Source organism: Bubalus kerabau, chromosome 2 (assembly GCF_029407905.1).
Source record: "Bubalus kerabau isolate K-KA32 ecotype Philippines breed swamp buffalo chromosome 2, PCC_UOA_SB_1v2, whole genome shotgun sequence".
NCBI lineage: Eukaryota > Metazoa > Chordata > Mammalia > Artiodactyla > Bovidae > Bubalus > Bubalus kerabau.
Genome location: NC_073625.1, coordinates 151,683,502 through 151,827,680, shown reverse-complemented (window position 1 = coordinate 151,827,680; position 144,179 = coordinate 151,683,502). Strand labels below are relative to the sequence as shown.

General features: G+C 38.7%; 1 long non-coding RNA gene across 1 annotated transcript; it reads left to right on the top strand.

Moving 5' to 3' along the window:
- Positions 1–63,834: 63,834 nt before the first annotated feature.
- On the top strand, positions 63,835–141,054 carry LOC129644944 (uncharacterized). Its single transcript, XR_008711072.1, has 3 exons — positions 63,835–63,898; positions 133,841–133,984; positions 140,722–141,054. It is a non-coding gene; the product is annotated as an uncharacterized LOC129644944 (long non-coding RNA).
- Positions 141,055–144,179: the final 3,125 nt, after the last annotated feature.

Below are 144,179 nucleotides of genomic sequence, written 5' to 3'. Positions count from 1 at the left end.
GGTCTTGATCCCTGTCTCCTGTACAATGTCACGAACCTCTGTCCATAGTTCATCAGGCACTCTATGTATCAGATCTGGGCCCTTAAATCTATTTCTCACTTCCACTGTATAATCATAAGGGATTTGATTTAGGTCATACCTGAATGGTCTAGTGGTATTCCTCACTTTCTTCAATTTCAGTCTGAATTTGGCAATAAGGAGTTCATGATCTGAGCCACAGTCAGCTCCTGGTCTTGTTTTTGTTGACTGTATAGAGCTTCTCCATCTTTGGCTGCAAAGAATATAATCAATCTGATTTCGGTGTTGACCATATGGTGATGTCCATGTGTAGAGTCTTCTCTTATGTTGTTGGAAAAGGGTGTTTGCTATGACCAGTGCATTCTCTTGGCAAAACTCTATTAGCCTTTGCACTGCTTTATTTGGTATTCCAAGGCCAAATTTGCCTGTTACTCCAGGTGTTTCTTGACTTCCTACTTTTGCATTCCAGTCCCCAATAATGAAAAGGACGTCTTTTTGAGGTGGTAGTTCTAAAAGGTCTTGTAGGTCTCCATAGAACTGTTCAACTTCAGCTTCTAGTTCAGCTTCTTCAGCGTTACTTTTTGGGGCATAGGCTTGGCGTGATATTGCATGGTTTGCCTTCAAATGAACAGAGATCATTGGAACTGTCTAATTCAGAATGAAGTATTTCAGTTCTCATGTATTTGCTGGTCATACAATCTAGGCCCACAGGGTTTCTTGCTGAAAATTTTTCCTGAGGCTGAAGGCCTTGATACCTTGCATCCAGCTTCCCTAGATTTACTGAACAAATATTTCCTTTCAAAATATGGTCAGTTCTCATTTCTGGGAAAGCACAAATATTTGGTAGTGATACTTTCAAATCTGTCTGCTCTCTCTAATCTAGAGATTAATACCTAATATTGTTCCTCACCTCAGGAGCTTTTCTGTCTTTCTCCTCTCTCTGTGGAGAAGGAAATGGCAACCCACTCCAGTATTCTTGCCTGGAGAATCCTGTGGACAGAGGAGCCTGGTGGACTGCTGTCTATGGGGTTGCACAGAGTCAGACATGATTGAAGTGACTTAGCATGCATGCACAGGAGAAAGAAATGGCAACCCACTCCAGTATATCCTTGCCTGGAGAATCTCAGGGACAGAGGAGCCTGGTGGGCTGCCGTCTATGGGGTCGCACACAGTTGGACACAACTGAAGCAATTTAGCAGCAGCAGCAGCAGCCCCTCTCTGTGATTATCTGGCATACATCCCTTAAAACACCCAAGTTTTTAGGAAAAAAGGAGGTTGTTTTTCTGGCAACTATAGAGTTCAAACCCAGCCATTTTTTTTTAATGTAAGAGAAAGAAAGATACAGGGAGAATTAAACACAAATAATAGCGCAATAGATTATCCTTCCATAATAACTTCAAAAAACTACCCTTCAGGGAATCTTTTATAACAAAGAATAAAAAAACACTGATATTGCTGTGACAGATTAGTTTTGGAAACAAAGATAAATTTGTAGTATCCAAATAACTCAAATTAGGTTCAGTTCAGTCGCTCAGTTGTGTTTGACTCTTTGCGACCCTATGAACCACAGCACGCCAGGCCTCCCTGTCCATCACCAACTCCCGGAGTCCACCCAAACCCATGTCCATTGATTCGGTGATGCCATCCATCCATCTCATCCTCTGTCGTCCCCTTCTCCTTCTGCCCTCAATCTTTCTCAGCATCAGGATCTTTTCAAATGAGTCAGCTCTTTGCATCAGTTGGCCAAAGTATTGGAGTTTCAGCTTCAACATCAGTCCTTCCAATGAACACCCAGGACTGATCTCCTTTAGAATGGACTGGTTGGATCTCCTTGCAGTCCAAGGGACTCTTAAGAGCCTTCTCCAACACCACATTTCAAAAGCATCAATTCTTTGGTGCTCAGCTTTCTTTATAGTCCATCTCTCACATCCATACATGAACACTGGAAAAACCATAGCCTTGACTTGATGGACCTTTGTTGGCAAAGTAATATCTCTGCCTTTTAATATGCTGTCTAGGTTGGTCATAACTTTCCTTCCAAGGAGTAAGCATCTTTTAATTTCATGGCTGCAGTCACCATCTGCAGTGATTTTGGAGCCCAGAAAAATAAAGTCAGCCACTGTTTCCCCATCTATTTGCCATGAAGTGATGGGACTGGATGCTGTGATCTTTGGTTTCTGAATGTTGAGCTTTAAGCCAACTTTTTCACTCTCCACTTTCACTTTCATCAAGAGGCTCTTTAATTCTTCTTCACTTTCTGCCATAAGGGTGGTGTCATCTGCATATCTGATTATTGTTATACTTATATTGTAATAATATTGTATATTATTATACAAATTAGATTATACTAATATAAAAATAACATTCTACATAGAGGAAAACTTCAATATTTAACTTCATTCTGACTGCTATATTGCTCTATGGTTTTATTTGTCTTATTCATTGGGCATGATTTTATCTTGACCCTAATAAAATGGTGAAGGATGATTGTGACTTTACGTTATAGACTTATGCCTTTTGGAACTCATCATTGTCTCAGAAAATGAGAGGAATTTCAAATGCTTGAAATGTGGGAAGAAACCCACATCACTTGAAAACTTATGGAAAAAATGTATTCTATTTATCCTGATTAGACAAACTTTCCAGATTTAACCAAGAGAATCTCTCAAAGGTTCTTCCTACAGCACAAAGTTGTTTGAATTTTTTAGTTCTGTTTTTCCTGTTGTTCAGTTGCTAAGTCCTGTCTGACTCTTTGCAGCCCCATGGATTGCAGCATGCCAAGCCTCCCTGTCCTTCACTATCTCCTGGATTTTGCCCAAGTTTTTCCTAATTTCATGCAAATGTGGCAGAATGGAGTCCTCTGGCTCTATTATTACTATTCTCACATCTTTTACCTGATGCTGGAATCCAGGATGTAAAGTTTTCTTTTTCCCAAGGCTGTCTGCAACCATCTTGTTTTTCTGCTGTATCTACTTATTTTTTGTTTTTTGGTAATCAACCTTTACATAAATTTCTTTTCAAAACCAGTTGATAAAGACTTTTAGATTTCTTGCAACATAAAAATTGGTTGACAAAGAATTTAATGCCAAATGCTCACATCCTTAAATTTCTCTGTGTGAATATCAGAGAAACGAATCTGTTGTAAACCCCTGTGTTACAAATCAGATTAGTAGCATCTCTCTATTTTGATAAATATATTTTTGGGAAACATTTTAGCAATATTATCACTGGCGAATTGGATGAAATTGTATGTGAAATCATTTTGTGCCAGCAGTGTGGTGAAAAAACTTAGTTTTTCTAAATATCTGAAGTAATGTCCATGTCATGGTTTGTGTTTAATAAACTCCACAGACATGTTCTAATTATAGTGGAATTAGGGAATTGATCTGCACCAATTCACATTTAGAGCTATGCTAAGCTCTTCACTGTTTTAATCAGAAACAGACCTTTTATTTTAATTGAGTTTGTTAGGTACCTTGATTTTCAGCCTCACCTTCCAGTTTCTCCTTTAAGGAGGTTTTCTTACTCTGTACTAATGAAAAAAAACTAATTCTTGGAGTTTTTGACTTTTCTTCCTTTGTATGCTCTTTTATTCTTCTTCATTTCTATTGAAATTGTACTCATCCATTATGGTTTAGTTTGAGTTCTGTCTCTATGAGGCACCCTAGTATCTCGGCTGGGATGTGCACTCTGTCACTTTTGAAATCTTACAGCATTGTGGTTTCTTATTCTTTCTCACTTTGAAATTATTTGAGAGAGAAATATCTCCCTCATTAGATTCTAAGCATCTCCGTAGGTGAGACACTCTTGTGTATTTTGGTACACACCCTATTGCAATCCTATGAACGAATATATTTGTTGAATGAATTGTAAAGTATATGTATAGCTATTGCCTTCAAGGTTATCTGTAGTAAAACAGTAGACTCAAACACACAATCAAAGATGAACAGAAGTATGTTGAAGACAAACCATCAAAAATAAATTTCTCTTCCTTCTTGCTGCAGTGTTTCCTTCTTGTTGACTTCAACTTCTTTTTTTATATGCTTCCCACATGTAGGTAAGAAGTGCCTAAGTTAAGGGCTAGGAGTCAAAGCCTTAGTATCAGGATCAATTAGGACTTTTCTACTTGTTTCCTATATCAAGCTACTTATTGTATATCTGCATTCCTCACTCCTTTTCTTGTAGTTGCAGTTACTCCTTCCTTCCATGATGGACATGATTAGTCTTCATCTCTCTCTTGACCATAGAAAGTTGTTGACTATCAGCCTCTGTATTGAATTCCTCCTGCCTTTTCCCATAACTTCCTTCAGAATGCGATATGCACCCCACCTTTTACTACCTACTCTTCCCTTACCTGGCAAGCCATGTATTGCTACCCCAGCTTTAAATTTACCAGTGGGTGAGAGTAAGGAGCTGAGAAGAGTGAGGGAAGGTGCCTCAGTCAGAAAAAATGGCAATTATACCCTGAAGCAGATTTTATGGGTAATGTCATAAGTCTCAGAGATGAGTAACTTACCATATGGCACTTACGTGGCAGAATTCCTCTGTACCCACATTAAGGAGAGAAAAAAATTAAATTCCTTTAACATACACACACTACTGTGTATGAAATAATCAACCAGTACCTACTGTATTGCAAAGGGAACTCTATTCAATATTCTGTAATAATCTATATGGGAAAACATCTGAAAAACAGAATGGATATATGTATGTGGATAACCAAATCAATTTGCTGTAGACCTGAAACTAACAAAACTTTGTAAACCAACTTTACTCCAATATAAAATAAAAATTGAAAAATTAATAAAGTCCTCAAGTTCAGTACAGTCACTCAGTCGTGTCTGACTCTTTGCAACCCCACAGACTGCAGCATGTCATGCTTCCCTATCCTTTACCAACTCCTGGAGCTTGCTCAAGCTCATGTCCATCGAGTCGGTGATGCCATCCAAACATCTCATCCTCTTTCATCCCCTTCTCCTCCTGCCCTCAATCTTTCCCAGCATCAGGGTCTTTTCATATGAGTCAGCTCTTCGCATCAGGTGGCCAAAATATTGGAGTTTCAGCTTCAACATTAGTCCTTCCAATGAACACCCAGGAATGATCTACTTTAGGATGGACTGATAGGATCTACTTGCAGTCCAAGGGACTCTCAAGAATCTTCTTCAACACCACAATTCAAAGGCATCAGTTTTTTGGTGCTCAGCTTTCTTTATAGTCCAACTCTCACATTCAAACATGACTACTGGAAAAACTATAGCCTTGACTAGATGGACTTTTGTTGGCCAAGTAATATCTATGCTTTTTATTATGCTATTGGTCATAACTTCTCTTCCAGGAAGTAAGTGCCTTTTAACTTCATGGCTGCAGTCACCATCTGCAGTGATTTTGAAACCCCCAAAACAAAATCTCTTACTGTTTCCATTTTTTCCCTGTCTATTTGCCATGAAGTGATGGGACTGGATGCCATGATCTTTGGTTTCTGAATGTTGAGTTTTAAGCCAACTTTTTCACTCTCCTCTTTTACTTTCATCAAGAGGCTCTTTAGTTCTTCTTCACTTTCTGCTATATGGGTGATGTCATCTGCATATCTGAGGTTATTGATAATTCTCCTGGCAATCTTGACTCCAGCTTGTGCTTCATCCAGTCCAGTATTTCTCATGATGTACTCTGCATATAAGTTAAATAAGCAGGGTGACAATATACAGCCTTGACGTACTCCTTTCTCAATTTGGAACCTGTCCATTGTTCCATGACCAGTTCTAACTGTTGGTTCCTGACCTGCATACAGATTTCTCAAGAGGCAGATCAGGTGGTCTGGTATGCTCATCTCTTGAATTTTCCACAGTTTTTTTGTGATCCACACAGTCAAAGGCTTTGGTGTAGTCAATAAGCAGAAATAGATATTTTTCTGGAACTCTCTTGCTTTTTTCAGTGATCCAATGGATATCGGCCATTTGATTTCTGGTTCCTCTGCCTTTTCTAAATCCAGCTTCAACATCTGGAAGTTCACGATTCATGTACTGTTGAAACCTGACTTGGAGAATTTTGAGTAATACTTTGCTAGCGTGTGAGATGAGTGCAATTGTGTGGTAGTTTGAGCATAATAAAGTCCTGTAGCCTTCAACAATTAGAAATGACTTTTACTCAAAAGTGTTAACTTTCTGAAGTTTTCAAGTTCCTGTATGAGTAGATGTTATGATGATATTACTTTTAGCTGAGCTGATTGAAAAGAGGTACTAGATCTGTTTATATGCTTGAGAGTGAGAGTGTTTGCATGCTTTCTTGCAAATGTTCCAGAAATGGAAGCTCCCTATATTAGAGAGGCTTCAGCAGTAAAGTTTAGGCAATCTAATAAGAAATAAATTGCACTATGTGTACAGTGGGAAATTAAAACAAAATTTCAAAACTGCCAATTTTTTTTTTTTTTTTGCAGGAGATGGAGTTTATCCTGAAGATCATGGTTCTTTAGTCTTTAGATGGTAAATTTTCCAGGAAGTTGATGTGTCTAATCATAGAAGTGTACCATTTTAATAGTCTTTTCTATGTGCTTTGGCACAGCTACCATATTTCAAGCCAAATGGAGTATATTTTTAGGAGGTTTGAAGATAAACCTTCATGTAGTCACATATATATATATAGCAAAGTGAGCAGATGGCTTATTGTATGGATGTCATGATGGGTATTTTTTGCTTGAGATGTTACAGCAATGGTTTTGAAGATGAACTGCCATCAGCCAAAAGCTAGAAAAGCTTGCTTTTCACATAGTTTTCTGAGTGTTGGCAGTGAGTTTACAGTGCTGAACTCACCTTTGCTAGTGTATAATTTTCTTGTTCAATACTAAATTCCACTGGGTGAAGAATGGGCAAGTGGAAAAAATTCATTTCTATTTGTAAAATGTTTTACAATTAAAAATTTATTTCAAAACACTTTCTTTTGATATTTTAAAAAACCTGGCAAGCTTGAAAAGACAGGGAGAGCTGCTTCTTTTACATATCAAGTAACTGAAGCCCAGATAATTGTGATGTGCTTAAGATAAAATATAACACGTGGAAAAAAAAGAAAAACAGGAAAGGAACAACTGACCATGAAGGCATTCCTGATTTCTTCCAGCTTCTGCTGGACCATAAACTCCTCTAGGACAGAAATCTGATCTAACTTTTTTGTTTTAACTTTTTATTTTGTATTAGGGTATATATAGCCTATTAACAATGTCATGATAGTTTTGGGTGAACAGAGAGGGACTCAGCCATATATATACAGGTATCCATTCTTCCCCAAACTCTCCCCCCCATCCAGGCTGCCGCATAACATTGAGACAGTATCTCCAGCCCTGATTTTTAATAATTATTATTGAATAAATAAATGAATAAATCCTTTATCCACCATTAAAAAAAGACATGGATAGAATTGACTGTTCATTCATATTTGTTTAATATTGAATGTTTTCTTCTTTCTTTCTCTCTGTCCCCCTTTCCCTCTTTTCTCCTTTCCTCCCTATGTTTCTTCTCTTTTCCCTCCTTCACTTCTCTCTCCCCACCCCCTTCATTTTTAAAAACTTAAAAAAAAAAAAAAGATTGTCTCAGTTGCTTTTGAATGTCCAGATCTTAGCACAGTGTCTCACATAAAAGACAAAATTTATTAAATGAGAGAGAGCAAAGAAATCTGATGTCCTGTCCACAGTTCTTCACACTGGAAGATAATTTCTCCTGAGCAAATGTAATTCCTAACTATCTACATTAATTCATTAACTGTTGCTCATTCTGAAAAACATGCTGTCACAAATTCCAGACCTCTTTATTATAAAATACAACACAGGCCACTTTGGGATGGATGGTAAACGAATAGCAACAGGTGAAAAATCACTGAGGGGCATTCCAATTTGTTCATCAACTCTGCTTCCTCTCTTTTGGGTTTATGCAGCTTGGATTATCTCTCCTGCAAATCGGTCTCAAATGGCCTGAAAAGGGTTGAATAATTTGTTCATTCTTTGACTATTTTATTTGCTCGAGAACCACACTGAGGACAACATGAGCTATGACAAACAGTTGGAATCTTATTTAGGAAAGTAATTATGACTCATCTTATTAGTGATTGTTAAGTATTGAAACAATCTTCCTTTTGACATTTATTCTTCCTCTGAGTTCCTAGGGTAACTTACTGTCTGTATCACTCATTTGACACTTATTTGCTGTGTTAAAAGTCATTTAGCTTTTCCTTTTTTATTCTTTCCAGCTGTAATTTAGTTAGGAGCAGAAACAGTATGCCAGCCAGTGAAGGAAGGGAAAGAAAGTGGAAAATAAAGCTTTGGGGGTCATAGATGGGATTTAATCCTGTCTTTTCCAATTAATAGCTGCTTGAATTTAGGCATGATATTCTTTTCAAAGTGGAACTAGTCATTAAAATCCTATGAGATTGTTTTGGAATTAAGCTGTCAATTTTATATTTAAAGATGACCTCAAAACAAAGATGGAAGTAGCATCTCTAAATATCTAGCTCTTGTGTGTGAGTGAATTTCCATAGGAGTGGCAGCTACTTTGAGTGATGAAGGAAAAGGCAACCCTCATATGGATGGAATTATAAAAAAATAGTAGACATGTGTCTAATTTTCTGGTTCATACAAAAAAGGAAAGAAGTGATAAGTGGTCCAGTTTCAGGAGAGTTGAAGATATGCTTTTGAACATGTCTAGTCTGTGTGTGAAAGGCTTCTTGGCTGGCTCAGTGGTAAAGATTTAGCCTGCCAATGCAGGAGACACAGGTTCGATTCTGGGTTGGGAAGATACCCTGGAGGAGGAAATGGCAACCCACTCCAGTATTCTTGCCTTGAAAGTCCCACAAACAGAGCAGCCTGGCAAGCTACAGTCTGTAAGATCACAAGAGTTGGACATGACTTAATGACTAAAACAACAACAGACAGTGTGTGAATAATAACCTTCTTGGTGAAAAGTCTGCTTTTTGAAGCCAGAACAAGCTGTCAGTCCATGGCAACTCTGATGGTGGTCAGTGCAGTGAGGGCAGCAATGGGGAGGCAAAAGGAACTTGAAGATAGCTTTGGAAAGGGGCGGTAACATGGAGAAGCAGTCTCTGGAACAGAGTAAAATGATCTTACTAGATCCTGGGATTAACATCATAGCCAGAAGAACTTTAGAAGCCACATCTTCATTTAATAAAGTATTAAACTGTGAGCAGCAAAAAAGATGACCAACAAAAAATTGACTTGAATATTGAATATTTTTTTCAAGTAATAAGAATTCCAAAATAGTCAAAGTTAGGCTCAGTTACTCAAAATTCCTTTAGGGAACCTAGTTATTGTCTATCCTTCCTTCTAGATATTCTAAGTGGGTGACTTTTTCCTCATGGTTTCAAAATGGCTGCTGAACCTATTGTTTTTGTTCAGTAGCCGAGTTGTTTCTGACTCATTGCAACTCCATGGACTGCAGCATGCCAGGCATCTCTGTTCTTCACTGTCTCCTGGAGTTTGCTCAGATTCATGTCCATTGAGTTGGTGATGCCATCTAGCCATCCTGTTCTCTGTTACCCTTTCTTCTCCGGGCCTCAGATCTTTCCCATTATCAAGGACTTTTCCAATGAGTTGGCTCTTCACACCAGGTAGCCAAAGTATTGGAACTTCAGCTTCAGCATTACTTTTTCCAATGAATATTCAGGGTTGATTTTCTGTAAAATTGACTGATTTGATCTCCTTGCTGTCCAAGGGACTCTCAAGAATCTTCTCCAACACCAAAATTTGAAAGCATCATTTCTTCAGCTCTCAGCCTTCTTTATGTTCCACCTCATATCTGCACATGACTACTGGAAAACCCACAACTTTGACTATATGGACTTTTGTTGGCAAAGTGATGTCTCTGCTTTTTAATATACTGTCTAGGTTTGTCATAGCTTTTCTTCCAAGGAACAAGTATTTTTAATTTCATGGCTTCAGTACCTGTGGGTCTTACATTATGGATCTGGAAAGGTAGAGTGCAGAAGAGCCAAACTTATTATTTTCCAATGGACTTATTTATTTTTCAGCCAAGAAGAGAAGCCCTTCCCAAAGATATTCATTTATAGGACTATCCGGGACTGTCATGTGACTTCCTTTGGGTGAAAGCAAAATTAACCATTTAGGTTTCTAGGCTCATTGAGAGAGGACAAGAGCAAGAAGGATTGGTTGGAAACAAGTGTTGAGTGAAAAAATCACTTTTGCTACACAGCCAGACATTATTGATCTGGATGGGACAAAATGCTTGTTAGGGGTTGGTGTGGGTCAGGTGGGTTTCTCTTCATTATGCTGGCATGGAAATTGAACATAAAGAAATCGATTATCCTTGTCATTGGAAATAGGTTGCCTGCCTACATCTGTTGCTTTGCTGATGAATGATTCAGTAGGTGCAACCTACTTAAACCTTTCTCTAAGGTTTAAGGCATAATATAGTGACATAGTATCAGACACAAAACAATTGCTCAAAACATTAGCTCTCTTTCTCCCTATTTTTGTGTTTCTGGAAGCCTATTCTTCTCAGTGTCCTTTTGGTAGTGAGACAGAAGCACATTAAATTAGCTCAAGGAAAAATGAGGTTACCCCTGTTTTATCTCTGCCCCTTTTATTTCCCACTGTTTTGTTGTGGACCAGATTTCTCTGCACATGGATTTCCAGCCAGGTTTCCAACCAGGTCCCCACTGTACAACTTTTCCTTTAGCTTGGTTCAGATTCTATGAATAAAATGAAAGTAATGTTTGCTCTTCTTTCTTTATGTGTGATCAAGTATAAAGTCTTATACAAATGTCTGTTGGATGTTCTAGCTACTTCCTATTATCTGTTCTTCTTTTCCTCCTTAGAAATAACCTCTATTTTCAGTTGAGCATATTGTCCATGAGGTAAAATTCTGCCCATCCCATTTTGCCCTGCAATCAGGGCTCTGTCATGTGACAAAGTTTTAGCCAATGAGTTTTTATTTATTATTTTTTTTAAGTTTTTTTTTTTTTTTCCAATGTGGAACATTTTATAGTCTTTATTGAATTTGTTACAGTGTTCCTTTTATTTTGTTAATGTTTTGGATTTGGGGCTATGAGGATTTTGGGATCTTAGCTCCCCCATCAAGGATCAAACCAGCACCCCCTGCATTTGAAAGCAAAGTCTTCACCACTGACCCACGGGGGAAGTCCTGCCAGTGAGTTTTAGATGAACGTATTGTGGGTGACATTTAGAAAATTTTAAAGAGGCAGGCCATCTGTCACCTGGGTTAGGATATGGTACGTGGAGTTCAGGCAGTCGTCTTGGACTAACAGAATGGGGGCTTTGGCTAAGGGATGGGGGAGAGAGAGACCCAGCAGGGGATGGGAGAGAGTAGCTGAGGAACTCATGGAGTTATCATCCCAGCTCGCTCTTATGAAATAAAAGGATATTATTATTTAAAATCCCGCTGGAAATTCTCATTACTAAGCACACTGACAGCCTAATAAGTAGTACAGAAATGATAGGATGGTCAGCATCTAAACCTGGAAGCTAGAGAATTTTTCTCTGAGGCAGGAGCAGCTGGTGCTGTAACAGCTGCTGTTGATGGTGATGAGTGGTGTATAATGACAGTTTAAGACAAGATGCTCCAGCACAGTGAAAAGAAAGTCTCCAAATGTGAATCCCTTGGCACAAAAATAAGAACTTATAAACTCAACCTTTGTGGCTGAGTGAAAAGAAGGTAAAAATCCTGGCCTGTCATTAATCCTAGAGATGAACCATAAGCTTAGGATTCATTAAGTACTGGATACTTTAATTTTAGAAATGTTTATCTAGTGTCGTCACCATCATTTTTGAAGGAACATATAATTTAGCAAAGATTAGATTCATGTCTTTCTTATTCATTAAGGCCTGTGTAATTTAAATATGCATAAAACATTTGTCCAAGAAATATTTTTATTTTTTAGAACCTCTAAAGCTTTATAGCTTGAAAAAAAAAGATACTGAGTTTTTTTTTTTCCAAGAGGAAAATGCATTAAAAATATTTTGGAACATGATATTTAACTGAATTTTAAATGTGGCAAAATATTATTTTATCTATAGTTGAACTGACATATCCTTCAACTGCTGACTTAAGTTTTTGCATCTCCACATCTCAAGGGGCTTCTTTATATTTACACACACAGTTTTAACAGGTAGTTATTAAATGCATATTTAAAGATGTAAGAAAAGGCTCTACTTGGGAAAATATGTATTTTTTCATAAGCTTTTTCACTCCTGAGCATCTTAACTGGACTATTTAGGAACATTCTATTGCTTTGTTATTAAAAAAAAAAAATGCTTTAGGATGGAGGAGTCTATGACTAGTATTGTTTCTGGAGTCCCCCTTTGGGATTTTGGACTTTTCTTGTGGCTCATATGGTAAAGAATCCACCTGCAGTGTGGGAGAGCTGGGTTTGATCCCTGGGTTGGGAAGATCCCCTGGAGAAGGGAATGGCTTCCCACTTCAGTATTCTGGCCTGGAGAATTCCAAGGACTGTATAGTCCTTGGGGTTGCAAAGAGTCAGACGTGACAGAGGGTGTTTCACTTTACTTGGGATTTTATTTTATTTATTTTATTATTTTTTTTTTACTTTACATACATCAACATGTATCCGCCAGTGCTGGCATTAATAACTGAAGACTTGCTACTCATTAAGAAGGAATATAAACATTTTACTGCCAAAGTTCTAGAGAACTATGGACTATTATATTTTGCGTTTCATTGAGGGGTCGTATTTTTCTTTTTTCTTATCTGACACAGTTGCTCTATTCTTTCAGTCATTGCTGCTGCTGCTAAGTCACCTCAGTCGTGTCCAACTGTGTGGCCCCATAGACGGAAGCCCACTAGGCTCCTCTGTCCCTGGGATTCTCCAGGCAAGAACACTGGAGTGGGTTGTCATTTCCTTCTCCAATGCATGAAAGTGAAAAGTGAAAGTGAAGTCGCTCAGTCGTGTCCGACTCTTAGCGACCCCATGGACTGCAGCCTACAAGGCTTCTCTGTCCATGGGATTTTCCAGGCAAGAGTACTGGAGTGGGGTGCCATTGCCTTCTCTGTTTTCAGTCACTACATGGCTCTTATTTTGTCTAACCAAACCCACTTAAGAATCCACTTCCTCCTTGTTTCTTAAGCTTCATTATATAGTAAGAATTCAAGAATGAACACTTGATACATTTAGTTATTCAACACTAAATTCTATTATTGTATCTCAAATACTGAGGAATAGGCTGAAATCGCTTTCCATGGTATAAATTGGATTTGTGACTGTTGTCATAAAAATCAGGCTTTTCTGTAAGTTCCATTCAATAGCAGCAGTCAGTCTATTTTGTGTACCACTCTCTCCTCAGCACTGAGAGCATTGTCTATTCCATTGTAAGTGCTCAATATGTATTTATTCAATGAATCAATTAGATATTTTGGTTGGAGATAATAGAAATCCAATTCAAGCTAAAAGGCAAAAGAAGTTTGGTCAAGGAATCTTCCTAAGTGAGCAGAGGGAGACTGTAAGTCGGCCCCAAGTAGGGTTAATGCTAAAAATAATTAATAAGCTGAGTTGCACAGATACAGACCAATCAGTGTAAATACTGATTTTAGCTGGCAGCTCTTGGTTAAGGCTATGCTGACTATTAATTTGCCCTGGCTTCAGGAATGGCTGGAAATAGGGCCTTAGATACTGGTAGTACTGTTCCTGTCTCGTGATTTTTTTTTATTTGTTTGTTTTATCTTGTCCCCTTATTTCCCTCTCATTAGAGTGGCTCAGTCCTCATGGCTTCTGACAGCTGGAGAAGTTCACACATATAAACTGTGATTGGGCAGAAACAGATTTTCTTACAGGTTGTGTGAAAATTTCCAGGGAGGGAAGGGAGCAGATGAAATAATAGGTGTCCATTTTAGTAGGTTTGCCATGAAAACTTTGACAGTGTGCTTCTCCAAAATAGAAAACTGTCAAAAGAAGACATCTAAGAATCCGCAAACTTACTTTAAGCAGTAGTTTATTTTTGTAGAGACAAAGCTCATCAAATATCCATTTGCTCCCCTGCCTTTGCAAGTCTCTCTTGCAGTCAAGCTCAGGCCATGTGATTAGTTTGGACTAGTGGATTTGACACAGATGCTTTGGTGTGACTGGGCCAAGTCATTGGTAACTATGCATGTTCTCCAGCTCCTTTGTACCCTGCCATGGAGATCCTGAGTCCATGGTGTTCCATATGGTGAAGCTTCAGACTTGGGGAGGGCCACCTGTCCTATGTCCTATGTCCTATTAGTTTGTACAAAGGCAACAAACTTCTACTCAAGTCCCTAAAATTGTGGTGGTCTATTGCGGCATCTACTATTCATTGCCTTGACAAATAGGTTTGTTTTAATATGGTTTACTAGAAGGAATGGAAACTTTGGACTGCAGAGAATTTAGATTAAAATCCAAGCTCTACCATTTACTGTGATGTGATAAACTCTGGGAGTTGGTGATAGACAGGGAGGCCTGGTGTGCTGTAGTGCATGTGGTCACAAAGAGTAGGATACAACTTAGCAACTGAACTGAAATGAACTGATCTTAGGCTAGTTCTTTGCTTTTTTTGAGCTTTGGTTTTCTCATCAGTAAGATGGGGATGATAATACTGCTCATTTCATACAGTTGCTGTAAATATTAGATATAGTAATATATATATAAAACATCTAGCTCAGTGGATGGCATAATAATAGCTATCAGGCACAGGGAGGTAAATTCTTATAGTAACATATTTAACTCTCAAAATAGCCATACATTGGAGGCATTATCATCATCATCCACATTTTAATTGATAGAGAGTGAGTTTGGGTGACTTAGTTAGGTCATGTAGCTAAGATTTGCTCCCAAGTAGCCTGGTGTTACAATTAACTTTTTAAACTAGTGCCTCTTGTGGAGTATTTTTATAATGAAGTAATTTTGATTCCTTAAATGTGAGTAATGGCAGAGGTATAGAAAGGAAAGGGCTTTTGGAATACAGTCTGCATTTGAATCTTGTCTCTAGCATGGACTAACCAAGTGGCAATGTAAGTTAATCTAATATTTTAGTTTCAGCTTTTTCATTTGTAAAATATCTAATATCAAAGTGAGACTTATCTTTGACTGTTTTGAGGATTCAGTGAGGTTGTTTGTTATATATGTAAAGCACCAGGAACATTAAATGGTGAGAGTGGAGTTTGGTTCCCTTCTCTGGTTATTCTCTGAGTGCAGTAAAAAATACAGAATGCATTGACTTCTCTCTGGAAGAATCAGTCACATGAAGGGAAAAAAAAATGTATGAGCTTTTATTCATTAAATGTGCTCATATTAAAATGTAATGTGATTACCTATTTCTATTAGAATTCTCACTCTATCCATATTGCTGCATGTCTAAGCAGCCCTTTAATTACCTTAACTAGTCAACAGAGACACAGAAAATGCTCCTTGAGCAAATCTGAAGCAATGCAAGGGAAGCAGCTTGCCTTGATGGACAGGTAGCTCTTAAAGAGACCCTCATCTCTCTTTTCTCTGTGTTCTTTTTCTTTTATATAGAATTTTCCTTTTAATTTATGATACTGTTGCAAAGGAATTTGCACAAAGGAATTAGTACAAAGGAATTTGATAGAAACAAGGATTAGAACGTGAGGGAATATTCTAGATTATCTGGCCTAATGTTGCTATTAAGGCCAGTCAACTTGTAAATTGCTTAAGGAGAGAGGGCTGATGGGCTGTGCAGCAAACACCCAGGTCTTCACTACTTGTGTTCTCTCCAGAATCACATTCCCTCTCAATTGTTAGCTATTATAAATCTTCTGGGTAAATATCCATTGAGGTAATGGTCCTTAAAGGTATTTTAGAGCTCCGAAATTTGTCTACTGTTCTTTGGCTCAAAGGGACCCATTGGGAGTCATCTTAGAGATTAGTTCCAAATATCATTAAAATGTATTAAATGCTGAAAAGCATGCATTTATTTCATACATACACAGAATACAAGGCCAAAAATGATTGCCTGTATCTTCCACGAAACCTGGAAAGATTTCTGTTATAATCTCCAGCTTGATATCGCTAGCTTCTTGGGAGATGTTTTTTTACAAAAGACATTTTTTAAAAATGGCTTTATTGAGGTGCTTTAATAGCACCCCAGAGTCAGTAAGTCTAAATTAGAATTCTCTTTTCTTTCCCAAACAACCTTCCTTTGATCTGAACTGACTTCCTTATATCTGTCAGTAATGTCTCCACTGTTCTGGTTGCCCAGCTGGAAACCTCAACACTGGCTTTCATGTTTCTCCTTCAGTCATATTTAATCAATCAATAGATTCTACAAGTGTTCACAACCATTCCTAATTCCTGTATTATATTAATCATATCCTCTCTGGATTCACTGCCCTCATTAATAGCTCCTCTCTGGCAAGCCATCTTAAAACCTTACAAATTGTTCTTTTCCCTCTTTAATAAATACAAAACTTGTAGTCTCTCCCTGCTGCTTTTAAAAGAGATTCTGGACTTCAGCATAAGAAAATGGCAATCTTTATGTATAACTGATTCACTTCACTGGACATCTGAAACTAGCAACATTGTACATCAACTGTACTTCAATAAAAATTAAAAAAATAATCTCCTAGGACATAGACCCAACTTGTCTTGTTCATTTTGCCTTTTTCGTTTTCCTTCTTGGACATTGATCTTTTACCTCCACAAATTATTCTACTTATTAGTCCTTTTAGCTTACGATACATTCTCAGTTCCCAACCCTTACTTACATTTGTTATTCCAGGAAGACACTCCCTGCGTTTCTTTTCTGTCTTACCCTTATTTAGTTTATATTCTGCCTTTGTAAAAAAACGTTCCCTAATGACTCCCACACATGCTGATCTCTTTCCTGTGAACCACTTTGATGCCTTTAATATTATCTATATGTTTGGCACTTATTTTGGATGTTTTTTAATTACCTTAATTATTCAACAGACAATTAACCTGTCCGTTCCTCAAGGGTAAGGGTTTTGTAAAAACTGCAGCTCCAAACTTAGGGTCTTGTCTATAGCAGATGCTATAAAATACTGACCATTTAAAGGTGAAAGTGAGGTGAAGTGAAAGTCACTCAGTCTTGTCCAAAAGGTGAAAAATTCCCCCCAAATACAAATTAATGAATTGAGTTGAAAATGTATAAGGTTCTGCATCAGAACATAAGAGATTTTAGGAAGCAAGGCAATTGTTGATGAAAAGTACCATTTTATTTGAACATATGAGAACCTGAAATTTACTGACCAGCTGTGTACTGTGGTTAGAGGGAGAAATTAGACATTGTCTTTGATTTTAAGTGGAAAAAAAAAAAAAAAAAAAAGATGAGAAGGAGAATGTGGAGCTTGTGAACGTCCAGCTAAGTGTGGGGTGGAGGTGATCGGCAAAGCAAGGTCACACAGGGTGTTGGCACAGGGGAAGGATTTTTTTTCCCCCAAAAGGTATCCAGCCCAAGTTTGAGTTGTTTTCAACATGGAGCAAAATGATGCTATGTGAAGGTGTTATGTGCATCTTTGTCAAGCCCTGAGCTCTGCCTGCTGTTGATGGCAGTGAGCCTAGTTTTCCATTGTTTAGAACAACAAATGATTTTAAATGAATAAAAATCCCCCAAGTTCTGTTGTAAGATGATAATTAGAAGAAGAATAATGTACAAACAAAATTATCATTAGGCTCAAGGTATTTGTCCATCTGCAACTGTGGCCATGTTTCAGCATTTTTATTGCTTAATTTAGAAATACGTAACCTCAGCTGCCAAAAACAATTAAGAATGACAAGTGCAGAGGAACCAACATAGAGTGTGGGCTGTGGTGATGCATCCTTGAGAATGACCTTAGTTGCTGGGCTCCTTTTCACTGCCTGAGAGTTAAAGGTCTCTAGCAACTTAGGGCAGTAAGTAATTTATCTGCAATAAAAGAACATTTATTTCATATATTTGGCTTAAGAAAATAATGAAAATTGTCCCAGTGGAAAATTCTAAGAGCATATTTATTACATTGGTAGAATCTAATCCTTAATATCATAGTGATTAAGCAAATAATGATAATGAGAATAACAATATATTGTTACAATGATAATGAGAATGCCAACATAGCGCTCATTCAGCTTTATGATAGAACTTTCATAATACAGACAAACAGATTTACATCATTCTAGGACTCTTCGTGCTGCTGTTCATGGGGTCGCAAAGAGTCAGACATGACTGAGCAACTGAACTGAGGACTCTTGTGGTATCTATGAGAGAATTAAGACATTTTTAAACCTTAATTTCCTTTTTCCATGTGGAGATTTGTTCTTGGTTTCCTTGGCTGATTTTCTTGTAGAGTAGTCCTTGATGTTGTTCTATCCAGAATTTTGTTCAGTTCTGCTACTGCTGCTAAGTCATGTCAGTCGTATCCGACTCTGTGTGCCCCCATAGACAGCAGCCTACCAGGCTCCCTTCCCTGGGATTCTCCAGGCAAGAATATTGGAGTGGGTTGCCATTTCCTTCTCCAGTGCATGAAAGTGAAAAGTGAAAGTGAGGTTGCCCAGTCATGTCTGACTCTTCACGACCCCATGGACTGCAGCCCACCAGGCTCCTCCGTCCATGGTATTTTCCAGGCAAGAGTACTGGAGTGGGGTGCTATTGCCTTCTGTTCTCTGCTCCTCTTACTAGGTAATTGCATTTAGTACCAAGGCTTTAATTAAATATCTCCTATATGTCAGTGATGCTCACATTTGTATTTGCAGTTCTGACTTGATTGTTGTTGTTTGGTTACTAAGTCATGTCAGACTCTTTTGGGACCCCATGGACTGTGGCCTGCTAGCCTCCTCTGTCCCTGGAATTTTCCATGCAAGAATACTGGAGCAGGTTGCCATTCCCTCCTCCAGGGGATCTTCCTGATCCAGGGATTGAACCCACATCTCCTGCATTGGCAGGCAGATTCTTTACCATTGAGCCACCAAGGACACCCAATCTGACTTGATTACTGAACTTTGTAGTCATATCTCAAACTGCATTCTAGCCATATCCAGCAGAATTCAGGGTTTTGTTCATTCAGAACTATTCTTCCCCCCAAGTACCACTCTCAAAGTGGTACTTGAGAGTGGCTCAAGACACCTAGAAGGCATCCTTAATTCCTGTTATTTTGCTTTCCCTTCACAAGTGCTGTTATTATCCTAAATCCACTCAGATCACTTCATTACCAGTGTTAAAGTCCTGGTCATGCCACCACCATATCTCATCTATCTTGCTAAAGCTGATTACCAACTCTGGTTTTCTTCCTGGCCTGGCTATAATTCTTCACATAGCTGCCAAATGGAGCTTTTAAAAAAGTTAATCAGAAGAATTCACTGGCAGTCCAGTGGTTAAGCCTCTGTGCTTTCACGGCCAAGGGTGCAGGTTCAGTTCCTGTCAGAGAACTAAGATCTTGCAAACCATGCACCGTAGCCAAATACACACACACACACACACACACACACATATATAATAAAATATTATATATAATTATATATATGGTCTGATAAACTGATATATAATGACTATATATTATAAATATATATAATATATATAAATATATAAATATATATATATAAATATATATATATATACACACACACAAGTTTATCAGGTCATATCATTGCCTTCCTAGAGATATGGCTTCTGTTTGTTCTTAAAATACAAACTTCTTACCATGGCCCCGTGGTTCTTCTATGATCTAGCCCATGCCTTCTGCCCTTAACTTCTCCCCGCTCCTTCACCCACATCCCTAAGCTATGCTCCAGCCATGCTTATTGGAATATGCCAAGACTAGGCTTTCTTCAAGGTTCTTATGTTTACTATCTCTGTCTGAACTCCTCTGCCTATTTTCATCATCTTTTTATTGCTAGCTTCTTCTAGATGTTCAGGGATCAGCACAAATATTACCTTGTCCAAGAGACTTTTTTATCTAACTTTTTTCAAATATTTATTTATTTGGCTGCATTGGGTCTTAGTTGCAGCATGCATGATCTTCATTGCTTAATGTGAGATCTTTCATTGTGAAGCATGGACTCTCTAGTTGCTGAACATGGATCAGTTGCTCTGCAGCACAAAGGACTCTGACCTGTGATCGAATCCACATCTCCTGCACTGCAAGGTGATTTTAAACCACTGGCCTCCCTAACCATCTAATCTTAAGTGATCCTCTTCCCCCCAGTCACCTTCTTTCTGTTTACTTTGTTTTATTTTCCTCATGAGATTTAATATTCAAAATCACAGTTTAATAATGCTTTTTTTCCCCTTGTATTCTTTCATCTCAAAGAATACATCACAAGCTTGTTTGCGTGATCACACATTTAAGAAATAAGTTGATTCTTATTAATCATGGTAGTTATGTCATATAAAGTCACTGTGGACACTAAATTAGTGAATGCAGACTCATTGCTCCTACAGAAAATACAGTGTTAGGTTCCTATGAGACTCTGGTCACAACATTCTCATCAACTCATTAATACATTATCTTGTTTCATGTGTATTTCTGTTTAAAGATCCTTTATTTAATACATGTTGTTGATTCACAATGTTGAGCTCACCACTAGCAGCACTATAAAACTCATGCCCAAGTGAAGCTTTTCTAATACACTTTTTTCCTTCTGTAAAGCATATTGCAGTTAGGAATATTAGGATTTTGGTGCCATGCTGGGGGACAACATTGATAAATTACTAACAAAGGCACAGAAATGTGAAAGATGTGACACTTAAATAGACCACAGAAAGGACACCTGGTTGCACTAAGCTGAAATAAGAAAGCAGATTATCGCTTTATTCAACCTCAATCTGAAATGTTTGTGTAGTGTTTTCTCTACTCTCTGTATGTCTGTATGACCATGAAAAGCTGTGAGTATTGATTCTGGTATTAGAAATTTCAGTGAGTAGGTACATGTATAGAATTTTCAATTATAGAATTAGTGAACAATGAGGATTGACTATATTTGAATGGCATATGGGGTAACTGGACTAGAGTTTTGCATGCCGATTAAACTCCAAGTAGAAATATCTACACAACTGGGTGTGTGATTGGGAGTTAGATGCTCCAGTATCCCCAGACTACACCCTGACCACCCACAAGATTAAGAGGATCAATCTTTGGTATAACCCTAGCTTATTGGTGTATCCCAACTGGAAAGGAAGGATCTGATGTAGGGTATCATTCTCAGAAGATCTTTTCTGCTCTTTTTACTATTATAAACCAGCTGCCCATGGTAAAGTTTGGCATATAGTATTTATTGAACAGAGGAAATCAGAGTGGATTCTCATTTTGTGATGTTGAAATGAAAATTAAAACTAGAGAAAGGATTTTTGTTTATATATTTTTGTATCTGTATTCCTTTTTTCAAAAGGAATGAGACAGTTTACAATAAAATTATTGACACTGTGATTCAAGTCCTTGACAAACGTCACATAGCAAAAGGGGATGTAGGAAGTGGGAACTCTTTCCATCCATTCAGCTATATGGTGGACTGGTTAGGGTTCAATTTCTCTTATGTTAACACCATAATGGCTTCCCCCCATTCAGAGCTCAAAGATAAGAAATGTGTTTTTCCGTAATGAACTGTGTTTATTTTGTATAGATTCCTTTATTCTAGTAAAAATGCTTGTATCTTGTGGTATTTCCTATTACTTTGAAAAAAGGAGTTGGTATACTTAAATAAATAGAAAGTGAAACAATCTTTATATGATTCAAGAAAGAGTAATTTAGCATAAATAACAGAGTCCTGGTAGCCAAGATAAAGAGGAAGTACTATGGATTGTACAACTTCCATTGGGTAATAGAAGTGAATATCAGGATCACAAAAAGAGGATGTTTTTACTGCAGTATTTTCCCTGAATGAAATATGTTAAGTTCTTTAAGAGCGTTTCGGTAAGTTATAAAAAATTGAAGGAATAATGCTAATATGTATTGAAGTTCAATAAGTACAACATAATTTACTGAGCTACTCTTAATGTTTCTCATTCCTTGTTTTAATCTTTAAATAAATATGAAGTATATACTAGTACTCGCCCTGATGTAAAGATGAAAGGACAAAAGATTCTTGGTAGATTTTAACTGGGCTTTACAGAATATTGAAAAAATAATTTTAAGTCTTAGATCTGCAAAGACAGCTCCGTGAGAAAAGTGAGATAGTCGAGGTATATAGCTTATTGGGCTTCTTTAAATGGGGGAGGGGGGTAAAGCTTTAAAATGACTTCTAGTATTTTCTAAGGATATTACTCTTCTATCTGTCCATGCCAGGCAGCAGTAGAAATAGTTTCACTGATATTGAGCCTGTATTAAAGAGACTAAGGACATTGGAACTTATCTTCATAAGAAGGGTGAGACCTTGCCATTCAGAATTGGCGTCAACTTGAGTGGGCGATTCTAAAATATCACTCCATTGAAAGCAGATGATTCATGGATGCACTGAAAAGCATTTAGGAATCCTTTTCATCCAGATCTATTCTAAAGCCTGGTAAATTTTGCCATCATTGATAGCTGCTGGCTGACCATGCTGAGGTGTAGGTGTCCTAGGGTAAAATTGAAATTGAAGTGGATGTGACATGAGAAGTTTGAGACTAATGAACCAAGGGGTCTGCAAAAGAAAGAAATTGTTTTCTGTTATCAGTGTCAGAGACACAGAGCCTGTGGATTGCATGGCTGTTCCAAGTAAAATAGAATTCTGGGCATATGTAGAACTCCTTCAATTCTTCATTTCCCTTCCTAAAAATTTCCAGGGGCCAGATAAGAAACCTACTCAGGGTTCTCTTAGGAGGCCTGAAATGAGATGGAATTTGTGGTGGCAATGGGTATTCATCTCCACCTAGCAGAGCAGTTGAAGGATCACATTGGGCAGCACAGTAGAGCTGGATCCTGATACGCTGTAGGTCTGGGATAGAATCTCAGTCTATCAGCTTTGGGTGGGTTATGGAGCCTCAGCTTTTCCATCTACAAAATGGAGACCTAATACCTACCTCAAGGACTTAAGTAGGACCCAAGGAAACAGTATATCTTCAGATTCTTTCACTTCACAGGCATTCTACCAGTGCTAATGAAACTCCTCCTTCCTTACTAAATGGTCTAGACTAATTAACTATGGGCACAGCCTTCCTTTCCAAAGGCTTGAGAATTTTATGTCATATCATTGCTTTACTGTACCTAAAAACAATGGTTCTTAAATGTAGCTATGCACTGTAACTACTTTGGGTAATTTTAGAAACTACTGATGCCCAAATCTGACCAATAGAAAAATCTGATTTAATTAGTCTAAGGTATGTCCTAAACACCAGAACTTTAGAAATCTCACCAGATGTTACTAATATGTAGCTCAATTGATTAACAGAGGTCTGAGATATTATAATAGGTGATACCCTGCTTTTAATCTATTTTATATTTTTTCCTCTTCTATCCCAAAGTTGTGTACCCAAAAGGTCATGTTATTTTCCTTTCCCTTTTAGAGTCATAATCTACCAAAGTGCCTACTCTAGCCAAGGATTAAATGACCAATTCTCATGTAGCTAAGGATTAAACAACCAGTCCAATCTTTGTTACGGGCAATAGATATGAACATAGGAGATATATTCTCCTTTGTGCTTAGGGCAGGCAGTTTATCATAGTGAAGGCAAATAAATGACACACAGTCATGTTTAGTAGCAAACAGATAAAACAAGAGGAGATACCAAAGCAAGACTGAAGATTTGGAGAATAAAGAAAGTTAACTGAAAGCTAAACAAATGAATAGTAATATTTAAGAGATTACTGAAAATAATTTAAGTCTGATATTTGCTTACAGAAATCATCAGGTATTTGGGAAAAGATGTACATACCTTGCAGCATGGATTTTATATATAAATAATATTAGAAATAAAGTGACAAAACCAATAAACTACTGATTATCCAGAGGCTTAATTAAAAGGTACCAGTTTTCTCAAAGACTTTAAATGTAGTGAATTTATGAAAGAAAAATTACTATGACTCCATTGAGTTACCTACAAATTGGAAGGTAGCTCAAATTTGGAATTCATAGTCAATTAATAATCAGTCGACTATACAGGATGCTTACTATAATGCAGTGGTGCTTATTATCTTTGATTAATAGATGGAGAGTTCACAGGAGAAAGAAATGCCTTCTGACAGTGAATTTGATTAATATAGGAAGATGGGGAGGGGCATAAGCTGAGTGTTATAAGTTGCCTCTGAAGATCACAAAGGTGTGACAGAGAAAATGGGAGGACCTTTTAAGATGAAAGTCCTTAAAGACAGTGACCAGTGAATTTCCCCCAGCATCCCCTTATAATATTTCTCTTATAACCATCAGAAAATTTTGGTTAAAAGCTAGCTTGTAAATTGAAGGGATGTTGTGAAACTGAAGAAAGTTATTTTCTGATTTTTATGTAAATGTTCTTCTTGAGGCTAACTTGGGTGTATCCATGCTTTCACTTCCATGATGTCATGAACACTTCATCTCCAAAGACTCTGTGAGTCAGACTACTTTTTTGTCTTCTTTCAAGCTTTTGCAGCACCAGAGGGACATACACAAGGTTTGGGGACAAAAAATATGCAGTGCAATCATGATTAAAAATACTCCGCAGATTTATCTGAAGTATGTATATGAGAGACAAACACAATGAGTGAGAGATAAGAAAAGAGAGAAGCTTTATGAAACATTCATATATATCAGTTCAGTTCAGTTGCTCAGTCATGTTCGACTCTTTGCAACCTCATGGACTGCAGCACTCCAGGTCTCCCTGTCCATCACCAACTCCCAGAGTTTACCCAAACTCATGTCTATAGAGTCAGTGATGCCATCCAACCATCTCATCCTCTGTCATCCCCTTCTCCTCCCACCTTCAATCTTTCCCAGGATCAGGGTCTTTTCAAATGCATCAGTTCTTTGCATCAGGTGGCCAGAGTATTGGAGTTTCAGCTTCAACATCAGTCCTTCCAATGAACACTCAGGACTGATTTCCTTTAGGATTGACTGGTTGGATATTCTTTCAGTCCAAAAGACTCTCAAGAGTTTTCTCCAACACCACAATTCAAAAGCATCAATTCTGCACTCAGCTTTCATTATAGTCCAACTCTCACATCCATACACGACCATTGGATAAACCATAGCCTTGTCTAGATGGACCTTTGTTGGCAAAGTAATGTCTCTGCTTTTTAATATGCTGTCTAGGTTGGTCATAAATTTCCTTCCAAGGAGAGTCTTTTAATTTCATGGCTGCAGTCACCATCTGCAGTGATTTAGGAGCCCTTCAAAATATAGTCAGTCTCTGTTTCCACTCTATTTGCTATGAAGTGATGGGATCAGATGCCATGATCTTAGTTTTTTGAATGTTGAGCTTTAAGCTAACTTTTTCACTCTCCTCTTTCACTTTCAAGAGGCTCTTTAGCTCTTCACTTTCGGCCATAAGGTTGGTGTCATTTGCATACCTAAGGTTATTGATATTTCTCCCGGCAATCTTGATTCCAGCTTGCGATTCATCCAGCCCAGCATTTCTCATGATGTACTCTGCATATAAGTTAAAAAAGCAGGGTGACAATATACAGCCTTGACTGCTCCTTTTCCTATTTGGAACCAGTCTGTTTGTTGTTCCATGTCCAGTTCTAACTGTTGCTTCTTGACCTGCGTACAGATTTCTCAGGGAGCAGGTCAGGTGGTCTGGTATTCCCGTCTCTTTCAGAATTTTCCACAGTTTGCTGTGATCCACACAGTCAAAGGCTGTGGCATAGTCAGTAAAGCAGAAATAGATGTTTTTCTGGAAACTCTTGCTTTTTCAATGATCCAGTGGATGTTGGCAGTTTGATCTCTGGTTCCTCTGCCTTTTCTAAATCCAGCTTGAATATCTGGAAGTTCATGGTTCACGTACTGTTGAAGCCTGGCTTGGAGAATTTTGAGTATTACTTTGCTAACGTGTGAGATGATTGCAATTGTGTAGTAGTTTGAACATTCTTTGGCATTGCCTTTCTTTGGGATTGGAGTGAAAACTGACTGTGGCCCACAGGACTTTTCCAGTCCTGTAGCCCCTGCTTATATGCCTCAAATAGCCCAGACATTTCCTAGCTTATAGATGTAACTATGATGAGACCCACAAAGAGGGCATGCATGAACATTTGGGGGTAATTTCCAATGACCTTGATGCTAAGAAGGGGGCTGATTACAACAATCGTGGAGCAAGAATCCATTGTGGCCCTTCTCACTTGTAGAAAGCTGGATAATTTCCTCAATTTCTGAAATAAATTCATTCTACTTTTAAGTAATGTTATCAGGTAGTCAATCTTTTGTTCATTGCAGCATTGTTCTAGCAGCTAAAAAAGGGAGGCAAACAAAATTATCATCAGTAAGAGAATATTTAGGCTTTCCTGGTGGCTCACATGATAACTAATCTGCAATGCAGAAGACCTGGGTTTGGTCCCTGGGTTTGGAAGATCCCCTGGAGGAAGGCATGGCATCCCATTCTAGTATTCTTGCCTGGAGAATCCCCATTGTCAGAGGAGCCTGGTGGGCTGCAGTCCTTGGGGTCGCAAAGAGTTGGACAGTGACTGAGTGATTAAGCAGCCGCAGCAAGAGAATATTTAAATAAAGTATGGTATATCCATTCAGTGGGAAAGTATGCATTTGTCAAACAGAATGAAGCAGGGCACTCTTCACATGAGAATATGAAAATCTGTCCAAAATACATTGTTAAACAAAAGTAGCAAGGGGCAGAGCAGTGAGTATAGTATCATTTATAAGATAGACTTCAGGAGAGATCCACAAAATGTCTGATTATTGCTTATTTCTGAGGATTGAGAATTCGGAGTTGAGAGGGGTGCTTTTTTTTTTAAAGATCTTTTTGATAGCCTGATTTTTTAAAAAAATCACCCACAAAACATTTTTAAGGAAAAAAGTTAAAAAGGGGGAAGTTTTTTTCTTTCTTTTTAATGTTGAAACAAATATTTACTCTATGTGTTCAAGTTTTAACAAGTCTCTGAAGAGGTTTAATATATAAATATAATATCTAAATATGCTTACAAATGTATGAAGAACAGAAATTATATTTTTGGTCCACTGCGAATCAAATAGGGGCTTCCCAGGTGGCTCAATGGTAAAGAATCTACCTGCCAATTCAGGACAGGCAGGTTTGATCCCTGGGTCATAAACATCCTCTAGAGAAGGAAATGGCAACCCACTCTAGTATTCTTATCTGGGAAATTCCATGGGCAGAGGAGCCAGGCAGGCTACATATAGTCCATGGGGTTGCAAAGAGTTGGGCAGGACTGAGCACAAGAAGTCAAGTACAGGGTTTTGACAGATTTTAATAACTATTTTAGTTCATTGAAATTACTTTTGGTCTATCAAGTACCGTATCATTTCTTTAAATGTTTGCCCAGAGGTACAGGATTAAAGAAATTTGTTCAGTCTGATCCATGGTGATAATCTAACCCTGAGTATCTGTACCTGGGAAGTACAGTGGGTTTCAACTATTCATTTATTTATGTTGAAGTTATTGTCTGTTTCGGCAAGACTGATACCAGTGTTCATATAATTCAAACTGTCATGGATGTAAAAGGCAATGCCAAATGACCTGTGTTCTGACAAGCTACTTGCAGTCCTCCAATCTCAAAGTCAGACTCAATTGCATAATTATTATAAAAATAAGTCTGCCTTTAAGATGGTTTAATCAATCAATAAAATGAAAACTACCTCTAATATTCATACTGCACAAAGTGAAAAGCTTATTAAGTGACTAATGTATACCCTCAAGGTGGAAGGCAGAGTGTCTGTTTCAGAACATTTGACCTCTTTTTCGTACAGGTAACAGGGACAACATCTGTTTGTCATGGCACAATGCCATTGGCAAGAGATCTTTCCGGTTAATTATTGAATGACATGCAGCCCTTCAGTCATTTGACAGCACTGCGTTAGGAGATGCTCAAGTAGGCAGATGTTTCTCTGAAGGAGTCAGGAAAGTGCAGTGACAACTTCATTGAAGACTGTCAAGAACTCGGATTTTTTCTTCTGACTGAATTGCTAGATGAGCTGAAATGTTAGCTCTTCAGTTTCCTGAGTGTAATATTGGAAATTGATCATTTAATGGACATGCAAAAGAATAATAGAATGTCACTGAACTTTTTATTAATTAGAACATCAAAACATCCTCACCTTAAAATTTTTTCTCAGGAGCATTCCAGAGGTGATACATCGGAAGGAAAAGAGAGAGATGAAAAGTAAAATATATCTCATTATTTTAAGTATACCTTTGAGAAACCTTCCCTGGTGGCTCAGATGGTAAAGAATCCATCTGCAATGCTGGTGACCTGGATTCAATCCCTGGGTGGGGAAGATCCTCTGAAGGAAGGCATGTGTACCCACTCCAGTATACTTTCCTAGAGAATGAATCCCTGTGGACAGAGGAGCCTGGTGGGGTACAGTCCATGGGGGTCTCAAAGAGTTAGACATGACTGATCGACTAAGCACACGATTTTAACTACAGTTAAAACAGGTTTTAACTGTATTTCCACTCAGTGATATCATTATTACCATCAACTGTTTGCCGGTAGCTGCAGGCACAGATTTCTTTCTTTCTTTCTTTTTTTATTGCTCATTGGACCCAAGCCTACTCAGTTTAATGTGGTTGGCTGTGGTATCTCTCACTTTCTTAAAGCACAGAGCTTTCCAGTTTCCAAGAATGTTATGTATCAGTAATTTGAAACAGGTGTTTAAACCTCACACCTAGGCTGTGCAAAAGAAGGTTTGTATATTTTTCATTATATATTGAAACAGACCACAATACTTGGAATGACCATCTGTCACCAAATGCATGCTGTGTACTGAATATGAGAGAGGATTTTTCACTGCAGACTCTTTTGCAAGTAATGTGGATGCTTTCTCCTGCCTTCTGAATCCTTGCTCATTCTTTTAGACCAAATAACAAGAAGTATTTTTGTTTCTTTTCTCACAGAATGATACCAATAAGAGATAATTAGAATAGTGTATAGCATTTCTGTTTGGTCTAAAAAATTGTAAGTGCCAAACAATGGATTTCTCCCAGAGGAATAATTTTTTTTAGCCTGTGTATTTCCTTATTTCTTTGTTTCACAGCACTAAGAGTCTGGATCTTAAGGACTACTACTCTTTGCAAAAATCTATGCTTTCAGGCATTCGTTGCCAACTCAAGTGCCCACAGAGGGTAGGAAGGTAATACGAATGAGTGAGTCTGGCAGGATAGCAATGATGGCAACTTGGAAAGAGCCTCCCCAGTCAGGAGGGAGCTGTTGATAGATCTACTGACCACTATTGTGCAGAAATGCAGGCGCAGCACTGTCAGGTCTATTTTCCACTCAGAGTAAACTGGAAAACAGGATTTTTACATGAAATATAGGATTTAAATATTGACATTCCATTAAAAAATTAAGATAGTGTGGACTAGACAATGGAGAAGGCAATGGCACCCCACTTCAGTACTCTTGCCTGGAAAATCCCATGGATGGAGAAGCCTGGAAGGGTCACTGAGGGTCAGACACAACTGAGCGACTTCCCTCTCACTTTTCACTTTCATGCAGTGGAGAAAGAAATGGCAACCCACTCTGGTGTTCTTGCCTGGAGAATCCCAGGGATGGGGGAGCCTGGTGGGCTGGCGTCTATGGGGTTGCACAGAGTCGGACATGACTGATGCGACTTAGCAGCAGCAGGGCTAGACAAATGGGTATGCAGACTGAGGTCTGCCAGACTTGAACCTCCTGATTCAGTTAGGACTTTTCTCAGTTAATAAGATATTCTGCTCTTGAGTCCTCGCACATATGATTTGTTGTGGCAAAATGTTTCCAACTACATATTATCTCACCAATACCTTGATGGTGGTGGTGATGCTGATCATCTTTGGTAAGACTGATAATCATTTGATGAGCATGGGAAGGGATCACAGTAGAGTGTTTGCTTGTGCCTGGCAGGCAGACTCTGAGGTTGTATGAACACACGTTCATTCTCACAGACTTCAGCAGTGTAGCCTATTAAGGGCCTGCTGTGTGTTAGGAACTGTTCCGTGTATTCAACAAATATTTACTAAGTGCCTGCTATGCACTGAGCATTATTCTACAAACTGAGGATAGAGCAATGAAGGAAATAAAATCAAACAATGATCTTTGTCTTTCTGATGGGGCTGTTAGGTGACAAACAGTTGGAAAAAGAAGTAAGGTATATTGTTTAGTGATCAGGACTATGGAGATGATAAAATAGAGAAGGATTTGGGAAGTAAGAGAGGGGAGGAAGTTAGACATAAAAAGATGATGCCATGTGTGGATTTGAGTAACTGAGGTGGGGACTTCACATTACAGAGGCAGGAGAAGATGGAAGGAGAAGTAGGTTTGAAGATGAAGATCAGGAACTCAGTTTTGGACGTGTTACATGTGGAATTCCTGTTACATACTCAGTAGAGACATGAAGTAGGTCATTGGACTTCCAGGGAAATGGCCAATCTGCATCTGTAAATTGCTGAATGACTAGATGGTATTTAAAACCCAGAGAGGGCAATGAAATGAATGTAGACAGAAAGGAGAGGAATTTCAAGGACTGAGTCCTTTGGTACTTGCAATGAGAAGCTGAAACAGAACCAGGAGACCAGACTGAGAAGGAACACAGTGGAGGTAGGAGGAAAATCAAGAGAATCTAGACTTCTGTAAAGTGTGGAAATCACCTTGAAAGCACTTGATAAAATTCAGATTCTGACACACCTCTCTCTCTTTGACTCTGTTTCTCTCTCTCACACACATACACTCTGTCTCTCTCTCTCTCTGTTAATTTGTCTGTCCCTGTGTCTGTCTTTCTGAATCAACTGGTCTAGGCAGGGCCCAACAAGCAAGTGATTCTGATGCAGGTGTTGATGCACCAAGCATCAAGTTTGGTGACTGACTCTGTGGCTCTGATGGCCTGATGGGTGGTTGAGTGATAGGAAGCACAGAACAGGGAGTTGAAGAACAGGTGAAGGAGCTGAAGGTTAGGGAACAGGACTTCCCAGACCGTGATGTCAAAACCAGGCAGAGTCAGTGGCATGACTGACTGAGGGAACTGATTTAGTGGGGCCTTATTTTATCCTAGGACTGCTCAGAGTGTGGGTGGGGGTTGAGTCACTGCACATGCCAAGATAGAGCATATGGGACTGGGAGTCATGTGGACCATGTTAGAGAATTAGTCTGCTAAATCATTATAAAACCAATCCCACATCAATGGAGCAACAATCAAACTGTGGGTCTACTAGCTCGACAATCTGCTCAAACTGGTTTACACATCAGCTGAGTTGTACGAAGGAGTTGCTGAACCTTTTTCATTCACACTGCCTAGCAATCAGAACAGTGACAGACACTTTGGAGGCTCAGAATCTGCATTGGCCAAGTGTATGCAGGTGGGCTCAACCAAACAGAAATAGACCTATGGAGTGTAATGAGGATAGCAAACCCTCAAATACTTCAGGACTGTATCAGGTATATTCCATAAAATCTTTTTTCATGTGTGTTTATGAAGAATAGATATTGTTAAACTTTCTATCCTGGAAGAACACTGTGATTTGTTTTTTTAGCTCTGATTTTTAAAGTTATCAATAACACTTCACAAAGATGGTTGTTGAGGCAATGTCAACTCCAACAGCAAATCCTTGACAGCTCTTTGATTATAACTGGCTTCTCCATCCACTCCATGTCACCTTGGGCAAGGAACCTGCTTGGCCTGAGGCAGGGAAACTTTGGTAGAAGAAAAAAACATTGTTAATGAGCTTGATGTTCATTTGGACACCAGGGAACTGGGTTCCCAGTTGCCTCTCCCACACAATCTGCTCAGATTGGATGTGTTATACTTTGAACACAAACAATTTTTTCTCAGCTTTAGGTCTTATACATAATTTGCATTTCTGAGCCTTTTCTGTGCATTTTATGAGATAATGACATAGTTTTGACTTTACTGCTTAGAGGATCTAGTTCAGTGCATAGAAAAACTCTTGCTCTACTTCTGCTTTTCCATCAGAGCTTCTTACCATTTCATATAGGGGTAAAGGGTATTTTCTCTGCCTCTCTTCTCTTTGGAGGCTTCCTTCAGAAGATTTTCATCTATAAAGTTTGACAGATTATTTTCCTAATCCCTAAATGAATTTCGTAGAACACACTAGATGCTGTATCTTAGGTTCCTGTAGAATACACGAGGTGCTATATCTTGGGTTCCTAAGACTGTCTATGTATTGTCTTGACTATAACTTTAATTTCACCTTTTATCTAACAAGGTTCTCCATAACCACATTTTGGTTTTGTATATCCCTGAAATTACATTTTATAGAGAAGCAAGTTACTGTAATCAGAAATAATTTTCTATGAACTGATGTGTGAAAATTAGTCCTCACTCAAATGTCCTCCTTTGTTCAATGTTAGTATCTCTGGCCCTTTGTTCCAACATCTCTGAGCATCATTCTCTTATTACAATTTAGGATGGTAAATCTATGAATGTAAACTACATGATGATAAAGTAAAACAGCAAGAGTTTCAGGATAACACTAGTGAAAGTGGGACTGGCAAGTTACTTAAAACAAAGCTATTGACAAGCAAGGATGTGTTAACAGATAACAGTAAGATAGATAACTGACAATGATGATCTATTAGTCAGTCATGTCTGACTCTGTGATCCCATGGACTGGGGCCTGCCAGGCTTCTCTGTCCATGAAATACTGTCCAGGCAATAATACTGGAGTGGGTTGCTATTCCCTTTTCCAGGAGATTTTCCCGACCCAGAGATTGAACCCGGGTCTCCTTCATAGCAGACAAATTCTTTACCATCTGAGCCACCAGGGGACAAGGATGAGATCAAGATAATTATTTTAAAAGAGAATGATATGACTTTGAAAAGATTATAAAGAGACCCTTGGTAAAATTAATGGAGCCCTTGAATACCTGTGTTTAACACCTTTATTTATGCTCCTGCTATGAAAGTTAAATGTGAAGGGAAGTTCTGTAATGCTACCAATTTAACAGAAAGTCAGCTCCACCTCACTGGTACAGTCTTGGTTCATTTTAGGAATCCAGGATAGTTTAATTATACATCTTTGAAAACACAAGATAAAAATGAACAGTGTTTTTGACTTCATTTGTTTAATATAATATAAAAATCTTTAAAAATGCATATATATAGTCTCTTGTTCAGAAAGATCCCCTGGAGGAGAGCATGGCAATCCACTTTAGTATTCTTGCCTGGAGAATCCCAGGGACAGAGGAGCCTGACGGGCTACAATCCATAGGGTAGCACAGAGTTGGACACAATCAAAGCAACTTAGCATACACAAAAATAGCTATTGTGAAGTTTTGGCTTTTCATTTTCTATGTGCTCACTTCAAGTAGCTTTTCTCAGGTCCAGTCATCCCTGGGACGCACACTTCCTGGGCCTGTTAATTTCCGTCACTGTTTGGCTGCCCTTCAGGGAATGTGACCCTTCCTCGCTTCCATCTTGCCCGGCCATCCTCCTCACATACACAGAATTAATTTTAATAATATATTTTCTTTAATCCAGTATATCAAACCTAATATATCTTTAACCCCCAATATATCTAAAATATTAAGCTTTTCAAATTTGCAGTTTTTTTTTTTTTTTTAAGGGATGGAGAACCAGGGAGCTGTCCTGTCTTCCTCAGACACATGAACTGGTTGTTGGGAAACAGGATCAAATGGGACTCTCTGCTGTTGGAAGGGAGGACAAGCTGAGTTAGTAAGGGTCTATGTAAAAGGGGACTCAGAAGAGGCCAAGGTGTCTGGTGCAAGTGCTCCCTTGGATGGATTCACTATGGACACAGAAAGGCTCCTGAGTGATCAGAGGAAGTAGTGGAGTGCTGCAAAGCATGTACTGGGTGTGCATGCTAGCTCTGTGCTGAAGACCGGGAGTAGCCAGGTCAAGGAAATTCTTGAATGCAGCCATATATTAATTCTCTTAGTGTATCTCATTTTTGACATGGGTTTAGAGGTAGAAGCTCTCCTAAGAAGACAGACTCTGTGTCTTTGTGATCTCTTCCTGGAGTTTCTCTTTGACCTCCTTCATTCTCTTGGCTAAAGTTTAGCATATTCTTCTGCTTCTTTCTTATTTTTCTTTGTGCCCTATTTATTCAGAGCACTATGCCAATGTTTTGTGCTCTTGGATACCTGTATTAATGAGACACTGAATCTTAGGCACCCAGCTTCCTTACCTTCTTTGTCTAGGGGCTTTCTTGTAACAGAGTGGCCAATGTCATCTTCTTTAGGGAGACTTGAGAAGTTTGCAAATTCTGCTCGGGGCTCAGGCCAGGAAGTACAGGAAGCACAGGGAGAATTGTTAAAGATATCCTATTTTCCTTTTTTTTCCAGATTAAGTCTTTGAAATCTGGTGTGTGTGTTACACTGGAAGCACATCTCGATTTGGACTAGACTCATTTTAAGTGTCCAGTAGCTCACATGTTCAGTGCTACACACTGGCATCAGTGTGGACAAAAAGAATGTTCTGAAGTGGGGAGAGGGTGGAGGCAGGGAAAATGCTTTAGAGATGTTGTTCAGTCTCTAAGTCGTGTCCAACTTTTTGTGACCCCATGGACTGCAGCATATCAGGCTTCCTTGTCCTTCACTATCTCCTGAAGTTATCTTAAAATTCATGTCCCTTGAGTCAGTAATGCCATCCAACCATTTTATCCTCTGTTGCCCCCTTCTCTTTCTGCCCTCAATTTTCCCCAGCATCAGGGTCTTTTCCAATGAGTTGGCTCTTTGCATCAGGTGGCCAAAGTACTTTGCGAGAGTCCAATCAAGAGCAGATGAGCCCTTGAACTAAATAAAGCCAAGGCAGTGGGGTTATTAAGGAGGAGACAGAATTGATGAGATAGTGAAATGTGGTAAAGAAAACGTGGCTTCTGGAATCAGACACATTGCTTAGAATCGTGGCTTTATCCTTTTATAGCTGTGTTTCCTTGCAGGTTAGTCAATCTGTATATCCCTCACTGGATCAAATATAATGTGATGATGATAATAGTAATGTTCCTACAAGGTAGGAAGGTTAAAGGGATTAACTGGGGTAATAAACAAAAAACTGTTTCATGACTAACTGGCACTTTTTGCATTCAAATGATTTAAATTAATAGGACTTGGTGACCAATTGGATATGGCCAGTGGGATTGAGATAGAAGTCAAGAACTATTCCAAAGCTTACATAGATTTTCTGGTTATAATACTCAGAACATGGTTTCACAACAATCCTTTACAGAAGTTTGAAGCCAGTCTTCCATGTTCTTGATTAGTAAATGTATCCTGATGACCAACACAATGATTCCTCTCTTCTCCCAGGACCTTTGTCTTTGCTTGTCCTCCATCTGCTGGTAATGTGCATTGTTGGCAAATGGCCTGTTTTTTGGGTCTCAGCTCAAAGCCTCAAGACTTCAAAAAAGCCTTTTTTGATCAACCTGCTTTATCTCCGCTATCTCTGTACCTCTTGACATACTCCATAACTATCTTGCCTTGTTATTTATTAGTTGTCTCCCCTACTCGTTATAAGATCTATGGTATTTATGATTGCCTGTCTGTATTGTTTATCACTGTATGTCTGCTGCCTAGGAACAGTCCTTGGCACAAAATTGATCTAAAGTCATGCATTTGGTGAATGAGTAAATGTTTAATTGTCTGTACTTCTGAAGAGTAAGAAATAGAATGAATACTAGAACATCAGAGACAACTGGTAGAGGTGAGCAAGGGGAGCCACCTTACTTTCAGTTATTATTTGAACATCATCTTTTTTTTTTTAACTCAAGTACTGGTTTTGAGGAGAATACATTTAACACGCTTATGGTTAAGCTGTATATTATCTCAGTTCTACAAACCCTCATCATAGAAGGTCATGAACGCAAGGACCAGTAATACTACAAGCCCATACAGTCAAAAATTCATGTAATCCAAGTCTCTTTTCTATTTCTGAAACTCTGAAGAGGTACAGTTGACCACAAGGCATAGAGTGAGTTAGAGAAGGTGAATTTAAAATTGAGATCTCTGGACTCCCAAACATTTGTTTGTATCACGTTGATATTTGTGTGCATGTGTGAGTGTGTGTGTATGCAGATATATGCAGTAATGAAGTTTGTTAATATGGAACTATTATGTTTGATGATAATTTTATAATATTCATGTCAGTTGATTTGATAAAGTAGATATCATCCCATTGCAGTGAATATAGAAGGTTTTTGTTCAAATTCTTACTCATACTGAAATTTTGCAGTTTGTTGCTTAAAATAAGGAGGACATATATTTAGGTTGCTTAAGCAAATTTTCTTAGGCGGGTAATTTTTCAATACTGGTTTGTTAAAATATATTCATATTTTTATTTGATTTAAATTGAATAATTCAGGTAAATTTACTATATTCACTCTAAAAACAATCTAAGTTTTCACTGGAAGCTTTTCCCAGCCTAAATTCTATCTCAGTAGATGTGATAAAAGAGAGTAAATCATTTGTGGCTCAAATTCTGGGCTTCTTTTTCTCTTTTATCTAACTTAAGTCGTTGTTTTATATTGGAGTTCTTTTGAGAATCAATTGCCTCATTCCTCTAAATAGTTTTTATCTCAGTAGAGGTAGAATCAGCCTCACCAGGCTTATTCCAGGTTAAATGGCTTTGAAATGAGTTAGTGACCTGATGACTGGTTAAGCAATTTACTGTTTTGGCCCAAACCTACATTTCCACCTGTAACCACTGTAGGTTTTGAATAATTTCTGAAGTGCTCTTTACTAAAACTCTTTCCTCTTTTGAAAGTGTTTAGCTTTTGTTATGTTGTTATTCAAGATCAGAGAAACTAGAAATATAATGGAGCTAGGCATAGTTATTGAAGCCTGTTAGACTGACTAATCTCATTATTAAAAGATACCCATTTTTATTTCCTTCTTAATGTAGGATTTATTATGAAATTCTTTCTCATTCACTCTATTCTGTCAAGAAAGCTCTTTAATTTTTGCTGATTCTAGGTGCCACATTTTACCAGTTTTCACATATAAGTTTCAAGTGCAAGGAATAATATTAATTCATTAGTTAAATCAACAGAAAATTCTCGAGTGAAAAACACTGTTTTAGGAATTAAGTAGATGTGACATAGGGATAAGGTGTTAGCAAATGGTGAGCACCTTTCAGTTCAGTTCAGTCATTCAGTCGTGTCCAACTCTTTGCAACCGCGTGAACCACAGCACGCCAGGCCTCCCTGTAAATCACCAACTCCTGGAGTTCACCCAAACTCATGTCCATTGAGTCAGTGATGCCATCCATCCATTTCATCCTCTGTTGTCCCCTTCTCCTCCTGCCCTCAATCTTTCCCAGCATCAGGGTCTTTTCAAATGAGTCAGCTCTTCACATCATGTGGCTAAAGTATTAGAGTTTCAGCTTCAGCATCAGTCCTTCCAATGAACACTCAGGACTGATCTCCTTTAGGATGGACTGGTTCAATCTCCTTGTAGTACAAGGGACTCTCAAGAGTCTTCTTCAACACCACAGTTCAAAAGCATCAATTCTTCAGTGCTCACCTTTATTTATAGTCCAAATTTCACATCCATACATGACTACTGGAAAAACCATAGCCTTGACTAGACGGACCTTTGTTGACAAAGTAATATCTCTGCTTTTCTTTTTTTTTTTTTTTAAATTTTATTTTATTTTTAAACTTTACATAACTGTATTAGTTTTGCCAAATATCAAAATGAATCCGCCACAGGTATACATGCTTTTCAATATGCCATCTAGGTTGGTCTTTCCTTCCAAGGAGTAAGCGTCTTTTAATTTCATGGATTCAGTCACCATCTGCAGTGATTTTGGAGCTCAAAAACATAAAGTCAGCCACTGTTTCCACTGTTTCTCCATCTATTTGCCATGAAGTGATGGGACAGGATGCCATGGTCTTAGTTTTCAGAATGTTGAGCTTTAAGCCAACTTTTTAACTCTCCACTTTCACTTTCATCAAGGGGCTCTTTAGTTCTTCTTCACATTCTGCCATAAGGGTGGTGTCATCTCCATATCTGAGGTTATTGATATTTCTCCTGGCAATCTTGATTCCAGCATGTGCTTCCTCCAGCCCAGTGTTTCTCATGAAGTACTCTGCATATAAGTTAAATAAGCAGAGTGACGATATACAGCCTTGACGTATGCCTTTTCCTATTTGGAACCAGTCTGTTGTTCCATGTCCAGTTCTAACTATTGCTTCCTGACCTGGATACAGGTTTCCCAAGAGGCAGGTCAGGTGGTATGGTATTCCCATCTCTTTCAGAATTTCCCACAGTTTGTTGTGATTCACACAGTCAAAAGCTTTGGCATAGTCAATAATGCAGAAATAGATCTTTTTCTGGAACTCTCTTGCTTTTTCAGTGATCCAGCAAATGTTGACAATTTGATCTCTGGTTCCTCTGCCTTTTCCAAAATCAGCTTGAACATCTGAAAGTTCACCTTTAGAGTGGTATATTCATATATTATTATGAGAATTCAGTAGAAGGAGAGATTTGCTTCCAGAAAAGATGGACAATGAAGGAGATAATGATGGCAGCCTTTATGGAGGAGATGATTGTTTGGGACTTTGAAGGATTAATAGAATCTCACCAGGCAAAGTAGAATCTCATGAGTGGATAGGTGAAAAAAGTGAATCTAAGACTTGAGGAAGGAAATCTTGTTAAATTTAATTAATAGATAATGTCCTGTTAGCTCATAGTATAGAGTATAGCATAGGGGATAAGGACCAAGGTGAGGTAAGTCTGGAAAGAGCCTGGAAGGTAGCAGTGAAGTCTCGCGTACCACATCCTTGGACACTGTTTAGTGGCCTGTTGAAAGCCAGTATACTCTGGGCTGATCCACCCACTTATTTATGGTGCTGCTCATTTACTTAACAGGTCTTTATGATTCCATATTAGTCCGAGGATTTCAGAAGTATAAATATCTCTTAATAATGATTGGGAATGAGATTAGAAGGAAAGATAAAGGTTATATCAAGCTTGTAAAGGAATTTACATGTAGCCTTGTCACCGATTTGATGATTTAGGTTATACAAAATGGACATTTGGGTTGGACCAGAAAGATAAATTTGACAGGAATACATGTGGACTCTAGTTCATAAAAGTCAGTCAGTTGCATAGTGCAGGATAAGTTTGACAGTAGACTATGGAAAAAGAGAATTTATTTGACTATAAGAGAGATAAGGAAAAATGTGACTCTTAAGAAAACAACAGCAGCAAAAGACATATAATTCAATGTGCAGAGAATATGGGATATTAACTTAAATGAGTACTATATTTGTAAGTTATTAGATGGAAAACAACATCAAAATTAAAAACTATTTACACTTATTCACATATAATTAGTGATGTGTGTAGATAAGAGTGTAGAACTCCTTAGTGCCCAATTTATAGTGAACTGGTCTGTTAATTCAGTCACAGCTGATGAAAAAGAGAAGTGTGTGGCTCATGAAGAAGAATATTTTGCATGTGTAACAAGACCTAACTTTGAGTTTTGGCAGATTTTGGGGTGTAAGTAAGGCAACTTGAGTCTGTTTACTGTAGTTGAAATAGTTGTTTAGCTTTTGTTGTGTTGTTATTCATGATCACAGAAACTAGAAATACAAATCCTAATGATATAGAAATGGTTATGGAAGCTTATTTGGAAAACGCTTGTGCTGTTTCCCCGAGAGGATTTTTGGGAGGATGCAGAGCTCATGAAAATATTTTATATACTGTGATGTCTGAAAAGGTTCATGGGTTTCTGATAAGAGGCCATAAATGGCTCTTCCTCAGACTCTTCAGTTCAGTTCAGTTCAGTCGCTCAGTCGTGTCCGACTCTTTATGACCCCATGAATCACAGCACGCCAGGCCTCCCTGTCCATAACCAACTCCTGGAGTTCACCCAAACTCATGTGCATCAAGTTGGTGATGACATCCAGCCATCTCATCCTCTGTTGTCCCCTTCTCCTCCTGCCCCCAATCCCTCCCAGCATCAGAGTCTTTTCCAATGAGTCAACTCTGCATGAGGTGGCCAAAGTACTGGAGTTTCAGCTTTAGCATCATTCCTTCCAAAGAAATCCCAGGGCTGATCTCCTTCAGAATGGACTGGTTGGATCTCCTTGCAGTCCAAGGGACTCTCAAGAGTCTTCTCCAACACCACAGTTCAAAAGCATCAATTCTTCAGCACTTAGCTTTCTTCACAGTCCAACTCTCACATCCATACATGACTACTGGAAAAACCATAGCCTTGACCAGATGAACCTTTGTTGGCAAAGTAATATCTCTGCCTTTTAACATGCTGTCTAGGTTGGTCATAACTTTCCTTCCAAGGAGTAAATGTCTTTTAATTTTGTGGCTGCAATCACCATTTGCAGTGATTTTGAAGCCCCCCAAAATAAAGTCTGACACTGTTTCCACTGTTTCCCCATCTATTTCCCATAAAGTCATGGGACCAGATGCCATGATCTTCATTTTCTGAATGGTGAGCTTTAAGCCAACTTTTTCACTCTCCACTTTCACTTTCATCAAGAGGCTTTTTCGTTCCTCTTCACTTTCTGCCATAAGGGTGGTGTCATCTGCATATCTGAGGTTATTGATATTTCTCCCGGCACTCTTGATTCCAGCTTGTGCTTCTTCTAGACCAGCATTTCTCATGATATACTCTGCATATAAGTTAAATAAGCAGGGTGACAATATACAGCCTTGATGTACTCCTTTTCCTATTTGGAACCAGTCTGTTGTTCCATGTCCAGTTCTAACTGTTGGTTCCTGGCCTGCATACAGATTTCTCAAGAGGCAGGTCAGGTGGTCTGGTACTCCCATCTCTTTCAGAATTTTCCACAGTTTATTGTGATCCATTAGCTTTGCGCAATCAGCAATGCTGCTAAGGTCAAATTGTTGAATCCACTCTTGGTCTTTTAGGAATGTTTCTCCCCTCCCTATCAATGTTACTCTCAGATTAATAAATAGTGTTTTTAGGGTTCAGGATTACTAACGGAAAAATCTTTGGTGGTCATAAAATCCCTTTGGACTTGCTGAATCAGAATTTCTGGGGGTTGGACCCTGCTGTCATGATTTTCAACAAACAAGCCAATGATTCTATACAAATGTTGACATTTGGCAACATTTGCAAATGTTTTTTGGTTGCCACAACTGGGTCAAGGGTAGGTGCTACTGGATATTTTGTGGGCAACAGTGGACTGGGCTCCAAGAGAATTATCCAGCCCCAAATGTCAATAATGCTGAGGGTGATAAATCTTGTCATACACAGAACAATTAAAATCATTTTTTAGCAGTTATCACTTTGGCATTTGCTCACATCTATTTATTCATCATTTGTTATTCATATATTTATTTTCAAAACTCTTAAAATTTGTTTTTTATTGGAAAGGCAAAAAGATGTAGAACTTGAAATATAATTTTGGGACTGAAATTAGTTACTTTGGACTGATTTTTGGATTTTTTTTTTAAGTGCTCAAATTAAAATGAATTCTTCCAGTGAAAGAATAGTCATGAAGATGAGATTTCCAGCTAGTTGGTTCTTATTTTCACACAATGAAAAAACTTTAACTTGTACTCACTGAGAAGGTAGTTTGTTTTTATAACAAACCAAATTTATAAAATTAAAAAAAACAACAACAACTTTGGTTTTGTTAGGTTCAAGGGATTCAGGAAGGAAGAGATGGATTATATATATATGGATATATATATATATATCGATGACACATAAATAATATATATATATATATATCTTGGAGAACTTGCTTTTACACATACGATAACAGTGACTTGTAATTAGCAATTCATTGTTTGAATGCCAACACTGCTGTGAAAGTGGTGATTGAACAGAAACGTTTTCTTCCTTTGCACTGTTGATTTGCTAACAAACCTGTTTTATATTATGATGGTATAAAGGTAAAATCTGCCCAGCACTTCTAAAATATAAAACAGTTTTTACAAATGAAACACACCACATTTATTCATTTGCTTTCATTAAGCCAAAGGATTAGTTTATTGTAACAATTACCCTTATTACATATTTAAACCTGAATTCAAATTTAACTTCACAATATGTCTCCAACAGATGTTCTCTCTTGTGATAATTTCTTTGGTGACTTTCAGTTCAGAAAAGCCTTGAATCTCTAATGAACATTTTTCAAAGTAATAAGATGGAAGAGAAGCACTAAAATATCCTTGGAGATAGAAATTGAAATCATTTTGCCTAAATGTATCAGGTTAGAAGTTGCCCTAGTTACTGATTGCTGCTATTAGATATTCCCCTTTTGCAAAGAAAGCCAGTTATTGATTTCTGAATTTGAATTTCTTTTGAAATAATTGATTGCCTCTACTGCAGATCCTTAACTCAGCTTTTGAAAATCCAGTATAATAGGACTCACCTGCTCTACTAATGCCTGCCTAATACTTTGCTTAATTTACTTGCCTCCCCTAACCTAGAAGCTATTAGAATAGACTGTGGAACACACAAAATTTATGAATGTCCCATTGTATATTGAGGTATGGACAGTATATTTCAACTATTGTTAATGATGTCTTGATTCACTGTAAACAAACCACTTCAAAGTTATAGTTCCTGGCATCTTAATTCTATTTTTATATTTATAAATCTTTACTCATAGTACTACACAGAAATAGACATATGCCTATCACTCAGGAAATTCGAAGAGGTCTTGAAATTCTTTGCCAGAAACCTAAGGCAAAAGACAGACAAATTCTTAAAACTATACTGCACATGGTGCAATAAATAAATAAATTTAAGTCAGTAAAAACTTTGAGTGCCTACTATGTATGAGATACTGCTTTAGTAATCAACATGAAGCCAGACAAACCTACCTGTGTAAAACTGAAGCTCCTAGATGATAAGATAGAAAACCTAGGTGACCTTAGGTATGGCAGTGATTTTTTTGGATAAAATATCAAAGGATCCCTTTATAATAGGAAAAAAAATCGATAAGCTAAAATTTATTAAAATGAAAAACTTCTGCTCTGTGGAAGGCAATGTCAAGAGAATGAGAAAACAAGCCACAAACAGAAAAACTATTTACAAGAGACATATCTGTTAAAGGTAAATGTTCCCAACATATACAAAGAACTCTTAAAACTCAACAGTAAGAAAGCAGATAACCTATTTAAAAAGTATGACAAAAACCTTAACAGAGAACTCACCAGAGAAGATAAACAGATGGCAAGTAATCATATGAAAAGATGTTTCATATCATATCAGGGAAATGCAAATTAAAATGATAAGATACCGCTACATATATTTGTTTTTTTTAATATAAATTTATTTATTTTAATTGGAGGTTAATTACTTTACAATATTGTACTGATTTTGCCATACATCAACACAAATCTGCCACAGGTATACATGTGTTCCCCATCCTGAACCCTCCTCCCTCCTCCCTCCCCATACCATCCCTCTGGGTCATCCCAGTGCACCAGCCCCAAGCATCCAGTATCATGCATCGAACCTGGACTGGCAATTCATTTCATATATGATATTATACATGTTTCAATGTCATTCTCCCACATCATCCCACCCTCTCCCTCTCCCACAGAGTCCAAAAGACTGTTCTATACATCAGTGTCTCTTTTGCTGTCTCATATACAGGGTTATTGTTACCATCTTTCTAAATTCCATATATATGCGTTAGTATACTGTATTAATATTTTTCTTTCTGGCTTACTTCACTCTGTATAATAGGCTCCAGTTTCATCCACCTCATTAGAACTGATTCAAAAGTATTCTTTTTAATGGCTGAGTAATACTCCATTATGTATATGTACTACAGCTTTCTTATCCATTCATCTGCTGATGGACATCTAGGTTGCTTCCATGTCCTGGCTATTATAAACAGTGCTGTGATGAACATTGGGGTACACGTGTCTCTTTCAATTCTGGTTTCCTCGGTGTGTATGCCCAGCATAGTCAAAATCCCAAGCACTGACATCACCAAATATTAAGGATGTGGAGCAATAGGAGCTTTCATTAATTTTTGGTGGGAGTTCAAAATCATGCATCCACTTTGGAGGACAGTTTGGCAGTTTCTTACAGAACTGATCATAGTCTTGCCATCTAATCCAGCAATTCTGCTTCTTGCTGAAAAATCTGTGTCCACATGAAAATCTATATACAGATGTCCATAGCAGCTTTATTCTTTGTTACTAAAACCTGGAAGCAACTCAGAAGATGTCCTCCAGTAGTTGAACGAGTAAACTAACTGTGATAATCCAGACAGTAGAATATTGTTCAATGTTAAAGAAGAAATCAGCTAGCAAGCCATGAAAAGATGTGGATGAACCTTAGGTACATATTGATGAGTGAAAGAAGCCAATCTGAAAGCCTATATGAACTCAACCTTAGGGATTCTGGAATCCATTCTGGAAAAGCCAAACTATAAAGGCAGTAAAAATATCAGTCTTCGACAGGGGTTAGGTAAGGAAGACAAACAGGCAGATTACAGAGTACTTTAGGGCAGTGAAAATACTCCATACAATACTATAGTGATATATGTCATACATTTGTCTAAACACATAAGATATACACTACCACAAGTGAAGCCTTATTCAAACTATGGATTTTGCAAGATGATGTGTGCCTGTGGGCTTATCAGTAGTGACAGGCGTACCCTCTGGTGGGAGATGGTAATAATGGGGCAGGCGATACATAAGTTGGGGCAGGGGCTATAAGGGAAATCTTTGTATCTTTCTCTCAATTTTGCTGTGAACCTAAAACTCTTAAAAATAGTCTTTATTAGGAAAGTCTACCTGTAACAATTTATTACCTAATGGAGGGTAGGCATAGGGAGGGCACAAAAATGAAATGAATTGTTAGTCGCTTAGTCATTTCTGACTCTTTGCGATCACATGAACTGTAGCCTGCCAGGCTCCTCTGTCCATGGGATTCTCCAGGCAGGAATACTGGAGTGAGTTGTCATTTCCTTTTCCAGGGGATCTTCCCCACTTGGGGATTAAACCTATGTTTCCCACATGCAGGCCGATTCTTTACTGTTTGAGTCACCAGGGAAGCCCTAGGGAGGGCACAGGCAATACGTAAATAATAAAATATTTCAGAGCATAGTAAAAGATGTGAAGAATTAACAAGAGGGGAAACTAGGCAGTGGCAGGGTGAGAAGGAGCCTCTTGGAGAAGCCTCCTTTTGTGATCTGAAGGTAGCAGGTGAATGAGTGATGGTGGTCCCTGAGAGAAGACTGTTCCAAGCAGAGGGACTGTGTGAAGACTCTGAGACAGGAACACATATAAATGATGGAGTAAGAGCAAGTTATTAGATACCCCAGTACCTTTTTAAAATGCTGACTGAGCTTGTTTAAGGGTCATATACAGTAAAAACTTAGAATAAAATCTGTATGATACAAAATACAGAATGAAGATGCCAACATTAACAGTGGAAGGAAGAAAGACTTATTTCAGTACGTAAAACCACCTGGACTAAAAATCTGTGACAACAGAGGAATAGCAAACTTCAAAGTTTACCTTGGAAACTTTTGGCTTTAGAAGTTGTGCAGGCTTTGTGTTATTCTTGCTTTACCTTATTAGTGACTCTTGAATATAGTTTTATATGTTGAATTGTCAAGATTTAAAAGCTTGGAGAAGAAAGTCTATAAAATATCATGTAATTGCCACAAGTCTGGTCAAATTTGTGAATCACTTTCTAAATATCCTTTCTAGAAAGAAAGAAAACCAAGGTTAGACAGAAATGTTTAACATGTTTTCATTGTATTAAAATATGTCGTTGTTTCCTAAGGAATAACCACCTTCTAATTTTATTGGCTTTATTTTTGACTCTTCTATTTGGTGGAAGTAAACTAATATTCCTCATATATGTAAATAAGTATTTTAAGGTTTTATCTAGCCCTGTATGTCATATGTGAACTTAAAATATATAGAGTTGAATTATTGGTGGAAATCACTAGATAGGGAATTTTTCCCTCTCATTTTTACTCTTTGTATGAAATTGAAATCCACTCATTTATTCTATGCCCAATTTTTTTGCAATTTACTGTTTTTCAATGTTTCAAATAAGCATATCAATACAACATCCTCCTACAACATACACATGACTTTGCTGTGGCTCATAATCACATTTGGGAGAAGGCAATGGCACCCCACTCCAGTACTGTTGCCCAGAAAATCCCATGGATGGAGGAGCCTGGTAGGCTGCAGTCCATGGAGTCGCTAAGAGTCAGACACGACTGAGCGACGTCACTTTCATTTTCCACTTTCATGCATTGGAGAAGGAAATGGCATCCCACTCCAGTGTTCTTGCCTGGAGAATCCATGGACAGAGAAGCCTGGTAGACTGCAGTCCAGGGAGTCACACAGAGTTAGACATGACTGAAGCGACTTTGCAGCAGCAGCAGCAGCATAATCACATTTATTACTAACATTTCAACATGATGAACAAAGTTTACGCACTAGGTATATGTTTAGAGCAGTAACTTTTGGAGCCTGCTATTGCCAACAAGTAGAATCAGGAAGTTCGTGCATCTTGGTTTTCAAGTGGACTTTTAAGACTCTCACACGTGCACATTCTTTAAAGGCAGGTCAGAGGGGCATGTCTTCATTCTTAGAGGATAAATTTGAGTTTTGAAAATCATCAAGGAAAATAATCAGAGTCAAAAGCACTTTCCAAAGGGGTGGAGGGTGATCTAATAAATACTGTTTTGGTAAAGTAAATAAATGTGATTGATTCTGTTATTTGGCTTCTAGGTTGACTCAGAATTGGTTTCCAAAATAATTTGATGTTGGCCTTCTCTCGTGAAGAGTTTAGAATCCCCTAAAGTCAATGTTCCAAAAAATATTGAGCCTTTAAAAATGAATGTTCTAGTGTTTTAAATTGCTTTATAGTCAGAGTTAGTTTTTTTTCAACATGACATTAGAGGTATTTACAACTATCAAACCTACTTTTTGGTAAATGTATTTGAAAAATAGTTACTTCTATGGGACAATAGATTAATCAGAAGAATTCTAGTAATGACTGAATTTTTGGACAACTCAAATTCTTAAATAGCTCATATATAATTATGTACTTAGCAGAAGTGTGTTTTACTGTAGAAGTGTTGAACTTACTTCAGTTGATGCTGGTGATCATCAGTTTGAAGAGTGCTAATTTTTACTTCATTTTCATTTAAAGAGGGAGTATGTGTGTGTGTGTGTGCATGCGCATGTGCATACGCATGTGTGTGAGTGTATTCAAACACGTATTTGATTTATCAAACCTCAGGAGTAAGAGAGTTTTGTGTGAAGAATTTTTTTTGTTTATTTCATATTCTTTGTGATCAGGTGGAACTTGGTTTTGTGCCTGCTCTGTGGCATAGTGTACTAGGTAATGCATCAGAGAGAAATTGATCATGGTGCATTTGGGTACATTGGAGAAGCCTCCTTTAAATTTGGAAAATAAAGACATGCTTAACTACACTGTGGTGTCAGTATCATTCCCAAAATATACTCCTATGGGTACTGGAGAAAGGAGAGAGAACATTTGATCAGGAATATTGGGAAGGGCTTGAGATAGGCCTTGATAAATAGACTATGTTTTGATGAGTCAAGGAAGCATTAAAAGTGAATAGGTGGAATTGAGAAACAATAAATATATTTGGAGGAGCTATGATGAGGTTAATAATGTGACAATTTAAGACACTGGGGATACCATAGAGGTTATGACTAAAAATAGGATTGTTTGGGCCAGATGTGTAGGACCCTGAATATCTAGCACAGAATTATCAGACATTTTGGAAAACCAAATTTCTGATAGCATTTGGGTTGTGCTTTGAGGAGATAAACTGATAACAGGCCACACTGGAACAAGGAAAGACTGGTGGCAAAGACAGAGCTAGAAAAAGCATTTAGAATGAATGTACTTCTGGAAAAAGATGGTGGTTATCACAATTAAGTTTCAAGGCTGGATTGCTGCTGTTGTTGTTCAGTCATCAAGTTGTGTCTGACTCTGTAACTACATGGACTGCAGCACACAAGGCTCCTCAGTCCTCCACTATCTTCCAGAGTTTGCTCAAATTAAAGTCCATTGAGTTGGTAGTGCTATCTATCCATCTCATCTTCTGCCATCCCCTTCACTTTTGCCCTCAATCTTTCCCAGCATCAGGCTGTTTTCCAGTGAGTCACCTCTTTGCATCAGATGGCCAAAGTATTGGAGCTTCAGCATCAGTTCTTCCGATGAATATTCAGGGTTGATTTCCTTTAGGATTGACTGATTTGATCTCTTTGCAGTCCAAGAGACTCTCAAGAGTCTTTTCCAGCACCACAATTGAAAAGCATCAATTCTTCGGCACTTAGCTTTCTTTATGATCCAGCTCTCACATCTGTACATGACTAATAAAAAAACAACAACAACATAGCTTTGATAGATGGACTGGAACTTTGTTGGAAAAGTGATGCCTCTGTTTTTTAATACACTGTCCTAGGTTTGTCATGGCATTTCTCTCAAGAAGCAAGTGTCTATTAATTTTATGGCTGCAGTCACTGTTCCACTGTGATTTTGGAACCTAAGAAAAGAAAATGTGTCATTCCTTCTACTTCCCCCTCTTCAGTTTGCCATGAAATGATGGGACCAGATGCCATGGTCTTAGCTTTTTAATGTTGAGTTTTAAGCCAGCCTTTTCACTCTCTTCTTTCGCTTTCATCAAGTCGGTCTTTAGTTCCTCTTTGCTTTCTGCCATAAGGGTGGTGTGATCTGCGTATCTGAGGTTATTGATATTTCTCCCTCAATCTTGATTCCAGCTTGTGCTATATCAAGTCCAGCAATTCACATGACGTACTCTGCATATAAGTTAAATAAGCAGAGTGACAGTATACAGTCTTGAAATACTCCTTTCTCAATTTCCAGTCCCTTGTTCTGCTGGTTCTAACTGTTGCTTCTTGACTTGCATACAGATTTCTTAGGAGATAGGTAAGGTGGTCTGGAATTCCCATCTCTTTAAGAATTTTCCAGTTTGTTGTGATCTACACAGTCAAAGGCTTTGGTGTAGTCAATAAAGCAAAAGTAGATATATATATTTTTAAATTATCTTGCTCTTTCTATGATGCAACAAATGATGGCAATTTGATCTCTGGTTCCTCTGGCTTTTCTAAATCCAGCTTGAACATCTGGAAGTTCATGGTTCATGTATTGTTGAAGGGTCATTTGGAGAATTTTTAACATTACTTTGCAAGTGTGTGAGATGAGTGCAACTGTCTGGTAGTTGGAATGTTCTTTGGCATTGGCTTTCTTTGGGATTGGAATGAAAACTGACCTTTTCCAGTCCTGTGGCCACTGCTGAGTTTTCCATATTTGCTGACGTATTGAGTGCAGCACTTTCACAGCATTGTCTTTTGGGATCTGAAATAGCTCAACTAGAATTCCATCACCTCCACTAGCTTTGTTCATAATGATGCTTCCTAAGGCCCACTTGACTTCGCATTCCAGGATGTCTGGTTCTAGGTGAGTGATCACACCATCATGATTATTTGGGTCATTAAAACCTTTTCTGTATAGTTCTTCTGTGTATTCTTGCTACCTCTTTTTAATATCTATTGCTTTTGTTAGGTCCATACTATTTCTGTCCTTTAATGTGCCCATCTTTGCATGAAATGTTCCCTTGGTATCTCTAATTTTCTTGAAGAGATCTCTAGTCTTTCCCATTCTATTGGCTTTGCGTTGATTACCTAGGAAGGCTTTCTTATCTCTCCTTGCTATTCTTTGGAACTCTGCATTCAAATGGATATATCTTTCCTTTCCTTCTTTGCCTTTTACTTTTCTTCTTTTCTCAGTTATTTGTAAGACCTCCTCAGACAACCATTTTGCCTTTTTGCATTTCTTTTTCTTGGGGATGGTCTTGATCACTGCCTCTTGAACAATGTCATGAACCTCCATCCATAGTTCTTCAGGCACTCTGTCTATCAGATCTAATCCCTTGAATCTATTTGTTACCTCCACTGTGTAACTGTAAGGGGTTTGATTTAGGTCATACCTGAATGGTATAGTGGTTTCCCCTACTTTCTTCAATTTAAGTCTGAATTTTGCAATAAGGAGATCTTGATCTGAGCCACAGTCAGTTCCTGGTCTTGTTTTTGCTGACTGTATAGAACTTCTCCATCTTTGCATGCAAAGAATATAATCAATATGATTTCGGTGTTGACCATCTGGTGATGTCCATGTGTAGAGTCTTCTCTTGTGTTGTTGAAAGAGGGTGTTTGTTATGACTAGTGAGTTCTTTTGGCAAATCTGTTCACCTTTGCCCTGCTTCATTTTGGACTCCAAGGCCAAACTTGCCAAACTTACCAAACTCCAGGTATCTCTTGACTTCCTACTTTTGCATTCCAGTCCCCTATGATGAAAAGGACATCTTTTTTTAGTCTTAGTTTTAGAAGGTCTTGTATGTCTTCACAGAACTGTTCAACTTCAGCTTCTTCTGCATTAGTGGTTGGAGCACAGAGTTGGATTGCAGTAATGTTAAATGGTTTTCCTTGGAAATGAACAGTGATCATTCTGTGATTTTTGAGATTACACCCAAGTACTGCATTTCAGATTATTCTGTTCACTATGAGGGCTACTCCATTTCTTCTAAGGGATTCTTGCCCACAGTAGTATATAATGATCATCTGAATTAAACCCCATGAACATTATGAAAAGGCAAGAATAGTGGAGTGGGTTGCCATTTCCTTCTTTAGGGGATCTTCCCTATGCAGGGATCTAATCCAAGTCTCTTGCATCTTCTGCCTTGGCAGGCAGATTCTTTACCACTAGTGCCACCTGGCAGCAAGAGTAAATGGTAATGTAAACTATGAACTTCTGTTGATAGCAATGTGTCTTCAGTGCCTGCATGCTCTGTTGCTTCTGTCATGCTGGACTCTTTGTGACTCCATGGACTGTAGCTTGCCAGGCTCCTCTGTCCATGGGATTCTCCAAGCAAAAATACTGGAGTGGGTTGCCATGCCATCCTCCAGGGGATCTTCATGACCCAGGGATCGAACATATGTCTCCTGAATTGCAGGCGGATTCTTTATTGCTGAGCACAGTGATATGTCAGTGTACCTTAATCAGTTGTAGCAAATGTACCCCTGTGGTAGGAGATATTGTTGGGGCAGGACATTGTGTGTGTGTAGGGATGGGGGCATGTGGAAACTCTATGTACTGTCCACTCAATTTTGCCATGAATGTAAATTTTCTCTAAAAAATAAAACTTGTTAAAAAAAAAAAACACTGGAAATGTGGGCTTTCTTGAATGGCTATGTAGCTTTGCAGGTTTGATGCTTACTTCTTTCTGAGATAACTGGGACAGATGCCTTGCATTCCTGAGACTTCTCTAAGAGTGATCACAGACAGAAGGTGGGCTGAGCCCGAGATCAGTGAGGCAGTGTATCCACAGTTACTTGAAGTAAGTTTTGTTTTCTTTTAAGAGGTCTGAGTCCCAGTGATACTGTTGATTGAGTTCTCACTGTGTAGAGAATCAAACTTAGAGCCTGGGTTTCTCGCTTGTCTTTTATTTTTGATAGATTTGGGAGGAGGGAAAAGCTGCTGGAAATTTTTTGACAGTTTATTCTATGAATGGTGAATAAACATATTATTTGCAGAGAAACAAAACAAAAAAGTATAGCTGGTGCTGGCCTTCAACGCTTTACAAAAGTTTTCTCTTCTCAAATAGCTTTCCTGGTAGCTCAGCTGGTAAACAGTCTGCCGCAATGTAAGAGACACTGGTTCAACTCCTGGATCAGGAAGATCCCCTGGAGGAGGGTGTGGAAACCCATTCCAGTATTCCTGCCTGGAGAATCCCATGGACAGAGGAGCCTGGTGAGCTACAGACCATAGGGTTGTAAACAGTCGGACACAGCTAAAGCGATTTAGCACATATATGTATATGTGCACGTGTGTGTGTATACATGTATGTGTGTGTGTGTGTGTGTGTGTGTATATATATATATATATAAAACAGTACTGCTTCCTAATTTTGTGATAATCTGATATGAGATATGTGATATGTGATATCTGATATGTGATAATCCTATATTTGGAGGGCATTTGTGAACTTAGACTTGTTCAGTTGTTCAGTCGTGTCTGACTTTTGCCCCCATGGACTGCAGCACGCTAGGCCTCCCTGTCCTTAACCATCTCCTGGAGTTTGCTCAAACTCATGTCCATTGAGTCAGTGATGGCATCCAGCCATCTCATTCTCTGTCATCCCCTTCTCCTCCTGCCTTCAATCTTTCCCAGGATTAGGATCTTTTCTAATGATTCGGCTCTTCACATCAGGTGGCCAAAGTACTGAAGCTTCAGCATCAGTCCTTCCAATGAATATTCAGGACTGATTTCCTTTAGGATAGACTGGTTTGATCTCCCTGCAGTCCAAGGGACTCTCAAGAGTCTTCTCCAACACCACAATTCAAAAGCATCAATTCTTTGGTGCTGTCTTCTTTATTCTCCAGCTCTCACATCCACACATGACTACTGGAAAAACCATAGCTTTGACTAGATGGACCTTTGTCAGCAAAGTAATGTCTTTGCTTTTTAATATGCCTTCTAGGTTTGTCATAGCTTTTCTTCTACAGAGGAAGTGTCTTTTAATTCATTGAAGCAGTTACCCTCCACAGTTATTTTGGAGAAATAAAGAAAATAAAGTCTGTCGCTGTTTCCATTGTTTCCTGATCTATTTGCCGTGAAGTGATGGGACCAGATACCATGATCTTAATTTTAAATGTTGAGTTTTAAGCCAGCGTTTTTCACTCTCCTCTTTCACCTTCATCAAGAAACACTTTAGTTCCTCTTTGCTTTCTGCCATAAGGTTGGCAGGAACTTAGACTAGTTCCCTCATATATATAAATGAGGGAACTAGTCAGTTCTCTGTGTGTGTGTGTATTTCTTAAGATGGGAGAATTAAAGGGATTTTTCAGCAGAGCTTAAAGGTATTAAAGCAAAACATGCCTGAAGTTAGGACAGCCCCATCCCTTTTCAGTTCTCCACAACCTTCAGAATCCATAGAAGAGAACCTTCAAATACCCAGGGCTCCCCACTGGGGGAGATTGAAGATTGCAGGAGGAAGATAATCTCTTGCACTTTCCAAACAGACAAGGTGACAAAGAGTTGATCTCATCCTTGAGAAGGGATTGTGGAAGGTCCACTGACAGAAGACCCAGTGAGCTCCCACTGCTCCTGTCTAGGGAATTCTGAGCAATGGGGTGGTGGTGGTGGGGTGGATTCTGAAGTGAAACTGAACATACTTGAGAAAGACCTACACACCATTTATGGAGACTGAATAAACCAGATCAAATAGATCAAACCCACCACATATATAAATGTCTGTGAGTCTCCTTTTCCTCCTTACAATATCCAGAGTAGAAATCTAGACCCTGAAAAGAACTGGGAAAGACAGGACTTTACCCATGCTACTCTCAGCATACAAGGGCCATGGCTGTAAATTGTATTGGGTGAGAGGAGGGTCTTTAAATGGATATGAGAATAAAACTATAAGCTGGATAGGACTAAGTTTTAGTAACTGAAACTGATGAGAGTATTATAGAAACTCAAAGATGTATAAGGATGAAAAGGGGAAACGTATGAATCAAAGTAGGTCTTGAGGCAATAGAGAATGTGTTGAGTATATTATTTTTCTCTTGCTGAGTTACAAATCTTCACAAATTTAGTGACTGAAAATGACATGTTTAGTATCTCACAATTTCCAGGGGATCAGGCTCTGGTAACGACTTAGCCGGGTTATTTGCTTGGAGTCTCATAAGAGTGCAGTCAAAGTGTCAGACAGGCTATGGTCTCGTCTGGAGCTCAAATTCAGTCAGCTTGTTGTCAGAGTGTGGTTCCATACAGTTGTGGAACTTGGGGCCCTCAGCTGCCTGTCTCCATTGGCAGTTCACAGCATCACTGTTTGCTCCTTCAAGGCCAGCTGGAAAGCATGTGTGCTGCTTCAGGAACTGCCAAGGTACTCTTTGAAAGAGCACATCTGTTTAGGTTGGCCCACCCAGGATAATGTCCTTTAGAATAACTTAAAATCAACTAAAAAGGAATTTGAATTTAATCTGAAGAGTACCATCTCTTTTGCAAAATATTATAATTTAGTCATGGGAATGCCATCACTCATAGCATCAGGCACTTGCCACATGTAAGAGAAAGTGTTATACAAGGATCTATCCCAATAGGTGAGAATTTGGGGGCATCTTAGAATTCTTACCAAAGGAAGTCTGGAGAGTAAGATGGTACATCAGTTCAGTTCAGTCACTCAGTTGAGTCTGACTCTTTTGGACCCCACAGACTGCAGCACGCCAGGCCTCCCTGTCCATCGCCAACTCCTGGAGTTTACTGAATCTCATGTCCATTGAGTCGGTGATGCCATCCAACCATCTTATCCTCTGTCATCCCCTTCTCCTCCTGCCTTCAATCTTTCCCAGCATCAGGGTCTTTTCAAATCAGTCAGTTCTTCGTATCAGGTGGTCAAACTATTGGAGTTTCAGCCTCAGCATCAGTCCTTCCAGTGAATATTCAGCATTGATTTCCTTTAGGATGTACTGGTTGGATCTCCTTGCAATCCAAAAGACTCTAAAAAGTCTTCTCCAACATCACATTTCAAAAGAATCAATTCTTCTGCACTCAGATTTCTTTATAGTCCAACTATCACATCCATTCATGACTACTGGAAAAATCATAGCTTTGATTGGACGGACCTTTGTTGGCAAAGTAACATTTCTGTTTTTTTAATATGCTGCCTACGTTGGTCATAGCTTTTCTTCTAATAAGCAAGCATCTTTTAATTTCATGGCTGAAGTCACCATCTGCAGTGATTTTGGAGCTCAAAAACATAAAGTCTGTCACTGTTTCCACTGTTTCCCCCTCTACTTGCCATGAAGTGATGGGACCAGATGCCATGATCTTAATTTTCTGAATGATGAGCTTTAAGCCAACTTTTTCACTCTCCTCTTTCACTTTCATCAAGAGGCTCTTTAGTTCTTCTTCACTTTCTGCCATAAGTGTGATGTCGTCTGCATATCTGAGGTTATTGATATTTCTCCTGGCAATCTTGATTCCAGCTTGTGCTTCCTCCAGCCCAGTATTTCTCATGATGTACTCTGCATTGAAGTTAAATAAGCAGGGTGACAATATACAGCCTTGACGTACTCCTTATTTGGAACCAGTCTGTTGTTCCATGACCAGTTATAACTGTTGCTTCCTAACCTGCATACAGATTTCTCAAGAGGCAGGTCAGGTGATCTGGTATTCCCATCTCTCTAAAGATTTTCCAGAGTTTGTTGTGGTCCACATGGTCAAAGACTTTGACATTGTCAGTAAAGCAGAAGTAGATATTTTCCTGGAATTCTCTTGCTTTTTGGATGATCCAACGGATGTTGGCAATTTGATTGCTGGTTCCTCTGCCTTTTCTAAATCCAGCTTAAACATCTGGGAGTTGACAGTTCATGTATTGTTGAAGCCTGGCTTGGAGAATTTTGAGCATTACTTTACTAACGTGTGAGATGAGTGCAATTGTGTGGTAGTCTGAACGTTCTTTGGCATTGCCTTTCTTTGGGATTGGTATGAAAACTGACCCTTTTGAGTCCTGTGGCCACTGCTGTTTTCCAAATTTCCTGGCATATTGAAAGCAGCACTTTCACAGCATCGTCTTTTAGGATTTGAAATAGCTCAACTGGAATTCCATCACCTCCACTAGCTTTGTTCCTAACTATGCTTCCTAAGGACCACTTGACTTTGCACTCCAGGATGTCTGGCTCTAGATTGGTGATCACACCATCATGATTATCTGGATTGTGAAGTTCTTTTTTGTATAGTTCTTCTTTGTATTCTTAGCACCTGTTCTTAATATCTTCTGCTTCTGTTAGGTCCATACCATTTCTGTCCTTTATTGAGCCCATCTTTGCATGAAATGTTCCCTTGGTATTTCTAATTTTCTTGAAGAGATCTCTAAACTTTCCCATTCTTTTATTTTCCTCTATTTCTTTGCATTGATCGCTGTAGAAAGGTTTCTTATCTCTCCTTGCTATTCTTTGGAACTCTGCATTCAAATGGGTATATCTTTCCTTTTCTCTTTTGTCTTGTGCTTCTCTTTTATTCATAGCTATTTGTAAGGCCTCCTCAGACAACCATTTTGCCTTTTTGCATTTTTTTTTCCTTGGGGATGGTCTTGATCCATGCTTCACTTAAATTCAAATTCAGTTTTATTTTAAACAATACATGCAAAACAAAATATGCCTTAAGTTTATATAGACTTTTAGTTGGTAACTCCTAGAGCAGATATGGAAAAAATCAAATCATTTCATGTATATAATCCATTGAATTGTGACCCCTGAATAAACTTGTTAAAAATAAGAGATATGATTGATGGGTTGTTGGTCAAAATGGGAAAGGCATTGGTTCATATTGAAATAATTCATGTGCCAGTAAAAGTGGTCATAATAAAATTTGTCATGTTGAGACTCTTTCAAAATCCTGAGATTACCAGATTTTTTGTTTGTTTTTACTAGTTATTGAAGGATTGCTATGCTATGCTAAGTCATTTCAGTCGTGTCCGACTCTGTGCGACCCCATAGACGGCAGCCCACCAGGCTCCCCCATCCCTGGGATTCTCCAGGCAAGAACACTGGAGTGGGTTGCCATTTCCTTCTCCAATGCATGAAAGTGAAAAGTGAAAGTAAAGTCGCTCAGTCATGTCCGACTCTTAGCCACCACCTGGACTTCAGCCTGCCAGGATCGTCCATCCATGGGATTCTCCAGGCAAGAGTACTAGAGTGAGGTGCCATTGCCTTCTCCGTATTGAAGGATTAGCTCTTGTTTAATATCCACATATATACTTGGCTGAGATGGTATTTTTCAAATATCTTAGCTGTATGCATGAATAGTAATGAGGACTTATTAGTTACAATACTTAAAATATTGACAGGTTCCATATTATAATATTTTTCAATGGGTATTGATTATTTTGAAAAGACATATTTTTAGTATGTGAAAGAAGAGTTGAAACTTTATTTCAGGAGCAACGAAATAAAACCTGAGCCTTGGAATAATAATTATGTGTTCAGTGAATGTATTCTCTTTTGAAATACAAATTGAAATATACCATTGCAATTTTTTTTTAAAAAGAAAGTGTTTAGCCAAAGCTACATTTCATTACTGATTTCTGTTAAGCTTTTTCTTAATTATTAATAGTTTTTATGACTATCAACAATTAATAAAAGCATATAATATAAATATATTTATTGTTCCTCTTTGCTATTTAGAAAGAGCACCAGATTATTACCACAAAATTTATTCTTAGATAATTCTCTTAATAAGGGAATAAACTTCACGAAGTGCTTTTAAAAGACATTATGGCTGAAAAGTGTTAGAAGAAGCTAGAGACCTAAACAGCTTTTCCATTTCTTTGGATTTTATGTTTTTAATAATAACTTGAATAGTTAGTTGCCTCTTGAAAAGTTTATTGTCCTTATCCAGTTGCCAACCAAGAAATATTTCCAAGCTGACAACAGGTTTTAAAAACACCTACAAGTGATTCACACCATTAAGAAGTCATAAAGCTTGAAATGGGTGTTCCTGGGCTTTGCTCCGGTGGCCATTCTTTTCCTCGGAGCTCTGGCCCTCTAGCTGCTGCGAGTTGAGATGGCAGACATTTCAAGGTGAAAGCATCAGTTTTTAACTGAAACTCTCAGGCTTCTCTCTAGACCAAATAGGATATTTCTTCCTATCTCAATATTTGAAGCCATTTCATCAACTAATCTGGATTAAGAACAACGAGAATCACAGATTGTTCAGTATTTCTCTGAAAACATCAAGGACTCATAAAAAGCAGTTCTGTTGTGACTTCCTGAACCTGTTTTCCCTTTATATTTTGTTAGTCTGTGAAAAGAAGGTATCATTTCAGATTTTTGTAATGCAGATGCCTAGCAATTTTTCTATTATTGTTGAGGGTTGGGTTCATTTAAAAGGCTCTGGATTCAATTTTTTGAGAGTGCCACACAGGGATTTTAAGTCCAGGTTAACTTTGAGGTCCAGGAACATGGCATGACTATGTAAATTCAGAAGAAAGTTGAGGCAGTGGGGACACTGGGATCTGTTGTGAACAGGACAGCACCTGCCTCACCTAAACGCGTGTTCAGTTTCATTTTAAGCACACAAGCCCAACAAAATACTGCTTAGGTATATAAATTACCAGTTTCAAATTCATGGTTGAAAAGACACCCTGATATCCCCATTGTACAAAAAGAAATGGGTTTAGACAAGGGAATAACCTTTTTTCCCTCAGATTTATTATTTATTTATGTAGTTATACTAGTGCTGGGTCTTCTGTAGTTAGGACCAGCAGGGGCTACTTTTTATTGCCCCGTGTAGGCTTCTTCTTGTGGTGGTTTCTCTTGCTGTGGAGCAGGAGCTCTAGGTGCCCTGGCTCAGTAGTTGTGACCCATGGGCTGAGCTGCTCCGAGGCATGTAGGATCTTCCTGGACTGAGGATCCAACCAGTATTCCTTGCATTGGCATGAAGATTCTTATCCACTGTACCATGGGGGAAGTCCAGCAAAGAAATTCTTATCAGAGATTTCAGTATTTATCTACTGAGGCAAATTACTTCTCTACTTTAAAACAGATATGTGCTTGACTTTGAAACATCCCTTGGTCCTAGCCAAGGGCTTCAGACTTTTTGGAGTTAGAACATATTATTAATAGATTTACTTCAGAATGCAGCCTTAACTTTGCATCTAATAGTCCTATTAAGGAAAATTTTTACATTAAAAAGGAAAGACATTTCTTTTATGCTATTCTTTAATTCATAAAGTAAGTGACTTTTGGTCAGAAATGCTGAAGAGACATATATCTGTTCCCTTGCAAGTACCTCAGAAATAACTAATAACATTTTTTAAAGTGTATGTTAGAGTAAATGGAATGGGGTAGGGACAGGCAACAGTGGGTGAGTGTTGGAGGAATCTCAATGTAGTTTTTGAAGACAAGGGGAGAGTTGGGTGGGAAGGGACTGGGCATACAGAAGACTGCTGACAAATGACTATTAATGCACGTGTCAAAACTATGGAAAAACTCATAGTCATAGAACCAGATCACTAGGAAAATTGAGGTGAAGGTGGTGATGAAAACTGGGGATCTATTTGGAAGAGTTTAAAGGATCAGTTAGACTTTCTGGGTACCTTTTCCTACTCTACACCATGAAGTTGTTTAGCCTTGCCTTACCCTTAAGAAAACGGGCTACTTATTTCCTGAAGTATTTGCTCTCTGGACTCTGGGGCACCAAAAAGACAGAAGGGAGAGGTTGAGGTGCTGAAAACAGGTGTTTGGCTTCAAAGATACTGGCAATCAGAGAAATTCCCAGGCAAAGGCTTGGAGATTTGAGGAAATTAAATTCTCTCAAAGACACAGGAAATCCCTGACAAATGTGTAACAGTGAAGCTCGACAATTCCAAGAAATTATATACTGCTAAGTAGCACCCTGATGGCTTCCCAGGTGGCTTGCTAGTAAAGAATCCTTCTGCCAAGGAGGAGATGCTAGAGATGTGAGTTTGATCCCTGAATTGGCAAGATACCCTAGAGGAGGAAATGGCAACCCACTCCAATATTCTTGCCTGGAAAATTCCATGGACAGAGGAGCCTGGCTGGCTACAGTCCATGGGGTCACAAAAGAGATGGATATGACTTAGTGACTGAACAACAACAACAAAGTAGCATCTCAGTCCCTTCATTCTCAAACCCTCTGTTACAGCCTAAGGGTACCACTTTCCTGAAATTGTCTTATATCATTCCCATGGAAGTTTGTCTATTTTTACTATATATCCCCATTCAGTTCAGTTCAGTTCAGTTGCTCAGTCGTGTCCGAGACCCCATGAATCGCAGCATGCCAGGACTCCCTGTCCATCACCAACTCCCGGAGTTCACTCAGACTCACGTCCATCTAGTCAGTGATGCCATCCAGCCATCTCATCCTCTGTCGTCCCCTTCTCCTCCTGCCCCCAATCTCTCCCAGCATCAGAGTCTTTTCCAATGAGTCAACTCTTCACATGAGGTGGCCAAAGTACTGGAGTTTCAGCTTTAGCATCATTCCTTCCAAAGAAATCCCAGGGCTGATCTCCTTCAGAATGGACTGGTTGGATCTCCTTGCAGTCCAAGGGACTCTCAAGAGTCTTCTCCAACAACACAGGTCAAAAGCATCAATTCTTCGGCACTCAGCTTTCTTCGCAGTCCAACTCTCACATCCATACATGACCACTGAAAAACCATAGCCTTGACTAGACGGACATTTGTTGGCAAAGTAATGTCTCTGCTTTTGAATATGCTATCTAGGTTGGTCATAACTTTCCTTCCAAGGAGCAAGCATCTCCTAATTTCATGGCTGCAGTCACCATCTGCAGTGATTTTGGAGCCCAGAAAAATAAAGTCTGACACTGTTTCCACTGTTTTCCCATCTATTTCCCATGAAGTGATGGGACCGGATGCATGATCTTAGTTTTCTGAATGGTGAGCTTTAAGCCAACTTTTTCACTCTCCACTTTCACTTTCATCAAGAGGCTTTTTAGTTCCTCTTCACTTTCTGCCTTAAGGATGGTGTTATCTGCATATCTGAGGTTATTGATATTTCTCCCAGCAATCTTTATTCCAGCTTGTGCTTCTTCCAGCCCAGCGTTTCTCATGATGTACTCTGCATATAAGTTAAATAAGCAGGGTATATAATTATTGTCTTGTATGTTTATAAGTATTTCTAAACTATATTATTGTATTACTGGGATTAATCCAAATTAGTCATAATTTAATATATTAAATTATGACTGCTTGCATGCTCAGTCACTTCAGTTGTGTCTCACTCTTTTTGACCCCATGGACTGTAGCTCGCCAGGCTCCTCTGTCTATGGGATTTTCAGGCAAGAATGCTGGAGTGGGTAGCCATGTCCTTCTCCAAGGGATCTTCCTGACCCAGGGATTGAACCCACGTCTCTTATGTCTCCTGCATTAGCAGGTGGCTTCTTTACCACTAGTGCCACCTGGAAAGCCCAAATTATGAATATGACTGTGCATATATTATGCTGCTGCTGCTAAGTTGCTTCAGTCATGTCCGACTCTGTGCGACCCCATAGACGGCAGCCCACCAGGCTCCCCCGTCCCTGGGATTCTCCAGGCAAGTACATTGGAGTGGGTTGCCATTTCCTTCTCCAATTCATGAAAGTGAAAAGTGAAAGTGAAGACATTCAGTCGTGTCTGACTCTTAGCGACCCCATAGACTGCAGCCTACCAGGCTCCTCCATCCATGGGATTTTCCAGGCAAGAGTACTGGGGTGGGTTACCATTGCCTTCTCTGGCATATATTATGAGTGTATATTCAGTCATGTGCAACTCTTTGCGACCCCGTGGACTGTAGCCCGCCAGGCTCCTCTGTCCATGGGATTCTCCAGGCAAGAATACTGGAGTGGGTTGCCATTTCCTTCTCCAGGGGATCTTCCCGACCCAGGGATCGAACCCAGGTCTCCCGCATTGCGGGCAGACGCTTTACCCTCTGGGCCACCTGGGAATCCCTCATATTAATACATTAAACACTCAAAAATAATATCTAGTGTTTATGGAGACACATATTTACATATAAGCGCTTCCCTAGTAGATCAACTAGTAAAGAATCTACCTGCCATACAGGAGACCCTGGTTCAATTCCTGAGTTGGGAAGATTGTCTGGAGAAGGGATAGGCTATCTACTCCAATGTTCTTGGGCTTCCCTGATGGCTCAACTGGTAGAGAATCCACCCACAATGTGGGAGACCTGGGTTCAATCCCTGGGTTGGAAAGATCCACTGAAGAAGGGAATGGCCACCCACTCCGGTATTCTGGCCGGGAGAAATCCATGTACTGTATGTGTAGTCCATGGGTTGCCAAGAGTCAGACACAACTGAGCACCTTTCACTTATATATGCATATATAGTTTGCTGGATTTGGCTCTGTGCTCATGAGTGAAATTGCCTTATGATTTTTCTTTTCATGCCATCTTTATCAGTGTTTTGCACCATGTTTGTATTAGCTTCACATGAGGTGGAAGTCCACCAATCTTTGGAATGATGATCCTTCATTATGAGTTTTAAAATATTAATAATTAGACCTTCATATTCTGGAGTAAAATGATTCCTAATTTTACAACAATAAGTGGTGAACCATAGTCAATCAGACTATCTGAATTGGCTCCTATTGGCAATAGAAGGTTTTATATTAATACATTTATATTGAGTTAGCATGTATAGAAATTCTGTACAGACTTCTAGATTCTTGCATTTCACAACTTCCTTCTAGGTTCATGTCCTTTTATTATGAAGTCTATTATTTAGTAACTCTTCCAAATAGGGTCTAGATTAGTAACATTCTTAGATCTCATATGTTTGAAGAATATAATTATTTTTGATTTTTTAAATTTGATATTTTTTATATTTTGGCTGAGTATAGAATTTTAATTTCTTATTTTCCCACAAACCTTTTGCTAATATTATGCCATTGTTTTCTGCGCATGTTGCTGATAATTTGAAATATGCCATCAGTCAGATTTTCATTCCTTTGTTGGTAATCTTTGTAACTCAGGATTTTCTCTTTATCCTCAATGCTGTTCAATTTCTCTCTTTTTTAAAAAATGTCTGTGTGTCTTTTATATCACGTTTATTATCTTATTCAGTACTTTGGGAGGGGGCTTTTTAAATTCAAGGATTCATGCCTTTTGTTCAATTCTGAAAAATTCTTTGCATCATCTCTGTCTACTCACCATTCTCTTTATCCACTCCTCTTGAAATTGTATTCTGTGTAAGTTGTACTTTTTCAGTCTATGCCTGTAGTACCTCAATTAAAAAAAACTGTTTATTGTTTTCATTCTGAATTCTTTTCTTTGAGATTCCATTTGTTTTAGTTTCCTATTCATTAGTTCACTCTTTGGTTTTATCAGTTCTCATATTTAGTTCATCTGTTCTTTCTTTTAAAATGTTAATAAGTATTTTTTCTTTCTAAGGTTTCTAATTTGCCCTTTTAAAAATTTAGTTCTACTTATTTAATAATTGTCTATTCATATCCTACAACTTGCCATTTTGTATTGTGGTGTTACTTGTATCTTTGTTTCTGAAGATTTTCAAAGATACATGCTTTTAAAGCTCTTTAAAGATTTCCTTTATCTCTATTTTGTTAGATAGGAAATCTCTTATTTATAGATCTTTAGTACCAACTTTCATGGTGCAGGTGTTTCTCGTAAACTTTATTATTATATTTTATAAGCTCAATTTCCAGAAAAGATTTCTCTCTCGAGTTCCTTGGGTTGGGACAATTTCTGTGTGAAATAGTCGTATGATTTCCTTCTGTTTTTTTCCTCTCAGTTTTTTACTCCCTCCATTAGTTCCTTTCTCCCTTTCTCTTCTTTCCTCCCTGTCTCTTTTTTAAAGAGGAGATGAATACTGATCTTTTAATACAGATATTTACTTTTTTTCTTTTTGAGCACAGCTAGGTATTTAAAAATATCTAAAGACATTTTTATTATTTATTGTGTCTGGGTTTATACAGGGGAAGGGAGTTTTCCAAATGGTACCATTTTGACCAAGAAACCAATCCACTTAACTTTTACATGAAAACTAGCTACAGTAATTCAGATGACAAAGAAATAAGATGCAGGTGTTTGGAAAGTCTTATTCTGTGGAAAGTTCTTCACCTACAGATTACTGTTGAAATCTTACAGAGTTTGGGATACATCTGAAAACCTACAACTTTTATATTTTAGCCTAAGAAATACACATGGGCAGTTTTTGATTTAAGTGATGAAGTGTACAGAGATAGTAGTATGAGTAAAACAAGTCAAATCATTTTCTATTTTCTCCTCAGCCAGAGACAAGCTACTGGATTTAACTCCCGAAAAACTTTAAAAGGATGAATGAATATTTGAGGTAGGACTTTGGGGCAGACCACATAATGCTTGATTCCAAGCAGGGGAAAAATGTGTTATGTGTAATAGTATGTGAGGAATGAGGGGATTAGTGGACAGATTTTTTCAGAGAAAAAAAATCCTCTTGAAATGGACACATGAGCATATGATGTGTGGAAATAGAGTAAATGTTTTTAGTAAGTGTAATTATTGGAAAAGATTCAGAAAGTTTTATTCTAAACTTTGACATATGATGTGGATTATTGAAATTCAGTAAGATTTAGCACAAAATATCAGCATTATTGAAATACTAAGGATGAAACAGGACAAAAATAGCAAATTTTTTGAAACTGCACATGAAGTCAGAATTCAGTCTCAAAAAATCCATGCAGTCCTTTTGAAATAACTGTAAAGATGTTGAGAAAACATTTTTCTGTCTAAACAAAGTTTTCTAGCTGTTGTATAGCACTAAGTTCAATTTAAAAATATTAACCACGAATGCTTAGATAAATGCTTGGCTTTACCTGTCACTTTGACTTTGAAACATTATTCACAGGTAGGTGTGAAGTTTAAATCTCCTAAGTACATTGCGAAGTGCACCCATCCTTAGAAGACTCCAGGGAGTGGGAGGCAGAACAGTCAAGCTTTTCAATAATGTTTTGCTATTTCAGGAGTCCTACAGCTTTAATATGTATCACTCTAGAGACTGCAAACTCTTTTTCTTGGTTAGATATCTTGTTTTACTTAGCATATTTCAGGATTGCCTATGGAAGCTCATGTAAGCAGAGATTTAACTTCTTGCAAAAGTTAAGAGTTCCTGTAATAAACAATTTCTACCTGAAATTTCAACTTGGTTTCTTTTGCAAAAGAATATAATCAGTCAAAACATGCTGCTGTGATATTATTCCTGGCTTTAGAACGTTTCATTTCTACTGCCAAATGAATCAGTTAAGATGACTAAAGATTTGCATATGACAGAAAAGTATCTTCTAAGATGCTTGCAATGGTCATTTTTTGGAGAGACTGTAATTATAATACACAGGCAGTGCACTCTCACATGTTGAGTCTTCAATCAGTCAGTTCAGTCGCTCAGTCGTGTCTGACTCTTTGCGACCCCATGGATTGCAGCACGCCAGGCCTCCCTAACCATCACCGACTCCTGGAGTTTACTCAAACTCATGTCCATTGAGTTGGCAATACCATCCAACCATCTCATACTTTGTTGTCCCCTTCTCCTCCCACCTTCAATCTTTCCAGTATCAGGGTCTTTTCAAATGAGTCAGCTCTTTGCATCAGGTAGCCGAAGTACTGGAGTTTCAGCTTCAGCATCAGTCCTTCCAATGCTGTCTTATTTACTAATTTACTGTCAGGAATATAACTACATTCATGACCTGGCATGTTTTCTTTCTATTAACCAATCTTCCTAGAAAGCAAAATAATTAAAAATGAAAGTTGACGGGCAAGCATAGGACAAACAAAGGCAATGTTTCAAATCTGTTTAATAACTGGTACAATCCTCTGAGTTGGTCTGACATACACATCTCTGCCTGCTAGAGGGCAAACTTGACATAAGGACCAGATGCTCATGTTCATGATTCATGACAACTTCTTCCCTAAAGATGCACTCTGTGTGTTTATTTTATATTTAAAAGTCCATATATCCTTTTAAAACTCAATATAGACATAACATTATATCTTGCAACTTTGTTCCTTAGTAAAGTGATTTTCATGACCAAATTCAAATTGTACTGCATAACTACTAAAATAAGCATCTCCTACTTTGTATGTTACATACTTAGAGAAAAAGCTTACACAATGCCCTATCAGGTAGTTTGTGACATTGCACCATTTTTGTTAAACTTAATATAGTCTTAGGTACAACTTCCAAAAGGATGTTAAAACTGTTGATGTCCAATTAGTTTGAACAAGGTTAGAACAACCTCAACTAGGTCAGTGTAGTAGGGTACTCCACATTTCTAACACAGACCTTATTTATTTGAATTGAGCCTATGATATTATGAAGGTCATTAAATTATTTTTTCTGAATAAATTTAAGACTGATTCTAAGTCCCCACATAAGTGTTGGTAAGACAGCCTGTATTATTTAATATTCAGTTCAGTTCAGTCGCTCAGTCGTGTCCGACTCTTTGCGACCCCATGAATCGCAGCACGGCAGGCCTCCCTGTCCATCACCAACTCCCGGAGTTCACTCAGACTCATGTCCATCGAGTCAGTGATGCCATCCAGCCATCTCATCCTCTGTCGTCCCCTTCTCCTCCTGCCCCCAATCCCTCCCAGCATCAGAGTCTTTTCCAATGAGTCAACTCTTCGCATGAGGTGGCCAGAGTACTGGAGTTTCAGCTTTAGCATCATTCCTTTCAAAGAACACCCAGGGCTGATCTCCTTCAGAATGGTTGGCTCTCCTTGCAGTCCAAGGGACTCTCAAGAGTCTTCTCCAACACCACAGTTCAAAAGCATCAATTCTTCGGTGCTCAGCCTTCTTCACAGTCTAACTCTCATATCCATACATGACCGCTGGAAAAACCATAGCTTAACTAGACGGACCTTTGTTGGTGATATTGGCTCCTCTGTATCTCTATTATCTTGTGAGAGCATCTCAGTACTTTTTTTTCCCTTATAGCACTAACCACTAACCATGATATTACTGCTTTGTCACTTTGCCACAATTGAACATCAGCCTTTTGAAACTTGTGGGACATTGGTATGTTCAGATCTGGCCAAAGACTCACAGCAGATATGGGTAGTGGGGATGAACAACAAGCATTATGTTCAAGCTCCCAGGCATGCAGCAACTCCTCCTCTCCAACCCCATCTTGGCTGCTGTGTGCATTTAAAATGTGAATTCATGGCTTTTGTAGAACCTGTCTCTTTTTCCTAGGTCTTCAGGGATCTTGATCTCTATCTGGGTCATATCATTCCCTCCTGGCAATCCAGGTACTAAATACTCCCAGGTCTCTTTGTGGAGATATCTGGTTTACTTTTTTCATATGCCTAACCTTCAGATCCTTCAGATCCTTCAGATCAAGTGACACAGTGGAGTTTTTCTTTCATGGTGCCTGTGACTCTCAAGGCAGCTAAAAACTTTCCTCAAAGGGATAAATATTGCTGCATGATATTCTTTTGTGTGAATATTTATCTATTCCACTGTTGATGGACATAAAGCTTGTTTCCAGTTTGTTTGTTTTTTTAATTGTGAATAGTGTGCTCTTACATTTCATATGTGTAAAACTTTCTTTTGGGTACATTCTTTTTATGAGAAAAATAAAAAATCTTGTATCTTAAAAAAAAAAAGGGATAAATACCAGCAAGACCAAGATAGAAATTAATATCTCATATCCTGTCACAGACCTTCTGACTCACATGTATAAATTTTAAAAACTCACACTTTTGAGCACTTACTCTGTACAGGAATATTTTTAGCACTTACATCTATTAATGTTATATGTATTTGTTACACATGTCAATTCATTTAATCTTTACAAGAATTCAGTGAAGTAGATACTGTTTTTTAACATTTTATGAATTAAAAAATGAGGCATAGAGCCAGGTCCCGTGCTGGTAAATGGCAGAGTTGAGATTTGAACCTTGGCCGTCTGTTGCCAGTGTCATGGTTCTCAGCCATCATATTAGACTATCTCCACAATGATCTCTAGCAAAGTCTGATAAAAATAGAAAAGGCCAAAGGTATTCTTCATTATTTTTCCTGTTTGCCAGTGGAGTAATCTTTGCTCATTGAATTTGACGTTTCAAGGCATGAATGTTTACTGAATAGTTTCTGTTAGCCCTGTCCTTACTGTTCAGTTTTACCAATATCATCTGTTTCGACCCTTCTAGCTCTGTCTTGTAGGTGGTATTACTTCTGATTTACAGATAAGAAGCTGAGATAGACTCGTCATTATCTGCCATTTAGTCCTAAACCCTCAATATCTCTCTCCTTTAATTATATAAAGACAGAGTTCTGCTTCCTGATTTATAGCACCTAACTCTAGTAGCATTTTTCTGTTTTCCTTGCATTATTGTATTTTCATAGATTTCATTATGCTCATCCTCAAAGGATGATTTTGAATATGATTAACTACCCATGGAAAATAGTTGAAATGTTTGCATAACCTAATTTTAATTTTTTAAACATTATTTTTAGCTTTGATAGATCAGGTACCAAAACTGAAAGGAAAAAGTAAAAAAAAATTTTTTTTTCAGAAGTATTCTTTTAGTATATTTGATTAAAAGTCTATATTACATTTGATCTAGTAAAATTTATTTTTTTTTATAATAAAGAAACTGGTTCTGTATTTCTATAATGATGCTAATGACTGGTACTGTCTGCCTAGTTCAACTTCCCTGGGTTGAACTAGCCTATCGCATAGGCTTTGAGGAAACAAAGTGATATGAACTACCTTGTAAGAAAGCCCTTAGGCTTAATTTATCTCGGTGAATATTTTTATAAGTATTCATTCATCCATATTTCCATTCAGTCTTAAATAGCTGATGTAAAGATGAGAAACATCATTTGAAAAATAGCCAGTGTATATCACACGGTGAAAGTGAAAGTGAAAGTGAAAGTGAAAGTGAAGTCGCTCAGTTGTGTCCGACTCTTTGTGACCCCATGGACAGTGGAGCCTACCAGGCTCCGCCATCCATGGGATTTTCCAGGCAAGAATACTGGAGTGGGCTGCCATTTCCTTCTCCAGGGGATCTTCACAACCCAGGGATCGAACCCGGGTCTCCTGCATTGCAGAGAGACCGTCTGAGCCACCAGGGAAGCCGACTTACTTGTCACACGGTATCATCAATTCCTGTGTTTCTATTATGGTTCTGAATCTTTTATAATCCTCTTTGCTGAATTCTCCTGTACCCAAAATCTGAGTGTTGGATTTCCCAGGTTTATTTGCAGCCTTTTCTTTCCTTCTCTTTTGATTCCCTGAATTCTCTCATCTGTTTACATGAGTTCAATTTCTGTGTATATGAGGATCATTTCCAGGTTCTTGTCTCTAGTTTACTTCCCTCGGAATTCAAGATCTTGTTTATCCACATTACATCTGTACTTGGATGTCTTAAGTACATCAAATCCAACATCCTCAAAACTCAACTTATGATCTTCTCTCAGTATTTTCTTCCTCAAAGTACTGTAGGTACTGTAGGACCCAGTTACTAATACAAGAAGCCTGAAATCCATTCTTAGGCAACTCTCTTACTCCACACATCCATGAAACCACTAAATTAAGTGAATTCCAACTTCTAATTTTTTTTTGTTTGTTCTTAATTTCTCTCCATCTCCACTGGCACTTTCTAGTCTAGTTCAAAAGCTAATGTCACCTCTCTCTAGCACTCCTTGATTGTCCCCTAAATGCTTCCCATAAAACCACACTCTTATCTCTTTTCAATATATTTTTCCTAAAAAAAGCCAGAATGACCTTTTTAAAAATGCAAACCTAATATTGTTACACTTTGGCTTAAAACTCTGCGGTGTGTTTCTATGTTCTTACAATAAAGCCACAGAATCCTTTCAGTCACCCTCAGGACCCTGCATAACATAAACCCTCAGCAATAATGTCGTTTTCCTTTTATTGCTTGTGATTCAGCCATGGTGCCTTTTTTTTTTCTTATTATTTAAAAATGCATACTGCTCTTCCTACATCAGGGAGAAAAGCTGTATAAGTGATTTAAGAAATTACTGTTCATTCTAGTGTAGATTTATATATATATATATAAAGCAAATACCATGAATCTAATTTGTATATTTACCTGTGTTGTTTACAGGGATGACAAATTGGGTTACAAGTAAATTTAATAAAGTGTGACCTTTACTTTTTCCCCTTAATGAGTATATTTGTAAATCCCACTAATGTATATAATTCTGTCACATTTACCCCACGTTGCATTACATTATGAAAATTGAAAACTCCTTCTACTTTATCCTTGGGCTTCCCTGGTAGCTCAGCTGGTAAAGAATCCACCTGCAATGCAGGAGACTCCATTTTTTTTTTTTCAATATTAATACCAAATACTTTTAATTATTTCTGAAAATGTTCACAGACATACTTATTTCTGTATATCAAAGCCAATATTTCATTCTTAGGCAATTTGTTTCTTTTTTTTTTTTTTTTTGAAGAAGTAACATTATTTTTATTTGCAGGTGATAAGATCTCATATAGTGACTCACCCAAAAAACTGTTAGAATTAATCAATAATACTGTTAAATTTTAGGAGACTCCATTTTGATTCCTGGGTCAGAAAGATTCACTGGAGAAGGGATAGGCTATCAAGTATACTCCAGTATTGTTGGGCTTCCCTGGTGGCTCAGCTGGTAAAGAATCCTCCTGTAATACAGGAGACCTGGGTTCAATCCCTGGATTGGGAGGAGCCGTGGCTACCCACTCTAGTATTCTGGCCTAGAGAATCTCATTGACTGTATAGTCCATGGGGTTGCAAAGAGTTGAACACGACTGAGCCACTTTCACTTTCTACCTTATCCTTATCCTCCTAACCTTTAACTTGTGAGGTTTTCATTTTCTGGAACTCCTCATAAGCACAATCATCCGTCATACAGTGGTTCAGTGTGACGTCTATGTTTTCTTTTTCCTTGAGCTTTTCTTCCTTGTTTCAATGCATTGTCAACATTGCATTGAAATGTGGATGAGCATTACTTGGCAGTGTATTCTGCCAGCTCAGGGTGTGGAGATTTAAGCTGGGGAGAAGCATATAGAGGAACTTTGTGTAATAACTGTAAATAGAAACTAACCTTTAAAAACTGTATAAAATTTATAAAAACTTAAAAGATACACTTCTAATGTTATGCTACTTGTCCTGTTTGCTTAAGTGATGGTTTGAAGTTCTAGTTTGAAAATTATCCAAACTTTTTTTCCTCTTACTATTGCCTTCTTTGGACTACTTTATTACCCATTTGGAGGATGCCCAATTAGTGGGCAATGAAAGAGAGAGAAAGATGGATTCATGTCCCAATAGATACTTTGATAAATTATTTAGGTTGGGATGGGGAGGATGGTGGGAGGGAGGTTCAGTAGGGAGGGGACATATGTATACCTATGGTTGATTCATGTTGATATTTGGGAGAAACCAACACAAGTCAGTAAAGAAATTATCCTTCAGTTAAAAATAAATTAAAAAAAAAAAAGAATTAGAAAAAGGATGAAATTACTGGTTAAAATTCCTCTTCTAGGTTAACAGTGATTCAAAGACCCATGATTGGAAGAATACTTGGAGCTAGGATAGGGATTCAAAATATAAAGTTTGGAGACAAAGACTGGAAATGACTTCCCATCTCTAAAATAAAATATTTCCTTCAATCTATTGATTGCCATCTCTTCATCTGCACTTGAGGCTTTTAGTGAGAGAAATTGCTTGAGAGTAAGACAGATATACTCAGGCTATTGACACATTCTTATAAGTGGAGGCCAGTGAACTAAAGATTCAGAGGAAGAGTGACTGCTGCTCCCCTGGCTTTGCTTATTTCATGCTTTAGTTTTCACGAGAAGTTAACCAGCCTGAGAAAAGTTGGAATCACAAGATGTAGTGATGGAAGTGTCTGTTTCTTCCTCTCTATTATGGGACTACTGAAACGGACTTCCTGGAACTGTGATACCAGTTAAATGGGATAAAAAATAAGAAGAGTTTGGCAGGAGGTATACACTCAATAGGTGAGCCCTCTTCCCCTTTCCTCCCAACTTTTACTTAGAAATGCCCTTTCAGAAGCTCTTCTTTGCCCCCAACTTTGGAGAGTGTATTTTGGTTTTTGGGGGACCTCATTTTTCTTAACAGCTCAGTAATAGTTGATTGAGATTTTTCCTTGTCCTGTGAAATCTATTCTAGAGACATTGTCTTTCTTTAAGAGAGATCTGTCTTGGCATTGCTAGGCATACATTATATGTGCCTAGGGTTAGTGTGGGAATGAAAAAATACCACTCATCATGTAGCAGAGCTATCTAAAATGCTTATTAGACATCTCTTTCCAGGTCAAACGCCACGGCAGTGACTGACAGACCTTTAGAATCTTTAACCTACTGCCGCTCTCCCTTGCTCTCGTGTGCTTTCACATTCTCTCTCCCCTCCTTCAGATTTGTCTGGGCCTCTGCCTTTTTCTTCTTTTTCCTTTCCGTTTCTTTCACTCTTTTTTTTTTTTTTGTCAATAATGCTTCTCATGGCTTCAAATCTGCCCCACACCAACTAGGTGCATATTTTCATCCCCTTCTTTATGTAAATAAATCAAAACTTGGCCATTTCCCCAATCTTCCTCTTCACTCATTCACCCCTTATGTGCACTTAAAAAGAACTATGTGGTCCTTAGAAAGAATCATCTTCAGCAGGTAGGGACAGAGAGTCTGAGACTTCTTTCTATCACAGTATTCACATTATTTGGCTCCTTTAATGGCCACCAGTCATATGATCATCTAGGTTAAAGTTTCTAAATGCCCACTTCAAAATATCTCTTGCTTTCTTCTCACATCAAATGTACTTTTTACCTCTACTCTGACTCCTGCCCTTTCCTTCATATTATGTATGAAATACTCTATACTTTTAAATACATCATTTTCCCCACTCTACTTTCAAAACTCTCCTTAACATTCATTTCCTTTATTAACCATTGCCAGTGAATTTTATCTGAGTCTCCTTTTTCTTTCACATACTGATTCTGTATAGCAGGGCATTTCAAACATTATTTTATGCACTTTATATAATTTCAGTAATATGTGTGAAACTGATTTAATCAGATTCTATTTTTAAAGCACAATGACATTTATTACTAAATATAATTCCACTCTGAATTTTTTGCAAATGTGCATTTATTATTAAAATTAGAACTTTCCTGCTTAATTTACTGATTGGGCTGGCCACAGTTTTCATATTGCACATATGTTTGTCGATTATATTGAACTATAATTTTTAACTGTATAATTCATCCTGGAACAACATGGGAGTTCAGGATGCCACTCCTCCCTGACACATACACACATGCAGAAATTACAGTATACCGCTGTATCTGAAGACTTCCCTGATGGCTCAGATGGTAAAGAATCTGCCTCAATGCAGGAGACCCGGGTTTGATCCGTGGGTTGGGAAGATCCCCTGGAGATGGAAAAGGCTACCCCCTCCAGTCTTTTTGCCTGTAGAATTCCATGGACAAGAGGAGCCTGGCAGGTTACAGCCCATAGGGCTGCAAAGAGTCAGACACGATTGAAGTGATTAACACTTTCAGTAGCTAGTAGGACAATTAAACTCAGGTTGCCTCTTCTCAGTGCAGTGTACAGTCTATTTAACTGGATTGTACTATCCCATGGCCTTCATTAGCATGACCTTTCTATTTTCGGAGAGTTTTGTTAAGGGAAACTTTCAGAAAAACCTGTAAATTCTTCTGTGAGAAGTATTAGTAATTTAAGCCCTTAAAAGTCCCCCAAAACTTTACGTCAAAATCTTCATCCTGCTGTTTGCAACAGTCTTAAACTGTGATATTCCAGTCTTTACACAATCAATCCTAATCAATTCTACTTCATTGAAAGACCCAACTGAACCAAACTTTAAATTCTCAATAAATTCTGACCTTGCCTTTTTATTTCTGAGATACTAAGAAATCAAAAACTCAGAATTGTCTTATCAACAGAGCTTGTGTTGGTGATATATTTGTGGAGTCAGTATTCCAATGCATTTTAAATGTAGCTGATGCTCCAAAAGTTTAATTATAAGAACAAGAAAACCAATAACTTAGTATTTGCTAAAGGAGAAAGCTTTACAGGATGTAATTACAAAATATTAGTGTATTTGATTTCTGGAAGTTGGAAGTTGGAGCATAGACACTGTGATTGAAACTTCAGTCATATCTGACTGTGACCCTGTGGACTGCAGCCTGCCTAGCCCACCAGGCTACTCTGTCAATGGCATTCTTGAGGCAAGAATACTGGAGTGGCTTGCCATGCCCTCCTCCACGAGATCTGATCCAGAGACTTAACCTGTATTTCTTATGTCTTCTGCCTAGGCAGGTGGATTTTTTACCACTAGCGCCACCTGGAAAACCGGGTTGAAGCTGATACAAGCCTATTAATGTTAGTATTTAAATACTAAACAACAGTGAATGTTAAGTGACAGACCAGCTCATATTTCACTTGGTGATTGGAGTGCACTTTGATACTTGTTCCCTGAAAGCTTTTATCAGTTACTGGCAGAGGTTAACAGTAATCACAATTTTCCCCTCTGGTTTTAATAAATGCCTTTAGGGCATTTCATTCTGTTAAATCAAGCAGCAGACAAAAATGTAATGCACTGCTAACCTCTAAAGTGTGTGAAAAACTTAGTTCATAAAAAATGTATGAAGAACACAGTGTTGCAATGATAATGATACTTCCTCTCTGGGTTATTCCGCCCAAGGAGTTTGTGCATTAGTACCTGGAGTTCTTGATTTCTTTTGACTGGATTGGTCTTACCTTCAATTGTATTTAGTTATTCAAAAAATGTTCTATTACCATACATAGACATATGATGGTTTTTTGTTGTTTTTAAATGTAGTTGCTGCAACTTTAGATGGGCTGTTTTAGGAATTCTTGTGTATAACATTCTTCTCTAAAGACGGAATATTTCGAAAAGGATTTAGTATGTACTGAAACATCAAATTTGTGTGTGTAACATGTGAACAACATTAAGTCATTTTCCCCTAATGTTTTAGTCTGGTAAAACAGATAAAACATAACATTTATTCAGTCCTAAAATGGAAGGGAATTCTGACATATGTACAACATGACGAATCTTCAGGATATTATGCTAAGTAAAATAAGCTAATCACAAAAAGACACTGTATGGCTCCACTTACATGAGGCACTTAGAATAGTCAAGATCAGAGAGAGAGAAAAATGTCATTGTTTTGAGCTAATGTCATCATGGTGATACAGATTCAAATGAGAGCGTTTCTTACATACATTAAAAGCCACTAGTATCTTTTAAGTGAATTAGTGCTATTAATTCTGCACAATGTATCCTTCCTTATTTGGTGAAAAATATAAAACCACAGATTTTTCTTCATTACTTAGTCATTATATTATTGCCATATTAGCAAAATTCACTGTCTGATATCTTTGGAATTGTAAATTTGCTGATCCCATTTTAAAACACAGCAAAACTTTATTGAAGTGTGTGTTACTAATTTAGAACATATACAAATAATAGGGAAATACGGGTGATATTTTGATAAATTTATTTATAGTAAGTATGTGTAACTGAAGGATGCTTTTAAAATAGTAAACAGCAATTTAACAATTCATACAAACTGAAATTTTGAAAGCAGAATTAACACCTGGATCAGAAAAATTATTCCTGGCTGTGTAATCCAGAATGAACCTTACTTCAGGAGAATGAACCTTACTTAAACAGAAGGGCTTCCCTGATCACTCAGTGGATAAAGAATCTGCCTGCAATGCAGGAGATCCTGGTTCGATTCCTGGGTAGGGAAGATCCGCTGGAGAAGGGATAGGCTACCCACTCCAGTATTTTGGGGCTTCCCTTGTGGCTCATTGGTAAAGAATCCACCCACAATGTGGGCAACCTGGGTTTGATCCCTGGGTTGGGAAGATCCCCTGGAGAAGGGAAAGGCTACCCACTCCAGTATTCTGGCCTGGAGAATTCCATGGACTGTATAGTCCATGGGGTTGCAAATAGTCGGACATGACTGAGCGACTTTCACTACTTAAAGAGAGGCCCTGGCCTTTGCCCTCAGCTCCTGGAAAGTGATCTCTAAGTTGTTTGGATGTCCTACCTAATATGAATGACTTTGTTTACCTGGGATCTTGGGTCCACGTTGGATAGTCTACAATGTGATTTGTGGTGAGGGCTTTGGGTCATGCCAAATCATTTCCACCAGGAATCGAAAGGTCAGCCACCTGGCAATCCAGCATGTCCATGGGCTGAAGCCCAAATAAAAACCCTGCACACCCAAGCTCAGGTGAGCTTCTCAGGCTGGCAGTACTCCATACATTCTGTCCCATATCATTCCTGGGAGAAACTAGTATTGGCCCCAATTCCACAGAATTGATCCACAGATCAATTCTGCAGATCTGAAAGCTCTGCATATGGCTTTCTGGGACTCTGTCTCATGTTTGTACTGATTTTAATATGTATTCTTTTACTATTATAAACCATAACTGTGAGCAGAGCACGTATTAGTGATTTATTTGATCCTCCTAGGTGGCCCTGGTGGTCAAGAACCTGCCTGGTGATGCAGGAGACTTAAGAGATAGGGGTTTGATCCCTGGGTTGGGAAGATCACTTGGAGGAGGGTAAACAACCCCCTCAAGTAGTCTTGCCTGAAGAAGCCCATGGACAGAGGAGCCTGCAGGGCTCCAGTCCATAGGGTCACAAAGGGTTGCATAAGACTGAATGACAGCACACATGAAGCAAAACATTAAACCTGAAGATGGTCTTGAAGAACCCCAAGTTGTAATTGGGGTCAGAAGTGGGAGTAGTCCAGAGCAGAGTAGTCCAGGCAGAGCAGACTGCCTCCTTACTTTTTGTTGGCAATTTATTAGAAAAGGCACTCTAGGGACCTAGATGAGATGGTGTTTCCTCCTCCCAATAGTTATTATAGCCTTCTAGCTTTAAAATGGTAGTCCATAATCTCAATCTTTTCCTAAAAAGAATGGCCTGTAATTCAGTTCAAATTCCTAAAGTTTCTTAGTATTTTAAGTTTTCATATATGTATGAAATGTTTATGTTGTTTCATATATGTATAAAATGTATGTGATGGTTTATATAGTAATAAAGGTAAAATGTTTACCACCACTAAGTGCAAACAAGTATAGTGTTTTAAGATGTATAAGTAATGTACTTGAACTGATAATTTAGAAAACTTTGCGTCAGAGTTCCCTTTTAGCCCTTCAGAGTCAGTCACATAGGGCTGTCACCTCATACAGTTGTGCCATGCATTATATTATAGAAGTTGGCTATTATTTCCAGCATATGAAAAAGAGAACTGAAAAAAAAAATACTATTTCAGATTCTTACAGCATGTGCCTATTCCTTCCTCTTGATTACTAGCCAAAATTATTTTTAAATTGAGGCTTAAAGGAAAGAATAAACTGGTATTTGGGCTTGATGTCTGCCATCACGGGTTTGCAGCAACTACTAATTTCTTAAAGTTTCTTGTCCTTAGATTCTCCAAGAGCTGGTCTGTGTCTCTGGGGGTACTGTCTGGCCTCACACATACCTTACAGTCTGCCTCCTGATTCATGTCCTTGCTGTTTTCATAATGGTTTGTGTCCATAAATTTCAAGACAGGCTCAATTGTCTGCCATTGAGATGGAAAAGAGGTTTGCACATAAGAGCCCATGGACTCAATGCGAAACATCTTCACAATTTGGTGAAGAATGTTCTACAGCTGAAATGTTTAGAGAAGAATTTTAGAAAGCTGTTAGCTATCCTTGAAAGACCACTTCCCTGGGAATCAGGGCAGCCCAAGGAATGCCAATAATGTGCAAGTCAGTCATCAAGAATTGTTGGTAGGTAACAGTGTTCTTGTCCAGAATTCTGTTTTATTACATTTCAAAACCCAAGATTTGGGGTATTAAAGGAGAGGACAGCTATTTTTTAAAGTGTTGCCGTAGGACCTTGGTATTAAGTGTGGGGGGTTTGCTACATTGGTAGCTTATAACATTCATTTTGAGCTCTGCTTCCACTCCCAGCCCCCTCATCCCCTCCCCCACATTCAAGTGTGGTAGAAAGTATAGGGTTTAGAAAACTGACAAGGGCATGTGGGTGCACAGGAGTGTGTGTGCATGAACACACACAAAGAGTCAGTGAGAAAGACTTTGAAAGATGACAAGTTAAGGATTTTCTGTAGGAACAAAAACTCAGTAAGAATTATATTAGGGGAACAAAATCAGGAGAAATTTGTATGATGAATTGGTTAGCCATTATTTGTAAATTATAGTAAAAGTTATGTTTATAATGTAGACAATGAAATTGTAGTTTGAATCATTGTTAGTTTTGGTCACTGTTGATAGAGAAAAAGCATTGTATTTTATTATTAATTAATTAACTTAAAGTATTGTATTCTTATATTGAACAGTCAATAAGAATTTTGAAAACTATTGTCATCATCCCATTTTTAGACAGTGTAAATAATATGTCGATAATATCCTAAATAAGATCTGGAAATGCTGACATTTGCTTTCTTAGGCAGAACTTAGCTTCAGTTAGCTTTATAATGAAGACTGAGTTTACTGAGTAAATTAAATCACAGGAGCATGGAAGAGGGATTTTTCAAGCAAATATGGAATATCTCTTTTTCAGTAGAGGAATGGGAATATCAAGAATTATGAGTTAAAGAAAGTTGTACTTTCCAGTCCATGACTTAGGTCAGGCTGACAACTTATTTTTATTAAAAATGGCCAGTGCTCACAGTCACAGTTATCAGCATACCTTATCACAAAATGACTATAATTCAGATTGAGTTATTTATTCCGTTTTCATGGGGAAGCAGGAAAGAAAAAAAGCTACATGATTTACACAGCCTGACATGGCACATAGTAATGGAAGAAATACTTCAGTAAAATATTTTTTTAGTTGGATGATCTTTAAAACTTTATTATTATTATTTTTTTATTTTAATTTTATTTTTTAACTTTACAATGTTGTATTGGTTTTTCCATATATCAACATGAATCCGCCACAGGTATACACGTGTTCCCCATCCTGAACCCTCCACCCTCCTCCCTCCCCGTACCATCCCTCTGGGTCGTCCCAGTGCACCAGCCCGAAGCATCCAGTATCGTGCATCAAACCTGGACTGGCGGCTCATTTCATATATGATATTATACATGTTTCAATGTCATTCTCCCAAATCATCCCACCCTCTCCCTCTCCCACAGAGTTCAAAAGACTGTTCTATGCATCTGTGTCTCTTTTGCTGTCTCGTATACAGGGTTATTGTTCCCATCTTTCTAAATTCCATATATATATGTTAGTATACTGTATTGGTGTTTTTCCTTCTGGCTTACTTCACTCTGTATAATGGGCTCCAGTTTCATCCACCTCATTAGAACTAATTCAAATGTATTCTTTTTAATGGCTGAGTAATACTCCATTGTGTATATGTACCACAGCTTTCTTATCCATTCATCTGCTGATGGACATCTAGGTTGCTTCCATGTCTTGGCTATTATAAACAGTGCTATGATGAACATTGGGGTACACGTGTCTCTTTCAATTCTGGTCTTCGTGAATGGGAATAATAAGATGCTAATATTTCCCTCCTCAGTTTGTGATTTACCCAGTAAGGTAGTTTTGGCACTAACTGCGTAGTGCAAAGCATATGCTGAGGTCACCAGCCTCCTCTAAGTTCCCCTCATGTCAGATACCAGCCACACGCTCCAGGGTTCCCAGGCTACAAAGTCAGGGGTGCCTATTATCCCCTCAGATCTGATAGCCTGCTGGAATGATTCATTGAACTCAATAAAGTGCTCTAGTTGTAACTACAATTTTTTAATGAAGAATAAAATCAAGACAGCCAAATGAAGAGACACATTGATTTAGGTCTCAAGAGAGTCTCAAATGTGAAGCTTCTATATAAAGTGCAGGACCTCAGGTTGAAGACTGGACAAATTCTTTATTATATAAAACTTTATTTTATCTTCTTTTATTATATAAAACTCTGTAACATTTTCCCCCTGATACATTGTTTTATTTTATTTTTTTTTAATAAGAAATGGTGCATTACTAATAAAAGGAAGCTTCTCCTAGGCACACATATGCTGTGCATATCTTTACCTGTTTTCTTTAAAACTTTCTTCTAAGTAATAAATAACATATAAACAATAACCATCAGAAGTAGAAAATCTTGCTTCAAATAGTTTTGATTTCCCCTCCAGGCTTTGATTGCTTTTGCTCCTTTGTACTTTTTGGTTACTTTGCATCCCATGTGAATTTGTTTTCTGTGAAGAAGCTGAGGATCATGAGCCTAGGAATTTGTGGACTGGGCTTCCATTTGCTTTGTTTGTCCTCCTAGGATGTTGTGGTGAGGGTCAGTTCTTATCGGAGGAGTCAAGATATAGGCAGCTCAAATATCTATTACTTGGCAATGATATTTTGGTAGTTACTGGCTAGATGTTGATGTTTTCAGGAACGTTGAATGGTTATTGATTCTTGGGGCAAGAAAATAACTAGAGGGAGCCTCTTTTATTGTCATGATTTTCTGAAAATATTTTAAAAAGAAATTACATCTATGGGTCTATGGAAGGAAACATCTTTTGCAAAGTGTAATTGATGCCAAAAATCATACACAAGGTCTAGAGGTAACCTTCTACTTACTAAATCATATCTAAACTTCCAATGCATACACTATAAGTTGCTTCAGTTGTGTCCAATTCTTTGCAACACTGTGGACTGTAGCCCACCAGGCTCCTCTGTCCATGGGATTCTCTAGGCAAGAATAAGGGAATGGGTTACCATGTCCTTCTCCAGGGAATCTTCCTGACCCAGGGATCAAGCCCACATCTCCTGCTTCTCCTGCATTGAGAGGTGTTTTTTTTTTTTTTTTTTTTTTTTTTTTTTAAACCACTAACACCATAAGGGTAGCCCTGTAATCTCATATTGAAAGCCCGTATAGACTCTTGAGAGTCCCTTGGACTGCAAGGAGATCCAACCAGTCCATTCTAAAGGAGATCAGCCTTGGGTGTTCTTTGGAAGGAATGATGCTAAAGCTGAAACTCCAGTACTTTGGCCACCACATGAGAAGAGTTGACTCATTGGAAAAGACTGTGATGCTGGGAGGGATTAGGGGCAGGAGGAAAAGGGGATGACAGAGGATGAGACGGCTGGATGGTATCACCAACTCGATGCACATGAGTCTGAGTGAACTCTGGGAGATGGTGATGGGAGGACAGGGAGGCCTGGCGTGCTGAGTTTCATGGGGTCGCAAAGAGTCGGACACGACTGAGCTACTGATCTGATCTGATCTGATCTGATAAATGTTTTGCTATTACTATTTCTTGATTGTTGTTGTTCAGTCACTAAGTCATGCCCAACTCTTTGCAATCCTATGACCTGCAGCACACCAGGCTTCCCAGTCCTTCATTATCTCCTGGTGTTTGCTCAGACCCATGTCCATTGAGGTGGTGATGCTATCTAACCATCTCGTCCTCTGCTGCCCTCTCCTCCATTTGCCTTCAATCTTTCCTGGTATCAGGGCTTTTTCCCAATGAGTTGATTCTTTGCATCAAGTGGCCAAAGCATTGGAGCTTTAGCATCAGTCCTTCCAGTGAACATTCAGGGTTAATTTCCTTTAGGATTGACTTGTTTGATCTCCTTGCAGTCTAAGAGACTCTCAATAGTCTTCTCCAGCACAATTCGAAGGTGCTAGTTCTTCAGTGCTCACCTTCTTTATGGTCCAACTCTTATATCCATATATGACTACTGCAAAAATTATTTGTTGTCCAGTCCCTAGTCCTATCCGACTCTTTGCAACCTCATGAACTGCAGTATGTCAGGCTTCTCTGTCCTTTACTACCTCAGAATTTGCTCAAACTTACCTCTGTTGAGTTGGTGATACCATCCAACCATCTCATCCTCTGTCATCCCCTTCTCCTTTAGCCTTCAATATTTACCAGCATCAGGGTCTTTACCAATGAGTCAGTTCTTCTCATCAGGTGGCCACAGTATTAGATCTTCAGCTTCATCATCAATGTTTCCAATGAATATTCAGGGTTGATTTCCTTTTAGATTAACTGGTTTGATACCCTTAGTGTCCAAGGGACTCTCAAGAGTCTTCTCCAGCACCAGTTTGAAAGCTTCAATTCTTAAGCACTCAGCATTCTTATAGTACAACTCTCATATTCCAGTCATGACTATTGGGAAAAAAACAAAAAAAAAAACATAGCTTTGACTATGTGGACCTTTGTCAACAAATGGATGTCTCTGCTTTTAATATACTGTCTAGGTTTGTCATAGCTTTCCATCCAAAGAGCAAACATCTTTAATTTCATGGCTGCAGTCACCATCCCCAGTGATTTTGGAGCCCAAGGAAATAAAATCTGTCACTGTTTCTACTTTTTCCCTTCTATGTACCATGAAGTGTTGGGACCAGATACCATGATCTTAGTTTTTTGAATGTTAAGTTTTAAGACAGTTTTGTTACTTTCCTCTTTCACTCTCATCAAGAGGCTCTTCAGTTCAGTATAGTTCAGTCACTGAGTAGTGTCTGACTCTTTGTGACCCCATGAATCGCAGCACGCCAGGCCCCCCTGTCCATCACCAACTACGGGAGATTAACCAAACTCATGTCCATTGAGTCGGTGATGCCATTCAGCCATCTCATCCTCTGTTGTCCCCTTCTCCACCTGCTGGCAATCCCTCCCAGCATCAGGGTCTTTTCCAATGAGTCAATTCTTCACATAAGGTGGCCAAAGTACTGGAGTTTCAGCTTTAGCATCATTCCTTCCAAAGAACACCCAGGGCTGATCTCCTTCAGAATGGACTGGTTGGATCTCCTTGCAGTCCAAGGGACTCTCAAGAGTCTTCTCCAACGCCACAGGTCAAGAGCATCAATTCCTCGGCATTCAGCTTTCTTCACAGTCCAACTCTCACAGCCATACTTGACAACTGGAAAAACCATAGCCTTGACTAGACAGAACTTTGTTGGCAAAATAATGTCTCTGCTTTTGAATATGCTATCTGGGTTGGTCATAACTTTCCTTCCAAGGAGTAAGCTTCTTTTAATTTCATGGCTACAGTCACCATCTGCAGTGATTTTGGAGCCCCCCAAAATAAAGTGTGATACTGTTTCCATTGTTTCCCATCTATTTCCCATGAAGTGATGGGACCAGATGCCATGATCTTCATTTTCTGAATGTTGAGCTTTAAGCCAACATTTTCACTCTCCTCTTTCACTTTCATCAAGAGGCTTTTAACTTCCTCTTCACCTTCTGCCATAAGGGTGGTGTCATCTGCATATCTGAGGTTATTGATATTTCTGCCAGCAATCTTGATTCCAGCTGTGCTTCCTCCAGCCCAGTGTTTCTCATGATGTACTCTGCATATAAGTTAAACAAGCAGGGTGACAATATACAGCCTTGACATACTCCTTTTCCTATTTGGAACCAGTCTGTTGCTCCATGTCCAGTTCTAACTGTTACTTCCTGACCTGCATATAAGTTTCTTAAGAGGCAGGTCGGGTGGTCTGGTATTCCCATCTCTTTCAGAATTTTCCACACTTTGTTGTGATCCACACAGTCAAAGGCTTTGGCATAGTCAATAAAGCAAAAAGAGTTGTTTTTCTGGAACTCTCTTGCTTTTTCCATGATCCAGCAGATGTTGGCAATTTAACCTCTCATTCCTCTGCCTTTTCTAAAACCAGCTTGAACATCTGGAAGTTCACAGTTCATGTATTGCTGAAGCCTGGCTTGGAGAATTTTGAGCATTGCTTTACTAGCATGTGAGATGAGTGCAATTGTGCGGTAGTTTGAGCATTCTTTGGCATTGCCTTTCTTTGGGACTGGAATGAAAACTGACCTTTTCCAGTCCTGTGGCCACTGCTGAGTTTTCCAAATTGGCTGGCATATTGAGTGCAGCACTTTCACAGCATCATCTTTCAGGTGTTGAAAGAGCTCCACTGGAATTTCATCACCTCCACTAGCTTTGTTTGTAGTAATGCTTTCTAAGGCCCACTTGACTTCACATTCCAGGATGTCTGGCTCTAGGTCAGTGATCACACCACTGTGATTATCTGGGTCATGAAGATCTTTTTTGTACAGTTCTTCTGTGTATTCTTGCCATCTCTTCTTAATATCTTCTGCTTCTGTTAGGTCCATACCATTTCTGTCCTTTATCGAGCCCATCTTTGCAAAATGTTCCCTTGGTATCTCTAATTTTCCTGAAGAGATCTCTAGTCTTTCCCATTCTATTGTTTTCCTCTTTTTCTTTGCATTGATGGCCGAAGAAGGCTTTCTTATCTCTTCTTGCTGTTCTTTGGAACTCTGCATTCAGATGCTTATGTCTTTCCTTTTCTCCTTTGCTTTTCACTTCTCTTCTTTTCACAGCTATTTGTAAGGCCTCCCCAGACACCCATTTTGCTTTTTTGCATTTCTTTTTCTTGGGATGATCTTGATTCCTGTCTCCTGTACAATGTCATGAACCTCAGTCCATAGTTCATCAGACACTCTATCTATCAGATCTAGTCCCTTAAATCTATTTCTCACTTCCACTGTATAATCATAAGGGATTTGATTTAGGTCATACCTGAATGATCTAGTGGTTTTCCCTACTTTCTTCAATTTAAGTCTGAATTTGGCAATAAGTTGTTCATGATCTGAGCCACAGTCAGGTCCTGGTCTTGTTTTTGCTGACTGTATAGAGCTTCTCCATCTTTGGCTGCAAAGAATGTAATCAATCTGATTTTGGTGTTGACCATCTGGTGATGTCCATGTGTAGAGTCTTCTCTTATCTTGTTGGAAGAAGGTGTTTGTTATGACCAGTGCCTTCTCTTCACAATACTCTATTAGCCTTTGCCCTGCTTCATTCCGTATTCCAAGGCCAAATTTGCCTGTTACTCCAGATGTTTCTTGACTTCCTACTTTTGCATTCCAGTCCCCTATAATGAAAAGGACATCTTTTTTGGGTGTTAGTTCTAAATGGTCTTGTAGGTCTTCATAGAACTGTTCATCTTCAGCTTCTTCAGCATTACTGGTTGGGGCATAGGCTTGGATTACTGTGATATTTAATGGTTTGTTTGGAAATGAACAGAGATCATTCTGTCATTTTTGAGATTGCATCCAAGTACTGCATTTCAGACTCTTGTTGACCAACATGGCTACTCCATTTCTTCTAAGGGATTCCTGCCCACAGTAGTAGATATAATGGTCAGTTGAGTTAAATTCATCCATTCCAGTCCATTTTAGTTCACTGATTCCTAGAATGTCAATGTTCACTCTTGCCATCTCCTGTTTGACCACTTCCAATTTGTCTTGATTCATGGACCTGACATTCCAGGTTCCTATGCAATATTGCTCCTTACAGCATTGGACCTTGTGTCTATCACCATTCACATCGACAACTGGGTATTGTTTTTGCTTTGGCTCCTTCTCTTCATTCTTTCTGGAGTTATTTCTCCACTGATCTCCAGTAGCATATTGGGCACCTACTGACCTGAGGAGTTCCTCTTTCAGTATCCTATCATTTTGCCTTTTCATACTGTTCCTGGGGTTCTCAAGGCAAGAATACTGAAGTGATTTGCCATTCCCTTCTCTAGTGGACCACATTCTGTCAGACCTCTCCACCATGACCCACCTGTCTTGGGGTCCCATGGGCATGGCTTAGTTTCATTGAGTTAGACAAGGCTGTGGTCCGTGTGATCAGATTGCCCCGTTTTCTGTGATTATGGTTTCAATGTGTCTGCCCTCTGATGCCCTCTTGCAACACCTACCATCTTACTCGGGTTTCTCTTACCTTGGATGTGGGTTATCTCTTCATGGCTGCTCCAGCAAAGCGCAGCCACTGCTCCTTACCTTGGACGAGGGGTATCTCCTTATGGCCGCCCCTCCTGATCTTGAACGTAGAGTAGAATGTAGAGTAGGTATCTTCTCTCAGCCCTCCTGCACCCACGCAGCCACCACTTCTTGGACATGGGGTTGGTCTCTCGGCCGCCGCCCCAACCTCGGTTGTAGGGTAGCTTGTCTCGGCTGCCGCCCCTGACCTCGGACATGGGGTATCTCCTCTCCACCGCTCCTGGCTGCACTGTCGCAGCCTGGCACTCTCTGTCGCCGCCCCTGACCTTGGGCGGTCCGTCGCAGCTGCCGCTTTTAGGAACTAAGAGGCTCTTAGTTCCTCCTCATTTTCTGCAATTAGAGTGATACCATCTGCATAACTGTGGTTGCTAATATTTCTGCCACCAATCTTGATTCCAGCTTCTGATTCATCCAGCCTGGCATTTCGCAGGACATACTCTGCATATAAGTTAAATAAGCATGGTGACAATATATAGCCTTGTCATACTCCTTTCCCCATTTTGAACTAGTCTGTTGTTCTATGTAAGGTTCTAACTTTTGTTTCATGACCCACATACAGGTTTCTCAGGAGACAGGTAAGGTGGTCTGTAATTCCCATCTCTTTAAGAATTTTCCACAGTTCGTTGTGATCCACACAATCAAAGGCTTTTGGATAGTCAATGAAACAGAAATAGGTGTTTTTCTGGAATTTCCTTGATTTTTCTATGATCCAGTGAATGTTGGCAATGTGATCTCTGTTTCCTCTGCCTTTTCTAAACCCAACTTTTACATCTTAATGCTTCCTAAGGCCTATTTGACTTCACACTCCAGGATGTCGGGCTCTAGGTGAGTGACCATAGCATTGTGATTATCCGGGTCATTAAGACCTTTTTGGTACAGTTTTTCTGTGTATTTTTGCCACCTCTTCTTAATTTCTTCTCTGTTAGGTCCTTACCTTTTCTGTCCTTTATATTGTCCATTTTTGCAAATGTTCCCTTGATATCTCTAGTTTTCTTGAGATCACTAGTCTTTTCCATTCTATTGTTATCCTCTATTTCTTTGCATTGTTCATTTAAGAAGGCCTTCTTATCTCTCCTTGCTAGTCTCTGGAACTCTTCGTTCTGTTGGGTATATCTTTACTTTTCCCCTTACCTTTTGCCTCTCTTCTTTCCTCAGCTATTTGTAAAGCCTCCTCAGACAACCACTTTGCTTTCTTGCATTTCTTTTTCTTTTGGATGGTTTTGGTCATTGACTCCTATACCAACTCCTGTGTTACAATCCCCTGTCCACAGTTCTTCAGAAACTCTGTCCTCCAGATCTAACCCCTTGAATATATTTGTTACTTCCACTGTATAATCATAAGTGATTTGATTTAGGTCATGCCTAAATTGCCTAGAGGTTTTCCCTACTTTCTTCAGTTTAAGCCTGACTTTTGCAATAAGGAGCTGATGATCTGAACCACAGTCAGCTCCAGGTCTTGTTTTTGCTGACTGTATATATGAAATGACCTTCAATTTCAACTTTGGACCCTGGCACACATACAACAAGATGCACAATGGATGATTTATAGATCACTTACTATGAAAACACATTGTGCCAAGTACTATGGGGAGAAAAGGTAAAATATAGCTACAGTTCCCTCTATAGCACAGGGGACTGTATTCAGTGTGTTGTAACAACCTATAATTGAAAAGAATCTGAAAAATATATATATTATATGTATGTGTATATCTGAATCACTTTGCTATACATCTGAAACTAATAGAACATTGTAAATCAGCTATATTTCAATAAAGAAAGATAGTAACAAGAAGGATGTTGGTATATATTGGGAGAAGAGAACTAATATTATACATGGGAAGGAATAAAGACAAGTGATCTTATGGTTCCAAATAAAAACACTGAAGTTTCAGTGTATACTATTTACCAGTTTCATCCTCTTATTATGGTCAATGGCAGCAAATTTGCCTGAAGTCAGGAGTCTGTAGAGTCTTCTGGATGAAGAAAGAATGACATAGTTGATAATAGAATGTTTGACCATATACAGCTTTACTTGTGTTAGCATACATATGTGGTGGCCTACAACATAAATATTTATTTTTATTTTCAGTAGGCCTTGGATAGTATGCTAAATTTCAGTTAAAGTGTGCAAAATTTATTCAGTTCAAAAACTATATCTTTTTAAAAAAGTACTTTTTCTTTTTAAAAGTATAATATTAAAAAATTAAAATATTTACTTTTGTAAAAAATTGCTATTTTCAACGTTTCTTTGAAGGAAAGTAGAGTCAATCAGATTTCTTGCCCTGGTATAGCTTTATCTCACCTATTGGCTCTAATAGCAGCCTTGAGTAGAAGTATAAAATTTCTAGTGAAATATTTAGATAAAAACCTTAACTGAGGGAAGTGGAAATTTAATTTTACTTAAAAGTATTGAGTGTTGATATTTTATGGTAAATGAGCAATTGAAAAATGACATGAAATGAGGCAGTTGTGTTTATTTTTGAATCTAAGGAAATATCATTTTATTGGTATATTACACTATAAAATGAATGTTTCCTCAAAATTAACCTTTTTCTTTGATTTATTCCCTGACATTCTCACAAATGGTTAAAGGAGCAGCAGTGATCTTCTTAACTAGAAATAAATGTGTTGTACCACTTCCTTCAATCACCCCCTGAGTCCTTTATATCATATAGAGAAGAAACACACTTGAATTAAATGATGAGTTTCTTCTCTAACCCCATGCAAAAATTCTTTGTCAAATTAGACTCTTTTTGACCTTTCTTTATTGCTGTTTTTTTTTCTTTCTTTATTAAACTTCTGCTTCGTGGATGACACTATTTTATTGGTCATGAGATGAAGGATACAAAATTCTGAGTCTCTGTCCATATTGATTTCCTTCTCATTCCCTTGAAATATCCCGTAACCAAATGTATCTCTGTATTTACCCATTTAAGGTTTTATCCTTTTTTTCCTAAAAGATGTTCTCCTCCACTGATCACTGATATGTAGCCAGACCCTCATTATTTTGCATAGATCCTTTTTTGGGATTATCTTCTTTCAGCATTCTCAAAAACTTTAACTCCTCTTTATTCTTAACCAGGGCATCAATTCATCTGTATGCCAAAAATTCCTCACTTCTAATCTCTAATTCAGTCTTCTCCTTTGAACTGTAAAACTGCATTGTAAATTACCTACTTGTTATATCCTCATAGCTCTCAGTGTGTGTGTGTGTATGTTCAGTCACTAAGTCATATGTGACTTTTTGTGGCCCCATAGACTATAGCCAGCCAGCCTTCTCTGTCCATGGAATTTTCCAGGCAAGAGTATTGGAGTGGGCTGCCACTTCCTACATCAGGGGATCTTCCTGACCCAGGGATTGAACTCTCAGAGACACCCCAAATTCAACATGTCTATTATTGAGTCCCCAACAATCCTGATTGAGCAAATATGTTTCAGTAAATAGCATCAAACATAGATCTTTTACCTCTGAAATATGTCCCCAATCTTTCCATTTATCTCTTTTTACAAGCACTGCCCTATTCTAAACTATAATTATCAAGTGAATTATTTTGTGAATGTGTTTGTTGTATCTGCTAAGAATTTTGCCCATATTAACTTTCTGTACTGTCTGATTTATTCTTCATTGTGTAATCTGTGTGATCATTTTTATATTCAAACAGCCTAAAGACTTTCATTTCTTCCAATTGCTTTTGATTTTTACCAAAATTCTTAACATAGTTTATTTGGAAGGCCTCTATGGTTGGGTTGTTGCCTACTTCTCCCAGCTTATGCAATGTCAAACTCTTTTTTGATCTCTTGAATACTGCCATTCTGACCTTCTTTCTGTTACTAAAATAGCCCAGATTTTCTTCCTGTTCAGAGTCATTTCAAGATCTGTCAAGGCAGTGCTTTCTGAACTTTCTTTACCTCTTTAAACTACTCGCCCTTCAGATCACAGCTGAAATATTTCTTTTTCATCTTCCTGGGCCCAGTAGACTGGGTCATGATCCCCTTCCATATGCTCTTGAATGAGTGAGTGAGAATCGTTCAGTTGTGTCTGACTCTTTGCGACCCCATGGACTATAGCCCACCAGGCTCCTCTGTCCATGGGATCTCCTGGCAAGAATGCTGGAATGGGTTGCCATTTCCTTCCCCATCCATATGCTCTTGGGCCCCTTGTAATCTCTCTTCAGACTACTTACCAGCTTGCCATTGCATATTGTCTATGTGATGTGTGTGTGTAGGTGTGTGTGTGTTTGTGTGTGTGTGCGCGCGCGCGTGTGTGTGTGTGTGCTTTATTTCTCTCTCTGGTACTAGGTACAGGGCTCTCTGAAAGCAAGGAGTGTTGATTAACTCATTATTTTATTCATAGTTATTCATGAAAAATTTTTAAATGTAGAAAAAAATACCCGTTCTGACTCAGTTTATCTTTTTTGTTCCGTCACCAATTCTTTCCCCCTAGTGGTTCAGAATACACTGGCCTTTTGAGCAGTTGCTTTCCATCCTTTTTCCTTACATTTTAATGAGATATTCATGCAGCACATTATTTAGATAGGGTTTAGAGACCACGTAGCATGGAATTTTTTGGTTTTTTAAATTGATAAAAAATATCACACTATGGATTTGATGTACCACAATGTAACCATTTTAGCATTCATGCCATTTGTGAAGGATCTTAAAGTCAGCAGAGAGCAATATTATACTGATGATAGGATCTTTACCATTTATCAACCAGAATTCTGTGCCCCTTTGAAAGAAAGGAGTATCTTTGATACAAAGGGATATCTTATAGATGGGTATCAGTGTTCCTTGATAACCTTGTTCTGTGTTTTGGCAGAGGAACCAAAACTAACATAAGGTGGTAAATGATAATGAAAGTGAAGTCATTCAGTCCTGTCCAGCTCTTTGCAAACCCATGGACTGTAGCCTATCAAGTTCCTCCATCCATGGGATTTTCCAGGCAAGAGTGCTAAAGTGGATTGCCATTTCCTTCTCTAGGGGATCTTCCCGACCCAGGAATCGAACCCAGGTCTCCCGCATTGCAGGCAGACGCTTTACCATCTGAGCCACCAGGGAAGCCCCAAAGGAACTAGCTAATAAACAGAAGATGGAGGTACATGTGTTTATGTCTGTGATACATGCTGTGAATGATGTGGATGTTATGAGAAGGTTATATTAAAGAAATGGGATATAGGCTCTGGTACCATTTACCACTCTAGAATAGTTCTAGGCAAAGCAAACCAAATGAGTAGAGGGCTGCTTATGTAGCGATATCTAGAGTGAATCGAAAGACATCCTGCTTCTAAGAATCATTAAAAAGTACAGATAAGGCAGAATCTAAGACATCATTGGAAAAGACCCTGATGCTGGGTCTTTGGGGTGGCAAAGAGTCAGGCATGACTTAGCAACTGAAAAACAACAACAACAAAATTCACTATTAATGATTTACATAGTTTAAACACTGATAATACCTTTGGAAGAGACAAGTACATTATACACTTAACCTCTTTATGTGTACTTGTTCATAATTTTCCCCACATGCAAGGGGGTATTGATGAAATTTTGGAGAGATGGGAAACTGGTGGAGTGGGGAAGAGAGCTCACAAGGAGAGAGGGCAGGAAAGGATGTTGGAAAAGCCTAGATAGACAAGTGGAAAGTCCTGACAAAGGCTTTCTGAATTCCACAAGAACAGATTTTGCCTCAAGGCAGTTTTTTTCCTTTCTCCTCTCCATACCCAGGTTTGTGTTGCCTAAGAAATGAGAACAGACTGCATACAAAAAATACAGCAAGACCCTCCTAGTGTAGGGGGGTGTTACTGACCTGTTACTTAAGCACAGTTTGAAGCCACAAATGTACAGAGTTACACACCCAAAGACAAAGTGAAAACAAACAAACGCAATTGGATGTCTGTAAGAAAGAATATAATCAAGGAAACTCATTTAAAAAAAGAGAGGGGTGGGGGAAGGAAGGAAGGAGCTGGAGGAGAAGGAAACACCTACCTTGGCATAAGAATCCATCCATTTGTAAGCAGTTTAAATAATTCTACCACTGAGCTTAAAGTATTCCACCCTCTCATTATTGCTTTTGGGGACCAGAAGAAAGATCCAGGAGCAATTCAATCCAATTAGAAGGGAAAAGAGAAATTTTCTCTGGCAATTGCAATGCAAATGTGTGTCAGGAAACAGAAAAGGTGACACCAAGCAGCACAATTGGTTGTTGACAACAGAATTCCTCTTCCTTTCCCAGGTTACAAACCATTTAAAAAGAAACCTTAGCCTAATAGAAAGGTGTCCTGGGTAGTCCTGCCAAGGTCAGTACAGCTTTCATCCTGCCCTATAGAAGTGCAAGCTGGTCCACGTGTATTATAAAACTACCTGGGGCAGCTTTCCCCCTCTGGTTATATTGAGCTGTCATATTCCCGTTTTCACTAATAGGAATTGCTGGTGTGTGACACTTTTTGAAATTCTAGGTATTATTGTGGGCTTTTAAAACATTTCAATGGGTAACAGTGTCAGACAGCCATAATTAATCTTGGAGGAGAAACCTGGTTTTGAATTGCCACATCACTTAAAGGTATGACAATTTGGTGTGAATTCATTAAAATTTGTCTGTAGGCTTCTACCTTACCTATAGTTAAAACAGTAATCATGTTGTAAAGGCCTTTGCAACTGGATTTTGAATCTTGTGAAGCATGTTCTCTGAGAGGGCCCATGGGAACTTTTTCTCAGTTGTGTGCATGACAACAGAGGGATGGGAGGGCTGGGGAGGAAGCCCCCTAAGCATGTGCTCAGAAAGTTAAAGAGCCTGGGGGTCGGGGTGGGGTTTGGGGATCATAGTTGTTCCTTCAGTCAATTGAATCTAGAGCAAACCCCCTCTCTTGACTGAGAACATGAAGCTCAGAGAGGTTAGGAGCCTGATTCACAGTCTTTCAGCTAATTATTAGCAGACAGGAATCCAAGGCCTTCTATTTTAATTCCACTCAGCCCTAGGGCAACTTTATCATTTCACTCCTAATCATCACCTTTAAAACTAGTCTCTCAGAAGCAAGCAAGACAATTCTTAGCCATCCATTGATAAAATGGAACAATAAGCAAAGCAGAGCAACTGTATTTCTGTGAGCACAAGAAATGGAGAGAGGTTCACCTAGGAAAGTCCCAGGGATGGGGTGGGGCTCATAGTCAAATAGGAGACATGGGTATAGACTTGAGAAAGATAGAGAAAGAAAGAGAAAATTAGAGTGCTGTGAGATGTACAAGGCCTTTCAGACTTTGATTATTGAAAAATAGCTGCCGAGGTGGGTTTTGAAATTAGTCATAAACTAAAATAAAAACACTTTCAATGCACAATTGGTTTGATGGGATTTTTACAAAGTCATAATCATTCAGATATTCTCAATATTGATGTGAAACCAAAGATGTAGTTACTTTAATATCCTTTTCCTCTGTTCTTCATATAAAATGTGATGATGAAATCAGAATGGCAGTGATGCTGTTACATATTTGATGAAGATTATATGCATAAGTTACTTCCTCAGCCTTGTTCTACTTGAGCCTTGTATGCATGTTTGTAAAATGTATTTATGAGTACACTGTATATAGCTTTTTAGTTTATCAAATACATTCATTTTCTATTCTATAGATACAGTCAGCATCTGGGTATGAAAATGATTGATTCAGTCACTGCTTTCTGATTCTCTTAGTTCTCCTGTGAAATTTTTGTTAGTGTAAAACTTTTGGCAACTAAGACTTCAAATCTTTGAGTTAAATAAATGTAGAAGGAAAGAACATTTTAAAGAATTCTGTAGCTGACAATCCTGTGGCAGTGGAATCAATCCTGGGATTTGAGCCCAGAATTTCTTTACAGCACAGCCAGGATACATAAGCAGTTCAATTGAGCAGTGAGCAGAAATGGAAAATGCTAGTGGTGGGAACTTGTTTTTACTGAATGCAGGTGATTTGAGTCTGTGCCTTTTAGTCAGCATCTAGGATTTAAACACCAGCCAAAAAAAAAAGGCAGCCCACTCCAGTATTCTTGCTTGGAAAATTTCACAGACAGACTAGCCCGGCAGGCTGTAGTCCATGAAGTTGTAAAGACTTGGACATGACTGAGCCACTGAGCATGCATTAATGTATATACAAAGAATTTATTTTGATAGAATTATTGCACTGCTTACATTTGAACATTGGATAAAATTCAAATCTAGAGCCAATAAGAACAGCTTTATAAAAATTTTGAAAACTGATTATATCTATAAATCTGTATCAGCTTATTATTGTAGTTTTTTAAATATTAAGCTACAGTTTTTATTACAGCTGTTTTGGCATTGTTTTTGCTTTGGCTCAGTCTCTTCATTCTTTCTGGAGTTATTTCTCCACACTTCTCCAGTAGCATATTGGGCATCTACTGACCTGGGGAGTTCATCTTTTAGTGTCATATCCTTTTGCCTTTTTATAGTGTTCATGGGGTTCCCAAGGCAAGAATACGCCTTACTGTTTGGAAGAAAAGCTATGACAAACCTAGAAAGCATATTAAAAAGCAGAGATATTATTGTACCAACAAAGGTCCATCTAGTCAAAACTATGGTTTTTCCAGTAGTCATGTATGGATATGAGAGTTGGACTATAAAGAAAGCTGAGCACCAAAGAATTGATGCTTTTGAACTGTGGTGTTGGAGAAGACTCTCGAGAGTCCCTTGGACTGCAAGGAGATCCAACCAGTCAATCCTAAATGAAATCAGTCTTGAATATTCATTGGAAAGACTGATGCTGAAACTGAACCTCCAATACTTTGGCCACCTGATGGGAAGAACTGACTAATTGGAAAAGACCCTGATGTCAAGAAAGATTGAGGGTAGGAGGAGAAGAGGATGACAGAGGATGAAATGGTTTGATGGCATCACTGACTCGATGGACGTGAGTTTGAGCAAGCTCCGGGAGTTGGTGATGGACAGGGAGGCCTGGCGTGCTGCAGTCCATGCGGACACAACTGAGGAACTGAACTGAACTGACAGCTTTTATAGAAGATGGCCAACAGGTTAAAACTTACTCATTTGTAATTATTTTGAAGTTATTTTTGATCCTGAAAGGAAGAGCAAGCTCACTTACCATTACTATTTTTTTTTACTTGTTCATACCTATGCTAAAAGGAAAAAAAAAAAAGAAAAAAAGGCCCTTAACCTTTTTTAAAGTTTACATCAATATATATATTTTTTATATCACATGTTTTTTTAGGGTAATTTTTTAAACATTGAGAATGCAATACATACATATGATTAAGATACTTTTATCTTCAGTTAATGTTATATCTGAGAACAACTTAAATGGGGTTATTTTTTCTGTAGAGTAGTGATTCTTGTACTCTGATGTGTCCATGAATCACCTAGAATCTTGTCAATAACATGTTGTTTCAGATTCAGTAGGCCTGGGGTGAGGCCTGAGGTGCATTTCTAACAATTTTTCAAAAGTGAGCTGCTGCAGCTGGTGGGCACATGCTTGTGATCTTGGTAACAAGATGTCAGGAGGTTCTGGCTTTGATTTACTGTTTCCATAATGTAGAAAGTGAAAGTCACTCAGTTGTGTCCAATTCTTGGCAACCCCACACACTATCCAGTCCATGAATTTCTCCAGGCCAGAATACTGGAGTGGATAGCCTTTCCTTCTCCAGGGGATCTTCCCAACCCAGGGATTGAACCCAGGTCTCCCGCATTGCTGGTGGATTCTTTTTTTTCATTTATTGTTTCCTAATGCTCTTTATTAAAAAAAAAATTAATTGAAGGATAATTGCTTTACAGAATTTTGTTTTCTGTAAAACCTGAACATGAACCAGCCATAGGTATACATATATCCCCTCCCTTTTGAATGTCCCTTCCATCTCCCTTCCATCACACCCCTCTAGGTTGATACAGAGCACCTGTTTGAGTTTCCTGAGCCATACAGCAAATTACTGTTGCCTATCTATTTTACATATGGTAATATAAGTTTCCATGTTACTCTCTCCATAATCTCACCCTTTCCTCCCCTCACCCCATGTCCATAAGTCCATTCTCTATGTCTGTTTCTCCATTGCTGCCCTGCAAATAAATTCTTCAGTACCATCTTTCTGGATTCTGTATATACGTGTTAGTATGCAACATTTATCTCTCCCTTTCTGACTTACTTCACTTTGTGTTATAGGCTCTAGTTTCATCCACCTCATTAGAACTGATTGAAATGCATTCCTTTTTATGGCTGAGTAATATTCCATTATGTGTGTGTACCAGAGCTTCTTTATCCATTCGTCTGCCAATGGACATCTAGGTTGCTTCCAATGTTCTAGCTATTGTAAATAGTGCTGCAATAAGCAATGGGATACATGTGTCCTTTTCAATTTTGGTATATGCCTAGGAGGGAGATTGCTGGGGAATTTGGTGGTTTTATTCCTAGTTTTTAAAGGAATCTCCATGCCATCTTCCATAGTGGCTGTATGTAGAGATTGCATTGAATCTGTAGATTGGGTTTCATAGTATAGTCATTCGGAGAAGGCAATGGCACCCCACTCCAGTACTCTTGCCTGGAAAATCCCATGGACGGAGGAGCCTGGAAGGCTGCAGTCCATGGGGTTGCTGAGGGTCAGACACGACTGAGCGACTTCACTTTCACTTTTCACTTTCATGCATTGGAGAAGGAAATGGCAACCCACTCCAGTGTTCTTGCTTGGAGAATCCTAGGGACAGGGAAGCCTGGTGGGCTGTTGTCTATGGGGTCATACAGAGTCAGACACGACTGAAGTGACTTAGCAGCAGCAGCAGTATAGTCATTTTCACAATATTGATTCTTCCTACCCAAGAACATGGAATATCTATCCATCTGTTTATATCAATGATTTCTTTCATTAGTGTCTTATAATTATCTGTGTATAGTTCTTTTGTGTCCTTAGGTAAGTTTATTCCTAGATATTTAATTTTTTTTGTTGCAATGGTGAATGGAATTGATTTCTTAATTTTTCTTTCTGATTTTTCATTGTTAGTATATAGAAATGCAAGTGATTTCTGTATATTGATTTTGTATCCTGAAACTTTGTTAAATTCACTAATTAGGTCTAGTAATTTTCTGATACTATCTTTAGGGTTTTCTGTGTACAGTATCATGTCATCTGCAAACAGTGAGAGCTTTACTTCCTTTCCAATCTGAATTCCTTTTATTTCCTTTTCTTCAATGATTGCTGTAGGTAGGACTTCCAAAACTATGTTGAATAATAGTGGTAGAAGTGGACAACCTTGTCTTGTTCCTGATCTTAAGGGGAATGCTTTCAGTTTTTCACCATTGAGAATAACATTTGCTACAGGCTTATCATATATAGCCTTTACTATGTTGAGTAGGTTCCTTCTATCCCCATTTTTTGAAGAGTTTTAATCATAAATGGGTGTTGAATTTTGTCAAAGGCTTTTTCTACATCTATTGAGATTATAATATGGTTTTTATCTTTCAATTTGTTAATATGATGTATCACATTGATTGATTTGCTTATATTGAAGAATCCTTGTATCCTTGGAATAAACCGAACTTGATCATGGGGTATGAGCTATTTAATGTGTTGTTGAATTCTGTTTGTTAAACTTCTGTTGAAGATTTTTGCATCTATGTTCATTAGTGATACTGGCCTGTAGTTTATTTTTTTGTGTGTTGTCTTTGTCTGGTTTTTGTATCAGGGTGATGGTGGCCTCATAGAATGAGTTTGGTGTGTTCCTTCTGCTGCAATTTTTTGAAAGAGTTTAGAAGGATAGATGTTAACTCTTCTCTATATGTTTGATAGAAATCTCCTGTAAAGCCATCTGGTCCTGGACTTTTGTTTTTTGGGAGCTTTTTTTTATCACAGCTTCCATTTCAGTGCTTATAATTTCTATTTCTTCCTGGTTCAGTCTTGGAAGATTGAACTTTTCTAAGAATCTGTCCATTTCTTCCAGATTATCCATTTTACTGCCATATAGTTTTTCATAATGGTCTGTTATAATCCTTTGTATTTCTGCATTGTCTGTTGTAACCTTTCCTCATTTCTGATTTATTTGTTTTGATTCTCCTTTTTTTCTTGATGAGTCTGGATAAAGGTTTGTCAGTTTTGTTTATCTACTCAAAGACCCAGCTTTTAGTTTTATTAATCTTTACTATTGTTTCTTTCATTTCTTTTTCATTTATTTCTGCTCTGATCTTTATGATTTCTTTTCTTCAGAAAAGAAAATTTGGGTTTTTTGGGGTTTTTTTGGGGGGAGGGGGTTTAATTCTTTGTTGTTGTTGTTGTTCTTTATCCAGTTGCTTTAGGTGTAAAGTTAGGTTGTCTATTCAATGTTTTTCTTGTTTCTTAGTGTAGGATTGTATTGCTATAAACTTCCCTCTTAGAACTGCTTTTGCTGCATCCTATAGGTTTTGAGTTGTCATGCTTTCATTGTCATTTGCTTCTCAAAAATTTTTGATTTCCCTTTTGATTTCTTCAGTAACCTGTTGGTTATTTAGAAACATATTGTTTAATCTCCATATGTTTGGGTTTTTAACAGTTTTTTTCTTGTAATTAATATCTAGTCTCATAGCATTGTGGTTAGAGAAGATGCTTGATACAATTTCAATTATCTTAAATTTGCTGAGGTTTGATATGTGACCCAAGATGTGGTCTATCCTGGAGAATGTTCCATGTGTACTTGAGAAGAAGGTATACTCTTCTGCATTTGGATGAAATTTCCTGAAGATATCAATGAGATCCATCTCATCCAATGTATCATTTAAGACTTGTGTTTCCTTATTAATTTTCTGTTTTGATGATCTGTCTAATAGTGTGAGTGGGGTGTTAAAGTCTCCTACTATTATTCTGTTACTGTCAATTTCTCCTTTTATGTCTGTTACTATTTGTCTTATGTATTGAGGTGCTTTTATGTTGGGTGCACAGATATTTACTATTGTTTTATCTTCCTCTTGGATTGATCCCTTGATCATTATGTAGTGTCCTTCCTTATCTCTTGTAATCTTTATTTTAAAGTCTATTTTGTCTGATATGAGGATTGCTACTCCAGCTTTCTTTTGCTATCCATTTGCATGGAATGTGCTTTTTCATTCTCTCACTTTCAGTCTATATGTGTCTTTAGGTCTGAAGTGGATTTCTTGTAGACAGCATATATATGGGTCTTGTTTTTGTATCCATTCAACCAGTCTGTGTCTTTTGGTTGGAGCATTTAATCTGTTTACATTTAAAGTAATTATTGATATATTTGCTCCTATTGCCATTATCTTAATTGTTTGGAGTTTGATTTTGTAGATCTTTTTCTTCTCCTGTATTTCTTGATTATATAAGTCCCTTTAACATTTGTTGTAAAGCCAGTTTGGTGGTACTGAATTCTCTTAAATTTTGCTTGTCAGAAAAGCTTTTGATTTCTCCATCAGTTTTGAATAAGATCCTTGCTGGGTACAGTAATCTTGGTTGTAGATTTTTCCCTTTAAGTACTTTAAATATATCCTGCCATTCCTTTCTGTTTGAGTTCTGTCCCTTCTGCAGCAGAAACTGCAGCGTTTCTGCTGAAAGATCAGCTATTAAATGTATGGGGTTTCCCTTGTATGTTACTTGTTGTTTTTCCCTTGCTGCTTTTAATATTCTCTCTTTGTGTTTAGTCTTTGTTAGTTTGATTAGTATGTGTCTTGGTGTTTTCTCCTTGGGTTTTTCCTGTATGGGACTCTGTGCCTCTTGAACATGATCGACTATTTCCTTTTCCATGTTGGGGACATTTTCAACTATAATCTTTTCAAAAAATTTCTCCTACCCTTTCTTTTTCTCTTCTTCTTCTGGGGCCCCTATATTTTGAATGTTGGTGTGTTTGATACTGTCCCAGAAATCTCTGAGACTATCCTCAGTTCTTTTCCTTCTTTTTACTTTATTCTGCTCTTCAGAAATTATTTCCACCATTTTATCTTCCAGCTCACTGATTCTTCTGCTTCAGATATTATGCTATTGAATCCTTCTAGAGTATTTTTAATTTCATTAATTGTGTTGTTTGCTGTTGTATGTTTATTCTTTAATTCTTCTAGGTCTTTATTAATTGATTCTTGCATTTTCTCCATTATATTTTCAAGATTTTTGATCATCTTTACTATCATTATTCTGAATTCTTTTTCAGGTAGTTTGTCTATTTCATCTTCATTTATTTGGACTTCTGTGTTTTTTTCTTTGTTCCTTCATTTGTGCAGCATTTCTCTACCTTTTCTTTTCTTTATTTCTTTATTTTTTTTATTTTTATTCTTTTTGCACTTATTGTGTTTGAAGTATCCTTTTCTCAGGCTTCAAGGTTGAATTCTTCCTTCCTTTTGGTTTCTGCCCTCCTAAAGGTTTGTCCAGTGGTTTGTGTAAGCTTTGTATAAGGTGAGATTTATGCTGAGATTTGTTTGTTTGTTTTTCCTCTGATGGGCAAGGCTGAGTAAGCTGGTAATCCTGTCTGTTGATGATTGGGTTTGTAGTTTTGTTTGTTGTTTGGATGAGGTGTCCTGCACAGGGTGCTACTGGTGATTGGGTGATGCTGGGTCTGGTATTGAAGTGGTTTCCTTTGTGTGAGTTCTCACTACTTGATACTCCCTAGGGTTAGTTCTCTGGTAGTCTAGGGTCTTGGAGTCAGCACTCTCACTCCAAAGGCTCAGGGTTTGATCTCTCTGGTCAGGAATGAAGATTCCACAAGTGGTTTGCTATGATATTAAGTGAGATTAAAACACATACTCCAAAACAAGAAACCAAAGATGAACCCCGGACAAATGGTGGTTACAAAATCAGGCAAACAGTAATTAAAATAATGAAATATATACATACACATCCATAAACAAAATCAAAATAGTTCAACAAAAATAAAGTACAATAGATTGATCCAGTGAACAAAGGAAACCAAATATTATATCTACCAGGAACAAAGCTAACTAAAGCATAAAATGAAAAACAATACTGAAGCAAGGTGCCAAGTGAGGAATAAAGCAAAAACAAACAAACAGAAAAACAAAACTAACAAATATGTTGAGAGGAAAGGAAAGAAAGAAAATAGAGAAAGAATATATGTGCAAAGTTAAATAGAGGTAGATAAAGAAGATTTATATACATTAAAGATTAACTGCAGGGGGAAAAGAACAGTAGGGAAAGGAAACAAAGGGTTAAATGTAGAAAAAAATAGGTTAAAAAATTAAAAATAAGAATTATAAAAAGAGACAAGAAAAAAAAGTTGGGGAGTGGGGAAGAGGAAATTTAAAAAAAAAAGAAAGAAAGAAAAGAAAACTCCACAGAACTACAGAAGGACAATGTAGAGGCAGAAGTTTATAACAATAAAATGTGGATTAAAAAAAACATCAACTTAAAAACTTAACTAGATTTCATAGTGCTAATAAAATAGACAAGTATAACAGTGGGGAACAAAAAAAGGAAAAAATAAAAAAAAATCCAAAAGATCCTAAAGAAGAAGTCAAAACATATGAATAATGTTTTCCTTGAGTCACTGATGTCAGGGTCCTTTCCCTTGCTGGGGGTCACAGTCCACCTCACCTCCCTAGGATGCCCTCCAACACTGTGCTGGTCTCTGGCTCTGCTGTGGGTGCAGCTCAGATTCTAATCTAGTACTACTCCTGTGTATTCTTGTCCAATGTCCACAGCTATCAGAACTAGTGCATTTTCTTTTGTGGGAGTTCTTAATGTCTTTTTATATATTCTGTAGAAAGAGTCTGCCTAGTTGATTGTGTGGATTTAATCCGCAGCTTGTACAGCTGGTGGGAAGGTTTTGAGTCTTCTTCCTAAGCTTCATTGCCCCTGGGTTTCAATTGTGGTTTTATATCCACCTCTGCATGTGGATCATCCACTGGGGTTTGCTCCTGAGGCTGTCCTGGAAGACTTGGGTCTGCCCCAGTGAGGACCAGGTGCAGAGGTGTTGCAGCTGCTTGGGTCACAGGGGTTCTGACAGCACCAGGTGCTCAGGGGAGTTGGTAGCTAGGGCAGTAGGAAATATAGTGCTCTAGAAGGGTATGGCAACCAGTGTTGGCCAATACACTCCAGTATTCTTGCCTGGAGAACCACCCCCCCCCACCCCCTGCCCTGGCCCCCTGACAGAGAAGGCTGGCAGTTCACAGTCCACAGGGTTGCAAAGAGTTGGAAACAACTGAAATGACTGCACATGCAGATGCAAGACTTTTTTTTTTTTCTTTCTTTTTTTTTTGGCCTGTGGCAGCTCTGCCCCAGTGAGAGTTGAGTGTGAAGGTGGCACAACTGCTTAGGTCACGGGGACCCTGGAGGCACCAAGTGTGCAGCGACACAGACTGCCTCAGCTGTAGCAGTTATGGCTCTATCAGAGTCTTTTTCCAAGCCTCTGGTGGCTGGCAATCAGACGGCCTCTTTGGCTAGTCTTTCTCCATAGTTCCACCCATTCATGCACTTAGAGGGCTCCCTTACCTGGGGTCTTTCTCTGTTGTCTGGTGCATCAGGCACTTAGAGGGGCCCCCTGGTTGGGGTGCTATTCTATAGATCAGCACATCAGGCACTTAAAGGGGCACCCTGGCTGGGGTCCCACAGATCAGCTGTTTCACTCTCAGCCTTAAATGTTTCTCCTCTGACTCAGACAATTGCCCGGATGTGGGAATCGGACCCCTGCTTCATTTCCCCCTCCAGCCGAGGGCAGGTCCAGTCCTAGTAACACTCCTGTTGTTCCCCCTAGTTCCTTCCTCCTACTGAGTTTTGTGTGGTTCTATCTATTCTCTTCTGCTGGTCAGGTACTCCTGTACACTCTCAGCTGATGTTCTGTATGCACTTTTGTGTCTTAAGGTATATTCCTATGTATCTGTGGAGAGAGATGTATTCCATATCCACCTACTCCTCCGCCATCTTGTTCTCCCTCCACAGGTGGATTCTTTACCAGCTGAGCCACAAGGGAAGCCTAAAAACACTGCAGTAGGTAGTGGATCTTCCCAACCCAGGAATCGAACTGGGGTCTCCTACATTTCAGGCAGATTCTTTACTGTCTAAGCCATTGGGGAAGCCCTTATGCTTGCAATGCAGAAGACCCGGGTTTGATCTCTGGGTCAGGAAGATCCCTTGGAGAAGGAAATGGCAACCCACTCCAGTGTTCTTGCCAGGAGAATACCATGGAAAGAGGGTCCTGGCAGGCTATAGTCCATGGGGTCACAAAGAATTGGACATGACTAAGCGACTAACACTTTCATTCACAATGTAAGGATCAGAGTGTGATTCTTCTGTCCTTTCCCATTTGGCATTTATAGAAAGAAGAGAGGCAAAAGGTAAAAGGTGGTACAAACTGTCTACTTATAGGTTGCATGCTCTCCCTCTTTTTAGGGGTTTCGGAAATCAGGGAACATAATTGTCATGACTCATTGTTATGTATATAGTCATGACATAATTGTTATGACTAATGTACATTTGAAATCTATCACTCAGAACTGGACACACTGTTTCCTGAACAAAATAAAGGTTCTTTTGGCAGAAGGCCACAATGCCACATAGTAAGGAAAGAAAAAGGCTCAAACAGTATATAAGATATATAGAGAAAAGTCTTCTGCGTCCTCAATGCTGGTCTTTTACTCTAAACATGGTCACTTACCATTTTCTAGTGTGTACCTCTAAAATTTATCTGGGCAGATGGCTGTCTCTTTAAGACAGTTGCTTGCAACACCTTTTTCTGGAATCTGGTGTTCACTTCTACTTTCGAGTACTTACTACTATGATCCCATCATCTCTCTAGGTTGCTCTGTAGAACAGCACCCAAGATTGGATGATATTGACCCTCTTCCTTATAGTTCATGCTTACTCTAGGAACATCCACATCACTTCCTTGAGAAACTTGAGAGTCAGGACAAGATATGCTGACTCTATTTTGCAGCATTCAGTTTAGTTCAGTTGCTCAGTCCTGTCGACTCTTTGAGACCCCATGAACCACAGCACACCAGACCTCCCTGTCCATCACCAACTCCCAGAGTTTACCGAAACTCATGTCCATTGAGTCGGTGATGCCATCTAACCATCTCATCCTCTGTCGTCCCCTTCTCCTCCTGCCTTCAATCTTTCCTAACATCAGGATCTTTTCAAATGAGTCAGCTCTTCACATCAGATAGCCAAAATTTTGGAGTTTCGGCTTCAACATCAGTCTTTCTAATGAACACCCAAGACTGATTTCGTTTACAATGGACTGGTTGGATCTCCTTGCAGTCCAAGGGACTCTCAAGAGTCTTCTCCAACAACACAGTTCAAAAGCATCAATCCTTCTGCACTCAGCTTTCTTTATAGTCCAACTCTCACATCCATACATGATCACTGGAAAAACCATAGCCTTTACTAGACAGACCTTTGTTGGCAAAGTAATGTCTCTGCTTTTTAACATGCTGTATAGGTTGGTCATAAGTTTCCTTCCAAGGAGTAAGTGTCTTTTAATTTCATGGCTGCAATCACCATCTGCAGTGATTTTGGAGCCCCCCAAAATAAAGTTTGACACTGTTTCCACTGTTTCCCCATCTATTTCCCATGAAGTCATGGGACCAGATGCCATGATCTTCGTTTTCTGAATGGTGAGCTTTAAGCCAAGTTTTTCACTCTCCTCTTTCACTTTCACCAAGAGGCTCTTTAGTTCTACTTCACTTTCTGCCATAAGGGTGGTGTCATCTGCATATCTGAGGTTATTGATATTTCTCCTGGCAGTCTTGATTGCAGCTTGTGCTTCATCCAGCCCAGCGTTTTTCATGATGTACTCTGCATATAAGTTAAATAAGCAGGGAGACAATATACAGCCTTGACGTACTCCTCTTCCTCTTTGGAACCAGTGTGTTGTTCCATGTCCAGTTCTAACTGTTTCTTCCTGACCTGCATGCAGGCATTAGGTGACATTTATCAAATGTGAGTTAGGGACAAGTCCTCCATGACTCCAAATATGAACTCTCCAAATATTTCCAGACACGTCTATTCCCCAGGCTTGAGCAGCAATAGAAATTACCCCATGTTTCCTACCAAAAGAGGTGGTGGGACCTCTGTGGCAAAAGTCCCTCCTAAAAGAGTGTGCAGCAAATTCAATCTTCTAATTCTCTGACCACTTTTCCTGTCCACCTGGCCAAGGCTGCAAGAGTCACAAAAGTGGTTCTTAACCATTTTCATTGTAAATGTTGCATATGGTAACCTTGGAGAAGGAAATGGCAACCCACTTCAGTATTCTTGCCTGTAAAATCCCATGGACGGAGGAGCCTGGCAGGCTACCGTCCATGGGGTCTCAGAGTCAGATGTGACTGAGCGAATTCACTTTCTTTCTTTTGTGGTAACCTAATGCTTTAGTATGTGTTGTGCATGCTAAGGCACTTCAGTTGTGTCCAACTCTTTGCGACCCTATGGACAGTAGCCTGACAAACTCCACTGTCCATGGGATTCTGTAGGCAAGAATATTGGAATGGGTTGCCATACCCTCCTCCAGGGGATCTTCCCAACCCAGGGGATCAAACCCGGGTTTCCTGCTGCTCCTGCATTGTGGGTGGATTCTTTACTGCTGAGCCACTGAGAAAGCCCAATATTTTTTGTATTAGTGTCTCAATTTTTAGTGTCCTTTTACACCATTCAAAAGATTCATCTCCTTAAAGTATTTTTCATTTCTTTTCACGAATCTGTATTTTGGTATAGTTTCTTTCAGTGTGAAGGACTTCCGTTATATCATTTCTTGCACCACAGATCTGCTGGTGATGATTTCTTTCAACAGTTTGATGTCTGAAACATGCATTATTTCTCATTCATGTTTGAAAAATAATTTGACTGTATATAGAATTCTAGGATAATAGATTTTTTTTTCTTCCCACTTTATAGATACTGCTCCACTATATTTTAGATTGCCTTGCTTCAAATGAAAAACATACTATCATTCTTTGTTTTTCTAAATTGTGTGCTTTTAAGATTTTCTCACTGTCACTTCTTAAGGAATTTATTCACTTGGATAGTTTTCTTCATGTTTCTATTACTAGAGGTTTGTTGAAATTTTTGGAGTAGTGAGTTTATAGTTATATAAAATTAGGAATATTTTGGCCATTATTTATTCAAGTAGTTTTTCTTTTCTACTTTTCTCCATTCTCCTTTGGAGAATCCAGTTGCATGGATACTGATAGCCTGAGCTGTCAGATAATTTACTGATGCTCTATTCCTTTTTAAAATACTCCTTTCCCCCCTTATTTTGTATTTCAATTTGAATAATATCTATTACTGTGTCTTTAGGTGAAATAATCTTTTCTTATGCTTTGTTTAATCTGCTGCTAATAACACTCCATGTGTTTTTCCTTTTAGATTCTATAGTTTTCCTTACCAGAAGTTAGATTTTGGGTGGTGATGTTCAGTCGTTATGTCTGATTCTTTGTGACCCTATGGACTGCAGAGCGCCAGGCTACTCTGTCCTTCACTATTTTCCAAGATTGCTCAAATTCATGTTCATTGAATCGGTGATACCATCGAGCCATTTCATCTTCTGTCACCCCCTTCTCCTCCTGCCCTCAATCTTTCCCAGTGTCATGGTCTTTTCCAAAGAGTCAGCTCTTCACATTAGGTGGCCAAAGTATTGAAGCTTCAGCATCAGTCCTTCCAATGAATATTCAGGACTGATTTCCTTTAGGATTGAATGGTTTGATCTCCATGCAGTCCAAGGGACACTCAAGAGTCTTCTCCAACACCACAATTTGAAAGCATCAGTTCTTTGGTGTTCAGCTTTCTTTGTGGTGCAACTCTCACATTCATACATGACTATTGGAAAAATCGTAGTTTTGACTATATGGACTTTTTTTGGCAAAGTAGTGTCTCTGCTTTTTAGTACTCTGTCTAGGTTTGTCATTGCTTTTCTTCCGAGGAGCAAGGGTCTTTTAATTTCATGACTGCAGTCACCATTCGCAGTTATTTTGGAGCCCAAGAAAATAAAGTCTGTCACTATTTCCATTTTTTCCCCATCTATTTGCCATGAAGTGTTGGGACTAGATGCCATGATCTTAGTTTTTTTGACTGTTGAGTTTTAAGCTAGCTTTTTCACTTTCCTCTTTCATATCAAGAAACTCTTTAGTTCCTCCGCACTTTCTGCCATTAGAATAATTTCATTTACATATCTGAGTTTGTTGATATTTCTCCCAGTGGCCTTGATTCCAGCTTGTAACTCATCCATCCTGGCATTTCACATGATGTACTCTGAGTGCATCTTATTAGGAGTGTATGTCTCTAATTAACATGCCCAGTCTTCTTTCTGCCCTCTAGAATGTATGTAACATAGCTCAAGTGGCTGTTTAATAACTGGTTGAATATCCTTGTCTGAAGATTCTATCATGTATAATTTCTGGTTCTGTTTCTATCAATTTATTTTTCTCCTTATTCTGGGCTGTATTTTCTAACTTCTTTGTATGTCTAGTAATTTTTTTGATTGGATACCTTTTGGGCATCTACCAAAATTGAAATTTTTCTTTTTAGGTGCTGGATATTTTTGTATTTTTCTGAATATTCTTAGGTGTTGGCCTGGGAGTTCATTAAATTTATTGATCCTTTTGTGTCTTTACAGACTTGTTAGGTGGGACCAGGACCAGATCTTTTCAGATTAGTTAGGTGTTTAGTGTAGATTTAGCTCCACTAATGAGCACTCTGACTAGTCTCCCTGACATCTTGTAAATTATAAGAATTTTTGCCACTCAGGCTGATGACAGTATAAATTATTTCCAGCCCTGTGTAAACTCTGAGGATTATTTCTCCTAATCCTGGCCTGGAGTTGTTTCCTCACATTCATGATTTAATCAGTACTAAGACTGCTTTGATGTTCTGCCTTCTTTATGGTCCAGCTCTCGCAACCATATTTTGGTCATCTGATGCGAACAGCCAACTCATTGGAAAAGTCCCTGATGCTGGGAAAGACTGAGGGCAGAAGGAGAAGAGGGCATCAGAGGATGAGATGGCTGGATGTCATCACCGATACAATGGACATGAGCTTGAGCAAACTTGTGGGAGATAGTGAAGGACAGGGAGGCCTGGCATGCTGTAGTTCATGGGGTCGCAGAGTTGGACACGACTGGGTGACTAAACAACAACAACAAGACTGCTTTGGGGAAGTATAGATCTTTGGAGTTTACTGTTTGTGTAGCTCTGTTCCTTGAGTCCTCAGTTCTCCAAAACCACCTTGTTCCCCCTGGACTCCAGCTCTGTCTCCTCATTTAAGTGAGACAATTTCACTTTATCAGTTTCCCTTCCAGGTGCCTTAGCAAACTTTTTCAAGGAGGTAAGCTAAGGTAATCTTAGAGATCACCTTCTTTGTTTTGTTCCCTCAGGAATCACACTTCTGCACTGTTTAACGTCCAATGGCTAAGAACTGTTCTCTCTAGCACAGAATTTTAGTTGTTTTAGTCATTAAGGTACATGTGGTTCCACTTAATCCCTACTGGCCAGAGAAGTCGTCTATGTCATGGATTTTCAAAATATAGCACAATTTAGCTATTCAGCCAGGATCGTCTGACAGATGAAATTTTATTTTATGTTGGTTCTGTTGGCAAAGGTATTGTCTCTTCTCCAGGTTGTGACCTTACTTATTTTTATCTTTATTTCTTAGAAAAAGATAAGACACATGAAATGTGTAAGATCCCTAAAATGTGCAGTAGATGACACAAATAGGTTTTCAACCTCAAAGTGTATGAGATTTAGAATTTCTTATTTCACCCTTTGGTTATAATCTCATTCTACATAATTGGTGGCACATGGTGGTAAAGGTAAGTGCTCACTTTAAATGGAAAAACTAACCATAGCTACTTTCAAAGTGCAATGGAATTGACCCCATTGATAGATTCAGCTCAACAAGTTCAAAGGCCACCTGCCAAAGAAAAGTTTCTTCTTGACTTAAGAAATCTCTTTCTCAGCCTGGGATTTTCTGTGTTAAGAATTGAGTTTATCTTAAGAGCTTTAGCTCCAGAAAGAAAAAACAAACAAAAATCAATCTTGTCTTTGGTTTAAATATATACATAAATTTCCCTATCATTTTCCTCTGCTTGCTGCTTTCTTTTGTTATAATATAATAATCCTTTGTAATTATCTCTTCTGAATAGTCAGGTGATTTTGATCGTTAATGTTATAATTCATCATCGTGTGAAAGGCTTTTTTAAACTTTTCTGATTAACAATTTTGGGATAGTTTCAGGTGAACACCTAAGTGACCCAACCACACATATCAGTCCAGTTTATTCGCTCAGTTGTGTCTGACTCTTTGTGACCCCATGGACTGCAGCATGCCTGACTTCCCTGTCCATCACCAACTCCTGGAGCTTGTTCAAACTCATGTCCATTGAGTCAGTGATGCCATCCAACCATCTCATCCTCTGTCATCCCCTTCTACACCTGCTTCTAATGTTTCCCAGCATCAGGGTCTTTTCCAGTGAGTCAGTTCTTCGCATCAGGTGGCCAAAGTATTGGAGCTTCAGCACCAGTCTTTCCAATGAATATTCAGGACTGATTTCCTTTAGGATTGACTGGTTTTGATCTCCTTGCAGTCCAACGGACTGTCAAGAGTCTTGTCTAACACCACAGTTCAAAAGCATCAATTCTTTGGCACTCAGCTTTCTTTACAACTCAACTCTTACATCCGTACTACTTGGAAAAACCATAGCTTAACTAGGTGGACCTTTCCATTCTCCCCCAACTACCCTCCAATCCAGGCTGCCAAACACCACTGAGCAGAGTTCTCTGTGTTATATAGTAGGTCCTTTTTGGTTATCCATTTAAAATATAACAGTATATACATCAGATCAGATCAGTTGCTCACTCATGTCCGACTCTTTGTGACCCCATGAATTGCAGCACGCCAGGCCTCCCTGTCCATCACCAACTCCCAGAGTTCACTAAGACTCATGTCTATCGAGTCAGTGATGCCATCCAGCCATCTCATCCTCTGTCGTCCCCTTCTGCTCTTGCCCCCGATCCCTCCCAGCATCAGAGTCTTTTCCAATGAGTCAACTCTTCGCATGAGATGGCCAAAGTACTGGAGTTTCAGCTTTAGCATCATTCCTTCCAAAGAAATCCCAGGGCTGATCTCCTTCAGAATGGACTGGTTGGGTCTCCTTGCAGTCCAAGGGACTCTCAAGACTCTTCTCCAACACCACAGTTCAAAAGCATCAATTCTTTGGTGCTCAGCCTTCTTCACAGTCCAACTCTCACATGACCACAGGAAATCAATCCCCAATTCCCTATCTATCCCTCCCCCACCCTCATCTTTCAGGCCTTTTAATTTTAAGCTCTTTGAAGTGTGTGGGGAGAGTTGAGGTTGGACACAAAAGAAGCTGCCATGAATCTTCAGAAAGTAAAACATGGAAAAATGATTCTGAGCATAAATTTCAGTAGCATTTATTTAAACCTGTACCTCTCTGTGGCTAATTAATCAGAAGCATTAAAAACCAGCAAGTAACAAAAACCTGAACTCTCTGTTCAGGGCACGTGCTATGGTTGTGATGGCTGTTAACTGTTTGCATGTTGGTGAAATATTTTGGTTGGTGGAAACAAATCAATGTAATAGAATATTTAAGACTGTGCTGTGAATTTGTGTTTTCTGCTGAGGTCCTACAGACATGTGTCCTTCTAGACTCTTTCCAGGGTTTACAGAAGGTGGAGTGATGGATTACGGTACTTGTTAGTTATATTTTCCTTTTTGTTTGTTTATTCTTACTCCCTACTGAGCACTTCTGTGTATCAGTTTCTTCTATTTTTTGCCCCTGTCTTTGCTGTGCACAGTACGGTGGTAGGTACTAGATCAGATCAGATCAGATCAGTCGCTCAGTCGTGTCCAACTCTTTGCGACCCCATGAATCGCAGCACGCCAGGCCTCCCTGTCCATCACCAACTCCCGGAGTTCACTCAGACTCATGTCCATCGAGTCAGTTATGCCATCCAGCCATCTCATCCTCTGTCATCCCCTTCTCCTCTTGCCCCCAATCCCTCCCAGCATCAGAGTCTTTTCCAATGAGTCAACTCTTTGCATGAAGTGGCCAAAGTACTGGAGTTTCAGCTTCAGCATCATTCCTTCCAAAGAAATCCCAGGGCTGATCTCCTTCAGAATGGACTGGTTGGATCTCCTTGCAGTCCAAGGGACTCTCAAGAGTTTTCTCCAACACCACAGTTCAAAAGCATCAATTCTTCGGCACTCAGCCTTCTTCACAGTCCAACTCTCACATCCATACATGACCCCAGGAAAAACCATAGCCTTGACTAGACGGAACTTTGTTGGCAAAATAACGTCTCTGCTTTTGAATATGCTGTCTAGGTTGGTCATAACTTTCCTTCCAAGGAGTAAGCGTCTTTTAATCTCATGGCTGCAGTCACCATCTGTAGTGATTTTGGAGCCCTGAAAAATAAAGTCTGACACTGTTTCCACTGTTTCCCCATCTATTTCCCATGAAGTGATGGGACCAGATGCCATGATCTTAGTTTTCTGAATGTTGAGCTTTAAGCCAACTTTTTCACTCTCCACTTTCACCTTCATCAAGAGGCTTTTTAGTTCCTCTTCACTTTCTGCCATAAGGATGGTGTCATCTGCATATCTGAGGTGATTGATATTTCTCCCGGCACTCTTGATTCCAGCTTGTGTTTCTTCCAGTCCAGTGTTTCTCATGATGAACTCTGCATATAAGTTAAATAAACAGGGTGACAATATACAGCCTTGACAGACTGCTTTTCCTATTTGGAACCAGTCTGTTGTTCCATGTCCAGTTCTAACTGTGGCTTCCTGACCTGCATACAAATTTCTCAAGAGGCAGATCAGGTGGTCTGGTAGTACTAGATAAATATTGGTAAATAGTTGTTAAATTAAATAGCTGAATATACTTCACTCAATAGATTGTTTAATCTGGTTGATTTTGATGTGAAATATGTAGTTCTAAAAATCATTCCTTTATACTTTTCTGTATCTATGAATATATTTCAGGACAAAATTGTTTTTAATGTATGTAATGTTTGTTTGTTTTTTTACTTTTTTTCCTGGGCACTAAGTTTGTTTATGACTGTACTAAATTTAAGCTCTTTTACCCTAAATATTAAGGAATTAGTTTAAATAACCTGAAGTGTGGCACTTTTGTTAGTAGTCCAAATTTTTTATTGTCCAAATTTCAGTATTGTCCTGTATCTTTGCTTCATGATATCTGATAGTAATTACATGAAAAGATTATGTTGAGATATATTTTCATAGAAGAAAACTCTTCAGGTTGTCTTTCTCTAACCTCAATAATTGCTGTCCTACTATGGTGACCCCTTTTCCTGAAAATAAAAGTGAAAAGTTGTGTCTGTGCTATTGTCGATCCACTGGAAATGTATTAGAAACACCCCTTAAAAATCAGCAATAGATTTTTGCCAAGTTAGAAAAGTTTTTCCACTTCAAAGAATTCAGGCTCAGACAACAGTGGGAGTAATATTTGGATCTATAATAGCATCTCATGGGGCTGTTTTTCTGAATCATCCTAGCATCTGCACAGATATTCAATCCATATTGATAAGAATCAGATTAGGGACTGGCAGCATCTGGACTTGTACTGGTGACTAATAAGGTGACAAATATAGCTTTTCCCATCACTTTAATAGAAACCATTTCTGCTAGTTTTGAGCAGAAAGTCTAGACTTTGGGGGAATTTATCCAATTTGGGGAATAACACATTTGCAGCAGGTTGTTGTGATTGCTTATCCAGCTGAGGAAGGTAATGTCATTGAAATAAGCTTTAAAAACCTTGAAGAATGAATACATCCATAACCTATGCAGGTATTTCTAGCATGGGGTGAGTTGTCAGAAACAGAAAAATAAAGTGGATAGAGGAATATGATAGGACTGTGTTCCAAAGAGCAGATGCTGTAGATAGTTACATGTGAGAACAACAGTGGAATCCCAAATATTTATATATATATATATGCACACACACACACACACACACACACACACACACATAGATAGATATATCCTCTGTGTGTGTGTATATATATATATATATATATATATATATAGAGAGAGAGAGAGAGAGAGAGAGAGATACACACACACATACTTTTCTGATGAGGAAGAGCATAGAACCCCCCCCCCCTTTTTTTTTCAGTGAAAAGTTTGCTAAAGAAAGAGGCTTACAAACAGAGACCTAAGGGATGAGTCAGAATTATCCAAGAAGCCTTGGAAAGGACTGGGTATAGGAAAGCAAGTGAAGAAAAGCTAACCGCAGCAAAGATTAGAGTGCAGCGAGAAGTGATGTGGTGAGATGGGTAAACTGAATTCTGAGATGGAACATCAGACTACCATTTTTATAGCCTAAAATTTTCATTATTGGCAATTTTGTGCAGCTCCGCACAACATGTTAGTGTTGTGTACCAGAAATAATGAGAGCAAGCGGCAAGAGTTGAGACCAAAGAGATTAGAAGGCACTGAAAACACAGCCCAGAAGCCACATGGGATGAATGAATTTCACAGCTGTTCTGAATGACTCAAAGTGTCAAGTATGAATACTTTCTATTAATATAGAAAAGTAACATTTAAGGTATTGTTAGAAGGAATGCTGTATTTTTCCACCTTATTAGCAACTTTCTCATCTTTTCCTTATTTCACCATGCCCACTCTGCATGAAGAAATTTGCCAAATGAGAAGATTGTGACAGCATTTTCTCTGCTTCTCTATGGGATGTGAGTCCAGATGATAGTATGTATGTGCATCTGTGTGTGTTAGGATAGAGCAGGCAGTGTGGCGTGATGATTCTTTATTTTTATACTTTATACACCTTCACAGTGAAGTGGAGATGGTATTTAGTTCTCTTGATTTGTAACCTATCCAGAGTTTTTGCCCAGATCATAGGTCACCAGGTTATGGCAAGCCTTGCCACTTACTTTGTGACACATTATTATATTGATTTAATTCAGTGATACTGTTTTATCCATACATACAGATTATGTGTATGCATAAATGTGTGTGTGTGTGTGTGTGTATGTTTTATTACAGAAATATGCAAATAAATGCTGTGCTATTGGATAAAAATGACTTTCTTCTTCCTGTTTTCATTTCCTTTGGCTCATAATAATTTCCAGAGTACAGGCAAGATTTAAAAGATGAGAAAAACTGATCCTTAGTAAACGAAGGGCTCTCCAGAGAGCTCAGAGAGAATCAGCACCACAATTAAATGAGAATCTAAGGGGACTGAAATCCAAGACTGTAGGATATCAAGGAGAGAGTTGAAAGGATATTGGCAGCCAACCTTTCAATGATATTTTAATAAATGTTGTTAACTCTGTGCATTTAAAGTCAGCTGGAGACTCTCTCTTTCAGGTTTGTTTATGAGCTTTTCTGGGCCTGAATGAGAAATATCTTTGTTCTCTTTATATTACTATCATGAATGTTGATTTTTGGGGCAATTTTCTGAGTACATCAAACTAAACAGGCATTTAAAATGTATTATTCTTGGAAAATTTTGTCTGGTTATGCATCACTTCAGCATGTAGCAGCATCCTGTGACACATGTCAGCCCTATATGACAAGCAGCATGAAAAATAGATTTGAAATCTGGAAAAAATAAATGCAGGAATCAGTGACTTCTGGTGGCTGCAATGAACTGTGTACTCCACGCTTGACAATTTCATGTTTTATGCAGAATAAAAACTTGGAGAAGGCATTGGGAAGTCTAGACTAAAGCCACTTGCAATCAATGAAACAAAAGAAGTATAAGCATGTGAAAAATGTGATCCCATATTAATTGCCAGGGATTTTGGGAGCTGTGTATGTCAGTATCCCCAAAAGGGAGGGACTCTATTTTTTCCTTAGGAATTTTATAGGTTTATATAGCTCTTGAATGTATCTGTGTCTGGTAAACTCACTGTAAGAAAATATCAAGAAAGAAAAATTATAGACCAAGATGTTCCTTGGTAAGAGTGGAAATAGAATTTTAAATTTTATTTACCCTAAACCCTTGATCTGTCCTTCAGCTATGATGCCATTCCTGGCACTTACTCTCACCTACAGATGACACTGGATTCTTCCTGAAGCACTGACTGAACATAAAGACATCCACTCCTTGATAGGAACATGGGATATTGTCCACTTAAGGGTGCCTACTTTAGTGGATTCCTGAAAATAGGGGTGTTTTCATAACTCCAAAAAGCAAAGAAGAGTGGAATGGAATAGAGTTCAGATTAAACTGGATTTAATTTCCAGTTCTACCACTATAAAATTGCATATCAATGGTAAAATGTATTTATTCTCTTTGAGACACAGCTTCTTCATTTGTACATATTGGATGACTTTCCTTTCTTGTTTAATATAAGGCTTAAATGAGATCACTTGTAAAAAGAACTTCTAGTATGGTGCCCAACATATAGTCAGCATTCAAAGTGTGACTTCCTTTCCATTCTTTAATTTTAGGTGAGACATATGCGGCAGTATTAATCACTAGACAAGACAAAACTCTGCCTAGTATCTATTAAAATTAGACAGTGTGGTCCAGTGGTTTCTAATAGCAGCATTATTTCAGCAGTACCTGGAAAGTAGCAGACCCTTAATAAGTGCTTGTATACTGAATGGTGTGTAGGTGAGCATGTGCTAATGGTAATGCCATGGTAAAGCTATAGTCACATGATTACTGATGTGAGCTCATTCCCTCAGAATCATGTTTACCAAAGTGAGAAATGCTATTCCTTTGTGCAAAGAACATACAAATACACTAGCACTCTATTAACATGAGAAGAATTGGGGCACTTAATTCTTCTGTGACCAATTCACTTTTTTATTTTATCAGGAAAAATAGATGAAATTAATGATACATTATAATGAACATCTGTTGCTGCTGTTGTTTCTAAGTTGTGTCTGATTCTTTGTGACTCCACAAACTCAAGCATTCCGAGCTACTCTGTCCTCCACTATTTGCTGGAGTTTGATCAAATCCATGTCCATTGAGTAGGTGATGCTGTCTAACCATCTCATCCTCTGCTGCCCCATTTTCCTTTTGCCTTCAATCTTTCCTAGTATCAGGGTCTTTTCCAATGAGGCAGTTCTTAGCATCACGTAACCAAAGTATTGGAGCTGTAGCTTCAGTATCAGTCCTTCCAGTAAATATTCAGAGTTGATTTCCTTTAGGATTGACTGCTTTGATCTCCTGAACATCTTAGAACCTGTAAAAATAGAATACTATTAAAATGAGGATAAAAATATATGCAGTATACAGCTCTTGAGAATAGGATAGTTAGGGTTAAGAAAAGGATGATAAAAAACTGACTGTAAGATATGATTTAAGACTCTCTTCTGTCACATACTGACTGGAATGATTGACGATGCTACCGCCATTGTCAGTGCAAGTTTGAGAAGATGTGAATCACTTTCAATGCAGTATGTTCAGGTTCAGATCATCTGCAAATGGACTTGTGTTACTGTTTCTTAATTTTATATATTAAAAATTCATTTCTAGAAATATAAATTATTTGTACCAGCATTGATTTTCAACTTACATTCTGTTAGTGGAGGCATGATAAATCTTTGTTACATGGTTATATTGATGGCCTGAAATCCTTAAACTTACAAGGGAAAGTACATACCAGCCATTTTCAGCATGTCTTAAAAAATATTAGCTTTCTAAAAATCAATATATGGTACTTTTTCAAAATAGTTGTTCTTTCATTGGAAAAAACTAAGCTAGTGACTTATAATGATATAACTTTGTTCCCATTATTGTCAATGATAATGGGTTAACATGAATATGTTCTCTGACAATTTCCATCTTGCTCTCACATGCATCTCAGCCTATACGAACCCTCAGGGAAGGAGATATGGTCACTATTTTAATCCTCAGTCCACTGTCCCAGTGTGATCTGTCCAGGAGACCAGGAAAAGTGTTGGAAGATAAATGTGGAAGCAAATACAAGCCAGCATTTCCATTTCCTGTGTAAGCAGAAAGAGCTACAAACATTTGGCTTATAGACAATCCCCACGAAGCTGAGAATAGTCTTGGAAGGGAGTGACTATAATGCATTCGGTTTTTGTACCTATAGCCTGACAAAGTTAGTATGATGATAAATTGTTTGCTGAATAAATGAATGAAAGTCACTTAGAACTAACATGACATAAACAATTTGGAATCAGCCTTTTTGTTCTGGCTTTGGCTTCTTGGACCCTTGCAAATCAATGCCTTCATCAGTCTTTGCTGGAGCCTGCCTTCTCTTCATTTTCTCTTTTTAAAATTGGAGTATAGTTGATTTACAATATTATGTTAGTTTCAGGCATACAGTGTAGTGACTCAGTGTTTTTTTTAATTGAGGTATAGCTGATTTATGTCAATGGATGTGAGTTTGAGTGAACTCCGGGAGTTGGTGATGGACAGGGAGGCCTGGTGTGCTGCAATTCATGGGGTCGCAAAGAGTTGGCCACGAGTGAGCAACTGAACTGAACTGATTTACGGTATTGTGTTAGTTTCAGGTGTACAACAAATTGGTCTAGTTATATACATTTTATGTCTATTCTTTTTTAGATTCTTTTCCCTTATAGAGTTTTACAAAATACTGAGTATAGTTCTCTGTGCTATACAGTAGGTCTTTGTTGGTTATGTATTTTATATATAGTAGTGTGCATATGTTAATTTAAAACTCCTAGTTTATCCTCTCCCCTCTTTCCCTTTTGGTAAGCATAAGTTTGTTCTTTATATACATGGGTCTGTTTTTGTTGTGTAAATAAATTCATTTGTATCTTTTTTTTTTTTTAATTCCAAGTATAAGTGATAGCATACATTTTTCTTTCTCTGATTTACTTAACTGAGTATGAGAATCTCTGGGTCCATTCATGGAGCTGCAAATGGGATTCTTTCTTTCTTTTTTTATGGCTGAATAACATTCTATTGTTTATATGTACCACATCTTTATCCATTCTTCTGTTGATGGGCATTTAGGTGGCTTCCATTTCTTGGTTATTGTAAATAGTGCTACAGTGAACACTGGAGTACATGTAACTTTTCAAATTATGGTTTTCTTCAGATATTTGCCAGGAGCGGGATCACAGGATAATAAGGTAACTCTGTTTTTAGTTTCTCAAGGAACCTCCATACTGCTCTCCATAGTGGCTGCACTAATTTGCATTTCTATCAACAGTATAGGAGGGTTCCCTTTTCTCTACACCCTCTCAAGCATTTATTATTTATAAACTTTTTGGCTTTGGCCATTCTCACCATTGTGAGGTGATATGTCTTTGTAGTTTTCATTTGCATTTCTCTAATAATTAATGATGTTGAGGATTTTTATATGCTATTAAAAGTTATTACAAGGTAATGGCTATAATTCCCTGTGCTATACAATATATCCTTGTTGCTTATCTATTTTGTACATAGTAGTTTGTACCCCTTAATCTCATACCCTCTATACCTTGACAATTATAAATAGTACTGCTATGTGTACTGGAGCAAGTGTATCTTCTTAAATTAACATTTTCTTTCTTTACTGACTGTATATCTAGGAGCAGAATTGCTGGGTCATATGGTGATTCTACTTTTCATTTTATGAGGAAGCTCCATGCTGTTTTCCCTAGTGACTGCACTGATTTGTATTCCCATAAACAGTGTGCAAGTATTCCCTTTTTCTTTATATCCTTTCCAACATTTATTTATAGAATTTTTGATGATAGTCATTCTCATAGGTGTGACGTGATGTCTTATTGTTGTTTTGATTTGCATTTCTATAATAATTAATGATATTAAGCATCTTTTCACATGCCTGATCTATTCATTTTCTGAGATCTAGGATCATACAAAAATTAGAGCAGGACATCTACACACCTTTGAATATTAAGGACAAATACATTCCAGGATTTCTATCTAAACTAAAGAATTATATCTAAGAAAATCAGAGCCTGATTTTTAATTTTTCCCAAGTACAGTTAGTCCTCATTATTAGCCAATTCTGTTTATTCATCTGCTTGCTAAAATTTATTTGGAACCCCAAAGTTAATACTCTCAGCACTTTGAAGGCCATTCGCAGACATGCACAAAGTGGGAAAAATTTTAGTTGCCTCCAGGTAACATTCCCAGCTGAGATGGATCAAAACTACGCCCTCCCTTCTTGTTTCAGCTTCCAGACTGAAACACGTCGCTTTTGATGTTTGTTTAGTTTTGCATTGCCTTTTTCATATCTTTGTGCTTTTTATTGGTGGTTTTGCTGTTTAATGTGGCCATCAAGAACAATGCTGTCTAATATTACTAACCGCAAGAAGCTTGTGAAGTCCCTTGTGAAGAAAAACACATGTTAGAAAAGCTTGGCTTAGGCATTAGAGTGCTGTTGTCCAGAGTTCAAAGTTGATGAATATCAGTATATATTAAATCAAGTATCTTTTAACAGAAACAGATGTAAAGAAGATTAATATTCATTGGTTGATGACAATATGACCAGGGACTCCCAGGTAACTAACCTTGTATTTTCTTGAGGAGCATTGGTAGAGTACTTGCTCATTTAGTGTTTATGGCAACTTTGTAGAAGATATCTACTTCAAATGACAGTCAAACAAGTTTTAAATAAGAGGAAAAACAGTCAAATCAGATTAAATATGGCTGGTAGGACATCATATCACAGATACTTCTCAACTTCATATCACAACTAGGACTTTCAAAATATTGCTCTTCTAATTAAATGAACACCTACATGTGTGAGTGTATGTGTGTGGCTATGCACAGACATAGCATTTTTTTAAGTTATTTCTTAAAAGTGAAGAATATGAGATACCAAATCTTATAAAAATATTGGATAGATACCTTAAGAAATTGATATGATTTTCATAAACTAGAGTCAATGTTTGTGGAAGCTTTTATACTGTTTTGTGGTGAATAGCAAGAAGAGATAAAAAAGCCTTCTTCAGTGATCAATGCAAAGAAATAGAGGAAAACAACAGAATGGGAAAGACTAGGGATCTCTTTAAGAAAATCACAGATACCAAAGGAACATTTCATGCAAAGATGGGCTCGATAAAGGACAGAAATGGTATGAACCTAACAGAAGCAGAATATATTAAGAAGAGATGGCAAGAATACACAGAAGAACTGTACAAAAAAGATCTTCATGACCCAGATAATCATGATGGTGTGATCACTGACCTCGAGCCAGACATCCTGGAATGTGAAGTCCAGTGGGCCTTAAAAAGCATCACTATGAACAAAGCTAGTGGAGGTGATGGAATTCCAGTTGAGCTATTCCAAATCCTGAAAGATGATGCTGTGAAAGTGCTGTACTCAATATGCCAGCAAATTTGGAAAACTCAGCAGTGGCCACAGGACTGGAAAAGGTCAGTTTTCATTCCAATCCCAAAGAAAGGCAATGCCAAAGAATGCTCAAACTACTGCACAATTGCACTCATCTCACCCGCTAGTAAAGTAATGCTCAAAATTCTCCAAGCCAGGGTTCAGCAATATGTGAACCGTGAACTTCTTGATGTTCAAGCTGGTTTTAGAAAAGGTAGAGGAACCAGAGATCAAATTGCCAACATCTGCTGGATCATGGAAAAAGCAAGAGAGTTCCAGAAAAGCATCTATTTCTGCTTTATTGACTATGCCAAAGCCTTTGACTGTGTGGATCACAATAAACTGTGGAAAATTCTAAAAGAGATGGGAATACCAGACCACCTGATCTGCCTCTTGAGAAATTTGTATGCAGGTAAGGAAGCAACAGTTAGAACTGGACATGGAACAACAGACTGGTTCCAAATAGGAAAAGGAGTTCGTCAAGGCTGTATATTGTCACCCTGTTTATTTAACTTATATGCAGAGTACATCATGAGAAACGCTGGACTGGAAGAAACACAAGCTGGAATCAAGATTGCCGGGAGAAATATCAGTCACCTAAGATATGCAGATGACGCCACCCTTATGGCAGAAAGTGAAGAGGACCTAAAAAGCCTCTTGATGAAAGTGAAAGTGGAGAGTGAAAAAGTTGGCTTACAGCTCAACATTCAGAAAACGAAGATCATGGCATCCGGTCCCATCACTTCATGGGAAATAGATGGGGAAACAGTGGAAACAGTGTCAGACTTTATTTTTCAGGGCTCCAAAATCACTGCAGATGGTGACTGCAGCCATGAGATTAAAAGACGCTTACTCCTTGGAAGGAAAATTATGACCAACCTAGACAGCATATTCAAAAGCAGAGACATTACTTTGCCAACAAAGGTCCGTCTAGTCAAGGCTATGGTTTTTCCTGGGGTCATGTATGGATGTGAGAGTTGGACTGTGAAGAAGGCTGAGCGCTGAAGAATTGATGCTTTTGAACTGTGGTGTTGGAGAAGACTCTTGAGAGTCCCTTGGACTGCAAGGAGATCCAACCAATCCATTCTGAAGGAGATCAGCCCTGGGTTTTTTTTGGAAGGAATGATGCTAAAGCTGAAACTGCAGTACTTTGGCCACTTCATGTGAAGAGTTGACTCACTGGAAAAGACTCTGATGCTGGGAGGGATTGGGGGCAAGAGGAGAAGGGGATGATAGAGGATGAGATGGCTGGATGGCATCACTGACTCGATGGACGTGAGTCTCAGTGAACTCCTGGAGTTGGTGATGGACAGGGATGCCTAGTGTGCTGCGATTCATGAGGTCGCTAAGAGTCGAACACTACTGAGCGACTGATCTGATCTGAGTCACTAAGTCATGTTCAGCTCTTTTGTGACCCATGGACTATAGCCCGCTGGGCTCTTCTGTCCATGGGATTTTTCAGGCAAGAATACTGCCATTTTCTTCTCCAGGGGATTTTCCTGTCCCTGGGAATGAACCTGTGTCTCCTGCATTGAGAGGCAGATTCTTTTTACTGCTGAACCACCTGGGAAGCCTGAATGTTAATTATTGTTTGGCATTCAGATATTCCTTAGAAGCCAGATCTCCCTTGTATGTATAGATAGCTAGGGAATTAAGCCCTACAAATATATCACTGTGACATTTTTCACATGGATGTCATGTGAAAAGACATCCATGACTTTTCACATGAGATTCCTTTGGAAATAAGAAGTGGGCTACAAATGCACCTAAGTATTTTTTCTTTTTTTAAATCTATTTCTTTTAGCAAACTTGTTGCCATAGTTTCATTTTCTTTCACATATAGGATGATGGATAAATATGTCTGCCTATGGATGAAAGAAATTTTCAGAGATGAGTGCTTCATGGTCATAAGGTTTTAAGAAGACATATTTTCCTGCCAGCTTGCTTGGTAGGGTCATGCCTTTTCTTGGTACTATAAAAACTTAGAAGACAATTAAGCTATGAACTGTTTGACTTCACTTGCTTTCCTGTAACCACAGGTCTGCATTGTTAGAGAATACACCTCATGGAAGATGGTATGTAAAGGCTTCCTTGGTGACAGTAAGTTGAACTGTTCCTGTCCCTCCTTTCCATTGCATTCTTTATTATTTCAAAAAGGCAATGCTCCTTGAAAGATTAAAACAAGTTATATGAGCAGTTGAAGAATGCATTTTAATTTAATAATGCTTTATTTAGAATCTGTGCTATGGTAAGCCCTATGCTGTCTTAGACATGCCTATGTTTTCTGGATTGAGAGGGTTTTCTAGTGTACCTAGAAGGCTAGAATAAAAACAGAAATCTTTCTTATAGAATGTTGGTCAGATCAGATCAGATCAGTTGCTCAGTCGTGTCCGACTCTTTGCGACCCCAGGAATCGAAGCATGCCAGGCCTCCCTGTCCATCACCAACTCCAGGAATTTACTGAGACTCACATCCATCGAGTCAGTGGTGCCATCCAGCCATCTCATCCTCTGTCGTCCCCTTCTCCTCTTGCCCCCAATCCCTCCCAGCATCAGAGTCTTTTCCAATGAGTCAACTCTTTGCATGAAGTGGCCAAAGTACTGGAGTTTCAGCTTTAGCATCATTCCTTCCAAAGAAAACCCAGGGCTGATCTCCTTCAGAATGGACTGGTTGGATCTTCTTGCAGTCCAAGGGACTCTCAAGAGTCTTCTCCAACACCACAGTTGAAAAGCATCAATTCTTCGGCGCTCAGCCTTCTCCACAGTCCAACTCTCACATCCATATATGACCACAGGAAAAACCATAGCCTTGACTAGACGAACCTTTGTTGGCAAAGTAACGTCTCTGCTTTTGAATATGCTATCTAGGTTGGTCATAACTTTCCTTCGAAGGAGTAAGCGTCTTTTAATCTCATGGCTGCAGTCACCATCTGCAGTGATTTTGGAGCCCTGAAAAATAAAGTCTGACACTGTTTCCCCATCTATTTCCCATGAAGTGATGAGACCGGATGCCATGATCTTCGTTTTCTGAATGTTGAGCTGTAAGCCAACTTTTTCACTCTCCACTTTCACTTTCATCAAGAGGCTTTTTAGGTCCTCTTCACTTTCTGCCATAAGGGTGGTGTCATCTGCATATCTTAGGTGACTGATATTTCTCCCGGCAATCTTGATTCCAGCTTGTGTTTCTTCCAGTCCGGCATTTCTCATGATGTACTCTGCATATAAGTTAAACAAACAGGGTGACAATATACTGCTTTGACAAACTCCTTTTCCTATTTGGAACCAGTCTTTTGTTCCATGTCCAGTTCTAACTGTTGCTTCCTGACCTGCATACAAATTTCTCAAGAGGCAGATCAGGTGGTCTGGTATTCCCATCTCTTTCAGAATTTTCCACAGTTTATTGTGATCCACACAGTCAGTCAAAGGCTTTGGCATAGTCAATAAAGCAGAAATAGATGCTTTTCTGGAACTCTCTTGCTTTTTCCATGATCCAGTGGATGTTGGCAATTTGATCTCTGGTTCCTCTACCTTTTCTAAAACCAGCTTGAACATCAGGAAGTTCATGGTTCACATATTGCTGAACCCTGGCTTGGAGAATTTTGAGCATTACTTTACTAGCGTGTGAGATGAGTGCAATTGTGCGGTAGTTTGAGCATTCTTTGGCATTGCCTTTCTTTGGGATTGGAATGAAAACTGACCTTTTCCAGTCCTGTGGCCACTGCTGAGTTTTCCAAATTTGCTGGCATATTGAGTACAGCACTTTCACAGCATCATCTTTCAGGATTTGGAATAGCTCAACTGGAATTCCATCACCTCCACTAGCTTTGTTCATAGTGATGCTTTCTAAGGCCCACTGGACTTCACATTCCAGGATGTCTGGCTCGAGGTCAGTGATCACATCATTGTGATTATCTGGGTTGTGAACATCTTTTTTGATCAGTTCTTCTGTGTATTCTTGCCATCTCTTCTTAATATATTCTGCTTCTGTTAGGTTCATACCATTTCTGTCCTTTATCGAGCCCATCTTTGCATGAAATGTTCCTTTGGTATCTCTAATTTTCTTAAAGAGATCCCTAGTCTTTCCCATTCTGTTGTTTTCCTCTATTTTTTGCATTGATCGCTGAAGAAGGTTTTCTTATCTCTTCTTGCTATTCTTTTGAACTCTGTTTCAGATGTTTATATCTTTCTTTTTCTCCTTTGCTTTTCGCTTCTCTTCTTTTCACAGCTATTTGTAAGGCCTCCCCAGACAGCCATTTTGTTTTTTTGCATTTCCTTTCCATGGGGATGGTCTTGATCCCTGTCTCCTGCTCAATGTCACGAACCTCATTCCATAATTCATCAGGTACTCTGTCTATCAGATCTAGGCCCTTAAATCTATTTCTCACTTCCACTGTATAATCATAAGGGATTTGATTTAGGTCATACCTGAATGGTCTAGTGGTTTTCCCTACTTTCTTCAATTTAAGTCTGAATTTGGCAATAAAGAGTTCATGGTCTGAACCACAGTCAGCTCCTGGTCTTGTTTTTGCTGACTGTATAGAGCTTCTCCATCTTTGGGTTCAAAGAATATAATCAATCTGATTTCGGTGTTGACCATCTGGTGATGTTCATGTGTAGAATCTTCTCTTGTGTTGTTAGAAGAGGGTGTTTGTTATGACCAGTGCATTTTCTTGATAAAACTCTATTAGTCTTTGCTCTGCTTGGCCGTATTCCAAGGCCAAATTTGCCTGTTACTCCAGGTGTTTCTTGACTTCCTACTTTTGCATTCCAGTCCCTTATAATGAAAAGGACATCTTTTTTGGGTGTTAGTTCTAAAAGGTCTTGGAGGTCTTCATAGAACCATTCAACTTCAGCTTCTTCAGCGTTACTGGTTGGGGCATAGAATGTTGGTAGGAATGACTTAACATGTTTTCTCATAGATAAGTTATTTGATATCCTTAACCCTCAGTTTTCTTGTCTATAAAATGGGATAATGTTCTGCCTTATTGAGTTACTGTGAGGAATACATTGAGACACAAAGTAATTAGCACACATTAGTGTGCTAGTGTCCTAGTAATTAGGACCTGACACAGTAGAATTGATCCATAAAGATTTGTTACTATGTTGCTGATGATGGTGTTATTATCAGAGTAGTAGATGCAAACAGTTTAGAAGATCAGCAGCTCAATTTCCCCTTACCTTGGAGAATGCTTAACACTGGACCTTAGGAAAATGAGGAAAAAGAGCCTTTCTTGTGCTTGGCATTAAGACATCACAATGGACAACCATACTTACTTATTAAATTTATAACCTGGTGCCACTCTAGATTTAGTTGCTACAGGACATGACTGAATAATAAAATGCTTTTATGTAAAATACATACAGCAGAGTGGCAGTAACATTGGAAATTATCACAATATCAACTCCAAGGTGCCATTTAAAATGCTTTCTTGATATGCCTTACTCTTGCCAGTTGGAGTTTTGTCGAATCCTGATGGATTGGTTAGTCTTTGAGCTAGGTCCACGGAGGGGAAAATTCCGGACTCCTAGGATCTGTAGGTGGAAAACTCAATTATCTGCTGAAGCCCCAATTATGACTGGATATCAAGCATCTCTTAGATATACTGGAAGTAGACATTGGAAATAAGAAAATTAAGTGTGCTTTTCTATATTCATTTCCAATATTTTACTGAATGATTGGCAAGTTAAGAATTATTTTACTGAAAGGGTATAAGTAATACCACACAAAGCTATCTTTATAAAGTAATCCTGACCATTACATTATTATTGAAGGAGGAGTAAAAAATAACTAAGAACTCAAATTGTGAGCTCAGATAAGCTGAATTACGTACCCTGATTCTCTATGTGGATTTTCACAGAATATTTCAAAAGGGTATCAGAATTTTCCTTGTAAAAGGTGCCTTTCAGCTTATCCAGTTACATCTAATCTCTCTTAATATAAATTTATTTATTTTAATTGGAGGTTAATTACAATATTGTATTGTTGTTAAATCATTTCACGTCAGCATTTCTCCATTATCCTTATTTCCTTCATTTCTTTGATTTATTTTCAAATTATTATTTTGCCTTATGCAAAAAATATAGTTTTACAAAACCAAAGTCATGGACATGTATACTATGTTTTACAAGTCTCCACAGATTGACATGAGAATTGTGATTGATACCTGGTTTCCATCTCCGTTTATCTTTCTTCCTCTTGTGTGTAAAGCCAGGATAAATTTTTCTAGCTTTTCTTTAAGTTAGAGGTGGCCTCATGATCTAGGTCTAGTCAAAGAAATAGGAACAAAATTCTCCTAGAAAGATTTTAGTATAGACTCTTATTTCCTGTTAAGACATAGATACCAGATAGTTGCTAGTACTCAGTTCAGTTCAGTTCAGTCATTCAGTCATGTCTGACTCTTTGCGACCCCATGAATTGCAGCACACCAGGCCTCCCTGTCCATAACCAACTCCCGGAGTTCACCCAAACTCATGTGCATCGAGTCAGTGATGCTATCCAACCATCGCATCCTTTGTCGTCACCTTCTCCTCCTGCCCCCAACCCCTCCCACCATCAGGGTCTTTTCCAATGTGGCAACTCTTCTCATGAGGTGGCTAAAGTATTGGAGTTTCAGCCTCAGCATCAGTCCTTCAAAAGAACATCCAGGACTGGTCTCCTTAAGGATGGACTGGTTGGATCTCTTGCAGTCCAAGGGACTCACAAGAGTCTTCTCCAGCACCACAGTTCAAAAGCATCAATTCTTCAGTGCTCAGCTTTCTTCACAGTCCAACTCTCACATCCATACATGACCACTGGAAAAACCATAGCCTTGACTAGATGGACAGTTGTTGGCACAATAATATCTCTGCTTTTTAAGATGCTATCTAGGTTGGTCATAACTTTCCTTCCAAGGAGTAAGCGTCTTGTAATTTCATGGCTGCAATCACCATCTGCAGCGATTTTGGAGCCACAAAAAAGAAAAGTCTGACACTGTTTCCCCATCTATTTCCCATGAAGTGATGGGACCAAATGCCATGATCTTAGTTTTCTGAATGTTGAGTTTTAAGCCAGTTTTTTCACTCTCCACTTTCACTTTCATCAAGAGGCTTTTTAGTTCCTCTTCACTTTCTGCCATAAGGGTGGTGTCATCTGCATATCTGAGGTTATTGATATTTCTCCTGGCAATCTTGATTCCAGCTTGTGCTTCATCCAGCCCAGCGTTTCTCATGATGTACTCTGCATATAAGTTAAATAAACAGGGTGCCAATATGCAGCCTTGACATACTCCTATCTATTTGGAACCAGTCTGTTGTTCCATGTCCAGTTCTAACTGTTGCTTCCTGACTTGCATATAGGTTTCTCAAGAGGCAGGTCAGGTGGTCTGGTATTCCCATCACTTTCAGAATTTTCCAGTTTATTGTGATCCACACAGTCAAAGGCTTTGGTGTAGTAAATAAAGCAGAAATAGATGTTTTTCTGGAACTCTCTTGCTTTTTCGATGATCCAGTGGATGTTGGCAATTTGATCTCTGGTTCCTCTGCCTTTTCTAAAACCAGCTTGAACATCTGGAAGTTCACAGTTCACGTGTTGGTGAGGCCTAGCTTGGAGAATTTTGAACATTATTTTACTAGCGTGTGAGATGAGTTCATCAGGTATTCTGTCTATCAGATCTAGTCCCTTAAATCTATTTCTCACTTCCACTGTATAATCATAAGGGATTTGATTTAGGTCATTCATGCATGGTCTATTGGTTTTCCCTATTTTCTTCAATTTAAGTTTGAATTTGGCAATAAGGAGTTCATGGTCTGAGCCACAGTCAGCTCCCAGTCTTGTTTTTGCTGGCTGTATAAAGCTTCTCCATCTTTGGCTGCAAAGAACATAATCAATCTGATTTCGGTGTTGACCATCTGGTGATGTCCATGTGTAGAGTCTTCTCTTGTGTTGTTAGAAGACGGTGTTTGCTATGACCAGTGTGTTCTCCTGGCAAAACTCTATTAGACTTTGCCCTGCTTCATTCCATATTCCAAGGCCAAATTTGCCTGCTACTCCAGGTGTTTCTTGACATCCTACTTTTGCATTCCAGTCCCCTATAATGAAAAGGACATCTTTTTTGGGTATTAGTTCTAAAAGGTCTTGTAGGTCTTCATAGAACCTTCATAGAACTTCAGCTTCTTCAGTGTTACTGGTAGGGGCATAGGCTTGGATCACTGTGATATTTTGCTTTGGAAACAAACAGAGATCATTCTGTTGTTTTTGAGATTGCATCCAAGTACTGCATTTCGGATTCTTTTGTTGACCATAATGGCTACTCCATTTCTTCTAAGGGATTCCTGCTCACAGTAGTAGATATAATTGTCATCTGAGTTAAATTCACCCATTCCAGTCCATTTTAGTTTGCTGATTCCTAGAATGTCAACATTCAGTCTTGCCATCTCCTTTAGTTTGACCACGTCCAATTTGCCTTTATTCATGGACCTAACATTCCAGGTTCCTATGCAATATTGCTCTTTACAGCATCAGACCTTGCTTCTAACACCAGTCACATCCACAACTGGGTATTGTTTTTGCTTTGGCTCCATCCCTTCATTCTTTCTGGAGTTATTTCTCCACTGATCTCCTGTAGCATATTGGCCACCTACCGACCTGGGGAGTTCCTCTTCAGTATCCTATCATTTTGCCTTTTCATACTGTTCATGGGGTTCTCAAAGCAAGAATACTGAAGTGGCTTGCCATTCCCTTCTCCAGTGGACCCACATTCTGTCAGACCTCTCCACCATGACCCGCCTGTCCTGGGTGGCCCCATACGGCTTGGCTTGGTTTCATTGAGTTAGACAAGACTGTGGTTCATGTGTTCAGAATGGCTAGTTTCTGTGATTATGGTTTCAGTGTATCTGCCCTCTGACGCCCTCTTGCAACACCTACCATCTTACTTGGGTTTTTCTTACCTTGGACATGGCATATCTCTTCACGCTGTTCCAACAAAGCGCAGCCTCTGCTCCTTACCTTGGTCAAGGTCGCCCCTCCTGACCTTGAACGTGGAGTAGCTCCTATCGGCCCTCCTGCACCCATGCAGCCTCCGCTCCTTGGATGAGGGGTTGCTCCTCTCGGCTGCCGCCCCGACCTTGGGCGTGGGGTAGCTCCTCTCGGCCACACTTCTGTGCGGTCCATCACAGCTGGCGCGATTCTGCCACTTCCCATTTCCATTTTTGAATAAGGATTTGATGCCCAATCAAAGCAGCCCTCTTAACACCATGAGGTAATAAGAAGTGTCATTATGAAAAAGGGTGCATTCCAGGAGCCTAGGGATGCAGTGATATTATTATGTTACTGAATCAACCCAGAGATTGCCTATCTCCATCACATCTCTGGTAGTTGGATGTCCTATTACTTATGACCTGTTGTTGTTGTTTAGTCACTAAGTCATGTCTGACTCTTTATGATCCCATGGACTGCCAGGCTGTCCATGGGATTTCCCAGGCAAAATACTGGAGTGGGTTGCAATTTCCTACTCCTAGGGAGCTTCCCAACTGAGGGTTGGAACCCCCATCTCCTGCATTGGCAGGCAGATTCTTTATCACTGAGCCACCAGAGAAAAGCATCTCTAATACAAATACCAAATTCATTAAATAATACATCTGGAGCTTGCAACATTTTTGTGTATTTTTTTTTTTTTAATTGTGAGAGCACAAGCTAAGACAAAGTATATTATGTGATTCTGAGAAGAAAGTTGCCCCACTGGGTAGAACCTTAAACTGCCTAAACTTCAGCTTTGGTGAGGAACTGGATAAAATAAATAAAAATGGAAAAGATTAGTTTGGTGGCTCAGACAGTAAAGAATCTGCCTGCAGTGCAGGAGACCTGAGTTTGATCCCTGAGTTGGGAAGATCCACTGGGGAAGGGAATGACTACCCACTCCAATATTCTTGCCTGGAGAATTCTATTGACAGAGGAACCTGGCAGGCTATAGTCCATGGAGTAGCAAAGAGTTGGACACGATGGAGTAGCTAACACTTTCACTGTTTTTTTTTACATAGGTCATAGGAGATGTTTATAAATAAGATAAATATTTGAGGAAAAGAGAGGTGAGAGTATAACCTAATGATCTTCCTTTTCTAGAGCTTGATTCTCATCTGTGATAGTCATCATACTGGTTATATTTGTCAGCACCTAGAATGTGGTTATCATAGTAATACTTGCTGCCTTTGACACAGTTCACAAGGAATGTACTCACAGTGATGCAGCCTGTGCTAAGGTGTCAGAGAAACAGTAAAGATGACTATTCTTGGCTCTAAAATTAACTTGCCTCATGGCCTCAGGCAAGGCACTCAATCTCTCTGCTCAGTTTTCCCAATCTGTAAGGACAGAATGATAATTCTTGTATAAAATTTTCCTTCAGAGGGCTATTGAAAGGATTATTAAAAGCACATTTTGAATCCATTGAAGAAAAAAGAAATGCTTTATAAAAGTAGAAAATTTCAGTTATTTTCCCAGGAATGGAGAAGAGGAGACATATTTCATGTCTGCCTATGGCCTTACATGGCCCGTAATAATAGCTCGGAAAAGAGTCTGTGGGGATGGAGTCAGTTACAGGCCTAATCTCTGATCTCCATTTCCTCTGCACTGCAGAAAGGAGAGAGTAACATGCCCTGCTCCTAGTGCTGCATTTAAGTGACAAGTTAAGACAGAATGACCTTCTTAGGCTTTTCCATCAATCTGTGTGGAATAGAATGTGATAAGGAGTTGATATCCATGAAAGGAAGAGATGACCCAGTTATTTATTATGAACTTGCTGCTGCTGCTAAGACGCTTCAGTCGTGTCTGACTCTGTGTGACCTCATAGGCGGCAGCCCACCAGGCTCCCTCATCTCAGGAATTCTCCAGGCAAGAACACTGGAGTGGGTTGCCATTTCCTTCTCCAGTGCGTGAAGGTGAAGGTGAAAAGTGAAAGTGAAGAAGCTAAATCGTGTCCGACTCTTAGTGACCCCATGGACTGCGGCCTACCAGGCTCCTCCGTCCATGCGATTTGCCAGGCAAGAGTATTGGAGTGGGTTGCCATTGCCTTCTCCGATTATGAACTTCGGTTCAGTTCAATCGCTCAGTCGTGTCCGACTCTTTGCAACCCCATGAATCGCAGCACGCCAGGCTTCCCTGTCCATCACCAACTCCAGGAGTTCACTCAAACTCACATCCATCGAGTCCGTGAGGCCATCCAGCCATTTCATCCTCTGTCGTCCCCTTTTCCTCCTGCCCCAAATCCCTCCCAGCATCAGAGTCTTTTCCAATGAGTCAACTCTTCACATGAGGTGGCCAAAGTACTAGAGTTTCGGCATTAGCATCATTCCTTCCAAAGAATACCCAGGGCTGATGTCCTTTAGAATGAACTTATCCACCTTTAAATGAACAAATTTCTGTAATAGGTATTTTACCAGGAGTGTAATACCACATTGGGCTTCCCAGGTGGCGCTAGTTGTAAAGAATCTTCTTACCAATGCGGAGCTTAAGGTTCAGGCTCTTGTTAGTTATTTCTTGAAGTAGGATTCTATTGATGTCCTATTATCTTACCAGTCTCCATTATATTACTTTCACATTGCTACTAGATTTCTTTTGAAAGCGAAAATATTTTCTATTTCTGTTCAAACACTTCTAGTGTTTAACGTTGCCTACAATTTCAGAACCAAATTTTACTTAAGCAGTTAAAATCCTCTTCAGTATGACACAAAGAATGTGAATTTGAGCAAGCTCCAGGAGATAGCAGAGGACAGAGGAGCCTGGTGTGCTGCAGTCCATGTGGTCACAACGAGTCAAACATGATTTAGTGACTCAACAAAACAGCAATATGATTTACATCTACTAGTGCCTATACAAAAGTTTCATCTACCCAAATTGTCTTTTATTTTTGTGTCTATTTTACCTCCCAAACCCATCCCATTTTTTCTAATTTAAAAAGAGCTTAAGCATATATCAAGGCTTGTGCCAAATGCCATCTCATAGAAGCTGTTTCTAGTTCTCTTAGTGTATAATAATTCTGTAGGATTTTTATTTTTCTTAAATTCTATCTCATTTAATAATTGAAATCTTCTATTTCAGTTATTTGGGCATTTTACTTCACCCTTCTGCACTGAACTCTCCTAGAAGGAAGAGACTATGTTCTAATGATTTATTCCAGGACCTAACATATGATGCACTGGTCATCATGGGTGATCAATTAAGGGAGGGGGGACATTAAGTTAAATTACACTCTAAAGCCACTAATGTGTATTGTGTTAGGATAACAGAAATGAAATATGGAACTAGAAAATGAGTGGACAGTATTGTGTTTGAATTCTGATCAGTTCACAACTTAGGGGAAGTGAAGGGTAGTGAAGGAAGGGTGAGACTTATGCCCACATGTCCATGTGAGCCAATGTCGTGCTCACCCAAAGACTCACAGTTATGACTTGGAAGATGTTCACAGCTGAGTAGGCACTTAATGTAATTGATCAACATTACAAGAGAAGGAGGGAGATAGTAATCCTAGAAAACATTGCTGTAAGTAGGTTGGAATAGCTGAGATACTTATTCTATGACTATAAAACTCATAACATTTTAGCAAATGAAAATATTCAATAGATAAATTAAAAACATATTTGCAGTTAAATAATAATAACCTCTAACACCCACTGAAGTTTTCTAATGTACCGTGCTGTGTTCTAATTCCCTGCTGTGAATTTCATACTTTATAGTTCTTACTCTTCCCAACAACCCTATAAAATAGGCATTGTTTTTCCTCATTTTACATAAGGGGAAACTGAGATTAGGAAACTTGCCCAAGGCCACCCAACTGCTTAAATAGTAGAGCCGTTATTCATACCAGGTCAATCTCACAGCAAAGCTTATGTTCTTCCTCTTTTGTTTTATTCTCTCAAATGATCTAAGCTTTCATGCAAGTTTTCTACAGTTTGACAATTTAAAAAATTTCCAGATTGGAAATCTGAGTGGTTTGCTCAGGCATCTGCCTAGTTAGGGCAGGAAAATGACTCCTTCCATCTCAGGACAAAGCTCTTATTCTCTCTGCACCATACGCAGACAGACCAATGTATTTATCTGTTGTACATTTAAGCTCCATCATTTCTTTTTGGTCAGCTTAGATCTCACAGGTGTCCACCATAAACATTAATGATTTAGGGCAGTGAGGCTAGAGTTTATAGCTTAAATTTGGGCAGGAAGAAATAACTGAGTTTTTTTTTGGCCCAGTGTATATGATAGATGCATAAGCAGGAGGAGGGACACTTCACTGTCACCATCAGCGTGTTGGGTTTTAAAATGTCACCTCATCAGTCTGTTTTGGAGATGCCCGATGTGTTCCAGGACTTACCTGTAAAGTCTGAGATATAAACCTCACAGAGAAACAAAAGTGCATGTTTAAAAAGTGACTGGAAGATTAAAAATAGTTGCAAAAAAATCAACCCACATCAGCCAGGATGACATCATTCTATAATCACTGAAAGCAATTTATTTTATAGAATCAGAACAAACCCCTCAAATTGACTTCTTCCCTTTGTAGAAGAGATAAATGGGGGCCAGGAGCTGCTATGCTAATATTCAGGCAGATAAGAAGTGTGTTTGCTTCATGACAGACTCCTTGAAATGGGGTTTGTGAAAATGAATGCACTGCATTCACAGGAACAGCGGCGCTGCTGGGTCCTGCCGGCAGTAAATCCAGCAATTCGATTTTGACTTGGGTGTTTATCATCTCTCCACTTCTGTGCAGTGCGATGCAAAGGGGGAGGGGAACCGGCTGCAGTTCTGCTTGCGGGCGGCGGGTGTCATCCCATTACCGCAGAAAGGAGAGGGTGCCCGGCGTGTTTCTAGTCATGCGTTTAATGCATTAGTCTGTAATTTTTGTCTTGGAGGTAATGAGGCCTGACAGCTTTGGCTGGTGCACGATAACAGCCCCACACTGATATCTTTGAAATTCTTCAGTGCCAAATTCCTAAAGGAAGAAATGACTTTTGTGAAATGACAGTAAACATGCTTCATTTTATAAGACTGTGGTTAACAACCTGAAACAATGAAGTGTTTTTTGAGCTAGAGCTAAACTAATTTGAGCTATATTAAAAGTGCTGACGTGGGTGCTCAGCCACTGCTTTGGGTTGGTTGGTTTTGTTGGGGTGGTTGGTAAGGGGTGTAATCTCAGGCAAACACATAGGGATTAATGTTCAGAGATTGATAATAGCAATCATGAAAATGATAATGCTAATAATTATCTCATCCAATATTTTTCCTTCACAGTACTTCCTCTTGAAAAATAAAAAGACATCAAGCAGGACTGTTCTTAGAAAGGATGGGATTCCTACATCACGTTGTCACTTCAGTACATGGATCAGCTGCCATGGAAGACAGGAGACAGACATCGACGCTGAGCGCCTCCCTGGAGTGAGTACCACGGGGTTTCAGTGACAGAGGAGTGCAAAGGGGCTTTAATGCAACAAGAAACCTTTGGGAAAAAGTTCTTTTAAAATCCATGTTGACAATGAACTTGTTCTTAAGCATAATTAATGGAAGAAACCCACTGTAGGAATCATTTGTAGCTGAAATTAGCTGAAATCCAAAGCTCCTTGGGAGTTGCTGGCATTTGAAAGTGTAGACTGTTGCCAAGTTCAAGGAGCAGTTCATTTGCTAGGTAAACTCCTGGAGTACTTGTGTACCCTGTCAACCAGGGCATTAAAGAGAGGAGCCTATTTTTTTAGACACCAGCTTTCTCTTTTCGAAAGCTGTTCAATTCCAAATGCAAAATTCTAAAAGAGAATACCAGAATAGAAATGAATAGAGGCAGGTCTGAGAGGAATGACATTACCAGTTAAAATAATGAAATTGCTTCCTCTGTTTAGAAGAAAAACCAGTCTGGCGAGGTTGGGAAATTTGGGGATGAAGAGCGAAGATGTATTGCTTTGAGTATCTTTGTTGATAGGTAAAACATGTGATCCACTTATACTAATTATATGAATTAATTTTTGTTGATAATTATTGTTAAGGAAAAAGGGTTAGCTTTAGCATTTCAAATTGACTGGGACAGTGGTTAAAACAGGAGACCTAGGTTATGACTTCTTTTTAAAAGGTCATATTATATCCCTGAAAGTTTGTAAGTTAGGTTGTTTGTAGCACATAGTAGGCATCTTTTAAAGGAAAATAGGGAAATCAAATTGGTGAGGTAAGTAAAAGATCATGTAAGAAGTGGGCACAATTTTTTTCTAACAGAAAATTTATTTTAGAAAGATGGCTTTCTACTTACTCAAATGTTTATTTACTGTGGACAATACATGACTATTTAGTAAATTGTCTCCTTCAGAGCTGTAAATGTTTAAGAGATTACACCTGATGTGTCAGACCAGAAAATATCCCAGAATGTTTCTAGGAGATATAAAAATGTTCCCAGAAAATGACTTTATGCTCAGAAATGATTATTACATGTATTAGTTGGCCTAACATTTTGATAGTGGGCTCTGTCTAAACTCTTAGCTTTTGAGACTCTAGATCCAAACTTACATCGCATACTCTAAGATTTTGGGCAAACTTCGACTTTATTCTCTTTATGTGCCCGCCCCCCATAGCATTCATTGTAGCCTACAGAATTCACTTTGTGCAAATGGATAACTTGACTTAAAAGTTTAATTCATGATTAAGTTTATTTTGTGTGATTGTATCTGAAGACGACTTGGAAGCAGATGTTGAAACCTGCTTTCATGTCCTGAGACACTGCTGTTACTCAAAATGCTGTGTACCTCTTCCAGTAGTCTATGGGCAGGATTCCAAGACTGTCAAAGAATATCTAAGTCAGGCTTGGAGAAGGCTGGGAACAGCTTTTCAAGTGAATTTAGGTAGTCTAAGGAAGACTATTGTCATGCCTCATCAACAAAAGACACAGAGAAAGATCTTCTTTGCATGGTATCCTTTTCCATATACTAATACAAACATGTAAAGTTGGATTAAGAAGATTGAAATATAATTTCCTATATCTTAGTTATTACTTTATTCAAGGGGCCTATTTTATGAAGACAGTAGCAAATTGACATGCTAATAGTGAAATATTATTAATGTGCTGAGGGGATTGATAATTAGCTTGAAGAATCTCAAGATATGAGGTCTGAAGAAGAGAAGTCTTAATAATAGCTATGTTAATAATAGCTATCTTTTGATAAATGGTTATAGATGCATTTATTTTATTCTGGCATGAAAAGTAAGAGGTTTCTGCCTCAGATAATATTTTAATTACTCATGCAACACTTTAATCAGTTTATTTCTCATTCCCCTATATGGTAATATAATGAAGGAATATGTCACCTGCACATACAGTAGGGACAGAAACTCCTAAATTATGGATCTCTTGGCTTATTTAGAGGCTGGTGGCATAGTTATTCCTCCTCATCTCTCAGAGGATGGAGAGAAAGGGAGGGAAGAATGGGGGACAGAGATGAATATAGAACTTTGCTCTGTAATATAAACAATTTAAATCATCTCTGGAGAAATGGTAAAGACCCCTGGATCTATTGCCTTTTGAAAAATAAATGAATGTCTCCAGAGGAGATGCCTCTGTCTTTAACTTTCAAGATCTGTTTGCCATTCATACAACTTTAAATCCAAGATGCCAGTAGTATTTGCTCAGTCAGCCCTGGCTATGCCAAAACATGAACATAGTCATGCGATATTGCTCCCTGCCATGTATAAGAGTCTGAAGAATATTAATAGAAGAAAAGTAGGTTTATTTTATATGACTTCAAATAATTTAATGGGAAAATGGACAGAAGTCATAGGGAAATATGTTTCCATTCAATTTGGAAACTAAGATCTGTTTAATAGTGTAACTGATTCCCTTGAAAGTTTGTAAATTTCATATATCTGGAAATATGCATGCATACTATATATGTCAGCAAAACAGTGATCACAGTGGATAAATGGTCTAGGTAATCCAAGTTTCCACCTGAAAATGGAAAAAGATGGGCACAATAAAGGACAGAAATGGTATGGACCTAACAGAAGCAGAAGATATTAAGAAGAGGTGGCAAGAATACACAGAAGAACTATACAAAAAGATCTTCATGACCCAGATAACCACGATGATGTGATCACCCAACCAGAACCAGACATCCTGGAATGCGAAGTCAAGTGGGCCTTAGGAAGTACCACTATGAAGAAAGCTAGTGGAGCTGATGGAATTCCAGCTAAGCTATTTCAAATCCTAAAAGATGATGCTGTGAAAGTGCTGCACTCAATTTGCCAGCAAGTTTGGAAAACTCAGCAGTGGCCACAGGACTGGAAAATGTCAGTTTTCATTCCAATCCCAAGTAAAGGCAATGCCAAAGAATGTTCAGACTACTGCCCAATTGCACTCATCTCACATGCTAGCAAAGTAATGCTAAAATTCTCCAAGAGAGGCTTCCAAGAGCACGTGAACTGTGAAATTCCAGATGTTCAAGCTAGGTTTAGAAAAGGCAGAGGAACCAGAAATCAAATTGTGGACATCCATTGGATCATTGAAAAAGCAAGAGTTCCAGAAAAACATTGGCTTTTGCTTTATTAACTACATCAAAGCCTTTGACTGTGTGGATCGCAACAAACTGTGGAAAGTTCTTCAAGACATGTGAATTCCAGACCACCTGACCCGCCTGCTGAGAAATCTGTATGCAGATCAAGAAGCAACAGTGAGAACTGGACATGGAACAACAGACTGGTTCCAAATAGAGAAAGGAGTATATCAAGGCTGTATATTGTCACCCTGCTTATTTAACTTGTATGCAAAGTACATCATGCGAAATGCCAGGCTTGATGAAACAAAAGCTGTAATCAAGATTGCCGGGAGAAATACCAATAACCTCAGATATGCAGATGACACCACCCTTATGGCAGAAAGTGAAGAAGAACTAAAGAGCCTTTTGGTGAAAGTGAAAGAGGAGAGTGAAAATGTTGGCTTAAAACTCAGCATTCAAAACACGAAGATCATGGCATCTGGTCCTATCACTTCATGGCAAATAGATGGGGAAACAATGGGAACAGTAAGAGTCTTTATTTTGGGGGGCTCCAAAATCACTGCAGATGGTGACTGCAGCCGTGAACTTAAAAGATGCTTGTTCCTTGGAAGAAAGGCTATGACCAACCTAGACAGCATGTTAAAAAGCAAAGACATTACTCTGCCAACAAAGGTCCATCTAGTCAAGGCTATGGTTTTTCCAGTAGTCATATATGAATGTGAGAGTTGGACTATAAAGAAATCTGAGTGCCAAAGAATTGATGCTTTTGAACTGTGATGTTGGAGAAGACTCTTGAGAGTTCCTTGGACTGCAGGGAGATCCAGCCAGTCAATCCTAAAGGAAGTCAGTCCTAAATATTCATTGGAGGGAGTAATGCTGAAGCCAAAACTCCAATACTTTGGCCACCTGATTTGCCAAACTGATTAATTGGAAAAGACCCTGATGCTGGGAAAGATTGAAGGCAGGAGGAGAAGGGGACGACAGAAGATGAGTTGGTTAGATGGCATCACTGACTCAATGGACATGAGTTTGAGTAAACACCTGGAGTTGGTGATGGACAGGGAGGCCTGGCGTGCTGCAGTCCATGGGTTCACAAAGAGTCAGACACAACTGGGTGACTGAACTGAGTGAGTCCAACTTTTACTTGATTAATATGACTATATGATTAATGTGTTTCAATATGCAGGCATTTTAACTTCAGCAAGACCCCAAGAAAACTAAAATTCTATACAATATGAACTAAGATATATGGTTATGTTTGTTTGACTCTGGCTGTGAAGAATCATGTTACCTGGGCTAGTTTACTTTCAGCATTCATGTTTGGACATTTCTGGTAGGATAAATTAGGAACAAAATAAATAATGGTGGAAAATCTTATTAGTCTTATCTGTCTATGTACAGATGAATTTGAGGTAATTTTATAAGGCAGATAAATTTCTCAATCTATATCTACTTCTTCCTTTAAGTAGTAAGTGCCTAAGGTCTGATACCATGTCTTTTTTATTCACTGTGGTATCTTCAGTGTACTGCAAGGACCCCAAACAAAATAGCCACTAAATAACATTTTTTAAATAATAGATTAATGACTGGATAGATGAGAGGTGTTAAGGTTTCTATAGTTTCTTTTTAAAGTCTTAAAAATGAGTTTAAAAGTTCTTAGAAGTCTCTAAGGAGAAAAGTCATACTGCTCATTAGTAGCAAAGGCATTAAGATTACTTATATCTTTATTTAGATGCAGAAATTTTAAAAGGAAGACTTTGTAAGTTGTGGTCAAAGGGGTCTTTGCTTTCACCTGCATTCTTTCACTACTTTAAAAAATAGTAAGTAGGTTTTCATTAATTACTTTTATACTATTAAAATATTTTTGGGTTCAGAGGAGATCAGCAGGAGAGAACTATCAGGGGGAATAGAAAATTAATGACTGGTCTACCAATAAAACGAGTGGCTTGAGACAGAAGGGGTCACTTCCCAGGTTAATTAACCTCCTAAAGTTACAGGGATTTCAGCAAAAACTGTAGTTCTTAGGCAAATTGGAAAGATCTCTTGCTTTAGGTGAGAAAACGGTCTAAGTTCCTTCTCAAATGTTGTAAATGGCAGGATTTCTTTCTCTTTTGTGGTCAAATAATATTCTAATTTATATATGCCTCTTGATGAAAGTTAAAGAGGAGAGTGAAAAGGTTGGCTTAAAGCTCAGCATTCAGAAAACGAAGATCATGGCATCTGGTCCCATCACTTCATGGGAAATAGATGGGGAAACAGTGGAAACAGTGTCAGACTTTATTTTGGGGGGCTCCAAAATCACTACAGATGGTGACTGCAGCCATGAAATTAAAAGACGCTTACTCCTTGGAAGGAAAGTTATGACCAACCTAGATAGCATATTCAAAAGCAGAGACATTACTTTGCTAACTAAGGTCCGTCTAGTCAAGGCTATGGTGTTTCCTGTGGTCATGTATGGATGTGAGAGTTGGACTGTGAAAAAGCTGAGCACCAAAGAATTGATGCTTTTGAACTGTGGTGTTGGAGACTCTTGAGAGTCCCTTGGACTGCAAGGAGATCCAACCAGTCCATTCTAAAGGAGATCAGCCCTGGGATTTCTTTGGAAGGAATGATGTTAAAGCTGAAACTCCAATACTTTGGCCACCTCATGCGAAGAGTTGACTCATTGGAAAAGACTGTGATGCTGGGAGGGATTGGGGGCAGGAGGAGAAGGGGATGACAGAGGATGAGCTGGATGGATGGCATCACCGACTTGATGGATGTGGGTTTGGGTGAACTCTGGGAGTTAGTGATGGACAGGCCTGGCATGCTGCGATTCATGGGGTCGCAGAGTCAGACACGACTGAGCGACTGAACTGAACTGAACTTAATATATACATATATCTGTATGTATTTATAGACATATGTATATGCCACATCCTTTATCCACTCATTCATTGGTAAAGACAAGTTATTTGTGTGTCTTGGTTATTATAAAGAATGCTGCAGTACACATAAGGATGTGGATACCTCTTTGAGGTAGTGATTATGTTTCCTTATGATACGTAACCAAGAACTGGAATTGCTGTATCATATGCTAGTTATATCTTTAAGTTTTTGAGAAAACTTTATATGTTTTATAATGGCTAAACCAGTTTACATTCCCACATACAGTGCACAAGGGTTCCCTTTTCTCTATATCCTCATCAAAACATGTTATTTTTTAATCTTTTTGATAATAGCCATTTTTTTACAAGTATAAAGTAATATCTCATTATGGTTTTGATTTATATTTCCCTGATGATTAATAATGTTGAGCACCTCTTCATGTACCTGTTGGCCATTGATTTTCTTCTTTTGAAAAATAGCTGTTCATATCCTCTGCCATTTTTTTTATCAGATTTTTTTTTTCTTTGCTATTTGCTTGCATAACTTCTTTACACATTTTGGGTATTAGTTACTTATCAGATATATGGTTTCCAGATATTTATCTCATTCTGTAGGTTGATGTCATTTTGTTGATATTTTCATTTGATGTAAGAGGAAACTACATCATCATATTTTTGCGTCTGTTGTCTTTACTTTTGGCATCAAATCCAAAAAATTCATTGTCAAGACCGCTATCAAGGAGTTTACCCTCTATGTTTACTTCTAGTTTTATGGTTTCAGGTATTCAAGTCTGTATTTTATTTTGAGTTCATCTTTGCATTTGATGTAAGAGTGGGATACAGCGTCACCTTTTTGCATATGGCTGCCCAGGATTTCCAACACCATTTATTGGAAACATTATCCTGTCTCCTTTTTATATTCTTGGCTACTTTGTCATAATTTTGTTGTGACCATATATTCATGAGTTTATTTCTGTACTCTCTATTTTGTTCCATTGTACATATGCCTTTTTAATGCATGTATTACACTGCTTTGATGACTATAACTTTTTAGTTTAGCTTGAAATCAGGAAGTTTGATGTCTCCTGATTCTTGTTTTTTCCTCACAATTTCTTTGGATATTTGAAGTCTTTTGCATTTCCTACAAATTTTAGATTAAAACAAAATTCTGTGAAAAATGATGGAACTTTGGTAGAGATTGCATTGATATTGTGGATCATTTTGAGAGTATGAATATTTTAACAATTTTAATGCTAATCTGTGAGCACAGAATATGTTTCCTTTCATTTGTGTCTCCTTCAGGTTCTTTCATCAGTGACAGTTTTCAGTATATAGATCTCACTTTGATAAAATGTATTTCTAGGTATTTGGTTTGATAAAATTTTAAAGGTATTGCTTGATTTCTTTTTCCAATAGATTGTTATTTGTGTATAGAAATGTACTTGATATCTGTACATTGATTTTATACTCCTTAACTTTACTGATTTTTTTGTAATGATTTTTTGGAGTGTTTAGGGTTTTCAAAGTGTAATATGCCATCTGAAAATGGAGTTTTACCTCTTCCTTTCTGACTTAGATATCTTGTTTCTTTTTCTTGATTATCTGCTCTAGTACTAGTACTAAGTTGCTTCTGTTGTCTTAGAGTCTTTGCGACCCTATGGACTATAACCTGCCTGGCTCCTCTGTCCATGGGACTCTCCAGGCAAGAATACTGGAGTGGGTTGCCATGCCTTCCTCCAGGGGACCTTCCTGATCTAGGGATCAAACCCACATTTCTTATGTCTCCTGCACTGACATACAGGTTCTTTACCACTAGCACCACCTGGGAAGATCATTACTCTAGTTAAGACTTCTAGTACTGTGTTAAATGAAAGTGGCAAAAGTAAGCATTCCTGTCTTGTTCCTGAATCATCATTGACCATGATGTTAGCTGTGCGCTTTACATATTTGACCTTATTATGTTGAAATATGTTTCCTGTGTATTCACTTTGTTGAAAGTTTTTATCTTAAGTGGATATTGAATTTTGTTAAATACTCTTTATATAGCTACTGAAATTATCATAGGGTTTTTATCCATTATCTTATTACTATGATATATCACATTAATCAATTTTCAGATGTTAAACCATCCTTGTGAACTTGAAGTAAATTCCATATAGAATATGATCCTTTTAATACTGTGTTGAATTCAATTTACTGGTATTTTGATGAGTTTTACATCTATGTTCTTTGGAGAGATTTGCCATGGAATCAATTTAAGCATGGCTTTATTTTCAACCTTAATTTTCCTCCATTATCCAGCCTGTTTTCTCTGCTACTCCCTCCATCTCATTTTCCTCCCTCTCTCACCTTCTCTCTTCTTTATTTTCTTTTTTCTCATTTACATTTTGTTTATGTTTATCATGTGCCAAGCACCATAGTAAGTTTTGAGACAAATGGCAAAATGTTGAACATAATTCCTTCATCAGGGAATACACAGTTTATTTTGGGAAGTCCAAGTTTTAAACAAGTATTGGATATTTTAAAAGGATGTTATGGGTATATGTAGCAAGAAATGTTTTCCCAAAGAGTGATGCCTTTGTGCTTGCATAGTCATTTTTTCTTAGATTCTATTAATCTTACCAACAAATATTTTTTGTACACCAATTGCAAACTTTGAATATTTTAGGCACTGATGATCAGTCTCCTTTTCAACTTCTCTGTTGTTCAGTCGCTAAGTCATGTCCGATTCTTTGCAACCACATGGACTGCAGCACGCCAGGCTTCCCTGTTCTTCATTATCTTCCGAAGTTTGCTCAAATTCATGTCCATTGAATTGGTGCTGCCATCCAACCATCTTATTATCTGTTGAGCCCTTCTCCTCCTGCCCTGTAACCACTCTCAAATCATCTGTGTTTTAAAGACATGTGCTTGTTTCCCTGACTTAATCAATATTAAATTCTTCTTTGGGAATCTTACTTTTTTCTTTCTTTCTTTCTTCCATACTTCATTATATTCCCATACTTGGTTAATCTCCCATACTTTGTTATACTAGAAAGCAGAAATGATGTTATCACATTTATCCATTCATTTTTAATTCACTTGTTTGAAACACATATTCAGAGAGGAGCTAAGAAAGTGCAGGAGTAGGACAGGGAGAACACTTTCTCCCCCACAAATTCATCAAAAGAACATTTAAACACCGAGTAAATTCCACAAAACAACTTCAGAATGCCGGCAGAGGACATCAGGCACCCAGAAAAGCAACCCAAGTCTTCAAAAGGAGGTAGGAAAAAATATAAAAGACAAAAAAAGAGACAAAAGAGGGAGGGACGGAGTTCTGTCCGGGGAAGGGAGTCTTAAAAAGAGAGAAATTTCCAAACACCAGGAAACCTTCTCACTGCTGAATCTGTGCTGAGCTTTGGAAGCACAGAGGGCAACATAACAGGGAGGAAAAATAAATAAACAATTAAAACCCGCAGATTGTGAGCCCTACGGTAACTCCCCCAGCGGAGAAGCAGCGCAGACGCCTGCACACGCCATTAGCAAGCGGGGGCTGGGCAGGGAGGTGTGGCGCAGGCTGCATCGCATAGAGTAAGGATCTGGCCTGAAAACTCTGAGCGCTATCTGAGCGAAATAATTTGGGCTAGCAAACCAGACTGTGGGATATCTACCACGCGAAAAGCCAGCCCTAACCTAAGACACCGCCAGGCCCCTGCACGGAACAAAGGACTGAACAGAGATAGCCGGCTACAGACCATCCCCCTCCGGAGACCGGCAGGCAGAGCCAGAAGGGGGCAATCGCAGCCCCAGAGAGACATTATCTATAAAACTGTAAGCAGGCTTCTTTGCTAACTAAAACTTCTTGGGGTTCTGGACAGTCAACATCTGCCTGAGAAGGTGCGCCGGTTGTACACCTAGGTAACTGAGCGGCGGGGAGGCAATAAGTCGCAGCAATCGTGCTCGCGGAACACCTCATCACCTGAGCTGCTCGGACCTGGGAAGGGCACAAAACACAGGCCCAACCGAGTCTGCACCTCTGAGGACTACCCGAGTGCCTGAACCTGAGCAGCTTGGACCTGGGAGGTGCAGGCAGCCCAGGACCGGCCACGGATGGTTCCCAGTGGAGCAACCTAGAGCCTGAGCAGTGTGGGCAGGGAGGCTACACGCACTGTGAGCGGGGGCAGACCCAGTGTGGCTGAGGCACTGTGAGCACATGCCAGTGTTATTTGTTTGCAGCATCCCTCCCTCCCTCCCTAC